At 50.4% G+C, this 136979-nt stretch overlaps 4 protein-coding genes across 7 annotated transcripts; 2 read left to right on the top strand and 2 right to left on the bottom strand.

Moving 5' to 3' along the window:
* The first annotated feature begins 5358 nt into the window (after positions 1 to 5358).
* Positions 5359 to 61214, top strand: TMEM63C (transmembrane protein 63C). The gene is made up of 23 exons (XM_061182753.1): positions 5359 to 5414; positions 28274 to 28436; positions 28987 to 29066; positions 29479 to 29560; positions 33676 to 33713; positions 38695 to 38837; positions 40223 to 40271; positions 42091 to 42199; positions 43620 to 43693; positions 44309 to 44389; positions 44502 to 44625; positions 45380 to 45513; positions 46966 to 47088; positions 47546 to 47699; positions 48924 to 49030; positions 50063 to 50149; positions 50727 to 50792; positions 53283 to 53445; positions 53682 to 53787; positions 54151 to 54318; positions 56550 to 56659; positions 58047 to 58115; positions 61014 to 61214. Exons 2-23 carry the CDS (start codon positions 28287 to 28289, stop codon positions 61212 to 61214), a joined length of 2418 nt encoding a protein of 805 aa, XP_061038736.1. The 5' UTR covers positions 5359 to 5414; positions 28274 to 28286.
* A 9335-nt stretch (positions 61215 to 70549) lies between these two features.
* Positions 70550 to 74597, bottom strand: NGB (neuroglobin). Its single transcript, XM_061181133.1, has 4 exons — positions 74509 to 74597; positions 72841 to 72952; positions 72097 to 72216; positions 70550 to 70684 (listed from the first exon to the last, which is right to left on the bottom strand). Exons 1-4 carry the CDS (start codon positions 74595 to 74597, stop codon positions 70550 to 70552), a joined length of 456 nt encoding a protein of 151 aa, XP_061037116.1.
* A 6411-nt stretch (positions 74598 to 81008) lies between these two features.
* Positions 81009 to 126398, bottom strand: POMT2 (protein O-mannosyltransferase 2). Of its 2 annotated transcripts, none has more exons than XM_061181129.1 (21): positions 125973 to 126398; positions 118288 to 118372; positions 113676 to 113780; positions 111482 to 111590; positions 109218 to 109326; positions 107819 to 107978; positions 106345 to 106451; positions 105468 to 105550; positions 103212 to 103321; positions 99209 to 99275; positions 92865 to 92934; positions 90762 to 90840; positions 89458 to 89609; positions 88918 to 89009; positions 87772 to 87848; positions 84213 to 84284; positions 83871 to 83930; positions 83673 to 83778; positions 82670 to 82810; positions 82380 to 82494; positions 81009 to 81533 (listed from the first exon to the last, which is right to left on the bottom strand). In XM_061181129.1, exons 1-21 carry the CDS (start codon positions 126218 to 126220, stop codon positions 81428 to 81430), a joined length of 2253 nt encoding a protein of 750 aa, XP_061037112.1. In that variant the 5' UTR covers positions 126221 to 126398; the 3' UTR covers positions 81009 to 81427. The 2 variants fall into 2 exon arrangements, with proteins under 2 accessions (XP_061037112.1, XP_061037111.1); XM_061181128.1 differs by having other exon boundaries at positions 87784 to 87848; positions 125973 to 126294.
* Positions 126399 to 126410: 12 nt separating this feature from the next.
* GSTZ1 (glutathione S-transferase zeta 1) lies at positions 126411 to 136630 on the top strand. Of its 3 annotated transcripts, none has more exons than XM_061181130.1 (9): positions 126411 to 126721; positions 129719 to 129770; positions 131599 to 131666; positions 132213 to 132293; positions 132664 to 132789; positions 133790 to 133868; positions 134413 to 134465; positions 135252 to 135301; positions 136073 to 136630. In XM_061181130.1, the coding sequence occupies exons 1-9, from the start codon at positions 126707 to 126709 to the stop codon at positions 136197 to 136199; spliced, it is 651 nt and encodes a 216-aa protein (XP_061037113.1). In that variant the 5' UTR covers positions 126411 to 126706; the 3' UTR covers positions 136200 to 136630. The 3 variants fall into 3 exon arrangements, with proteins under 3 accessions (XP_061037113.1, XP_061037114.1, XP_061037115.1); XM_061181131.1 differs by having other exon boundaries at positions 126413 to 126597; XM_061181132.1 differs by lacking the exon at positions 126411 to 126721 and adding an exon at positions 126857 to 126956.
* Positions 136631 to 136979: the final 349 nt, after the last annotated feature.

Consider the following 136979-nt stretch of genomic DNA (forward strand, 5'->3'; position numbering starts at 1 on the left):
TTTGCAGATATTTTCTCCCATTCCATAGGTTGTCTTTTCGTTTTTTTTATGGTTTCCTTTGCTGTGCAAAAGCTTGTAAGTTTGATTAGGTCCACAGAATATTAACATTTGTTAATTTTGTTGGTTTTATACTTTTAACTTTTTTGTGTCTAAAATTTTTCAAAATTAAAAAAAAATTGAGTAATCTGGGATGTCAGAGGAAAGGTGCTGACTTTTCCCAGGGAAATCAGGAAAGGTTCCAAGAGGAGGTGACAGCTGGCTATTGAAAGAAGGGTGGGAGTTGGTGGGTTTAACTGGGTGGGGGGAGTTGGGGAAAGGATATGTAGGGTGTTCAAGGCCAGGGAGTATGTGGGCAGGCTCTTTGCACTTTTCAAATGTTTATCAAGCTGCCCCTCCCCTGCTACTTTCCTCATCCTCATCCCTCATTCTAGCTCCTCTATTTGTGGGCTGTGCACATAGTAAATAGGCTCCTGGAAAAAAAAAATCATGTGTCACTTTATGATTTTTTTAAGTCCAGATAATCTAATGTGAGTTGGGGGAGGAATGAGCCAAATACATAAAATTGAACATTAAAATGGAGAAGTAGCCAGTGATACAGAGAAAATGGAAAGAATTCTTTAAGGATACTGTGCTCGACCACATGCAAGTTGAAAACCATCTGAAACTGAGAGTTTTCTGAGAAAATACAAATCATCAGTTTGACCCCAGAAGAACTAGAAAACCCCAACAGACCAATAATCATGGAAGAAAGTGATTTTTCATAAAACTCCACTTCAAAAAACCCAGGTTTAGACAGCTCTTAATTTCTATCAAACCTTCAAGGAAGAGATAATTCCAATGTTATTTAAACTGCACCAACTGTGCCAGATCACAGAGAAGGAAAGATTCCAAAGTAGTCTATGAAGCCAGCACAACACTGACAAAAACAGCACACACAAAAAAGAGAAAAAGTACTACAAAAAATCTCATTTATGAATATTGGTGCAAAATTCATAAATTACTAGAAACAGATAGACTCACACAACATTATGTTTAAAAAATGAGTATACCACAAGCAAGTGGGGTTATATTCCAGAGATATAGATTCAATATTAGGAGAACTATTAATATCATTGAACAAACTAACAGTTCAAAAGAGATGAAAAATCATATAAGCAGCTCCATAAATGCTAAAAATACTTAAAAGGCATTTGATAAAGTTCAACATATGTCCCTGATTTTAGCTCTTACTTAATAGGAATAGATAGATATTGCTTAACATTTTATGTGTGTGTGTACGTATGTGTATATGTGTGTACAAAGACATACCTACAAGGAACAAGTGACCACCATTACCTTCATTCTTTAACACTTCCCTAGAAGTACATTAAAATGGAGAAGTGGCCAGTGATCAAGCACAGTATCCTTAATGTAATATGAGTTATAAAAGGAGGCCAGTTTATCAATTTAAATTGTAGATGATGAGATTGGCCATCTGGAGAAAAAAAGAAGAAGATAGTCCACTGAAAAACTATTAGAAATAATAATGGAATATACTAAGATGACTGCTAATAAGTATTAAGAACAAAAATGTATAGCTTTCCTGTATATAAACTTTAGCCTCTTTTAAAATATAATGAAAAAAATATTCTTTATATCAGTAAAAGTGCTAAAAATAACTAGAAGTGAGTCTAACCAGAGGGGGCAAAACAGCTCTTATTACCGCTGCTCACTCCTGGTTCCCAACACTTACTTAGAACAGGGCTTCACACATAATTATAGATATTTGTCGAGTGATGGAACTGCCTCACAGATCAATGAAACAGAAAAGTATATCTAGACAAAGACCCAAGCACATTTACTATGTGGTGATGATAATAGTAATCACCAACATATAGTAATTCCCATGTGCCAGACACTGTTCTATGGGCCTCACCTGTAGCCTAATACATGATCTATCGTGGAGAATATTCTGTGTGCCCTTGAGAAGAACGTGTATTCTGCTGCTATTGGGTGGAGTGTTCTATATATGTCCGTTGGGTCCAGTTGGTCTGTAGTGTTGAATATATCCAAGTCCTCTGTTTCCTTATTCATCTTCTGTCTGGTTGTTCTACCCATTATTGAAAGAGGTTTCTTGAAATCTCCTACTATTATTGTGTTACTATTCCTCCCTTCCATTCTGTCAATGCTTTCTTCATATATTTGGGTGCTCTGCTGTTAGGTGCATATATATTTATAATTGTTATTTCTTCCTGGGGAATTGACTTTTTATCATTATATAATATCCTTCTTTGTCTCTTGTGGCAGCTTTTGACCTAAAGTCTATTTTATCTGATATAAGTGTGGCCACCCCTGGTTTCTTTTATTTACCATTTGCATGGAATATCTTCTTCCGTCCTTTCACTTATAGCCTGTGTGTGTCTTTACAGCGAAGGTGAGTCTCATAGTTTCATCTTTCTACATCCTTTTTCTGACATAACTCATTGAATTCTCATAATAACCCTAAGCAGGTGGTGCTATTGTTGTCCTTATTTCTTCCCAAAGTTATAAATATTTATTTATTTAGAATGAGAAATGAAATTATATCAAATAATGTGTCAGAAAGCTGACAAGTACCACAAATATCCTAAAATCCATAGAAATAATATAATATTTTTCTTAGTGAACTGCCTGAAAATCCCCACAATACTTTGTTTCCCTATATTTTCCCCTACATAATTTGGTTAACCTCATTTTTAGACAAGCAGACTGAGGCACAGGAAGGTTAGATAACTTCTCCTAGATCCAATGAAGGTGGCATTTGACTCAGCACTTGACTCTTTGTTATCTATCCTAATACATAGTTAAATTGAGATTTTGAATGTAGAGGGGTGATGGGCAGAAAATGAATTATTCAAACATGACTTTGAGATAATTAGCCCCTTGGAGAAAGAAATAAAGCTGGCCTACCACATTTCTAACACCAAAATAAATTCTAGAAAGAAAATTAAAAAGAAGGAAAGATTAAAAAGAAAAAAAAATCCTAATACTAGTGGAAAACATGGGCAAATATTTTTAGGATCCTCTAGTAGGAAATACTTTTTTTTTTTTTTAATAAATTTATTTTGTTTTATTTATTTATTTTTGGCTGTGTTGGGTCTTCGTTGCTGCGCACGGGCTTTCTCTAGTTGCGGCGAGCAGGGGCCACTCTTCATTGTGGTGCACGGGCTCCTCATTGCAGTTGCTTCTCTTGTTGCAGAGCACGGGCTCTAGGCACGTGGGCTTCATTAGTTGTGGCACGCGGGCTCAGTAGTTGTGGCGCACAGGCTTAGTTGCTCTGTGGCATGTGGGATCTTCTCGGACCAGGGGTCAAACCTTTGTCCCTTGCAATGGCAGGGGGATTCTTAACCACTGTGCCACCAGGGAAGCCCCAGGAAATGCTTCTGACTACAGAAAAATCTGAAATTTCTGTAAGCAAAAGATGCCATAAATAAAGTTAAAAAAAGAGACAAATGACAATTTGTAATACACGTAAAAGTTAATTGCCTTAATTTAGAAAAACCTCTTAAAAATCAGTAACATAAATTAGAAAGAACATAGTTCACAGAAAAATAAATGCAAAGGCCAGTCAATCAATAAACATGAAAATAATGCCTGCCCTTTCTGATATTTAAAGAATTACACATTGAAACAAGATGCCATTTTCAACTTGCATATTGGCAAAGTTTAAAAATTCGATAATTCACAGTGTTGTCAAGGGTGGGGAGGGTAACAGGCACTCTTCACGCATGGCTGGGCAGCGCAAACTGGTTCGTCCTCTTTGGAGGACAATTTGGCAATATCAGAATTTTAGATCCACCTAACTTTTGACTCCTTACGCCTAGGGATTTATCCTACAGCTAACCTCACACTTACGCACAAAGATGTATAATCAAAGCTGTTCACTGCAGCTTTGTTTGTGCAGCAAAAATGTAGAAACAATCTAAACATCCACCAACAAGGATAGATTCATGTAAATCATAGTGCATCCTTCAGTGGAACATTATGAGCTGCTACAGGAATGAAGGATCTGTCTCTTGGTATACAGAGATGTGTGATGTATACTAACTAAGAAACAAAGATAGAGTACCGGGAATATGGTCCTGGTTGGGTTTAAAATAAAGATGCAGGCATAGATATATATTTGTCAATATTTACGGAAAAATCCTTGAGGAAAACAAACAGGAAACTTAAAAATGTTTATGTTTGGGAGTGGAACAGAGGTCTGGAATAGCAGGGAGACTTTTCATTCTGCATTATTTTGAATGGTTTGATTTGTCCCACTGTAAGTATGTTATTTTCAGAATTCAAAAAGTGAATTTAAGAAAAACTATTTATACAGGGAGATACTACTTAAAATGCCTCCCTGAACTTTCTTTTTAAATTCACTTCTCAGTGGGTTCACCTCTCCTTACATTCATAATTTTACACCTGGAAGGGCCCAAGAGGTCATCTCCAATCTGCATTTTGTCCACGAGGAAAATGAGACCCAGAGAGGTTTTCAAGGGCTGCCCAGGGCCCCTGGCTAGTCTGCTGCAGAGACTGGGCTCCTATGATGCTGCTTTTAGGGGAGGGACTGATGACCCCCTCATGCGTATGATCAAAGTTTCATCCTTGGACTTGTAGACCCTTTCCCAGCACATAGTGCAGCGAGTCCTAGTTCATTTGCACTCACGTGGGGAACCTGTTAAAATGCATGTTCCCAGGCACCTTCCTGGAGATGGGCTAGGATAGGGCCCTTAAACCTGCAGTTTAGCAAGACCTCCACCCCAAGATGATCCTGGTCTTACTTGAAGTCACCTGATGGTTATGGTCCCTCTGATCTCCCCAGCTCAGCCCTGCAGGCAGTGTCTGTGTATCTAGCTGAAGCCTCCACCCCACTGAGGGAAAGTGGGAGTGCTCTAGCTCACCAGGGGGAAGTAGCAGAGCGGATCTAGGTGCCGGGACTCCAGTGCAGTGTTCCGTCCATGGTTCCCCTCCCTTTGGGCCCTTGCCCATCTGCGATGAAAGATGGCTCCCTGGCTGAGCCACCCCAGGGCTGGGCAGCTGGATGTGGAGGTGGGGGGCAGACTGGGGGTCATGGCTGCATCCGGGGTGTCCCTCACCCCATCAGAGCTCCCCTGAGTCAGGCCTCGTGGGAACATGCTGACTAGCGTGTTGGACCTGGGAGGGGCCTGGCCTGCTTGGGCTGGGGGAGGAGCCACAGGGAGGCTCAGGGAGGACTGGAATCCATGCCTGCCTGCCCTGAGAGCGCTTCTTTGTCCCTGTGCCACAGAGCCTTGGAGGACCCATCTTTGTGGTCAGGAATTAAGCAGGGACGCAGCCGGGACGCTTGGAAGCACCTGAGGACTGATTAAGAGGAGGGAGGGCCAGTGACAGCCCATCTCCTGAGTCTGTGACCTCACCTGCTGCTCCAGGTAGGTGCTCTTGCCATCATCCTACCCAGCAGGGCTAAGCCCCTACCACCAGCTCCTTCCTCAAGCCCATGGCCCGTGGCTGTCTAGTCAACACTTGAGCAAAGGCCCTCCCCAGCCCTCCTAAATCCGTAGCCTAACAGGAGAGGCCAGGAAGGACACTGTCCCAGGTGACCCTGGCTCCTGAGACCTGGGAAGGGGGCCAAAGACTCTCTGGCTCTGGTTAGGATGCCCCCAGCTCGAGCTGCTAGCTGAGTCCCAAGTGGCTCCTGCCCAGCTGACTCCAGTTTGGGAACGGGCCTAGTCCCAGCCAGACAAGGCTCTTCTGAGAGTTCCCTGCCTCTTGACAATTTTTCCTTGGGAAAAGGTTAGGACAGATGGTATCTTCATAGACTGTTGGAGCTGGAAGGACTCTTAGTGATATGTTCCAACCTCAATTTCTTTTAACTTCTCAAGCATTACTTATATGAATAGTGTCATTTAAAATGGTGTAGGCGAACATCTCAGAGGAATCAAGCGTAACCTCGTTAAAACAGCACAGGAAGCCCTGGGTCTCAGGGCCCTTCCTGGGTGCAGCTGCCTCAAGTTAATACATAAAACCAAGAAAGGATTGGATAGTCAAGGGAGGCTATAACTGTGATAAGATTTCTTTGTCTGAGAGTCTCTAAAATTTCTTTTCCATGAAAGAAGTTATCCTGTATGGGCTCTTGGCCAAGAACATTGTGATTGTTGCTATTATCAATAAAAGTGATCTTAGCTATAGTTCTTTTCCGTTCAGATCAAAGTGCTTGATGTTTACATCTCCCTTATACTTTCCTGGTCTGGCCTTGTGAGAGCCCTCCAAGGCAAGGAGTCTAAACCGTAGTCAGTGTTTCACTTCTCTTCCTTTGGCCCTGCCTACTGCCCAGACCATGCTGGATGCTTGTTCCCCCAATCCAGATCACTGCGAGAGGCAGCATCAAATAATGGTAAAGAAGTCAGGCTTGGGAGCCAGGTGAGTTCAGCTCCCAGCTCCACCACCTACTAGCCTTGTAATTTCTCTACACATCAGTCTTCTCATCTGTAAAATGGGAATAACAACGTACCCTAGGGTTACTATGAAGAGAAAAGTTGATATCTGTAAAGCACTTGAAACAACTCTAGCACTCAGTAAGTGAGTGCTTAACACATTAGCTCGGATCATTACGAAAGCCTGTTCTCCCCCAACCATGCTTTGCTGCCTGATTCACCTCCCTAAACCACCATGCAGTCATCTCACTCCCCTGCTCTAAAATCATCCATGGCTCCCCATTGCCTATTTAGTGACTGTGCTGAATGTTTGCTGAGAGAGAGAGTTTCTACCCTCAAGGTAGGTTAACTGCGTTCCTCGGCTGGCCCACAGCTGGGGTTTTGATCCAAGCTCTTTGGCCTCCCCACTGGTGGGGAGCTAGATCTGTTGGGCGCTAGATCTGTACACAGGGGTAGGTTTGGTTTCCCTGCATCTGCTGGGGCCGCAAAGGCAGGGAGCCCTCTTTTGGACTCCAGCTCTCGTGGTGCACACCGGAGTGAGGAGAGGACGCCTGGCCACAGGCCAGAACAGGCAGTGTTCACACTCTGATGAGCTCAGGCCAGGTGGCAGATGTGACATCATTGTCCTCGTTCATCATTGGGACGTGGCCAAAGCTTCAGCTCCCATAGCTCAGGTGGGAAGCCCGAGGCCAGCAGAGACCACCCATGATGTGGCACCTTGGACAGAGAACTCAGCAAACTCCGCTCCGCGCATCTCAGCTGCTTCTCTGGCAGAAGAGAGGCCGTGTGCCGTGGAGGAGCAAGCACTGGCTTGGAGGAGGATGGATCCATGTTCAAAACGGGGCTCCTCGTCTGGTGGGAAGAACTTGGCCTTATCGATTAGTTTCTCTGAGCCTCCATTTTTCCATCTGTAACATGGGAGGCTAATACCCACTCCATAGGGTTGCTGGGAGGTCAGAATGGAACAAAATGCCTAGAGCCCCTGTATAGTGCTTGCAGTGGTGGAAGCTCGTTAATGTGCAGTTATTCTGATGAGTCCATCAGAGTTGTTCTTCCAGGCTACCGAGTGGGGTTGCCTCAGTCCTGCAAGCTTCTTGCTTCCCTTAACTGAAATTTTCCTCGACTGGCCCCCACTCCAAGATGAAGGGAAGTGGTGGCGTTTTGGGCAGCATAAGGAAGAAGGAACAGTCCAAATCTTCTCAGACTCCTGGCAAGGGTGAGAGGCGCAGCAGGGAAGAAGCAGAATTCTGTCTGATTTTCTCAGAGATTTTTCCACTCAGGCACTGCCAAGCTTAGGAAGCCAGGAGCGAAGTGACAGGGAGGAAACAAACCAGACTGTGCTGGTTCATGCAGGGTGGTATTTTTCTCTTGATGCATTCCACACATGAATGGATTTGTTGGGATTCCAGGCACTATGCTAGGCACTGGAACATTCAGCAGCAAGTAAAACAGACATGGACCCTGCCCTCAAGAGGCCTTCATTCTAATGAGGGTGGGGCAGACAGTAAACAGCATAAACCATGGAGGAAGTATGTTAGAAGGCAATGAATGTGATGGGAAAACAAAGAAGGAAAAGGGGATGGGGAGTGCCGGGGAAATTGAGTTATTAAATAAGGTCATCAGGATAGGCCTCACCAAAAAGGTGACATTTGAGACACCCGTTGTCTGCTCCCCTTGGGAACCCCTGAGAAGTCTGTGGACTCAGAATCAGGGCCAGGTGCCTTTCAGGAGCTCCTAGCAGAGGAGCAAAATCTAGAATCCCTTCCAATCTCAGCCCAGATAATGTCATGCTCTTCCTCCAAAACCTTCAATAGCTCCCTACTGCCCGCACAATTAAGTGCAAATCATTCAGCCTGAAATTCAGGACCTCATGGTCCCCAACCTGCCTGTTATCTTACAAGATTCTTCTCACCCCACTTCTGCAGCCAAGCCAGTCTGCCTGCTATTTCTGGAATATTCCATGCTATGCTTCTTTTCTCCACTCATTTGTCCCCTCTGCTTGAACTGCCCCTGCCCCCACTGGTTTCTGCCAGCCTAGAAATCCCACCTGCCTTTCTCTGAAGCCTTCCCTGGCCCCTGAGGCTGTGGTCTCTCAGCCCCATCACCTTGGCTTGTACCTTTCTTGTTGCATGGCCCTTACTCTGCCTTGGGTGTGGGCATTGGTTTAACTGTCTGATCTCCCACCTGACAGGCAGAGCCCAGCAGATATAGGGCTGAGTGAACATTGGCTGAGTTGAGTGTGCCCAGGCTCAAAGGCCCCCAGCAACACTGAGACAAGCTGAGAGAGCCTTTGCCTACTCAGACAAAGAAGGCAGAAATGGGAGGTCAGCAGGAAAGGAGAGAAGGAACTAAAACGTAGGTAAGATTTGATGGAGAAGCTAGTGAAGGAAGGGGAGAGAGAACTCCCCACCATATTTTTCCCAGACAGGCAGACTGTCAAAGACACAAGGTTAGGTCCCTCTTCTTCCCCAGAAGAAGGTCTCTCTTCTCTCTTGAGCATCCTAGGCCAGTGCCTCCTGGTTTCTAACTAGAATACTTCTTGCTGCGGCTGGAGCGCATTTCCTCTGGCTCCATCCTCTGGATTCAGGTCACTATTTGAGTACTCATTTAGCATGGCTCAGAGTGGCTTTCCTTACCCCTCACCCAAGGGGCAGGAGCAAGGTTGTAAGGAGGCTGGCCCCTGGCCTGGGGGCTGGTGCTCTAGTTGAGGAGGTCAGGGACCCCTAGAGCCACACAGAGACTGCCTAGGGGCCACGCTAAGTCATGGAGGTTGTGCCAGCCAGTCACCCCTCAGCCTGTCTTCAGGGCTAAACTTCATCACAAACAAGTCTGTACATAGCGGGCCGCACCCCTGCAGCACTGGGAGTCTCAGGCCCCTGTGTCCCCACTTTGGCCCCGGCCAAGTGAAGCCATGTGAGGCAGACCTGCAGCCTCTGCCATGTGGCTCCCACCCTTCGCTGGAGCAGCTACACTCAGAGAGAGAGCACCCTCCCTCTGCCTCTCTCCAGCTCCTGCCCAAGGCAGCAAGGCAGCCAGCGGGGTGTCCCTCCCTAGTCTGCTGCCCCGAGGGAGGGGTGGTGCTTTTCCAGCGGGAAAGCCTGGACACAATCTGAGCCCACCTCCCTCTCTTTGGGGATGCACACATGGTCTCCTCCTGGAATGTCCTGCCCTGGCCTCCACACCACAACTCCTCTTCAGGTCAGGGTCCCCATAGATGCTCAAGGCTGGGAATGAGGCTGCAGATTGGGCTCAGATCTCCCTTCAGTGACAATAGTTCCCATCTTGGGATTGTTGTGAGGATTGAAAGAGCTCATGCTTGCAAAGTCTTAGCACAGTGCCTGGCAGTAAGCCTTCAATTAATGTGGCTACTGCTGTTCTTCCCTTAAGAGCTGCCTTGGCTGGGACCTCCCCCAGGCAGCGTTTCCGGATTGCCCCAGGCTCAGTCAAGGGCTCCTCCTCAATGCTCCCAGCATCCCTTCGGCAGGCCTCCTGAATCCACTTATGCAGACGTGTCGTGGTTTTTTGGGGGTCTGTGTACCCACCAGAATCTTGTGCCTAGACTGTAAGTGCCTTGAGTGCAGGGAACAGAACCCATTATTTTGCTGAATAAATGATTTCCTGTGTGACAGGTGGGTAACTGTGAGAGACAGACTGTGAGAATAGGATTGAGCCTGCCAGCCCTGACTTTTCCAGGGCCTGTCCTAAAAGAGCTGGAAGCCTGCTGCAAGGCCTACGGAAGGGGGAAGAGGAACCCCATCCCCTGTTGTATGGTCTAACGCAGTGATTCTCAAAACGAGGTCCCAGGTCCAGCAGTGTCGGCATCACCCAAGAATTTATTCGAGATGCAAATTCTCAGGCTCCACCCCAGACCTAGTGCATCAGACACTCTGGGGTGGGGCCCAACCATCTGTGGTGTAACAAGCCCTCCAGGTGATGCTGATGGACCAAAGTTTGAGAACCACTGCTCTAATGTTTCAAAGTAACTCAGATTCACGGGAGGGGGTCACTCTCTCAAGGGCCTCTGTTCTGCTGAAGGCTTCCAAGAAGGCTGTCAGGCTGGGCCCCTAGCGTATGGCTCCTGCTAGACCCACATCCTGACCTTGAAACCCTTATGCCGACAGGACAGGTGCAATGGAGGACACTCCCCCCACGGACCTCCCCTTTCCCAGGTGGCTCTAGACCAGATGGGGTGATGCTCCAACCTAGCCTTGATGCTAGTTCCTCTCCACAACCACTGGCCTGCATCCTCTGGAGGCCAACCTCTACAGCAGGGGCCCCAGGGCAGACTTCTGGAATGTTAGGGCTGAGCGAGACCCTAGAGATAGATCATTGGCTGTATATACATATGCTCGCAAACACACCAAAACACACGTACATAAATGCACACACATAACTCAACTACACATATATGAACACATAAACACGCATGCACCCCAAAACGCACACAAGCACCCAAAATTCAAATTATAGTCATAAACGCTTTCCCAAGCACATCCAAATACCCCCCAAAACATACACAGATACACACACATTCAAAACCCAGTGATACACACACCTCAAAATACACAAACACAAATGCATAGACCTATTGTATTCGTTTCCTAGGGCAGCTGTAACAAATTACCATAAACAGGGTGACAACAGACATCTGTTCTCTCGTAGTTCTGGAGGCTGTAAGTCCAAAATCGAGCTGTTGGAAGGGCCACGCTCCCTCTGCAGGCTCTAGGGAAGAATCCTTCCTTGCCTCTTCCAGCTTCTGGTGGTTGCTGACAACCCTGGGTGTTCCTTTGCTTGTCTCTTCCTCTGTCTTCACATGGTTTTCTTCTCTGTGTGTCTCCATGTAGCCTTATTGTAAGGACACCAGTCATTGAATTTAGGGCCCACCCTAATCTAGTATGCTTCATTTTAACTATCTCTGCAGAGATCCTATTTTTAAATAAGGGTGTATTCTTTCTCTTTAGTTGAGGTATAATTTTTTTTTAATAAATTTATTTATTTTTGGCTGTGTTGGGTCTTCGTTGCTTCGCGCGCACTTTCTCTAGTTGTGATGAGCGGGGGCTACTCTTCGTTGCAGTGTGCAGGCTTCTTGTTGCAGAGCACGGGCTCCAGGTGCGCGGGCTTTAGTAGTTGTCTCACCGCGAGCTTCAGTAGTTGTGGCATGCAGGCTCTAGAGCGCAGGCTCAGTAGTTGTGGTGCACGGGCTTTGTTGCTCCATGGCATGTGGGATCTTCCCGGACCAGGGCTCGAACCTGTGTCCCCTGCATTGGCAGGCGGATTCTTAACCACTGAGCCACCAGGGAAGTCCCAGTTGTTGAGGTATAATTGATAACATTATATGAGTTTCAGATATACTACATAATGATTGGATATTTGCTTATATTGCAAAATGATCACCACGATAAGTCCAGTTAACATCCAGTTAACATCCATCACCATATACAGTTACATAAATAAGGTCATATTCTGTGGTTCCAGGTGGACATGAACTTTGGAGGGACACTCTTCAACCCAGTAGGTCCACACATCCCAAACACACAGGTACAGAGACAGACCCACACAGATACACACACACACCCCTTGCAGATGAGAACTTTGAGTCCCTTGATGTCAGAGCTGCCGGTTCCTCCTCCCCGAGCCCAGCACAAAGTTGCCACACCCTATTGTAGTACCTGTCACGTGGTGCTTTTCATCTTCGTTTTGCTTTTTTTGGTTTGGTTTGGTTAGATGTGAACTTAGTAGAAAATCCAAAAATTAAAATGAGAATATCATGAAAAGAAAACCTTCCTCTCTCTGCCTCGGCCTCCACCCCCCAGGTGGTATTCCTCTCCCAGGAGACAACCACTGTCAAGACTTTCTTGAGTCTCCTCCTGGAGGAAATCCAGACGCAGGCAGGCGCACGGGAGGCGGCATCTGCATCTTGCTTTCTTCACTGAACAGAGCACCTGTTCCTCTTTGTTCTCATTGTGTGCTCTCGCCTGACTGTGAGCTCACTGAGGGCAGATCCGTCTGCTATGTATCTTTCCTCCCCACTTCCTAGTCCAGTGCCGGGCGCAGAGCAGTGTTCAGTTAAGGCTGGCTCTGTCTGCACACCAACGAATCATCAACAGCTGGCTGGTCTGCGTGGACTAGGGCTTAGCCTCCCGGCTGCAGAGCCTTGGGTCTCTCTGTCTCCCCCAGCATGTGGCACCATCCACCAGGGCCCATCTGGCAGCAGACAGAGCTGGGGTAGGACAGCACCCAGTAGCATCCTGCCTATTTGCTCCTGCTGCAGGCGGCTTCATCCCGGCTCTAACTGGGGCTGACTCTGGGATGGATTGGGACCTCTGCTGTGGCTGCATCTCCCCTGCCCTCCTCTCTCAGTCCACTCAGGACTCCTGCAGAGGAATCCATCAGGGAAGAGGCTGAAGAGAGAACAACACTGCTGGCATCTTAGGCTGGGGGACGGGGTCTTGCTGCTGACAAGCCTTTTGCCCAGTCTCCGCTAGCTGAAGGCTTAGTCTGGACTTGTTACCACGGAGACGGGAATTACGGCAATAACTCAGGTTGAATGGAAGCCTGCAGCTTCACAAGGCTGTGGTGGGCATGTATTTTTTTCCACAACCCTCAGATATGAGATGACGTGCCACTTTTTTTCCCTAAATCGACAGAAATGGATGCCTCAGTGCAAGATTTCACCATGCCCTCAATCCACTGAATGAGCAGAGCGCAGGGGGAGAGGGAGTTGGGCAGGAGCCCTGTCAGACTGGAAGCCAGGGAAATGTTAGCCAGCAGCAACCTTCGCTCATCTGGGGAAGGAGGGGCTTAGGTTAGAGGATTTGTAAGAGCCTCTCCAGCCAAAACACTCTTGAGTTTGAGATCCTGGGGCCAAATGAGACCCGCCCTAGCCCCACTGCCAATCGTCCCTTTCTTCAACAAATATTTGTAAAGCACTATGCTCTACCCAGCACAGCAGAGAAAATAATGAGCAAATACAGCCCTGGGCTGTGTCATCAAGGAGCTTTCCATCCACTGGGGGAGTCAGCCATTTGCTGTGTCATCCCATAAATAAAATCAGAGGTACTAGGTACTCACAAGGAAATAATACTTCACTGTATTGAGCCATGGCTATGTGCTAGGCACTGTTCTGAGTGTTTCTTGTGAATTGGTTCATGTACTCCTCACATCCACCCAGTAAGGTAGATGCTATTAACATTCTCAGTTTACAAATAAGGAGACTGAGGCCTGGGAGGTTAAGACACTCACCAAAAGACATGAAGCTAGTAAATAGCAGAGGCAGGATTTGGACCCAAGGAATCTAGCTCTCCCTAGGGACCCACATCTAAATGCCACCTATGTCTGGCTCTCAGGATGGAATGTGTGGGCTTGACCTGGTCTGGAGTTCTTCCCTAAGGAAGCAAAAATTGAGCTGAGATTAACTAGTGGGAGAACGAGTTAACTCATGGGAAGGGGAACATTCCAGGTAGGAGGATGAGCATATGCAAAGGCCCTGTGGCAAGAGGGAAGGTGGCATGCTGCAGGCATTGAGGGACAGACAGAGGGGCCAGGGGATGGAAATGAGGGGAGAGTTGGGTGAGACGAAGCTAGAGCCATAGGCAGGCCTTGTTGGCCAAGTTAAGGAGAGCTACAGAGAGCCCTTCCAGCAGAGTCCGTCATGACCTGCAGGACAACTTAGGCTCCCCTGATCCTGGAAGGTTCCCTAGACATTCCAGATTGGGCTCAGCTCCCCTCACGGTGAGTCCTGCCCCTGTGGCAGCCCTTTTTACACACTATATGTTATAATTGCCTCTTAGCCAAGCAAGGCCTTTGTCACGTCCCTTCTAGAATGAGGTTGGTGAAGCGAGAGACACATCTCATTCTCTTTAGCACCTACTACCCTTAGAGAACTCAAGAAGGGATAAGTGAGGGCTCTAAGAGTCGAGGGGAGGATGAAATTGCTGAGACCCAGGGTGCCTGGAGGAAGCGGAGCTGAGCTGGCTTGACAGTGGAGCATCCTGTTGTGGGGAGGCTCACGAGGCCTTTCCACAAAGCGGAAGAATGGAGGGAACAGAGAAAGCCAAGGCCTTTGAGGGACAGGGGTCTACCCATCTGCTGGAACTGAGGCTTCTTAGAGGGAGATGGGGGAGTTAAGACTGGAGGAGTCCCTGGGGCCAAGGGGGCCTCCCCCTGGAGCAGGCCAGGAGTCAAGAGCTCAGATGTCAGAAGGAGCAGTGAGCTATGGAAAAGCTCAGGCGTTGGCTTCAGAACCCCACCTCCATCTGCTTTACCACTGCTGGCTGTGTGACCCTGGGCAGGCTCCTCACCCTCTCTGGGCCTCAGCATCCTCATTGGTAAGATGGGGACAGTCATCACTCCTGCCCCCACAGGGCTGTTGGGGGCCAGGTGGGATGATGACTGTAAACACATTTCATAACCTGGAAGGGAGTGTGCACCAGAGCCTGCCAGGCACCTCAGAGACAGTCCAGAGGTCAGGCCCAGCCCAGGAGGCTCCTGTTTCTCTTTTGTTCCCTTCCCCATGGGAACCTAGGTTCAGACCACCCGCCAAGGGGGCTGTAGGGGGCCTCAGTGGTCCCCATCTTCCACTGATTGATTGGGGTGAGGTGGGGAGGAAGGGAGGGGCTGAGCAGGGCGGCAGGGCAGGCTGGCCCCTGCTTGCCCAGGTGAGAACTGTCCTGGGGAGCCACGGAGCCCCCTCCCTGATCACTGCACCTGGGTCTTCACGCTGCGGTCAGCACCACAGCTGCCAGAGGAGCTACTGATCTGCCTCGGCTTCCAGGCTGACCCCCAGGGGCCTGGCGGCTACCTTCGCCCACGTGGTGCAAGGTCAAGCCTTGACCTTCCTGCACCGGGCCAAGCCAGGCCCTGTGGTTGGAGGGAGGAGGAGGTGGCCTCAGATTCAGGCCTTGAATCTTCTTTCTGAGCAGGCAGCCTGCACAGCAACCCCTGGACCACATATCACCCCGAGGGCCAGGCCCCTGCACCCCGCACTACCCCCTCAACGCCCCTGACAAACTTGAGCGGTAGCTGGTCAAAATGAGGGCACTTGAGGGGGGAAGAAGAAGGATTTGATGCCGAAGGATGAAGGGAAGCTGATTGTATGTAGGCTTAGAAATATCAAGCCTGCCTTTTAAAATATGATTTTTTCTAATTATAAATAATAATTCATGCTCATATTCAATAGTTTTTCAAATTCAGAAAAATTTTTTAAAGACCAGTGAAAGAACATAGTCTCACCACCCAGAGATAACTGGTCTTTTTTTCTACAGGTATTATTTTGGTTTTTTATTCTCCCCCCATCCCCCGCCTTTCGTTTAGAATTGAAATCATCTAGTTTAACATCATTATATCCTGCTGTTTTTACTTCCTACTTTGTCTTTTTGGCACAAGTAGGCAGTTGCCCCTCCATCTCCCAGTGTCCCCCTGTCACTGCCCAGCTCCCAGGGGCTGGTGTCGAAGACATCCCCACCACTGCCTCGCCCCTGCCCCCAGCCCCATTTGGACATTATCATGGCTGCTCACCGACTTGGGGGCCATAGGCAAAAAGGCATGAGCCCTGGGTTGGGGTGCAGGGTCTGGAGGGCAAGGGAAGGAACCTTCCCAGCAAGAAGAGGGCCTCCTATGGAGGTCCCAGAGGTAAGACCCAGAGGTAAGGGTGAGGGGGAAACCGGCACACTCAGCCTCCAGCCAGGGACCAGATGGCTACCATCTCCCCTGGCTGTGCTGCAGCTCCCTCTGCCCACCGCAGCCTTTCCTCCCTGTTAGTGGAGAGTCCCTTGGATGTAGTACAGATCTGAGGGGGGGCCTGTCTTCCTGTACCCCAGGAATACAGCCCTCCTGGAATGGGCAAAGCAGCTCTCTCCCCGGTTGTGCCTTCAGAGGTCACATGATGTAGTAGAACCAGACCCTTAGATTCCAATCCTGCCTCTGTCTCTCTCCAGCTGTGTAGCTTTAGGCCCATTACTTGACCTCTTTGAGCCTCAGTTTCTCTACCTGTAAAATGGGGATACTGATGATACCTACCTTTTAGGCTGCTACCTCTTAGCTTGCTTGTGAGGTGTGAGTGATGGTCAGTGGGATAACCATACGAAGGCACCAGTACCATGCCTGGCCCTTCACAAACATCTGTGTCCTCTTCTTCCCCTTCTTCTTCTGAGGATTTGTCATGAGCTGTGTCCACTCGGGCCTGGAGTTCGTTTCCAGAATTCTCTGTCATCTTTTTCTTTTCTCCGTTTAGCTTCTGTATTTAGCCTGGGGGCTTTATTCCTGTTTGCTGGCATGTTTGCTGGTGTTCTCTGCCTTGGGGGTGGCGCATAGCAAAATGATTAGGAGGGGGCTGGGGAGGTGGACGTCCTGGGCTCAGGTCCCACTCCTCACTGGCTGCCTGAACTCGGCTAGTCACTTAACCTCTCTGTGCCTGAGATTCTCTGTGCCCAAGATGGGATAATAATAGTACCTACCTGTTGTTAGTACAGGAAGCAAAAACCACATTAAGAACTTTAAGCAAACAGAGTTTAAACCAGAGAATTACACGCTCATAAAATCACCAGAAGGGTTAGAACCTGAGTCTTTAAAATAGAGCAGAACTGACCCACTAGACAAACTGCTCCTCAGCCACAGCCAGGATGGGACTACTGGAGCCATGAATTCACATCCTCTCACCTGCAAGCCAGGACCAGGGAGCCTCTGCAGCCTGCACCACAGTTTCTTCTCGCCCTCCCTTCCCCGGGAGCCAAAGACTGGGCATTGATCTGCTGCAGACAACTCCTTCCCCTCCTCAACATTGCTTGTCAGCTGAGCACAGCCGGAGCAGCAGGAAGATGGCTTCCGCCCCACTTCTGCCTTATAAATCTATCTCCAGTGCATCTGATCGACTGAACCTGATCTGTATTCAGAACCTCAGCTGCAAAGGGGTGTTGTAAATGTAGTTTTCAGCTTTCCAGCTTCTGCAATAGAGGAAGGCACACTAGAAAGACGTGGGGATGGACGCCGAAGGCCATCGACTGTATCCGACAGGCAATCTGATAGGTTTGTTAACCCAGGTGATGCATTAAGAGACTTGGCACAGTGCCTGGCACATAGAACTCATTCAATAGCTGTTACCTGGCCTTCTTATTATTGGGCCAGGGGTATCAGCAAGCACTGCCCACAGAGCCCTGGCAGAGAGAAGCAGCAGCGGAAATGAGTTGCTCTGCGCGGTGCTGTCCGTGGTGCTGAGTGCCTTTCCGATTTTAGGTGGAGTGATGGCAAAATGGAGCACCAACCCGCTCACCCCGTGCTGGGGCTGGCCACAGGGGTGGTTGAGGGGATCATTTAGGGCTATCCCCAATCCTAGGAAGAGGATAGCAGAGGCAGCCACCCATATTTGGGGTACTTATAGTTTATAAAAATGTCTCCACTTATTATCTCCTTTAAGCAGTCTTCATAACAGCCTGGTATAGGCAGGATGGACATAATTATGTCCATTTTATAAAAGAGAAAACTGAGCAGCAAGAGGTTAAGTAACAGCAAATAATAGAGCCAGATCCACACCCGATCTCCTGACCCCAAATCATATGATCCCTTTCCTCTATGCTGTGACATGAGGCGCAAGACTTGTTAACCAACGATGTGCTGTGGGGAGGCGAAAATGAATGACTCAAGTGCTCTCTGCACACTATGCAAGCATATGCAAATCACCCACATTTTATTTCCTGCCCCAAATGTGGCCCTGGATAAAGACCCTTCTATTTCATTGAGGCCTATAAATGTTGGTCATGGTGGGGGAACCGCAATGACATAGGCCCTGCCATCAAGAAGCCCACAGATTTGTCAGGGAGCTGGCCACTCTTGTGCATGGAAAACCAGGAGAAGTGTGCCAGTTGGTGGTAACAAAGGCCGGCTGTGAAAAGAGGGGAGGGGGACAAGGTACAGACCGGGCTGCTCACTGGAGGAAGGCTTTGAGCTGGACCCAGGGGCTGTAAGGCTGCTGAGACCAAGCCTCCAGCCAAGGCCAGGAGAAAGTGGCTTAAGCTCAGTCAGGGCAGGAGGAGCAGCCCTGATAGATATGGGGACAGGACAGAGGGCAAGCATGGTGCGCCGTGATGAAGTGGCCAGGCCATTGATCTCTGACATAGGGAGAAATGCAGGAATTTGGGGATTCAAGTGAAGAGGTGGTGTGGGCCTCTCTAGATTTCCAGCCAACTTTCCGCAGACTCAAAATGAGCTGGGAAGGGGAGGGGAGCTCTCCGGAGAGAGGAATAGAAGGACCGGTCTCATGAGCTGCTCCACAGTGGCACGATTTAAGGGGCACTGAGCTTCCATCCTTTATCCCCAAATCTCCTCATCCTCCCTGCTTATTTAGGGGGTGTCAGAAAACCTTTTGGATCTTCAAGAACTCCTTATCTAGATGCAAATAACCTTAGAAATCTTAAGCTGGTGTTTCTCTTTCTTGGCTGTATATAAGAATTGACCAGAGATTCTCATTCCTGAAGTCTGGAGTGGGGCGTGAGTATCTGGATCTACTAAACACCTTCCAGGTAATTCCAGTGTCCCCCACCCCAGGCTGAGGATCACTGGTCCAAGCCCAAGAGTGCTGAATGGGGAAACAGAAAACCCAAGTTCTGTTCCCAAATCTACCACTTTTCCCAGCCTTAGGCAGATCTCTTAGCCTGCTGGTGACCCAGTTTCTTCATGTGTAAAGTTGGGCAAACCATCCTGTGAAGATATGAGGAGACCCAAGAGGAGTTTAGAGCAAGGAAGGGCTTACTGACACTTGGGGAAGAGTCATGGCCAGCTTGCATGGCGGGTAGGGAAAGACATTAACCAGAACCCTCACGGCGGTTACACCTGCTTCCCCTCCTCCCTGTCCTCAAAGTCACTGCCCCCTAGTGGTGAGAGTGAACCTGAGCCCCTGAGCTTTTGTCCTGAAAAGGGTCGGGGTGGGAGCAGATCTGAGAGCAGAGGGCATGCAAAGGGGATTTAAGGAAAGACCCAGAGAGGAAAGGGAGATGGGAGGGGTGCCCATGGCCAGGAACGCTATTTTTTTAAGGTCCAGAACCATGGGAAATAATCTTTCTTGTTGTTAACAAGAGGTGATGAATTATTGAAGAGACTGAGAAGGCCAGATGGCAGGGGGTGCAGGGCAGGTGCTATAGCTTTGTGTACTCTGGCGGGGGGAGACTTGGGGGGGGATCGGGGTGACTTCCCGCCCACAGCTTCTTCTCCTAGGACGTGGCTTGTGACTACAGTGATTTGCTTCTCCAAATCAAAATGCGGGCCCTATGGACCAGTTCCTGAGAGCTCATGGGGATGGTGGAGCAGAGTCGGCTCTGGCCAGTGCCGGGAATGCAGGCCGTGTGGCTGTAGACTGTGTCTCTGGGACACCTGGAATCCTGGCTCCAGCCTGGACCTCGGAAGCCTCCTACGAAAACCCCAGCCCAGAGAAGGGAAGGCACCTGCCCAAGGTCACACAGGTGGCCTAGAGCCCAGCTCTCCTGGGATCCCTCAGTCCACAGTACCTTCCACTGCACCACCCTGAGAGGCTGGGAGAGGTTCTATCCCTGGACTAGGGCTTGAGTGAGGTCATCCCCTCCCTCTGATTCCTGCCCAGCACTGCCAGCCCAGCAGAGGCCCAGAGGGTCTAGGAGGTATCAGAGCAGAGGGTTATGAACTGCCCAGGTTCAAGGCCCAGCTCTGCCACTTACCAGCACTGTGACTTTGGGCAAGTTATTTAACCTCTGTGAGCCTTAATTTTCTTTTTCATCTAGGGGAGATTCTAGTACCCTAGGGTACTTCTGAGGATTAAATGAGCTAGTACTTCAGTAGGAAATATTTTCCTATAATAAATGCTCAATAAAGTGTTAGGGGTTAATAAGATTGGCCCCTTCCAGGGCTTCCTGGACCACCTAAACTCTGGGATTTGGACTTGGCCTTGAGATGGCCAGCTCACCTGGAAGGGAAAGTGGGGAGCAAAGTGCTGGCCTGTCTAGTTAGGACGGCAGTGGCTGAAGCCAGGCCAGGTCTGGAAGCCTGGAAGTGAACGATGGACCAGAGGAGTAATAAGGACAAAGCCAGTTCTTTCTGAAGCCTTTGCCCAGTTTCTGAGGAAAACTTTGGCCAGGCCTAGGACTGCTGAGCCTCCAGCTTGTGCCGCAGGAGACTGATGGGGCAGAAATGGGAGGAGAGGAAGGCCTCACACTTCCCTATCAGATAAGATGTGCAACTGAGGGGACCTGAGAATCCTGACTCACCAATCAACCTTAACACCATCCCCCCTCCTTGGCCCAAAAAGCAAAGCTGACATTTGCTTTTCATGTACAGGAAGAGCAGAAGCAGCGCCAGCCACAGGCTGCAGTTTGAGGATATTGTAAGGTCCTTCCCATACTCTGCATCTCTCCTTTTGCCTGTTCCAGAGCAGAGTAGGGGGAAGGATGCTAGGAATGGTCCAGTCTGGGCCCCTCACTACCATCTCACAAAGAAGCTAATGACAATGATGACAGTGCTGGCTAATTTTGAACACATATATTTCCAAGCACCATGTGAAGGGCTTTATGTGAATTATCTTACTTCATCTTCACAGTAACCCTGAGAGGCAGTACTGTGGTTATCCCCACTTTCCAGATTTGGAAACTGAGGCTCAGAGAAGTGAAGTCACTGTCTATGGTCACACGGCTAGCAAGGGTGGATCTGGGACTTAAGCTCAGACACTCTGGGTCCAGAGAGCCTACTTTTCCCTGATGCTCTGAACAGCCTCCCTGTGCTCTGCTGTGAAATTCATGCCCAAAGAGAGGAATTCCTTTATGCCCCCTGCACCAGGCAGGTTGGTGTCCCTGCTCTGTGTGCCTTTAGTACCTCCAAATTTCAAGTTTTATTATTTCCAGGGCTGATACTCTGGTCTCCAGAAAGCTTTCTGTCCTCTTCTTCACACACAATAGCTAGTTCCACCTCCAGAAAGCTCTCCTTCTGGAAAGAAGGGAGAAGGAAGGTCCAGACATGGTTTAGGGGTGAGGAGAAAAGGCTGGGTGCTGCTCTGTGTTTCCATGGCAACGCAACAGCCTTCCTCATTACTGCTTTGTTTGCTGCTGAGAAACCTGAGGAGGGTGGTGAGGTGGGGGTGAGGCTCTCTTCTCTCGTTTCCTTCCTCACTACCCCTTCAGGCTGGGCAGCCAGGTGAGCTGAAAGCCTGCACCTGACACAACCTTGCTGGCTGGATTCCACCCGACTCCAAGCTTAGAGGCTGGGACCTTGTAGCTGGAGTCCTCCTGGGCAGAATGGCAGCCTGCGCCAGGCCTCTCAACAGCATTCCCCTCCCCAGATCCCAAAGGCTGTGAACTCCCTAAAGAGGACCCCATGTTTGTACTTCCAGGGTCTACACAGGGCCTGGCAAGAGTAGACACTCAGTGGATTCTTATTGAATGAATGAATGAACAAATGAAAGAACAAACCAGCAATCCATCCTCTACTAGAGCTACGAGTATTCATTTTCACTTTCCCAAACCTCCATGCTCTGTCTCCCTTCTGGGTCTTTGCCAATACGGTTCCCTCTGCCCATGCTTCCCCACTGCACTGTGCTGATTCTGACACCTCATGTCTCAGCTTGGAGGTCACATTCCCACAGAAGGTTTCTGTGACTGCTTGATGGTGGGCCCTCCCCATGGCCCCTGGGCTATGGGAGTGTGCTGGAGTGCAGAGGCATGTGCCTTGTGTGCTTGTGTGTCTCCCCAGTGAGTCTGGGAGCCTCATGCAGGTGGGAACCATGTCTGCCAGGCCCCTAGATCCTGACATGATGCCTGACTCATAGTAAGTGTGCAGCTCTTCTTTGTGAAAGGTCAGAAAGGACGGGGTGGTTCTTTTGGAATAAGAGAGAATGAGGGAGTGGGAGTTGATGAGTGAAAAGAGCAGCATCCAGAACTCAAACCTTCTTGGAGTCGGATGGAAGCCAGAGCTCTTCACAGCCCAGGACCCCCTCCCCTGCCCTCATCATGCATAGCGTTAACCAAATAATAGCAACAGTCCCAAGTCCAGGACCCCCTCCCCTGCCCTCATCATGCGTAGTGTTAACCGAATAATAGCAACAGTCCCAAGTCCAGGGCCCCCTCCCCTGCCCTCATCATGCGTAGTGTTAACCGAATAATAGCAACAGTCCCAAGTCCAGGGCCCCCTCCCCTGCCCTCATCATGCGTAGTGTTAACCGAATAATAGCAACAGTCCCAAGTCCAGGACCCCCTCCCCTGCCCTCATCATGCGTAGTGTTAACCGAATAATAGCAACAGTCCCAAGTCCAGGACCCCCTCCCCTGCCCTCATCATGCGTAGTGTTAACTGAATAATAGCAACAGTCCCAAGTCCAGGGCCCCCTCCCCTGCCCTCATCATGCGTAGTGTTAACCAAATAATAGCAACAGTCCCAAGTCCCTGTGGTTGTGCAGCAGCTCACACCCTCGGCCTGGTTCCAGTCCCCAGACAGCTCTGAAGAGAGGGCCTTATGAATCGTTCCCCTCATTTTAAGGTGCTGGGCAACTGGATAGCCACATGCCCAAAGATGAACTTAGACCCTTACCTCACACCATATGCAAAAATTAACTCAAAATGGATCATCAGCTTTACTGTAAGAGCTAAAACTATAAGGTTTTTAGAAACATTGAAGAAAATCTTTAAGACTTTGGGTTAGGCAAAGACTTCTTAGATAACAATACCAAAAACATGGTCCATAAAAGAAAATTTGATAAATTGGACTTTGTCAAAATTTATAACTTCGGTTATAACTTTGGCTTCAAAAGACACCACGAAGAAAATGAAAAGATAAGCAAAAGACTGCAAAAAACTATTGGCAAGACACCCACATGATAAAGGAAGAGCATTCCAAGCTTAAAGATGAGGAAAGGGGCCCTGAGGGATGATGCGGCCAGCAAAGACAGCCTGGGTTCCTAAGTCTCGTGGACTCTCCACTGCATTTGTTCTTCTGCAGCAGCCCCGTAGCTGAGTGGGGCCTCCAGGCCTGACTGGGACTCTCGCTGGAGAACTGACTCAGGGAGGAAAAGTCTCTCCCGAGGCCTTCAGACTTACCAGATGCACCTTCCTCTTTCCACCTGCCTCCTCAACAAGGGCTCCCCTGAGTGGCCACCAGCAGAACTGTAGCTTCCTGCCACAGCTGACCCAGAGCCTGGGATGGCTGAGATGCCTGCTCCATCTGCCAAGAGACCCCAGGAATGCCATCGCTGCTACTCTGACTCTCTGGCAGATGGCTTACTGTTAAAATATACTGTGTTCAATGTAGTCTATTATAATTTTACATTTGGCTAAACATGTTAGTGTAAATACGTGGAAACCAGTGACCTGGGGTAATTAAACTGTGGGCAACTTAGGCAGAAAGAGAGGGGAGCAGAAAGTAGGAAAACTTAAGAAGATAGGCAAGAGGCTCCCCGCTCCCGTTAGATGCTAATCCGGAGGCGGGTGTTGTTCTCCTTCCTTTTTCCAGGACTAATCTCATTACACCCTTTTCCCCTATTTTTGTGAGTTAGCACAGGGAATCCAGACTCCCAGGCCACCTCTTGTCTCCTGTACTCCAGTCCCTTTACTTTTATTCCCTTCTCCATCCCCAGCACCCAACCATCCCTAATACCTAGAACCATTCCACTGTGTCCCCTAGAACCCTGTGTCCACTTTTCATTTTACAAATATCTATGTGATACTTCCTGTGTTCCAGGCATTTTTCTCCATGACTGACAAACCTTAATCCACATATCCCTCTTAATAGCACTGTGAAGTGGGTACTAATTGATAGCACCACCCCCATTTTACAGATGAGTAAATGAGGCATGGATAAAGAGCTTGCTCCAGGTCGCTTGGCAAGTAGGAGTTGGAACTGGGATTCAGTGCCAGAGCCCACAGTGCCCAGAAACACCACCCAGATCCTCAGAGCATCACCTTTTCACGGAGAACTGAAACCCAAGACTCCCCAGGACCCTTACCACCCTCTCAGGGAGTGGTTTCTGTTTCTCTCCCAACACCATGGACCTGGGGATGGGAGAGATGTCTTTCTTGCTCTTCTTTGTAGCTTTCAGACTATTCTTCCCTCCTCCCGGCAAAAGCCCCCGTCTTGTACCCACGGGTGTCAGCCGAGACATCCTGCTCCCCCTCTTTGTCATAGGCATCTACTCCCCCCAACCCGGGTCACACCCCTCCTTCCTGGAAGAGTTCAGTTCCTGCCTCAATGTCATGACACTACTGCTCCTGTCTTCATTCTTGCTGATTTCAGTATCCACATGTCCACAGAGATGATCCGTCTAACAGTCTAGCCCCTCGGTTCTTTGACACTACTCAGCCTCTCACTCCATGGAAATGCCCTAGACCTTATCACTACTAATAACTGCAATCCCTTCTTAATCTCAACATCACCCAGATCATTTTCCAACAGCCAGTTCCTGTCTGTCAACTCACACCCTCTAGGACTCAAAAATTCTTCTACCCACTGGAGCTCCAGCAGCTTTCACTGTTCCTCGCCCTTCTCATGTTTCATTTCTCTCCTTACGTGCCTTAAATTCCACGGCCAGTCATTAAAATTACTCCCTTGCACCTTCAATCCTCTTGTTTCATTCTCATACTTGCTTGGGAAAACCTCTACCCTGGTTAAAACTATCTGTGTGACTCTTTCACACCTGTAAGCACACAGATGAATACAGTTGAGGGAAATGCACAGTAAGTCTGGCTGCTCTTGTTGGAAATTCAAGACCGTGAACCTCAGTGGGCCTCTAGAGCTGCCCGTCAGTCCTGCTACATTCCCCTAACCCATTTACTCCTCTGGATTTCTGGTTCTACCTTTTTTCCTGTTCTCAAACAGCCCACATCTGCCTACCACCAGCATCACACACTCACCTGAGACCTTGTTCCCTCTTTTACTGAGAAAATAGAAACTGTAAGGAAAGCATGTCCACAATCTCCACCAGCACTCCTGCTACCGTGGGTCAGCTATCCGCCCTCAGCTCTCAGCAGAGGCCAACTTCTCTCCTTGGGCACTAGTTCCCAACCCCTCCTACATCCTTGCTTTGCTCTGGTGATTCCGCATCTCTTACATCACCAGATTTTTATTTTCTATTGCATCGTTCCCATCAGCATACCATGCGCAGCTATTTCTCCCTTCCTAACCACTTCCGCCTCTCCATGCTCTTGGAAAGAGTTGCTGATGCCCCTGGCTCCAAATCCTCTCCTGTCATTCTCTCTTGCAGCTCTTCTAGTCTGGCCACCGATAACCTCCGCCTTGCTTCAACTATGGCTCCTCCTCAGTTCTGCTCTTACTTGACCACATCAGCACAACTGGTCCCTCCCTTCTCCGGGAAGCATTTTCTTTGCCTGGCTTCCAGGACAGCACCATTTCCTGCTGTTCCTCCATCCTCACTGCCTGCTCGTCTCAGTCTCTTTTTCTGCTTCCTCCTCATCTGACCAACTTGTATATATTAGAGCAGCATCCCAAGGCTCAGAGCTTGACCCTCACCCTCCACTCCCTCTTTCAGTGATCCAGTCCTACGCCTCGAACCGTCATCTGTCTCCATGCTGGCAACTCCCGTGTTGTGTGTCCAGTCTCTCCTCTGAACCGCAGACACATATCCAGCCGCCTGCCTGGCATGTCCACAACCCAGCTCCCAGTCCCCCCGCCGTCCTGCACTTCCCATCCAGCACTTCCTGTCTTTTTCATCCAATGGCAGCACCTCCAGTTGCTCAGTCCACAAGCCTTAGTCATCCTGGACTCCTCTCTTTCACGCTCCCCGTTCAATCTATCAGCAAATCTGGTTGGCTCCGCCTTCAAAATATTTCCAAAATCTGACCATTTCTGACCACCTCACTGCTCTCAGCCCAGTCCAGGCTACCTCTGTCTCTTGCCTGGGTTGCCACAGAGTCCTCCCAAATGACCTCTCTGCTTGCCCTCACCCCCACTTATTCTCAGTGCCAGGGTCAAAGTGACCCCTTTAAAACATGAGTGACTTCATGTCACTCCTTTGCTCAGGTACCCCCCATGCCCTTCACTCTCCCCTGTCCAGCCACACCGGCCCATTAGCTTTTCCTCTGCTCCAGGCAAGCTTGCACCACCGCTACTACCGCCCCCAGGCTTTTGCTCTGCCTGCAGTGTCTTTCCCCCACGGCTGTATGGTCTGCTCCCCTCTCTTCAAGTCTTCGCTCAGATGTCATCCTCTCAGTGAGGCCTTCCGCAGTCACCCTCTTTACAATCCTAATCTCACCCCGACCCCTGCACTGCTTCTCCACCCTAGAATCCCACGAGGGAGGGATTTTTTTTGTCTCGTTCACTGATGTACCACCAGCATTAATCTAGCACAAAGCAGTCGTTCACCAAATATTTGTCAAATGAACAAGCCTACTTTTCTTGAATGGGAGTGAAGAATTTCTAGGGTGTGATGCAGTCTGGAGCCAAAACAAATGATCTTTTAAAATCAGAGCAACCTTGCAGTTAAGTCCAAGCAGCTGCTGGTCACATCCAGCTTTTGCTCGTACTTTCTGCTCTTACCCAGGCCTGAAGAATACGGATGCCCGTGACCATGAGCTCTGCATCTGAGTCTCCGACTCACTGCATTGGCTCACGACCCTGAACAGGTGTTGATCTCCCCAGTTCAAGTTCTAGGTGAAACAGGGAGTCATTGCTGTGTGTCAGGCACTCTGCATCCTTTCCTTACTTAGACTTGGGAGCTATTGCCTTTCTTGGAAACTAGATCAGAGAATCGTAAGATGTTAAAGATGATCGTCAGTGGCCCTATCTGCGCGGGCGCCCTGTGATGCAGTGGTTCCATCCTCTAAACTAAATCTTCCCTCTCTGAGACCTTTGTGAGGCTTGTTCATTTATATACAAGAAAAGCTTCACAAAGGTAGAAGTAGGAGGACCCATTGGATATGCATTTTACAACTGTTTTAGCAAAAGGAACAAGTGGTACAAAATAAACACTCTCCCAGGGAATCTGGGCTATTCTGCCATCTTGGTCCTGGGTTTGAGGAAGTGGTTTCTTACAGCAGCGGTCCCCAACCTATTTGTCACAAGGGACCGGCTTCGTGGAAGACAATTTTTCCATGGACTGGGGGCGGGGGTGGGGGATGGTTTCGGGATGATTCAAGCACATTGCATTTATTGTGCACTTTATTTCTGTTATTATTACATTATAATATATAATGAAATAATTATACAACTCAGCATAATGCAGAATCAGTGGGAGCCCTGAGCTTGTTTTCCTGCAACTAGATGGTCCCATCTGGGGTCTGATGGGAGACAGTGACACCCGAAGTGTGTTGCTTATGTCCAATCTGCTCTGTAAGATGCAGCTTAATTGTCACTTGCCACTCACTGATAGGGTTTTGATATAAGTCTGTCAGCAACTGATTTATTATGGTCTCTGTGCAGTCAAACCTCTCTGCTAATGATAATCTGTATTTGCAGCCGCTCCCCAGCACTAGCATCACCGCCTCAGCTCCACCTCAGATCATCAGGCATTAGATTCTCATAAGGAGCGCACAACCTAGATCCCTTGCATCTGCAGTTCACAGTAGGGCTCCCGCTCCTATGAGAATCTAATGCCGCCCCTGATCTGACAAGAGGCGGAGCTCAGGCGGTAATGCAAGTGATGGGGAGCGGCTGTAAATACAGATGAAGCTTTGCTCACTCACCTGCTGCTCACCTCCTGCTGTGTGACCCCGTCCCCCCAGAGGGTTGGGGACCCCTGTCTTACAGGACAGGGCTGCATGCCATCTCAGGGCTGAGCCTCCTGCCTTGACCATTTGTAAGCTCAGTGCACCCCTCCCAGCTCCCCAGCAGGCTTCTGCGTGTTGCATAATGCGGGGGGGAGGGGGGCCTCATGTTTGATCTGGAAACCCCTCTGTTCACCAGGGAGCCTCCCAGGATGACTGTCTCGCCGGGCAACCTGAATATGGTGGAAAAGTCCCGGAACTTCTCGGCGGACGACTGCTTCCACTCTCGGAGCACTGTCCTGCAGGGGCAGCCCTTTGGGGGTATCCCCACTGTGCTGTTCCTCAACGTTATCTTGTGGGTGGTGAGTTCTGGGCACTGCAGTGGGCAGACAGAGAGGTCTCACCCAGGGTGGATGGTCCAGCTTTCACAAGTGATACAAGGGGCCCCAGCTGTCCATGGATGCCAGCCACAGTGGTGGGAACTATCTGAATGTCAGTCCTGCCCAGGGCGGCCCAGGGTGGGTGGGCCTTGGAGAAGAGGAGGCTGCAGGAACAGTGGAATCCCTGATTCTCTTCCTTGCACCCTTGTCCAAAGGTCCCCCTGGCCAGTGCCCTTGAGCCTCCCATCTGTCCCCTTGATGATTTATTCAACGAGTGCTCTGTCCATTGTTCTAAACATGCCACCAGCGCCTTCATTCAACCACTCTGAGCATCCACTCTGTGCTAGGATGCTGCTGGGCACTGGGAATCTAGAGTTGCAGAAGGCATGACCCCTACCCTGACAGAGCTGGCCACCTAGGGGGAAGCCCCTGAGGACCTCAGGGACAGTCTTCCCCATGGGAATTCAGGGGTCAGTCGAGGGGAAGGCATCCATGAGCTCTCTTGCTCCATATTGCTTTTCCTGACCTATAGGTCATCGTCTTGGTTTACTCCTTCCTCCGGAAAGCCGCGTGGGACTACGGACGCCTGGCTCTGCTGATACACAACGACAGGTGAGGAGAGGCTGGACGTCGGGAGTGAGCTGCTTGCTTCATCGGGGGATGTGCTGCCGTGACCAGGACACGGCTCTGACCAGTGCCCAAACTGCACAGGTGTCTCGTCAGCAGGTGGCATCTCATTACCACCCCTGCCCGTGCTCTAGCCCTCCCTGCATTAAGGTGACTTGGAGAGCAGCCACCTCTGGGCACGAGGCCACTTTTTTCTCAGATCTCAGCCTTTCTGGATCTCATGACTCCCAAGATGCGTTGGCCACCTGTCTGTGCCCAGAGCTGTGTGCTCAGCAAACAAGTTGAGGCGTGTCTGCTACTGGGCAGGAGGGGACCACAGCCCTCAGCCCAGGGAGCAAGGCAGGCACCTAAGAACTTTCTCCTTTTCCACCTCCCCACTACCTTTCCTGGCCGGCAGCCTGACCTCGCTGATCTATGGGGAGCAGAGCGAGAAGACGTCTCCCTCGGATATTTCCCTGGAGATGGAACACAGGGACAAGGTGGGTGCTGGGGTGGGCCTGGGCCTGGTGAGGGCGGGGGCAGGGGCCCGGGCATCTGCAGGAAGGAGCGGGCTCATCAGCAGGGGCTTTGCAATCAGCCACCCAACCACTCCTAGCAACGTGACCTTGGACAAATGCCTCTGCCTTGCCAAGCCTGTTTCCCCGTCGGAAATATGGAGATATTGACCGTACCTGCCTCCTAGGGTGCCAAGAAGGTGGTGGCAGTAAGTGCACGAAGGAGAAAGGGAGCAAGGAAGGCCCTCCAGAGCGATGGAGTGGAGCTAAAGTGCTCTAGATGGCGCTCGGGGCTGGTCCGAGCTGAACTCCAGAAGAGAGGTCTGGCTTGCTGTCTCCACCTCCTCACCTCCCTCTCAATCCTCAACCCCCTCACACGTGGCTCCCACCCAAACAGCCCCAGGGTCACCAACGGTCCCATGCGATGAAATCCAATGGGCTTTCCTCAGTTCTCATCTCTCAGAAACACCTGAGCCTGCAGATCATCTTCCCTTCTTGAATAGAGGGGAAGCACTTCCTGCTGCTTCCATGGCATCCCGCTCTCTGGGTTTTCCCTCTGTCGGTGCCTCCTCCACACCGGGAGTCCCCCTAGCAGATCCCAGACCCTCCCCATCTCTCTCCCAGGCAGTGTCATCCACACTCATGACTCCAATTGCCACCTCTACACAGATCCCTCCTAAATTCCTGGCTCCAGCTAAATTCCTCTGGGCTCCAGCCCCATTTATCCAATGGCCTTCAAAATATCTCCATGTGGATATTGTAAGGGCATTTTGGATTCAGTTTGTCCAAAACATACTGTGATCTCCCTCCCCCTCCACCCGTCCCTGGATCGCTGGTCTCAGACTTCCCACCATCCATTCAGGTGCACACGCCTTGCTCTTGCCCAGGCCCCTGGGCATGGCCAGTTCATTACGAAGTTGTGTTGCCTTTACCTTCCCAGTTTTGTTTCTCTCCACCTCTCCCACCATCCCCCAGTCCAGCCTCCATCAGTCTCTTGCTTGGAGGAGCGTGGTAGCTTCTAACTGATCTCTTTAGGTCCACGCATGCCCCCTACTCCATCCAGAGCGAGCTCCATGAACAGGGACACATGGCTGTGTAAGTGTAAGCTTTCAGTGGCTTCCTAATGCTCTTGGAGTCAATTGCGGGTGCCTTGCCATGGTCTCGTGGTTTGACCTCTTGCCCACCTGTCCAGTCTCTCTTTCTCCTCCCAACTGCCCCACCCTCCACCACGTTGGCCATCTTTTAGATCCTCAGAAGTGCCACCTCCTTCTCTCCCCAGGCCTTTTACCTGTTCTCCCCTCTCCCCCTTCCCCACTGGTTCCTCTCTGGCTAACACACCCAACCTTTGTTCAGATTTCAGCTCAAGTACCACTTCCCTGGGGATCCCTGCCCAGCCCCAAATCTGGGTCCAGATCTGTTGTTATACCCTCATGGAAAATGCATCCCTTTTCTTTTTAAGTTTTTTAAATAACGTATATTAGTTTTATTTTTTTTTAACATTTATTTATTGGCTGCATCGGGTCTTAGTTGCGGCACGCGGGATCTTTTGTTGCGGAGCGCGGGCTTCTCTCTAGTTGTGACATGCAGGCTTAGCTGCCCCGCGGCATGTGGGATCTTAGTTCCCTGACCAGGGATCAAACCGGCATCCTCTGCATTGCAAGACGATTCTCAACCACTGGACCACCAGTGAAGTCCCTGCATTCCTTTTCTTCAGCGCTCTTAACCCAGTCTGTGATGATTCCTCATCTACACAGTTAATCTAGTGTGCCCACTTCCCCCAGTGAGAGCTATACCGGTCTTACTCGCCACTGTCCCAGCACCTGGTCCAGCCTGTTGTGTAATTAGTATCTGATATGTGTTTGTTGGAAGCAAATTTTCATCCATTTTCATCCCTCCAAGAGACCTGGTCCCTTTACTTGCCAAGACCTGCCCCCGACAAGAACGGGAGCCTCAGACAGGTTCACGTCCTGGAGGTTTCCTCTGTCGAATAAGGACAGTAACACCTACCTTGCAAGGCAATTCTCAGATTTATCTTTAGAAACATCACTTCAGCTTTGTGCAGTTTTTTTCTGTACAATGACATTTTATTTTAAAAATATCTAGAAGATAAATCATGATGGCAGCAGTGGGGTAGTCAAACAGAAGAGGGTAGAAATTAGACACGGAGGAAGAGTGCGGTGAGGTAGCTCCTGCAGGGCCCCAGGCAGATGGCGAGGCCTCAGCCAGGCTGAGTGGAGTGGGTGAAGTGAACAGGTCTCCTTATAGCACCCTGAGCAAGTCAGGGCAGATGTGGCGGGAGTGGGGAGGACGGAGCCACGGAGGTGGGTGCAGTGAAGTGACCGCTGTCACTCAGTCTTGTCAGCTGAGCTGGCTCCTGGGAGCCTGTGGCCATTTCCTCGGGGTGGGGAGAAGAGGGGAGATGTGTCTGATTCTCAGGCCCGCTGTTCAGCTGCTAAGTTTTCTGAATGGTTTATGCCTTTCAGAGGTACAATATATATGCAGGGGAGTGTGTGTGTGTGTGTGCACGTGTGTGTGTGTGAGAGAGAGGGAGAGAGAAAGAGAGAATATGGGTCCATACCTGGTCATTCACACATCTGTGTCCATGTGCCTTTCATGGGTACATAGGCCACACTTCTACTCACTACCTTTGCCCTCCCACCGATACTCCTCCACTCTGCATATCCACTAGGGCCCGTCAGCAGACCTGCTTGCTCCCTTAATGAATTGCATGTTGGCCCAGAGGTGGGAGGTGAGGAAAGACTCTCCATGTAGGGAAGGGGTGGCCAGACTCTCAGCCCAAGTCTTGTCTAGCAATTCACCCCCTCCCTGGGACTTTCCCAGTCGCCACTGCCACCATCATGCCATTTCCCATCATCATTCTGCCTCGTACCCGGGCTTTTATCCCTACTTTAGTCCCCTAGGATATAGCTGGGGAAATGATCCCCCCACAAGTGGCCATTCCTGATGGGCATTCCCACTGTCAACCCACCCAGCACAGGGAGGAGGCCTAGAAGGTGGGCCTTACACCTAAGGGAGCAAGGAACTTCCTTCTGTTTCATGTTTGCCTGCCCCTCATTTCTTCCTTTTGGGAAATACGCCTTCCCCAATCCATGCGGTTCTGGGGGACTGTCAACCAAGTGGGCCTGCCTGGGTCGCTGATGTGCTCGTGACCCAGTCAAGAGCTGCAACCTTTTCCAAGGTTTTGCCAAACCCTCTGGGATCCCAGAAGGAAGCATGCACCAGGGTAACTTAATCAGCTACCACATCTGGCAGCTTTTAGAGCTGTGGCCCTCTGCCTACCTTATGCATACAGTTCCGGAGCTGACTGCCTCTCTAGCCCCTCCCAGCCCCCGGCTGAGGCCACCTTTTCCCACCACCCGGAAACTCCAGACAGCAAGACCCTGAGAGAAATATATAATCAACAGGACCCTCAGATGCAGAAGAAGAAACCCAGCTCAAGTTAGCATTATAACAAAAGGGTGATGTGTGGCCTGAGTGCGGGGAAATCTAAGGGAAGCAGCTGCTTCAGGTACAGCTAGATCCAGGAAGTCTAGCATTGCCACCAGGATCCCCTCTGTGGTCCTCTCTCCTCTGAGCAGGCTTTTTATCTCAGACAAGCTCCTGCATGTGGCATCAAAGACTCATCGAGCCACTCCAGGATGCCTGGTGTTGACCGAGATGCAAGAACTCAGAGGAAGACCCTTCTCCCAACGCCCATATCAATCCCCTTAAGAGCATTTTGCTTGGCCCCTCTTGGGTCATGTTCCCGTTGGTCAACTGACCACTGGTAGCAGACACCTTCTTGACGGACAGTCCACCGGGCCACATGCATAGGGGAGGGGCATTTCCCAGAAGGAAGCAACGAGGGACAGACAGAAAGCAATTGGCGTCCACCCCAAAGTCCCTTCTCTCCCTCCAGTCTGAGGCCCACCCTCTAAGCCACCACTTGCTGTAACAGGATGCCCGACTTCTGAAAAGACATCTCCCTCAGCACCGATTCCAGTCCAGACCTTGCTGGGGGAGGAAGCCCCAGACACTGCCTCACTGCCTCAGACGCCCCAGCGCTGGGTTTTCTCACACTTTCTCTCCTTTTTCCCCAGGGCTTCTATTCCTGGTTTTTCAACACCATCACCATGAAGTAAGTGCCTGAGCTTCCTGAACCTTATCTGGGGGAGGGTGGGGGCAGGGTCTCCTGCCCTGCAGGGCCAGGCCTTGGGCCTAAATTCTGTGCCCCAACGTCCCCACTCCCCCTGCCCACCACAGCCCGGCCCTGGCAGAGGACGCTTTCCGGTGTTCCGTTGGTGAAATGGGAACTGGACGCTGCCCACAGCCCATTTTCCCTCTGCCACAGTTCTCAGGAAAGACCCCTCTCACATGCTTGTAAAAATGCTTTTATGAAGGCCACACGAGGAAAAAGAAATCCTTGCTTTACTTCTGTGAACATCATTCCTCATATTTGCCTAGACGGAAAAAACAAAAACCACCAGGCAGACGGGCAGGCTTCCTCTCCCAGCCTCCATGCCCATTACGGAGGGACAGCCCCTGGCCCACCACACCTTCTGGATCTCTTTAGTGTGAGACCCCACTTGGCAAAGAGAGAGACCCCGAGTCACCTGTCATCTCCCGATGGCCTCATACCAGCCAGACGCCTCCACAGAGCAGACACCTGTCAGAGCTCCATGCCTCCACTGCGTGTGTGGACACACATGCACACACACGTGCATACACACTTACATGTGTGCACACAGCTCTGTCTCCACCTCAGAGCGCTGTATGTTCCTGGGCTCTCCCTAAATATCCCCCATCTGGCCTCCCCTGCCTGTCCTTCGAACCCCTCCTCCAGGGTCCGTCCTTGCCTGGTGATGCCTGCCTTAGGGTGCAGCCTCAGTGCTCCCCAGAGGCCGTCTGTGCCAGGGGCCTGCCTGGACCTGCACATCTGCTTCTTTGCCAAGGCCCTTGGGGCTTCTTCCTTCATGTACCTCCATGCCCACACCATTCAAGGGCCTTGCTGGGAGCATTCAGACATTGCCGCAAGATCCCATCCACCCGCATGAGCTACACCAGGGCACCTCTCTTTCCCCAGACCTGTTGAAGGGCCTGGGACCCTTTGGGGGCACAAGATACCATGACTGGGCCTTGGGAATCCAGAGCTGGGCTTGGGACCAGCAGCCTCTGGGGTTTGAGCCCCAGCTCCACTGGTGGAGGACTCCCCTTGGCCTTGGCCTCTCGTCTTTGTTCATCGTTCACCAGAGTCCCGAGGAAGTGATACAGCTAGTTTGTGCGTGGGTGGGAATCTTAGCCACATGTTGGGGGAGTGGAGGGGAGACTTTTATTTCTTGGCACCTTCTCTGGTTTTGCTTTGTTGATTTTTAAAACATGCACAAGCTTGCATAAATACATTTTTATTAAGAGAAACCTATACCTCCAGTCTCTCATGCCCCTCTTCATGACCGCGCTTTCCTGCAGAAGCCAAAGTCCCAGTGCACAAAGCCCACTCAGTCTAGTTAGAAAAACATGGGTTAACAAGACCCACTACACATAATTGATAATGGGGAGAGCATAATTGCTGTGCAAAGGGCATTTGGGAGAGCGATAAATGAATTCCAATTTGGGGGTTCAGACGAAGCCTAGTTTTGAGCGAGGCCTTGAGGAATGGGAAGAATTTTGACCATTGTGATGTGGAGGGCCCATCAGAAATTAAGGACTGCATGAGCAAAGGTTTGGGGCAGAGATGGGCAGTGTCCAGAAATGGTAAATCTTCTAGTGTGGCTAGAAGCAAGAGTACATAGCAAGAGAGGGGATGAAAGATTGGGCCAGAAGGATCAGCTGGGATCTTGACTACCATACCGAGAATCTTGGCTTTTGATTTAGAGGCAGCAGGGAGCCAGTGACTACTTTTGAGCAGGACACTCAGGTGATGTCTGTTTGTAGGCAGAGGCATGAGGGGTCAATGGCAGTAGGAAGAGTCCGAAGGCAACGTGAGCAGCTAAGAAGGTTTTTCCAGTGTCCAGGTGAGAGGTGGTGGTGACCAGGGAAACAATGCGGAGGAGACATGGGGAGGGAGATGATGGGGCAACAACAGTCAATGGGTTGTTGTTTCCACCTGGCTTCCACCCGGTTAGGAAAAAGGGAGAACTCGAGGTCTGGTTTCTGGGGAGGGTAATAATACCACCAGTTGGGAGATGAGGAGATATGATGAGTTGGGAAATTAATGACATAGGGCCAGGGTGAGCATGTGAGTTGACCGGCAAGCTGTTGAAAAACAGGATTAAAGCTTAGGAGAAAGGTCGGAGCTAGAGATTTAGACTTGGGATATGGGTGCACAGAGGTCGTCGTAGTTGAAGTCATGGGAGCAGATGGGACACCCAAGGGAAAGGGCCCAAGGAAGAGAGTGGTTGGGACAAGAAGAAAAGGTGGCAACCTCCAGGGCACGGGCTCACTGAAGCCAGGCAGGCGCGAGGTCCAGACAGGGTGTGGTCTGCAGCCTCCAGCCCTACAAGGTTGAGTAGAATGAGCGCTCAGCAGAGGATGTCGACTTTGGAGATTTGAGTCTCCACTGGGAGGGCAATTCCAGGACAAGGAGATGTCCAAGAAGTAGAGGCAGAGAATAGAAGCCACCTTTTTCAAGAGGTGGGTGGGAGCAGGGAAGGAAGGATATTGGATGGAACTTGAAGGGAAACTGGTGAAGGAGTGGATGCTTAAGGAGTTTCTTGGGTTTTTTTTTTTTAAGAGTAGCAAATGAGCCCTTGAACCTGGCTGTAGTTGCAAGGGAAGAAGTGTGGGCGTCTGTAGAGACAGATGGACGTTAATTTAAAGATGAGACAGGTAGAGCAAGTCTCCAGCAAGAGGTAGAGGAGAGGAAGCGATTAGAGCAGAGATGAGAATTAATTGTGAGTAGGAGAAAGAGTGATGCCTGGAATGTCATGGGGCCGGCACTTTAAAGAGTGGTGGAGGGGTGAGATGTGACAGGGTGAGAGAGTGTCATGGACATATATACACTACCAAATGTAAAATAGATAGCTAGTGGGAAGCAGCTGCATAGCACAGGGAGATCAGAAAAAAAAAAAAAAGAAAAGAGTGGTGGGAAGAGAACAGAATTGAGTAGAGGAATATGTATAGGCAGACTCAAAAACTCAGGTTTCCCTCAGAACTGTAAGATAGGCTGCTGAGTATAACCTGCGCTTCCGGTGCAGATGGAACAACGGGCCCAGTGGGGAGGCGGGAATTGTCAGCCCAGAAAGGAGATTCTTGTGTTCTTCGTCCCGTCCAGCCCTCTGCTCCCTCCACCTGGTTGGAGGCTCTCACCCTGCCTCGGGCACACTGTTTCTATCAGGTGAGCAGATCTTGGCACCCCAAGCCTGCAGGGGGACATTCCCCCATTCTCCCTTCTCACCAGTTCTCATCCACCCCATTTTTGGGATTTAATTCTCAAGTCCAAGGCAGGAAGTATTTTAACTGCTTGAAGTTAAAAAAAGGTTGAGAGCTCTAAATAATTACCTAAATGGTGATATTGAAAGCCTTGAAGATATGCTCTTTGTAATATTGTTGAAAAATAAATCTGAATCCTGGACTGAATGCTAGAAGTTGCATACAACCTTCAAGTCTGATCAGAGGGCAAGGGTGAGTAAACTATGGCACATCCACCAAAGGTGGTGGGGTGCAGCTTGGGGCTGGGTGTGAACCAATAATCCACAAACAGAGGCTATTGTCACCATTATTATTGGGCAGCCATAAAAATATTTAGACAAAATGTAAAACGGTCAGAAAAGACTTAAGATTAAATGCTAAGCAAAAGAGCAATACATCAAATGCTGTTTATACTACAGTCACAAGTTAAACCAGCAATACAATAAGAAATGAAAGGAAATTGGCCAAAATGATTAATAGCCATTATCTTAGGTTTGATGAGATTGTAGGTGAATGATTTTCTTCTTTTGTATTTTCCAAAGTTTCTATAATAAGCATGTATTGCTTAAAAATTTTTTAATTGAAGTATAACACACGTACAGAAAGTGCACAAAAAATGTGTCCAGCTCAATCATCACAAGCAAAGCCTATACAAGCACCATCCTGATAAAGAATTAGAACATTGCCAAGACCCCAGAAGCCCTCCTCCTTCTCCCTCCCAATCTCCTATCACCTCCCGCCTCTCCAAAGGTAACCAGTATCCTGACTTCTAACTCTGTAGTTCAATATTGCCTAGTTTTGAACTTTGTATATGAAATGATAAGGTATGTATTGTTCGTGCCTGGCATCTTTCGCTCAACTTTGCGTTTGTGGGGTTCAGCTATGGTCATTCATTTTTATCTCTGTATGGTATTTCATTACATACATATAATGTGATATATATAGCTCACTATATATATATTTCACTGCATATATATTTCAATTCTTGTGTCCATTCTACCTTTGATAGACAATTAGGTTGTTTCCAGTTTGGGACTGTTACAAATAATGTGTCTGTGACATTCTTATACATGTCCCTTGGTGCCCATGTGCATGTATTTCTGTTGGGTATAAACCTAGGAGTGGAATTGCTAGGTCATAGGGTATACTTATAGTCAACTTCTGTAGATAATGTCAACTCTTATCCAAAGCTGTGTGCCAGAGTAAGTACCCATGAGTGTGAGAGAGCTCCCGGCATCCCACACCCTCGCCAGCACTTTCTCACCAACACTTTCCTCAATGACTTTCCAACTTTGGCCAGTCTGGCAGTGTGGAGTGATACCTCATTGTGGCTTTAAGTACCACTTTTTAATTTAAGGAACAACTTTTTGAAAAATAGGATGAATCCTGTTATCACTAATGGTTTATTCAGTGCCTACGCTATAGCAAGCACTCAAAATGTTTGAAGAAGCAATAAAAGAGGGAATAAATGCCTGATTTAAGAGGGCTTCTAGATTCCCAGGAGTGTATCTGTAGCCTCTATCTTTGATACGCCTGTGAAATTCAGTGAAATACATTTCAGGCATAACAAGTTTTGAGAAGGGTGATATTTCTAAAGATAAAAACTCGGGGGTAGGGTGGTCATCTTCTCTCCCTTTCCTCTGTCTACCTCCGACTTCAGTTGTAGCCACACTGGCTCCTGAGCAATGTCCTTGTCTCTGTGTCTCTTTCAGGAACGAAGATCTGATTAGCAAGTGTGGAGACGATGCCCGTATCTACATCATGTTCCAGTATCATCTCATCGTCTTTGCGCTTATCCTCTGCATCCCCTCCTTGGGCATCATTTTGCCCATCAACTACACTGGAAATGTTCTGGGTAGGCAGAGCTCAGCAGGTCCCGGGCCCGGCCCACTAGACCTAAGAGGCAGCCCGGTAGGCAGGACAGAGCTTGGGTCTTGAGCGTCTAGGAATCTAAATTTTAATTGCACTTCTCAAAATTAGTTATGTGACCTTAGGCAACCCACGCTTCAGTTTTCTCACATGGAAGCCGGAGATGATACCTCTTTTGGTATAAATTTGGCCCAGGGCCTGGCACACAGAAGGCAGATAGTAGTAATTCGGTCTAAAACTGAATGTTTATTTATGACCCCACACTGCACCTGTCCAGGTGTTCCTGGAGGCCTTGTTATGACATGTGACCCACTGCAAAGATCTCTGGACCTGATCTCTCTCTGTACCCACTCTGATGGACACAGCATGCAGAATTTCTCATAGGGAATCTATCCACACTCCTTATAACAGGGTAAATTTTCACACAATAATGTGGTGGGTGAGGGCTTGGGCTTCAAAGACCGAAAAATCATGGTTCCCCAACTTTTACCCACGTCTGCTTCCCAAAAAATTATTTCATCTTATACAGTGTCCTCAGGCCTCAGTTTCCTCAACTGTCATAGGGATTGAGAGACAATGCGTGTCAAGTGGTTGGCACAGTGCCTGATAGTGGGCACTGTGAATAACAGCCAGGGTTTCACTAGGAAATGCAAACATAGAGCTGTGTGAGGGCCATACAACTAGGTGGTACAGGATAGCACCTTAAATGCCCAGGTGGCAGCCAGGTGTACCCTGATTGCTCAGGTTTCCACCTATTTCTCCTCGGACAGAGGTAGACCTCAGTTACTTCAAGGTAACACCCATTTCTCATGCTACCAAATACCACCACCAGAGTAAATAACTACTGAGCCCTGCCTTCCCAGATTCTCATCCTAAGAGCTAGTGTGTTGGCAATGATAGTATGATTTCATAAAACTTGGAGATGTCTAAACCAGCACACTATACACTCAGCCAGAAGGATTTACTCTGTGAGAATGAGGCAGCAATGCATTTTCAGAAGTTCTGGGTTTTGTGATTGTTGCCAGCGGTAACAGTGTTGCTAATTTCATCATTCCGCTCATGGTGGGGCTGCCGGGTCCCTCCCACAAGCATTCACCGATGTCTGCCCTGAGTCAGTCATGCTCTGGGGTTGCCGCACCAACGCTTGGTCTCACTTCACAGCCGAGGAGCCCCAGTCAGCAGTCCCAGGGAGGAGAGGAGGCCTCTGCTGGGGCTGTTTGGAAGCTGGGGACAAGCTCTGGGGAACTAAAAGGAAGACCAGGACGTAGGCAAGCATCTCTAGACCCCGGGCACTCACTCAGGAACCCTGAAGTCTGGCACCCAACCAGTCAAGGTGCCAGGCTTGAGGTCAGCAACTTTCTTCTCTTTCAGACTGGAATAGTCACTTTGGTCGGACCACCATTGTCAATGTCTCCACAGAGTAGGTACCTGATCCTCTTACCTCCCATTCTACTGGCTTGGGGGGATGGGTGTTAGCGTGGAGAGATGGTCCAATGCGTGGGTCCAAAACATGAGCACCACTCTGCTGATAAGAAAGGCCTGGTTTCCTTGGGAACCCAGGTTCCAAGTGGGATGCCAGAAGTTGCATCCTCTCTGTGGGGAAGTATTCTTGGTGCCTCAGTGTCCCCATCTCTGTAATGGATGCAACGACCTAAACCGGTCACTCCTGAAGATTTGGAAAGATGGTCCTATTTGCTTAGTATGTCCAGCTCCCAACAGGATTACTGTAGTAAGCAGAGGTTTAAGGTATTGCTTCCCTGCCCACAAAATAGTTCAGGTCAACCCTCATATAACCGAGTGAAGCCCAGACCTGATTCCCACAGCAGCGAGACTAAGGAACCACAGGAGCTGGGTTCATGCCCCGGCTTTGCCATTAGCCGGCCCTGGGTCTGGGGCAGTGCACCCTCCCCCTCTGAGCTTCATCCCTAGTCCATGGTGGGGGAAGAGCTGTTGGACATGACCTCTAAGCCCCCTCCAGCCCTCATGGTCCAGGAACCTGTGGATTTTAACATCAGCCAACCCAGTTGGTGGCCAGATCAATCTGTACTGAGCCAGATGTGGCCCTGCTGGTCCAGGCTGAGACATCAGCCCCCACTAGGTCTCATGGCCAGACTTGGCTGACTTCCTGACAAAGCTGAAGCAGCATTTCCAGCAGGTGTGAGTGGGGTTTGCACACTCCTGCCCCACCTCCCCTTGCCCCACCCCTGATCCTCTGCCCCTGCACCCCTGCAAACTTCATCAAATTCCAAATCCATCAAAGTCCAAACTCAGCAGAATGGTTGGGCACCCTCTCACCTCCACCTTCAACCAACTCTTTCCCGGGTACTGGCAACACCAGAGCAGAGCTTACCAGCCTCTCCCAGGCCAGCCACTCTTGTAAGTGTGGCACCTACAACTTCCCAACAAGAAGTGAATTTTAATAGGGCAGCAAAGAGCCTTCAACGTTTGTAAATCCATACTGGCAGAGAGCTGGAATGTCCCTTAGGGACCGTGTCACCTTGCCCCCTCTGAGAACACTGAGGAGAGAAACATGTAACTAGATGGGGAAGGTTAGGTGAAATGCCAGCACGGAGACAGTGATGAGGAGATATTTTGAAGCAAGGCAGCCTTTCTCTCCTCCAACTGCACCAAATAAGGCAGGCCCTATTTCTGAGCAGTCATCCTGGCTGGATGCCTTGGGACAGCATCACGTGAGCACAGAGCCCGAGGGCCAGCACTCTTCTTACCCCAGGGAGGCGGGCTGAATCTGCAGGCCCACCTTCCTCCAGGCCTGCGTGTGACCCCGGAGTCCCTTACCACAGAGGCCGGGTGGCCCCTCCTGTTGTCCTCATGGTCGGCGGGGGCGGCCTGAGCCACAGCCGCTGGCAGCACGACACAGAGTGAAGAGTGTAAGTGCCTCTGCAGCTCTGGGCTCACCTCCCGGCACTGCCACAGCTAGAAGTGACCTCGAGCAGTCACTCTAGCCCTTGTTTCCCTACGAGTAAAATGAAGACATTCACAGTACCACCTTCACGAGGTACAAGAGTCTAGTGAGAAAATGTACACAAAGCATCTAGTCCCACCCTGGGCCTGGCATATAGTAAACACTCAATGTTAGCCTCTATTAGTTGGAGTGGACATACCCTTCTCCATTCCCTTCCAAGGTGCCTGAGTGTCTGGAGGCACCAGAGGGTGGCCCTGGGGAGACCGTGTGGGGTGGAAGTTGGGGTCTCACACCTCCTGTGTCTTGTTCTTGGCAGGAGTAAGTTCCTGTGGCTGCACAGCTTCTTCGCTTTCTTATACTTTGTCACCAACTTCCTCTTCATGACTCATCACTGCTTAGGGTTTGTGCCCAAGAAGAGCTACAAGGTGAGTAAGTGAAAAGAGCTACTAGAACAACACCCTCTCGGCTAGAGGCTCTCCCCAGCTGGACACCATCCCACTCCCATACTTCAGAGGCATCCCAGCTTGGTGCGTTCTGCACACCTGGGGGAGGGGGCAGTCTCACCTGAGTAGGGCAAGCCTCCTCTGCTTATCCCTGGGTATCGTCACCTGGCACATCTGTCTGGGCTGTTAAACCACTAATACACTTCCAAACCAGTTGGTAAATAGCTGCTCCCAGGTGCCTCCTCCCCCTGCACCCCTGCTGCCCTGGACCCTCTCCAAGGACCCCTGGACCTCCCCACCATCAGAAAACTAAAGGCTTAACTAAGCCCTGAACCTGCGGGGGGCCTCCATCCTCAGCGGCCAGTGCCCCCCGCTGACCCTCTGGGTAGATATTTTGACTACTTTGCCCACTCTTGCTGTGCCCAAGCTCCTTGCCCTTCTACCATCTCCCTGAGGTCAGAGACCTCATGTCCTGCCCCGGTGTTGTCCCCACTGTCTTGGTTTGTGTTTCCCCCATCCTACCTCCCAAGCAGACCCTGAGACAGGGATTTGAGTAGCATTCACTTATTTGGGAGGTGATCCCAGGAAGGACCACTAGGTGGGTAGGGTCTTCTGCGGGGGAAGATGGCAGGTAAGAGTGAGATCAGCTCCTTCAAGCTGTCCATCCTAAAGGACGGATTCACTTTACCCCACCCCAGAATGCAAATGCACATACCCCTGAAGGGTAATCCCGAATGTTTCAGCCTGCCAGTCATGGAGGCTTGGGCACCCCTGAGCAGTCTGGACTCGGCCACTTCAGCTTTCCTTCTTGCCACCAGAAGCTTCTGCCCAGACTCCCCTCTCTTGCAGCACAGTTTACCAGACTGTCGCCTTGAGGCGATGGCTCAGGAAGACATTTCCCACGCACAGAATTAAATGTGGACTTTGAGGGGCTTCCACATTCCCTCCCCAGAGTCTAGCTCATCTCCTAACTCCCCTGCGCGGTCTGATGAGAGGGACGACCCAGCGAGGTGGGACGTCACATCGAGCAGCGGAGGTGCAGGGAGACTGTAAATCAGCAAGAGAGCGTGAGCAGCCCTTGCAGGGCATGGAGCTGTGGTCCTTCCCCAGGCCCTGTCTGCAGCCTCTGGCTCTTCCTCCCTCGATCACAGCCGTCTATGGCAAGGGGTCCACGGGGGGCACAGAGATTAACAGAGGTGTAGCTTCCCTGGCTGCAGCTTCCCACGGCCTGCTGACCTCAGGGACACAGGCTGGGGAAGCTGACACTTGGCTTACCCAGCAAGGAGGCGGCCTGATGTGAGTAGAAGACCTACTCCAGGTGGTTCTGGGCCACCTGAAGACCCAGACTCCAGGAGTCCTGTGTGAGCACAGGCTTCTTTCTCCATTGACCTTCCCCACCTAGGTCACAAGGACACTAATGATCACCTATGTCCCCACGGACATCCAAGACCCAGAAATCATCATTAAGCATTTTCAGTAAGTGGGTCGGGTGGGCTGAGGCATGGATTGCCTCCTCCTGGTAACCCTGCCTGGGTCCTCATGTGGGTAGTGATGCACCGGATGGTGGAGTGGGGCTGTGGCTCACCCTAGATTCAGCTCAGGATCAACCTTTCAGAATGGGGGAGGCCCTGGTTGGGGCCAGAGCAGGGTTTCTGAAGTCAGGGAATTTCTGCATGGCATGGGTGTGATGGAGGATGCTAGTTTTCCTTTCCCTTGTACCTCCAACTGTGGAGCCCAGGGAGCTGCCAGACCGCGGTTATCTAGAGCAGGTCATCTTGAGACAACTTTTGTGACCTGAGTTCCTAGCCACAGGAGCTAATTATCTCTCCATGAGCAGCAATTTCCAGCTCTGCTCCCTGGCCCTGTTCTGTGTCATCTGGGAAAGAATGTGGCAACTCTCAGATTAACAGGGATCAACCCTGACATCCAGCCTTAAGAGCAAGGGGTGGATTCTACCATCCAAGCACCAGGAACCACGGGTAGCTGAGCCCCCTAGCCCTGTAGGCTGTAGCTCTGGGTAGGGGGTGGGGGGGGGAGGGAGGAGGTCCCCAGCCCTACAGAATGGCTCAACCTCCATGTTTGTGGCTTCAGTGAGGCCTATCCAGGGTGCGTAGTGACCAGAGTCCACTTCTGCTACGACGTCAGGACCCTGATTGACTTGGATGATCAGAGGTGAGGCTGTAGCGGGACCTGTCTGAATCCGGGGTGGGGAGAGAAGGAGAGGTTGTGGCTCTGCTGGCACCCTGACCACAAGATCCTTCTCCTGTTGCCCATTGGCTGACAGGCGCCATGCAATGCGGGGCCGGCTCTATTACACTGCCAAGGCCAAGAAGAAGGGGAAGGTGATGATCAAGATCCACCCCTGCTCCCGGCTGTGCTTCTGCAAGTGCTGGGTTTGCTTCAAAGAGGTAACTGACAAGGGCATCGGGGGACACAGCGGAGGGGCTAGGGCACCGGGTCTCCAGGCTTTGTCCAGGGCTCTGGGCAGTGCCCCTTGCCCGCACCCTGGGGCCACAGGCCTCATTCAGGTCTGCTCTGTGCTGCGGCACCTGGCTCCTGCTTTCCTTTCCACCCGTCCTATCTCCCTGTTGAGAGGAGTCTTTCTTGGGGCCCCCTCCAGAGTGATTCAAGGAGGCTTGTTCTTGCCCCCTCCTGGGCTTGGATGGGAGGACCAGCGAGGACACCACAGGCTGCTATAGGCTCCCAGGCCTCAGGCTTTCACTGAGCTAGGACAGGAATATTTGAAAGCAGTGGATTCAGTCTTATCGCCCAACCACCGTGGCTAGAAGGAGGTCTTGGCAGGACTGAACTCTAGCGAGTCCAGAAAAAGAATCATCACCTTTCCTGAAAATGCTACAAACACATTCTGTCACTCCTCTGGGGGCTACTGCGAGTCCAAAGGCACCCCCTTACCCCCAGCGATGCCTCGCTTTCCCTAGATCTAAGAGCAGAGAGCTAATTTCAGAGTCATAGCCTCTTCCTCTTCTAGAGCTGGGATCTTGGAGCCCACCTGGGGTCCTGAGCTTTTTGCCAGGCTTCAAAGGGAGCCGGGGATGGAACCAAGACCTCGGGCCTGCCGCCTGAGTGGAGAGAGGGCTCACATCCAAGCGTGAGGCCTGGAACTCGGGCTGCTCCAGCTCTGAGGGCCACATCTCACCCCAGGTAGATGCAGAGCAATATTATAGTGAGCTGGAGGAGCAGCTGACTGACGAGTTCAACGCTGAGCTCAACCGCGTTCGGCTGAAGCGTCTGGACCTGATCTTTGTCACCTTCCAGGACTCCAGGATGACAAAGCAGTGAGTGCCAGGGCCAGCTGCTTGCTGTGCCCAGCCCAGCCCTGACAGTGGGCCTCCGCTTCTCTGAAACCATCCTCTTTCACCCCCATTCCAGCCAAGGGGAGGAGGAGAGAGAGCCTCCCTCCAGTTTGCCATATTCTGCCCTCCCCTTGACCCCTCCATGCTCCTCATGGGCATGGCAGCCGCCATCTTGCTTTCTAGAGCATGGCCACATCCGTCTTCCCCCAGCTTCCAGGCTCAGCTTGTCTCCAGAGATGCCCAGGCCCTGGGCTCCTCACTCCCATATGTTCTTGCTTCAGCACAGAAGTGGTCAGAGTAGCTGTTGACCTCTTGGTTCCTCTTCCAGGCCTTGACAAGAATGGTACCCAGTTCTCCCTCATTGCACATCACCCCTCCCCTCACCACGAGTGACAGAGTCAGGGTAGAGAAGCCCTGCTTGCCATTTCTCCTCTCCTGCTGCAAGCCTCCCCTAATTCATAGCCCTACTGCCTCCTCTCTCCTCCGCACCAGCCTCTGGCAGCCCCACCTTGATAGGGAGTGGATGAGGGCCACTCTGGAATGTTCTGGAAGGAATCTTAGGACTGGGTCAAATAGATGGGAGCCTCAGAATCAGTCTTTTGAGGATTATGGGGCCCTCCTTTCCCCGAGGGAGCCTGATCACTCACAACATTTGTCCTCACCCACCCCAACCCTACCAAGGAACAGTGGCACAGGCTAGAGTTTAGTCGCAAAAAATTGTGTACAATTTTGCAAGTCACTTACACCCTCAAATTTCTTATCTATCAAATTTGATTACTTATATCTTCCCTGTCCTCCTCCCAGAGGGTTAAGAAGGGATATGTGTTCTAGTTAGTGTATGTGTTATATAAAACAATACATCTACATAAGATAATAACTTTCTGAGAACACTCTCTGTAGAGAGGATCTAAGGTTTAATTACAGCAGATGTGTGAATTAGAAAACCAAAGATGAGGCTCCATTGCCAGCACCCGCCCCTCTTTGGTTGTGTCTTCAGTAATCTGTGCAATTAAGACGATGTTAATCACCAATTAGCACAGCATCATGCACTGTGTAGAACTCAATAGTCGGTAGCTACGGATACTAAGATGGGGCTGAAATGAGTACCTCTCCTGTCAACCTCACAGAAAGAGCGGGTCTTTGTGCTGTCACTACTGTTAAGGGGAAAAGACATGAACTGAGAACCATGTGGCCCCCTTTTTTCCTGGGCAGTCCCTCCCTCTAATGCCCCTTTCCTTCAGTGACTAGGCCTTGGGGACTGCCCACTTAACAAGGTCGAGAGAGACATATCCAAGTCTCCAAGAATTCCCAGGAAGTGGATGAGCCTCTACCTGTGGGATGGCCACAGCGGCCCCGGGCCCCTGGCATGAGCCCCCCCACCCCCAGACCATCGTCCTCACCCCTGGACCTCTGTCTGCTCCCACATCTGTGCAGCATCCTGGAGGATTACAAGTTCATCCAGTGCGGTGTGTCGGCCCAGCAGTCCTCGGTGACCACCATCGTCAAATCCGACCACTGGAGGGTTGTCCGTGCCCCACACCCCAAAGACATTATTTGGTAAGCCCTCTCTGTCCCTCCCCTCTCCTTTGAGCTCCTCTGGGACTGAAGAAGGCCGTAGGACGATGAAGGGAATCAGGGCCTGTCCTCCTGCTTCACTGCCCACACACGGCCCCTGCTGGGCTGTTTCTCTCGTGGGCATCACAGCCTCCGCCCACCCCCAAACCCACCCCACCACAAGCCTGGAAGGCACCCAACCTTTGGAAAAGAGTTTTTTCCTGCAGAAAGAATTCGGATCATTTTTTTGGTTCGCCTATGGGATACATTCAGAGCCTTTACAAGTGGTGTGACTGAGGGGAAGGCCCAGGGCTGTCTCATGCAGGTATGGGTGGGCGCACGGGGTTGAATTAGACCAGGGCAGCCTGGTCCACAGCTGGCGTGCAGGAAACAGCACGGGCTGTGTCTGAGGGCTGAGACCCGGGGTCCTAAGTGCGTCTCCCTCCTCCGTCCTGCCCAGGAAACACCTGTCTGTCCGCCGCTTCCATTGGTGGGCCCGCTTCATCGCAATCAACACCTTCCTCTTCTTCCTCTTCTTCTTCCTCACCACGCCTGCCATCATCATCAACACCATCGACATGTACAACGTCACCCGCCCCATCGAGAAGCTGAAGGTGCCTCCTCTGCTCAGGCCAGGCGCGGGGGCCCCAGGGAGATGAAGGAGGAACTCAGGCGAGGAGCGGGTGGGAGGCCCACTGGGACGTGACTCCAATGCCCGCACACTTGTGGCAGTGGCAGCTGTGTAAATGGTGGCACAGCGCTTCCCGTGCTCTAAAGGGCATGAATGTGGGTCATTGCCCATCTTAGGGACCGGGGCTGAAGAGTGGGGGAGCCCCAGGCAAGTTCTGGGGTGAGTTTGGGGGGATGGGCTTGGAGGGCTCCTTTACATTGGGCCAAGCTAGAGGTACAAAAGGGGCAGCAGAAGGTGTGGCGAGCGTGACAGCTCTGTTCTCCCCAAGTTCTCTAGAGCTGGGCTCCCTGCTCTGAAGACAGGGTTGAGGGCCGGGCAGGCAGAGGTTAGTTCCAAGGCAGCCCTTCTAGAGGAGAAGGCCCTCCAGCTCTGTCTCCACTTCCCGCACTTCCAGACACACCCACACCTGGCTGGGTGTGCTCGACGGCTCACAGGAGTCGTCCCTGGAGGGAAGGGCTGCTTCATATGGACAGAGGTGTTCCGAGGAACTGGACTGGCTCGTTTCCAAGTTCTATAGCCTCAAGGCTGTTGTAGTGATCCTATAAGGCCCCTCCTTTCCTGTTATCCCCGTGCCTGTTCCAGCAAAACACACGCACCCACACGCGCACGCACGCACGCACGTGTATGCAGTCAAGCCAGGCACTCCTGCTGCTGCTGCTTACCTTTGCCCTCCTTTGTCAACTTCACAATAGGCCCCAGGCAAGGGGACCACAGCTCTCCCTGGGAATTCTTGCTCCATACCTTCCCCCTCTTCGCCACTTCTCACACAACATCACAACAAAAGCAGCATCTCCTCCCTGAGGTCTGAGACATGAGTGACAGCAGCTGGCTGTGGCCTTAGGGCCAAGTCACTAGGGGCAGCCTAGGGCACCCCTCCGGTGACCTCAGCGTCGAAGGCCTGCACTCCTTGGGGATGTCACTTGACCTTGGGGTGTCAGCCTCCGGCCGCCCCAGCCAGGCAGACCCCTGACCAGGAAGGCGGGTCAGAAAGGCCAGGCGCACTGTGCAGCCTCGGGGACACCAGGCCTGCTCTGGGACTGAGCTGGAGAAGAGGCCAGGGATGTGGGAGAAGGCGAGGGAAGCCTGCAAGGAGAATGGGGCTTCTTGCGTTGACATCTCTCTGCCCTCCTCCGCTCCACCCCTACAGAGCCCCATCGTGACCCAGTTCTTCCCCTCCCTGTTGCTCTGGGCCTTTACGGTGATAATGCCTCTGATCGTCTACCTCTCCGCCTTCCTTGAAGCCCACTGGACCAGGTGAGCTGGGGGCCTCCCCTCCTAGCCCTGCTCTTGGAACCTGCTTCTTCCTCTGCCCCCCCAAACCCCACCAGCTTAGTACTCTGGCTTCCCGTCTGGCCTAAGGAATGGAATAGATATGGGGTGGCTTTGATGCCTGAAACCATCCCAAAACACTAACGGATATTTTTTTCTTTGGAAAGAGGGGACCGGTTTGCCTCTGGGCCTCTGGCCTCAGGGATGCTGAGATAGGGCCACCATACCAGGCATATGGGGCCAAAACCCAGCCCTCCTCGGGCTGCTCCCTCAGCCTCCAGCCACGCGCCGAGGGTCTGGAGCTGCGGGCAGAGATAGGCAGTGCCAGGAATTCCAGGCAGAGGGCAGAGGATGAGAGTGAGAGAGCAGGACTTGTTTGGAAAATGTCAGAAGAGCTGCTATGGCCATAGCAGAGGAGCCCCTGCACTCAGTCTGACTGTAGACCCATGTAGCCTACACAGTGCCCACATCTTAAACAATTAAGAGCTATTTCCTATTTATTAGCACTAATAGTTCTATGGTAGGAGCTAATTAGTTGGAAAGGATTTACCGTATGCTGGGGCAGGCGGACCTGCTTTGGCCTGAAGGCTGCGTGGGTCTCAAAAGTTATTTCTGGCACCAAAAGTTTCTATCATCCTATCAGGCAGTAAGCCAGGAGGTTTATCTTAACAGAAATCCTTACTGGTCTTTCCTCTGGCCAAGAACAGGGCTCATGTTGCTTATTGAAACTCTGCAAGAATTCTGGGTATCATTAGTAATGTCCCTTGAACAGAGATGTCAAGTATATGGTATGTGTGTGCCTTCCCTTCCTTTTCTTATGCCCAAGGCAGACATCACTAGTTGATCATGCTATTCTTTCCTGCTGCTCCCAGCCACAGCACAGCTCACAGTGCTCCGTGGAGATGACACTGGTATGCACTATGAAACCATTCTCTAGGCCAGGTAGCCGTCTCTCTCTCCCTTCATTCTGTAGTAAGGCGTTTGGTTCTTATCATGTCTCTCTTTGTTTCTTTCTAGATCAGCTCAGAATCTGATCATAGTGCACAAGTGCTACATCTTTCTGGTGTTTATGGTGGTCATTCTGCCCTCTATGGGACTGACCAGGTACCTCACCTCCAATTATCTCTCCTCTGTCAGCCAGGCTCACCCTAGAGTTGGAACTTCCTCTTGCAGATACTGTAGGCCCACCTCTGGTTGCTGCAAATCCATTCCTCAAATGCCAGTCCAGTGCCTGTCATGAGCCTAGCATGAGTCAGGTATCATGCGAACTCTAGGCTGTCAGCCATGAACTCCGCCCTCAAAGAGCTTATCCTCCAGCTGGGGAAACAAGCCATACCTATCAGCTAGCTGACAGCCCAAGGTGGGAAGAATGTGCAGTAGAAATTCAGAAGAGGGAGAGAACATTGTGGGAGCAATGGCTGGCGAAGGTTTGCTGGAGGGGAGGCCTTGAGCTGAAAGGCCAAAGGGTTAGGGCCCAGCATTAAGAAGAGAGGCAGTGTGGATTGGCCAGCTAGAATATTAAGATGCAAGAGTCTTTGGGGATTGGGCAAGGGAGGTTGAAAGGAAGGAAGCCAGCCCAAGAGGAACTGAACCCCAGGCCTAGGTCATAGATTCATTAACTGAAGGGTCTGCTTTATTCTTGTTCTTTTTCTTGTGCTTTATTCTTTATTCTTTATTCTAGTTTGGACGTCTTTTTACGCTGGCTCTTTGACATCTACTATCTGGAACAGGCATCCATCAGGTTCCAGTGAGTACTAGAGTGCATGTTTCAGGTGTACTCCCAATGTGCATTGGGCTTCACGCCAGGTGGATATGTGTATCCTTTATTTACTCATACAGGTAGAGATGAATGCATGTTAACACTCTCATTAGGCAGTCTCTTAACATTTCCTGTGCCATGGACCCCTTTGGGGGTAAAGCCCAGGAACTCCTTCTCTGAATGAAGTTTTTGAAATAATTGTATATTCAAAGGAAATTGCCCCCAAAAATGTCCTATGTACCCTTTATCCAGTTTCCCCCAATGGTAACGTCTTGCATAACTATAGTACAATATCACAACCAGGAAATTGATGTTGAAACAATCCACAGAGCTTGTTCAGATTTTGCCAGTTTTACATGTACTCTGAGTAGATTTCCTTAAATGTACAAAATACCTGGGTTATAACAAAAACCAATTATGCTGAAACATAGTTATCAAAATATTCTAAAATTCAAATTTGTAATGCAATCTCTATTAACACATTTAATAATAGGCCGATGCATTCTAAAGGTAGGCAAGCAAAAGTTACATTTTATTGTTTTAAAGGCATCGGTGTGAAAGCTGATGTTACTTAGCTAGAAGAAGAATATTAAATTGGGCAGGGGAGTGGATTTTTGACAAGGCAACATGCAGGTCGTGTTAGATATCCAGCCAATTTCTTTTTTGTTTTGTTTTGTTTTTAGGGTTCCAAATGTTTAAAGTCCCAATTTTCAAAGGTATATTATTGCAAATGACATGCAAGCTTTCATAGCTTGCTTTATAAGGCAAGGACCAGAATTCTCCAAGCTTTCTACAATTAAACTATAACTGTAATAAGTTGATTTTTTTCCAAGATGAGTGAGTTCATCTTTGGCTAGGTCATTATCTTCAATACAGTTTGTATATGAGAAAGAAAAGAATTGTGAGTTCATGACTCAACTCTGATGCCCTCAAGAAAGAATAGCTTTTGAAGGAGTTCTGAAATATGTCCAGGGGCTTACAGATTTCTCTTTCAAAGGAAGGTGACAGAATTGTGTAGATGGAGACACTGGAAAGCAACAGAGATGCCTGGGTCACCAACGTGAGAACAGGCAGTGTGACCATCCATTCAGGTGGCTGAATGACTACTAGTTGAAGTCGGCCAGCTAGCTATGTCAAACACGCGTGTGCAGACAGAAAAATCTCAATCATGTGAATTTAGCATGTCTAATTTAGCGGCCTGACTAATAACTAGCATCATTTTGAAATGATGATGAGCACAAATGGTATCGTAAGAGCTCAGCAATAAGTACAACACGATATGAAAATACCTCATTTCAACTGGTGACAGACTCATGGCTATGGCTGACATCGCTGTGATTTGTTGCCCACGCTCTTAATGAAAGGAGGTGCTAAATCGGAGAAAGTAAAGATGTAATCTTTTCCCTATTCAAGGTTACAGACCCCCAAAATTCTACTTATGGACTCTCCAGGGTCTGTGGATCCAAGTCAAACAGTCCTTCTTTATTATTTTTTTTGAATTTTATTTTAATTTATTTTTTATACAGCAGGTTCTTATTATCTATTTTATACATATTAGTGTATATATGTCAATCCCAATCTCCCAATTCATCCCACCACCACCACCCGCCCCCTGCTTTCCCCCTTGGTGTCTATATGTTTGTTCTCTACATCTGTGTCTCTATTTCTGCCTTGCAAACCGGTTCATCTGTACCATTTTTCTAGATTCCACATATATGTTAATATACGATATTTTTTTTTCTCTTTCTGACTTACTTCACTCTGTATGACAGTCTCTAGGTCCATCCACGTCTCTACAAATGACCCAATTTCGTTCCTTTTCATGGCTGAGTAATATTCCTTTGTATGCATGTACCACATCTTCTTTATCCATTCGTCAAACAGCCCTTCTTTAGAGCAAGCCAGTGCATGTATCTCCTAACCCATCCACAAATGCCATAGACCACCCCCAGCCCTGCTCAGAAGGGCCCTTGTTAACTTAAATTGGTCTGAGAACACATGTATACAGTCAGCCCTCCATATCCATGGGTTCCACATCTTCGGATCTGACCTACTGCAGATCAAAAATATTCAGGAAAAGAATTCCAGAAAGTTCCCCAAAGCAAAACTTGAATTTGCTGTGTGCAGGCAGCTACTTGCACAGCATGTACGTTGTATTTACAGCTGTTTACATTGTGTTAGGCATTATAGATGATCTAGAGATTATTTAGAGTATACAGGAGGATATGCCTAGGTTATATGCAAATACTATGCCAGTTCATATAAGGGACTTGAGCATCCCTGGATTTGGTATCCGCGGGGGCTCCTAGAACCAATCCCTCATGGATACCGAGGGATGACTGTATTTGAAAGCTATTCTCCCCATCTCTACCTCCACCCCATCCCCACTTCCTTAATTCGTTTCCTCTCTCTCCTCCTTCCTCCCAATACCTCTGCCCTTTCCCTCTTCCCCGGCTTCTGTGGCTGTCTTCCACCCAGGTGTGTGTTCCTGCCAGACAATGGCGCCTTCTTTGTCAACTACGTGATCACGTCAGCTTTGATTGGCACAGGCATGGAGCTGTTGCGCCTGGGGTCACTCTTTCTGTACACCACCCGCCTCGTCTTCTCCAGGTCGGAGCCAGAGAGAGTCCACATCAGAATGGTGAGGGCCAGGCCCTTCCCTGAGCACAGCCCTCAGAGTTTCCCTTGGGCGAGTGTCAGGAAGGGGGCCTGTTAGAAGCACGGAGGGACCGGAGGTGGGAGGCATGGTGAGGTGGGGCAAGGTGCTTCTCGGACACCAGGGTTGGAAGGGAGGTTGCCATCCCGGATAAGGAGCACAGAAGCAGCCAAGCCAAGCGGACCAGGCCACCTCAGGAGGACCCCTGCCTTCTGCCCCAGAACCAGGCCATGGACTTCCAGTATGGGCGCGAGTATGCATGGATGTTGAACGTCTTCAGCGTGGTGATGGCGTACAGCATCACCTGCCCCATCATTGTTCCTTTTGGTGAGTCATCCCTGAAGCTCACTGGGGACTGCACACCCTCGGACTGGGAGCCCCACAGCATCCAGCTCCCTCCTGGATCAGGAGGAGACCTGGGACAGCCTGTCGGAAGGGTGGGGAGGGGCCGGGTCAGAGCCAAGCCAGTCAGGGGGCCAAGGTTGGGTGGCTGTTTACATAGGATGTTTGTTGACAGAATAGGTTCTAGGGACTCAAGGGAAGCTGCTGGTCCCAGAGGTCAGCACCATGGAGCTCCCACAGCCTGTTCTTGGCCCTTGCCACTCTGACAGACCTGAATCTAGCATCTCAGGCCTGGCGGGGGGAGCCTTGGGACGGCCACTGAGTGTGCCTCCATCTCCCGGCCCCCAGGGCTACTCTACCTGTGCATGAAGCACGTCACGGACCGCTATAACATGTACTACTCCTACGCACCCACCAAACTCAACGAGCAGATCCACATGGCTGCCGTCCACCAGGCCATCTTCGCACCGCTCCTGGGTCTGTTCTGGATGCTCTTCTTCTCCATCCTGCGATTAGGTAGGTACCAAGCCCGCCCCACCATCCCGCCTCTGCCTGTTCCCCATTGCTCCGTCACCCCTCAACAACAGCTCTGTAGGAGCAGAAAAAGCCTGGGAAGAGCAAGGTGTTACTCGTGAAACAGGGCAAAGCCCAGTGCCTTCTCTAGGCCTAGAGGGCTCGTGTTAAGAGTCCTGGCAGACCTTGGAAGCTAAGCAGAGGACCAACGTGGTCCAAATCATATACATTTTGGTTTACAACTTTCAGGGCAAAACCAAAGCAAAACAAACAAACAAAAAATTAAAAAAAATCCTATTCCTTCATTCTAACTCAAGGCTGGCAGGAAATAAAATATTAGCTATCAGGCTCCATTCGAAAGACATTCCCTCTGGGATCCTAGAAGATGCCTGGTCTTATGTGTTGTCAGAAACCTGGAGGAGGATTCAGAGCCTGCCCCAGCAGCCAGCTTGGCTACACAAAGCTGCTGTCCCCGCCCAGGTGAGCTCAGAGACACCCTCACAGAGAGAGTCCCCACAGGCCACAGACTGGAACCCCCGGCTCTCTGCCCTCAGAGTCACCCATGCCCCGGGCAGCAGTCTCTGCCAGCCCCTTCCCAGTCTCAGAAAAGGCTCACGCTGACCTCCCCATCCTCCTTCTTCCCCCCCCACACTTGCCTTCCCTCAAGACACTTGACCGTAACCGTCTCAGTGGTGTGGAGAAGGGAAAGTCCATGTTTTTCCACCGCCTGTCACAGTGGCGTCAGTCAACATTCGGCTCAGCTATTTATGTGCGTTGTCCATTTGTTGTCGCCCCCGAAGCCTTTCCTGCCCCAGCAGACTTCATTTTTTTTAATAATGCTTTTTTTCTAAGTATAAAGAACTACATGTTTATTATCAAAAATAGAAAAAATTGAAAGATCAAAATTTGAATGACCTACCAGCTCACCTACAGCCTCATGTCTGTCGCTCCCACACCTCACTCTGTGCCTACGTTTTGGGGGACAGGGCAAAGTGGAGGGAGTTTATTGGTTTACTCTTACTTTACAAAATTGTGACATCCATTTTATACTATTCAGACTTGTATCCTGAGTTTCTTCACTGAACATTACGTTCTGAGCAATTTCTTGCATTATCAAAATACTGTTGAGTACATGCCTTTTAACGTCTGCATTAAATTCTGTCACTTTTAGTCAGTTCTCCATTGTTGCGATATTGAAGTTGTTTATCATTTTTTGCTTTTATAAAAACACAGCAATAAGCATCATTATGCAATAACTTCTGACTGTAAAGATTGATTTTCAATATTTATGTAGTTAGAAAACTGCTGCCATAAAAAAGTTACCAAACTTCCCCAAACAAAAATTCTGAATTGCTTTTCCATGCCATTAGCACATGTAACTGAGCACACTCACTTCAAAAGGGCTTACAAGGGCCAGACAGAGAAAGACAAATATCATATGATATCGCTTATATGTGGAATCTAAAAAAAAAAAATGATACAAATGAACTTATCTACAAAACAGAAACAGACTCACAGACTTAGAGAATGCACTTATGGTTACCAGGGCAGAAGGTGGGGAGGGATAGATTGGGAGTTTGGGATTGACATGTACACACTGCTATATTTAAAACAGATAACCAACAAGTACCTACTGTATAGCACAGGGAACTCTGCTCAATATCCTGTAATAACCTAAATGGGAAAAGAACTTGAAACAAGAATAGATACATGTATATGTATAACTGAGTCACTTTGCTGTACACCTGAAACTAACACAACATTGTTAATCAACTATACTCCAATATAAAATTTAAAAAAATTTTTTTAAAAACAGGCTTACAAGAAAAGGTGTGGGTCTGAGACTGACTGTATTTTGGGGCAGTGGCATAAACGAGTGACTCAGAGATACTTCCCAGGGACCGTGAGGTGGAAGGTAACTGACATCGAGGAAGACGTTTAACGGGCACCTAAATGGATATTTAAGTCAATTAATTTTTTCATGGAATCCACCGGATGCCAAATCCTAAACTGGTCAAATAGCACAGAGGGTTGATGTCCTTGTGTCGGGCTCATTGATCAAATAGTTAAGGGGAGAACTGGGCAGGGACATATCTGCCCCAGGCTCCAAACTCCTACAGGGATGCTGAGCTGGGCCGCAGGCATCTGTCAGCCCGGGCGGCATCTCAGCCGGCACCCCTGCCCACAGCTCTGGTCCTCAAGCACCACGCCCATGCCTTTCCTTCTCCTTGCAGGGCCGCTACACGCCATCACCTTCTTTTCCCTCTCCACCCTTATTGTTTCCATGATACTGGCGTGCATTGGCACTTTTCTGGGGAAGCTTCGGAAAGCATCTGACTATGAGGTGAGTGGCCAGCCTGGCTTTCCTCCACAGGTTCTCCTGGTCCCAGGGCATACAGCTCTCAGACGCCCACCCGAAGCACCACAATGACGAAAGGCTCTTGCCTTTCTCTCTGATGACGGGACGTGCAGACTCAGTGCCGGGTGTACGTCCTGCATGTGTCCTTGCACTGGCCCCAGAATCACGCCTCCCGGGGCAGGGAAATCCAGAAGACAGCTGTCCTCTCCTCTTCTCCCCTCTGACATCTCCGAACCACGGGCTGCTGGCCCATCCCTCCTACGATGTGAGCCTATTCAGCCACTGAGCTGTGAGGACCATTCCAAGGCATGGAGTGTTGAGAGAGAGGATGGAGTGAAGGAGTAAAAGAGGGGGTGGTAAAGGATGATAACCTGGGGAAGGGGGACAGTCATCTCACTTTTAAGAATCTCAGGATATTGAACTTGCCTGGAGGGGAGGCCTGGCTCTCTGGGCCCCATGACTCTTTCGGCTCTTTGCCAGTGGGGCCCAGCCAATTATTAGAGAAGGGATCTAATCCATGCCAACAGAACTGTGTGCTCTAGATCAGCACTTCCTAAAGTGGGGTGACCGTAGAGGTGTACTGGAATGATTTCCAGTGGACTCAAACATTTTATATTTTTCATGGTTACACATTTATTTTTCTAGTTAACCTTGCTTACGGCAACTGACACAGGATTTCTGTTTATAATAGTGAATTGTTTCCTTTTCAAATGAATTTAAATAAGAAAGGAAGTTGATTTAAAGCACTAGCATCCTGCTGAATCAGAGGAGGGAGCCTCTGAGAAGAGAATCTTCTTGCTTCCAGCGGTTCCATATCTGTGGCCCTGGGCACAGGTGCCTGCTGCCCATTCTACCTGGACCCTCCTCCATCCCCTGGCCCAAGTCCACGCTAGTGAAGGACCAGAGCGAACGACGCCTCTGGCTCTGTCTTCCCAATGCAACGATGTCCTGGGATCTGGTTGCTCAAGGGTCCATTCTAGAGACAGAAGGTGACAGGGGACCTAACCCCTCATCTCATTACAGAGATAGAGGGGAAATTCTGGCAGGAGAAGAGGTATTATGGAAGTCAAGGCTTCTCCTGGAGTCAAAGCAGTCTCATCTTTGAACCGCAGCCTCCACTCTGCTTACTCTCTCCCACCATGGTCCTTGCGAATGGAATATTTCAGAAGGGTGTCCCCAGCTTCCCAGTCCACTCTCTGTCCCCCTGGGCTTCAGCCCAGCCAGCTGGGCTGCGGACCTGGAAAAATAGAAGATGAGTTGAGTTTAAGGGGAGCAGTAGGCCCCTTAAGCCTGAGTTTAAGGTCCAGGCTTCTCTGCACATGGGGAGGGTGGGGGCACCCCGTGACCCTCCTTGTCTCTCCCGCCGCTGCAGCCCGAGGAGGAGATGGAGACCGTGTTTGACCTGGAGCCCAGCAGCACCTCCTCCACGCCAACTTCCCTTGTGAGTCAGTGCCTTCGCCCTGGGACATGTCAGGAGGCGGGTGCTTGCAGGGGTGGGCTACTCCAGCAGCATTGCGGGGATACCAGCAGTTAGTGGCCACCCTGGGTACTGGGGAGGAGCCGGGTGTCCCTGGACCCCCTCCTCTGACGCAGCAGGACTTGGCCCAGGTCAAATTGCTGCCATGGCCCTGGCTGAAGAGCCTTCAGAAAGATAGAAGATCCAGGATTTACTCCAGGACATTCTCTAGAAGGAGCTCAGAGAGGACAAGAACGGTCAGGGCGAACCCAGCCACAGCGAGCTCAGTCGTGTAGACGCAGGGCCGTGCTGGGGCTCGGCTTCAGGACCGAAGGCTGCCTCCAAGGGCGCAGGGGCCAGGCAGAGCGGCGCAGACAGAGCCGCAGCGAGCTATTGGAGGTCTGCACTGCATGGTAAGGCAGGGGCTGCGCCGGATGCGTGAGCCCGTCAGCTTGTGAAGAGATGAGGCCGGACTCAGAGTGCAGGGGGTCCAGCAGGCTGGGCGTTGGCTCCCACACCGCGGCTCAGCCTGGAGGGGCGTGAGCGCTCGCCCGCAGCCCGGCCACAAGTGTGGCTGCAGGGCCACTGATGCATGCACTGAGCAGGGTACCGGGTCAGCCCGTGCCCCGATGCCAGGGTGCCTTGGGGAGCACTGAAGAAGGGTACCAGCCAGCCTGGGCACTCAGGGAAGGCTTCCCGGAGGAGGGAACATCTAATCCGACCCCAGGAATGGGAGAGTAGGGGTTACCAGGTGGAAGAGTGTGTGGGGGAAGAGTATTCAAGGAAGAGGATCAGCCTGTGCAAAAACCCCGAAGAGAGAATCTGGAGCACCGGGGAACCTAAGACAGTTTGGGGCCTGGTGCAAATGCAGAGTGGGCGGCAGGGACCGGTGGGAGGGGAGGCCCTTTAGTCACGGCAGCGTTGGGTGAAAGCTCACAGACGCAACAGTGGGCGGATGTGCCCACGCCAGGTGCATAGAACTACATACAGGTCTGCCTCACTCTGAAACGAGCCCTACAGATAGGGCCCGATGAGCTCTGGGAGGTGGCAGGCAAGAAGGAGCTCCAGTACCAGAGAGACAACAAAGGTTTCGAAGCAGGAAAGTCTCTCTTCACATAGCATCTCCCCTGGGGCCCTTCCAGGATGACCCCTCTGGAATATTGTCAGCAATCGGTTATTGAAACCTTACAAACTAGATGCTTCACCATTCTCGCTCTTAATCTTTATGATAAACCTGCACAGTAGGGGTTTTTATCCATATTTTACAGATGGGGAAACTGAGGCTCAAAAAGGTGAATTAATTTAGACCCTAGAGTACTACTATGCAAGGAAGTGACAGAACAAGGTTTGAACCAGGTCTGTCAGACTCTAGAGTTCGAGCCTTAAATAAAAAAATTACTGGAATTGATTTTTTTAAATCTTTCATTATTATAACAGAGGGGTCTGAGCGTTGTAGATAATTATGGGGAAAAAACAGAGAAGCAAAAATAAGAAAATAAAAAGTCCACATTTCTACCACCTAGAGATGACCACTGATATCTTAATGTATATTTTTTCAGATATATAGATTTTTTTAATGACATAATACTGTACCACTATTTTATAACCTGCATTTTAAGTTAACAATCTCTGTCTTTCTACATATATACATTTTTACCTCTTCAAATACCCAGTCCATATTCAACTTGCCCTACATGTTCCAGAAATATCTTTTACAGCTTGTCCAGACCAAGATCCAATCCAGTCTCTGTGCTAGATTAATCTGGCACCTGTGCATGTCCCTTTTATTTTAGCACCGTCTCTGTTTTATGACTTGTTGGAGAGACCAAGCCAGTAGTCCTGCAGAATGTCCCAACTTCTGGCTTTTTCTGGCTGTTTCTTCATGGTATCTTACAGGAGGTTACACTATCTCCTGTATTTCCTGAAAACTAGAAGTTAGATCCAAAGGCTTGATAGATTCAAGTTCAACACTAGGGGCTAGGTAAAACACATTACAGGCAGTGCTGTGAGTCACACCAGGCAATATATAATATCCCATTTATTGCCATTAATGATGCTGAAGTGACTCCCTGATTCAGGGTTGACTGCTGGCTTCTTCCATTGTTCAGTTACCATTTTTCCCCTAGGACCCAAAAGTCATCTATGGGGTTTATTTTGGCCTTGTGAAAATACCTAAATTCTTCTGTAGAAAGAGTGTTCTCTCATCAACTAGGGCTGTTTAGTTTCACTGAAATAAATTCCCACAGGAAAGGTTTAATTCTATCCAATAATTACCTATTTTCAAAGTAAGGAGTTGGTTTAAAAGTCCCTTCAAAGGATGACAAACAGCTCTGACCCTAGTACTTCTTGTGCTTTTCTATTCTGCTGCCATCCCAGGCATTCCTGGGCCCATGCCTGGATTTCACAGGTCACATGACCAAGACCTCAGCTAGCAGCCTCAGTTTCAAATCCTGATTCACAGGCCAACCAATGACACAGCCCGAGGGAGTTGGATGCGCCTCTGAAGCTGTGTTAGAAAATGCGCTAGCTCAGGAATGGGGGGGGGGGGTCCCTCCAGACCCCAGTGTAAGGGAGACTCATGTCATCTCCCCCTGGGTTCAGCCTGACCTGGAACCAAGAATGAATGGCACGTGTGCTGAAGGAAGCGTGGACTAGGAGTAGGAGACTCGCATTAAGTAGCCCGGGGAGCACGTAGATGCGCGATAAATGATCAAGAGCAACTGGGCAGGTGGGATGGCCGGGACTTGGGCTGCGGGGAAAGAAGGAAGGAGCCGTGGCTTAGAGGGGCAGAGGCTCTGCGGGTCAAGCGTGAGGGGGAAGCGTGTGCCCAGGGCCTTGCCCCAGATGTGACCTCACCCCATCTCCCCTCTCTGTCCCGAGCAGCTGTATGTGGCCACCGTGCTGCAAGAGCCGGAGATGAACCTGACCCCAGCCTCCTCCCCTGCCCGGCACACCTACGGCACCATGAACGGACAGTCGGAAGAGGGAGAAGAGGAGAGTGGTGTGAGGGGCTTTGCAAGGGAGCTGGACTCGGCCCAGTTCCAGGAAGGGCTGGAACTGGAGGGCCAGAGCCAGTACCACTGACCAGGACCCAAGGCCTCCACCTGGCGACGCCAGCCGGGAGTGGCGGCCAGGGGAGAGCCCAGCAGGGGGAGGCAGGAGGGTGGCCTGGACCGCCCCACTACCTCCTGCAGACTTTGGGAAGGCCCCAGCGGAGCCCTGGCTATCTGTCGGCCACGTGGAGGCCCCGACCTGCCGACCAGCTAGAACGGGAGATGACAGGCAGTGTAGAGGGACCCCAGGATGGGGTGGAGGATACCGGCGAGCGCCATGTCTTGGGAGCAGGGGCTGGAGCCCTGAGCACAGAGACTGAAGGCTGGGGGACTTTCCTGGGGTCACGGTGGAGAAGGTTTGCGTCAGGGAAGAGGCAGAAGGAAGCCCACTGAAGACTCTCTGGGGTCTTCGCCACCCTTCCACCAGCTGCCCTGCCCAAGGAGCTCCTGCTGCTGTCCTACCCTCACCCTCACTCCCAGCCCACCCCTCTCCTGCAGTCTGAGGAAGCAAAGGTATGTATGCTGGGCCTCGCCAGCAAGACACAGACGGCCACCTCCTCCGGGTTTCCCTGCATGGGGATCTGTAAAGAGAAAGTCTCCGCACCCACCCGCAGGAAGGGGCAGCTGAGACCATAGACTTAAAGGAGGCGACTGAGCCCCTTCCTATTCCTCTGCCCCTCATCAGATGTCCCCGGGAGCAGCAGGGTAGAGAGCCTTCTCCTTTCTATTCCTGCAAGAGTAGCTGGGATGTGGTCACTCAGGGCTCATTAAATGGGACCTGTGTGCATTTTGATGAAGGCTGCTGGTTACTATAAGGTGGGCGGGGCAGAGGCAGAATTCATGGAAGGAGGTCTTCTCCCAAGACGATGAGTGATGAGAAACCAGATATACCTCCCCAAGCCCCCGGGCCTAATGAGAGGACCCCCAAGGTCGAGGATGTGGCCACTGAGAGCTGCTCCGGCCGCATGCCCATCTGAGTGCCTGGGCCCCCAGGGTGACCAAGGCGGGGGGTAGCTGAGGGTGAGAAGCCCATGCTGCAAACTGAAGGCACTGGCCTCTCCCCAGCCTCCGAGCAGGACCTGTCCTCTCCTCTCGGGGCCGCCCTGCACTCTGCACTGAAGAACAGTGCAGTGGCCTCCAGTGTGGTCCTGGCTCAGACACTGCGGATGCCCTGCGGGGGACTGAGGGGTGCGGGGGGGGCTGCGTCTTCCGTGGACAGGCATAGTAAGGCTGCCCTCCCGGGGCGGCCCCCACCCAAGGCCTGGAGGAGCCGAATCCTGAGTGGGAACAACACTGGTGACACCACTGCTGCAGGCCGGGGGGGGTGCAGGCCTCTGGGGACAGGCCCCCATCAGGACCACCAGGCAGCCAGCGGGGGGAGACATGAAGAAGGGCTGGCTAGGGCCTGGGTGGACCAGAATGAGCCAAGTCAAATGGGGTCTGCGTGCTCTAGAGCTCTCCTGAGCTCCCTCCTCCAAAGGTCTGGGCCCCTGCAGCCAACCTACTGAGGGTGGGCGTCCAGGTTCACCTCACCTGGGTGTTTCCCACCGGCTGCCGGGCACACAGATGCTCCTGAGCTCAGATCACCTGAGCCTCACTTCTGCTCCACCCGTGCCCACATCCCGGCTCCAGAAGCTCCAAGCTTGACCCCAGAGGAGAAATAGCACTTGAGGGGCAAATATTGCTCCCCCGTGAGAGCTCAGCCCAGGCCTTGGCATGAGGGATCTTTCCAGAGAGCCTGGCTCATCTGGGAGGAGGCCGTCTCTCCTCGTCCAGGTAGGAATAAGGAGGGAATTATACCCAGCTGTTCCCTCGTAAACCCAGGCCCTGCGGGGCTCTCTCCCCCAAGCATTTCACCAGCCAACAGGGGGAAGTGGTCCTTTCCAGAACAGTCCAGCACAGAGCCCTGCCCACCATGGGGAGGTGGCAGCTCCAGGCCCTGCCCCATCCCCAGGTGTGTGGCGAGGGCCGTCCTGCCAGAAGCTGGCCTGAGGGCTCTCCTTCACTTGGCACTACTTGCTGGCATCTGCCCCAGCCTCCGCAGCCCCTGCGGGACTGTTCCTGCTGCTTGTCTCGCCTCCCACTGCCCAGCTGGCAGCCTGTGGAAGCTACATATGGAAAGGTCCCAGCAGATGCTATGGCAGCATGGCTGGGGCTTCCCCCTCTGAATCTGGGTCAAGTGCAGTCTGGTTCTGAGAGAAGACGGTGAGGATGTTGGGAAAGTTGCTCGCTTCTCTACTCTTCCCGGAGACCCCGGCCACAGCCGCTCGACCTCCCGTGGTCACTGCTACGGGTGTGGGCATACTTCGGCTCTTTACACGCCACATCCAGGCCCTCCTCAAGCATCTCCCCTCCAACCTGCTCTCTCGGCCCACACGCTTCTCACCCATTGGCCTCCGCCTACCACCACACACCCCATCCCACTGCCCACTTCCCAGCTGCCCCTGCCCCATCTGTTCCCCCAAGCCCCGCCTCTCAGACCTGATCCTCTCTGGAGGGAGCTGCCTCGGGGGACCAGGTATTGCCTAAAGCCTTTGAGAAGTGCCCCTCCCGGGGCCTAGGGCAGCTCCATGCTTGCCTGCCTCTTCCTCAGACACTTCTGGAAGCAAAGTGCCTATCAGCAGCATTGCATCCTCTGGGGACCCCCGTGGGGAGTGTGGACTTCCCTTGGCCATCACCACTAAAGGAATGTGCCAGAACGCCGAACCTTCTTGTTATTAACGCTATGACCGTGCCTTGAATAAACAAGTCCTCCCAACCTCTGCTGGCCTGTGCCTCTGCATCTGAACCAGCCCAGCAGGGCTTTCCCTCCTTCTAGAAGGAACCAGAGCTCCCGGAGGTGGCCAGGCTGGAGCACCACATCTTGCTTTGTGGCTTTGGCCCCTGGGGCCAGAGCTGCCACTCGGGGACCCTTGACCCCTGAGGCCTTCCCTGGCCCCTGTCCTCACAGGGGAAGGCCTGGCAGATGCTACCTCGTCTGCTGGAGAAACAGGAAGTGAATCTGCCTCTTTCCACTGTGGATGCTCTGAGAGTCCCCTGAGCAGTAGGGGAGAACTTTCCGGTCCATGAGCTACCTAGGAAGCCACCAGGGCAGCCTTTCCTGGGCAGCAGAAGCCCTGGGGTGAGTGCTGGGCCCTGAGGGCGGGCCCTCGGCCAGATGAGCAGCCGGGCTTGACAAGACGAGGACTTCAGGTGGGAGCCTGCAGGGAGCAGCAGGCTGGGCTCAGGTCTGCACCAGCCTCCGCCAGCAGCACGAGGGCAGGGCAAGGTCAGGGAGAGGCTGGGCATTAGGGGGGTATGTGGGGCTGTCACAGCAGGCCTGCACAGGATAAGAAAACCCTCTACCAAAGGGTAGTTATGTCTGCTGTCACACCTGTGGCAAGGGGGGTAAATTCCCTGCCCTGGGGGACATGTGTCCTGGCCCTTCCTCTAGCCAGCTCGCTGACCCTGGGCTGGTCACCTCATCCTGAAAGCAGGAGGGCAGGAGGCTGACCACTTTGTCTCATTACTGAATAGAGCAGATTCAGCCGCAGGGACAGAGGGAACAGGGTGTGGAGGGGGGCTTCCTCCCCCGCTGCTCCCTGTGAGGACAGAGGCCACTCTCAGGGGCACGGTGCCCAAGGGAGGCTCCTGAGCCCCCCTCGCTGGACCTTCTCCTCAAGCTTTCATAGCCCACCCATGGGCAAGAGCTCAAAGCCCCCCATGGTGTGAACCCGGGCAGGGGGCTAGGGCCCATCCCCTTGACCCCTCTCCCCTCAAAGCAATTATTTTCCAAGTCAAGTCAGATGAAATCCACAAGAGATGCTTCAGTGGGGAGAGGAGTAGGAAGACCACCCTGGCCGGGTGGGAGGGGCTAGATCCTGCTGCCTGGGAATGGGGATCAGGGGGTTGAGGAGGGGGGGAGTGGGCAGATGGCCAAGAGGGAGGCCTGGTGCCAGGGAGGTCCAGGATGCCAGCTCCATGGGGCTCCGCCCAAGAGGGCATTGGTGCACCAGACTGAGTGCCGGGTTGGGCTCTGTGGGACTGGGGAGGAAGCAGAAGGGCCCTGGGCTCCAGGAGGCGGTGCCTGGAGGCCAAGCTTGGGGCAGCTCCCAGCCACCCTCCCAAAGCCGTCATGCTCGGGAAGCTCCATGCTGGCCGACTCTGGGTTTCTGAGCTCGCTCTGTGAAGGGCCCAGGGAAGCGTGGCAGAGCCTGGCTTATGGGAAGACAGTTCACAGGTTTTTTCAACAGAGGCTGTTTTTTGAACATCTGAGGTCCCACCTTGACAACCAGCAGCCCAGAATCTCTCAAGCTTCAAGTGCTGGGTCTCTAGCCCAGCTGCAAATTGGAGTATCCTGGGAGATTTTAAACAATCCCAACATCCAGGCCCCCTCCGTGAACAAGCCAGAATTTCTGGGGTGGGGCCCGGACATTTCTATTTTACGAAATCCCCCCGGTGACTCCGGTGTGTAGGAGGGTTGAGTGAGCAAGGCTCTCATGGAGCCGTAAGGAAAACCATCCCAGCCTCATGGCCCTGGAACCGCGCAAGCTGGTCTCAGCACCTCACACTGCCTCTCACCTCAGGGAGCGGGTGGCCCTGTAGCTTGTCCGTAGTTACGAATCCATAGGCTGGGAAACCTCTCCTCCCTTCACTCTGCCTCCAGAGAGCTCAAAAGGCAGGTGCCTGGTAGGTAATCAAAGATTAGACCCAAACAAGCATTTTCCTTTGGGCTTACAAGCAGTTAATGACTAGCGTGGGCACGACTTCTGTTGTAATCATCTTACTTTGCAGTAAGTACTACTGTTGGGCCAGAGAGACACACATACCAGCTTCAGGGGTCATTTCTGCCTGTCTGGTCACCTTCAGCAATGGTTTGAAGCCTCTCCTCTTCCATCCAAACATAGAGCCCAAAGTGGCTTTCCTGACAGCCTTCCCATGTGGAATGCAATAGATTATAAGTACAGTAAACAAATTTACATAGTGGGAGGTCAGGATAGGTGCTTTGAAGAAAAAATAAAGCAGGATGGGGGGGGCTGTCTAGAGATGGGGAGGATGGGGGACGAGCTCTGTGGGAACGCGACATGAGACACGTGAGCCAGTGGAGGCTGCATGAAGGGAGTGGGGACTAAATGCGGGGCCCGAGGACCAGCGAGGAGGCCAGAGTGGCCGGAGCAGAGTGAGTGAGGGGAAGAGAGGAAGGAGGCGAGGTCTGAGGCAGCCGTGGGGCTCTGTGGGCTAAGCTACTGGAGGGTTCTGAGCAGGCGAGAGACATGATCCCCTTACTAGCCACTGGGTGGGGACAAGACGGAAGCAGAAAGCCCCGTTGCGGACTCTGTTGAGGCATCCAGGGGCGACAGTACAGTAGCTCAGCCAAGGACAGGGCAGTGAAAGAGGAGAGAGGTAGTGAAATTCGGAATAGGGCCTGGGGATCCCTGGATAGATTCGATGGGGGTTCTGAGAGAAAGCAAGGAGGTAAGGATGACTCCCAGTTCTTCAGCCTAAACAACTGGGTAAGCTGGTTTACCAAAGCAGAGAACGCTGGGAAGGAGCACGTCTGGGAAAAAGACCAAGTGTTCCGTTTTGGTTGTGTTGTGTCTGAGATGGTGCCTTGTGTGGACGTTGGGCAGGTGGCTGGATACAGAGTCTGGAGTAAGGGAGAGTTGGGCTGGAGGTGTAAACTCCAGAGTTATCAGCGTCTGGATGGTGTTGAAAGCATGGGACTGGCTGCGACCTCTACAGGCGCAAGCGTAGGTCGGAGAGAGATGGGAAGGAGAATCTGCAAGGGAGACTGAAAAGGAGTGGCAGAGGGGAAGGAGGGAAACCAGGAAAGCCTGGTGTCCTGGAAGCCAAGGGAAGAAAGGGACTCAAAGGGGAAGGGGGACCCCAGCTCTAATCACACTTGACAACAAATACGGGGCAGAGAGGGATGAGCTCAAAGACGCCACCAAGAAGCATCAGCCAAGTCAAATGCTGGACATACCACTGAACAAATAACCAGGTTTCATCCACAAATCAATAGCCTGGGGGAGAAGGCGAGAGGCTGGTAGAGAATGAGCGGTTTAGGAGACACAACCAGATACAGTGCGTGGCCCTTGATTGCATCTTGAATTGAACAAACCAGCTGCAGAAAGACATCTTTGAGATACCAGGGAAATTTGAATATGAACTGGGTGTTATTAGGTGATGTTGAGGAGATAACTGTTCATCTTGGTAGGTATGTTGATAGCATGAGTTAAAAGGTAAAAAAAAAAAAAAAAATCAGCTAGAAATTCATATGGAAGACTTTACGAGTGAAAGAACATGATGTCTGGAATTAGCTTTGAAACTGTCCAGCAAAAGAAAAGGGCAGGGGGAGGTCTTGAGTTGCTTCACTGCTGATTCTGGGTGAAGGGCACATGGAGATCTGTTAGGCTCTGATTTTTGTGTATGTTAACATAAGATAGAAGAAGGGGTGATCAACTCTTCCAAGTGCTGCTGAGCAGAAGAGGAAGATGAACGCTGAGATGTGGCCCCTGAGTTTGGCAGGATAGAGACTGTTGGTGACCTTGACGGTAAGATTGGTGGGTGGATGAAAGCCTGGTTGAAATGGGTTACCATCCTCTCACAGGAGTGAGGACGTGAGAACGGCAAGGAAAGACAACTCTTCTGAAGAGTTTTGCTATCAAAGGAAGTAAAGAAATAGGGTGGTAGCTGGAGTGGGAAGGGGGCGGTGAGGGAGGGGAGGTTCTTTGTGTAGAACGCGAGATATGGGCTGATGGAATGAGGAGAAGAGAGAGAGGATTCCAGGGCTAAGACCTGGAATGGAGGAGGAAGGAACTACCCGCCCCCCCCACACACACACACTCACACTCACGCTCTCACACGCACGTACATGCAGACACGCACAAGTGGAAGAGAGGCCTTCAAGAGAGGTGAAAACACCCATGCTTAGGATGGCTTAAGACACATCAGAGGAGGCTGTTTGGCCTCTCCAGAGCCAGGTCACCCGAGGCTCCTGGGCGGGTGTCAAACATTCAGGAGCCCTAGGCCAGGCTTGGCCACCAGATCCTGAGCCGCTGTTTGGTCACACAGCAGAGGAGGCCTCCTCACTGGAGCCTGTGTGGGCACAAGAAAAAGATACTTTTGATGCCCCAGCGGGAAAAGCACTCCTAACACACTCCAGATCCAACGTCTGCAGTCACACAGCCTGGCAGGCCTGGCCCCCTGAGCTCAGCAAAAATGAGGCCCCAGCTGGAGCTAGGGAGGCTCTGTTGGTGCCAGTGGCATTGGTCTGGGCTGAGAAAACCGGACCTCGGGGTGTGGGTAGCTGGCCTGGGTGCAGTCCCTCCAGCCATTCACAGCCCAGCTCCAGGACCCCACACCTAGGAGGCCAGGAGCACGTGGCGGGTTAAGCCCAAGCCTGCTCGGAGGAAGCCCGCTCTTAAAGTCACTCGCTCCCCATGCCCCTGGCTATGTCTCTACTGTTGTCTGCATGCTCCTCATAACCACACCCCCACACACACACTCACACTCACACCTGCTCTTCAACTCCAATGTGCACCCCAGGTTATCACGTTTAGTCTCCTTAAAAAGACCACCCTGGGATTGGCACCTTCCCCTGCCAAGAGGATCTAGAAGCTTTCCTCAGAAACACTGCAAGATTTGGTGCTGCTGTCCTGGCACCTAATCCATTCAATCCCTGGCCTCACCTTGTCCACCAGCAGGTGGGCTCCCAGACCCCTGAGCAGTGAACTGCTTCAGACTCTGGACTAGTGTGGGTAAATGTTGTAACAAACCAACCCCCAAATGTACAATGGCACAAACACAGTAGAAGTTTATGTCTCTTTCCTGTAAAATTCAAAATCGGTGAGCCCCTGCTCTACATGCTGGAGAAGTACTTGGACCCTGCAAGGCACTTCTGATTAGTGGGTGCTCTCCTCCAAGCAGTGATTCAGGGACCCAGCTCCTTCCACCTGTGACTCTGCCACGTTCAATGCGTGGCTCTCAAGGTCACTGTGAGGTCTGCATCAGGCTGGTGGAAGGATGACAGAGCACAGAGTTTGTGGGGACCAGGTCTGGAAGTGGTATACATGTCCACACATTCCATTGGCCAGAACTCAGTCACATGCCCCACGTAAATGCAAGGGACACTGGGAAATGTAGTCCAGTTGTGTGCCCTGCCAGCCAGTTTCCACCACAGACCCCTGGCTCCATCTCGGCCACTGGCTTCCCCACACCTTTCCCTACTTTTCCACCCACTCTGGCCTTGGCCCTGCTGAACCCATCCTCCCACCCTGTCCTACATCCACTGCCCTGCATCTTCATCTGGCCACAAGCCAACACCAAAGAAAAGACCAGTCCCAGCGGATCAGAGGGGCACACAAAATAGGTTTATTTCTCATAAGTTTATACAACCACAGCACGCAGCAGAAGATAAAAGTGGAGACAGCTCGGGGCGAGGGCAAGGGGCCTCTCCTGCAGCTTTCTCTTCTATCCATCCAGGTAAGTACAGGCACACGGCAGGTATTAAATATGGGGAGCTGTGGACCCGCCGTCGGTATGGGCAGAGGCAGAAAGGGTGGTGAGGGAAATGAGATTCAGGGTCTGACGGAGTCCAGGGTGAGCAAGAGCCACTGGGAGTCAGGTCTCTTGGGAATGAAGCCCTCCTCCTTCCTTGCCCTTCCGCAGCCTCGCCGCACCCTGGCCGGCTGGCTGGTTCTTACAGAGCGATAATAGGGGAGCTCCCACCAGACACTACAAAAGAAAAACTACTCTGTCGGGTGGCATCTGAGTGGGCCCCCAAGACCCAGATAAGCCCCATCAGGGAGCCAGGTCTCCCTTCCTCAGCAGCTCTCCTGGTCCCCTGCTCCTGCTGCCCGTGATTCCACCATGAAGGCTGAAGCTATCCCACCTCTTTCCTTGTGAAAAGCAAACACCCCTGGGAGAGAAAAGCACTGAAGGCAGGCAAGCTGGGAAGGTGCCCGAAGCTCAGCCACCCCACTGCCCCGCTTGGCCCAGGCTCGCCTGGGAAGGGAGGGTGACAGAAGAGCCCATTCCCTCAAAGCCCCATACCCTCTGGGTCCGTGCCACCTCTGCTACCAAAACACTGCTCCTCCTGGAAGAAGAGGGGAGGCCACAGAGGAAAGAAGGCCGGCAGGGAGGAAGCGATTGGAAATTCAAGGAAATCCGAAGGCCCCTTTCTAAGGAAAAGCCACCCTGTCTGCCGTTGGGGGTGAGGGAGACTGAGACGCAGCCCTGCTCCATCACCTCTCCGGCATGGCCAAGGGGACAAGGACCATGATTCAGGGAGGCCTAGGGGAGCCTGGGCTACAATGGACACAGACCAACAGATAGACACAGACCGTCAGGGGCCACCAGGCGGAGGCCGCTGGGCAGGGCCGCCTCTTAATCGCCATCCCAGCCACGACTCATGGCCTGTACCACGGCTCCGTAGAGCAGGCTCCAGGCAGCCCGCATGGCTGGTGTGAAGGCAGGGCCCAGGCACTTCTCCAGCATGTAGAGCAGGGACTCACCCACCGTCTGCAGAGGCAAGGGGCACCTGTCATTCCCAAAGGCAGGAAGGCATGTCCTCTTTCCACAGGTGAGAAAACTGAGGCTTGGGGCTGGTAAGGACTCCTGGGCTTTTCTTCTCTCCTGCACGGGGGTCCATGCTTCCTGAGCAGGATTCTGCCCCAATCCTTGTGTACACCTTCAAGGTGAGGCTTTAAAGTGAACAAAGCATTTCACTCCACTCCCAGCCTCACAACCACCCCATGAGTGGAGCCGAGGCATTGCCTGGGACCTCCAGCTCAGACCAAGCAAAGTCATTGCCTCCAGGCCTGTTTCCTCCTCTGCAAGACAGCAGTCATGATGTTAAGAGTCCAGGCTCTGCAACCTGAGATGAACCTGAGTTCACTTTCTGACTCTACTACTTATGAGCTGTGTGACCTTGAGCAAGTTAGGTAACCTCTCTGAGCCTCAGATGCTTCATCAGTAAAACAGGGAATGTAAAACTTCCAACTCATCAGATTGTTGGGATGATTAAATGAGATCATCTATGAAAAGCTCTTAGCACAGCATCTACACACAGTAAGTCTTCAACAATAATAACGGTTCTCATGTTTTATTAGTAATTATAAAATACAGTTTATTTATTCCACAGATATTTACTGAATATGCACTAAATACCAGATACTGTGCTAGTGCTGGGGATGGAGAAAATGACAAGACAAACTCAGTGCCTTCCTCAAGGTGCGTACGTCTGGCAAGGTGACTTTGTGGTAGGCTGTCAGGTCAGGGTCCCCAGTGAGCCACACCTCAAGGATTCACACCCTTGACACTGGGCTCATCCATGTGACTGGCTTTGGCCGATGGGACATTAGCAAGAGTGATGCATGCAGAGGCTGGCTTGTCCTCTTGAAACACTTCCTCTCGGAATTCAGGTGCCACTCTGTAAAGAATCTCAGCTAGACTATTGAGCAATAAGAGGCCACAGGGAGAGAGATCCCAAAGGATGACAGGCCATCTTGGACATTCCAGCCCCAGCCGAGCTCCCAGCTGAGTGCAGTGCATGCGTGGCTCCAGCCACAGCACATGGAACAGAAGAACTGCTCAACTGAGCCCAGAGAAATCAGAAATCATTGTTTTAAGCCAGGTTGTTCTGGGATGGTTTTATACACAGCAATATAAAACTGAGCAGACCAGCTAATCCCAAAGGCTCCTTCACTTCCTATGGTTCTAAGGGAAACCATACCAGAGAAGAAAAATTGGAGGCTCAGAGAGGTCAAGGCAGTGCCAGGGTCACACAGCAAGTACACAACAATGCATGCCCCAGCCCCGGTCATCTGAGGGTATAGGAGTGGGAAGGATGAACAGGTGGACTGGAGAGGCCTGGGAGAGAGTGGTGGCCTCAGGCCAGGAGCTTTGGAGAGAGAAAGAGCCCCTTTACCCACCGAGAAGGAGCTGAGCTTCACACCCACTGCCCGGTGCTTCCTGCCCAGGCTGGCAAGGTACTCCTCCAGCGAGGACAGGTCCTCCACGTTGGTCACCGCAGCATCGATCACGAGCATCACCTGCCAAGGCCAAGGTGGCGGTGAAACAGAGACCAGAGCAACTCCCCATCCCCACTCACAACCATAATCCAGAACCTGGGGGTCCCAACCAGAAGGAAGAGAGGACCCTCAGTTTTCCAGTATCAGAGACGAAAGGCAGCCTGCGTCTGCGTACAGTAGGCGCTCAACATATGGTGGCCAAACTACTCATGTTACACCATGGAGGAAGCTGCTCTCTTCTGAGGGGCTCAAAGCCCTAAACACACCTTCTGCACAGTGTTGTCCTCCTGGGACGAGGGGACACTGAGGCCCTGTGAGAGTCGCCAGCCTCTAAGAAAACCCCAGCTTGGTTTTCACAGGCAGATGGCCCCTGATGGATCAGCGCCAACACCACCTACAGGAGCCAGGGGACAAGGCCAAGGGCAAATGGCAGAGCTGGGAGTAGCTGGCTGAGAACAGGGTGGGGGAGAAGGCTGACTCAGGTGCCCCAGACTCTGCCCAGCTCAGCGCAAAGGGAAAGGGGCAGATGCCTCTGACAGGAGGCAGCAGAAGGAGGGGGCTAAGACCAGGGCTGGGGCAGGAAACGGAAGTAACTCTCCCGAGTTCCTCATTCTCTCCCAGGAAGGTGCTCCGCCTTCCCCTCACCTTCCTGATGTGGTCCAGGAACTCAGGGGAAGAGAGGCAGTCCTCCGGGCTGGAGAACTGGCGGCAGTTGTACTGGAAGAGGGGCAGCAGGTCCGGCTCCAGGTCAAACAGCCTGTGGGTGGAGGCCCGGTGTCAGCCCTGGGGTGTTGCCCCTGCAGGCTCCATGGGCCCTGGCTGCCCAGCAGCAGGAGAGGGTGGGCAGAGCCTTGGCTGTGAACTAAGCACACCCTCCAACCTAGCATGCACCCCTTGGCCAGCTTTGCCGATGCCCCTCTCTCACCTCTTCCACAACCTGGAAGTGGCATCCTGGAAAAAAACAGTGTGTCCCCAGGCCTCTCATACGACCTGGCATAGGGTAGCCCCTCCATAAACCATTGAGGGGTGGGGACTGGGACAGGAAGGGGTTCTCAAACAGGAAGCCTGGAGTCCATGGTGGAGAAAAGAAAACCTCTCTCTCCCTATCTCCCCCTCTCTCCCCACCCACCCCCCTCTCTGCCTCTATCCCTCTCCCTCTCTCCCATTCTTGGGTCAGAACCTCCCAATATCATCATGCCCAAGGGGGCTTGGGCCAGCAGTGATAATTATAGTATTCAGAACCCCTTACACTTACTGAGAATTGAGTACTTTACACGTGGTTAACTCATGTATTCCTCACAATCCTAAGCAGTGGGTATAACTGTTATCCCAATTTTATAGAAGAGGAAACAGAAGCCCAGAGAGGTTAAGTAACTTGCCTAAGGTCACACAGCTTAGGAGTAGCAGAGCCACAGAGGGTGCCTGAGAAAACAGTGGGTCTGGGGAAAGCTGGGAGGCACAAGCAGAAGCTCTCAGCCACAGCTGGGAAAGCCACTGGGGTTTTGTGTAACTCTGCAGATTTATTCCCTTTTTGTTTGGGGTAGGTTTTGTGAAAGCCTCTTCAGAATTTCTGGGCTGGCCTAGGGAGCCAAGGCTCCTGAAAAACCATGGTGAGGTAGCATTGCCTCTTTGGTGATGGCAGAGGGGTTACCTAGACACCCTCAAGCTGAGGTTGAAGACTGGCCTCCCCTTCCCCTTTGGGGTCTGCACACCCTCTTACCCCTCTCTCCAGTGGTGAGAATTGGGCATCTGTCATCCCGTCCCTGGCAGTCCTCTGGTCCTAGCCCAGTCCTTTCCTCAGAAAGGTTTATTCTTCTGTTGGTTGCTGGAAGCTCACACTTCTGGGGCCCAGACCCTGTGCTCCGCAGGCCAGGCGCCCAGTACGCCCTCCCCACACAAGCTCTCAGGACAACCCAGTCTACCCGTATGGGCAGCGGTGGGCACCCCTGCAGTCACCACCCAAGAAAAGACCACTCAGGAGGCACACAGCCAGGGAGGGGGCACAGCGTGGGGACCGGAGGCCGCTGGCCCAAGTGTAAGGAGGTCCGCCGGAGCGGACCCTGGCCGGCACCCAGAGAGCCCCATAGAGAGCGGGGCGTGCTGGCTCGCAAGACGGGCCACCGTCGCGGGAAGAGCAGCAGGGGCTGCGCCACCCGTCGCCCTGCGCCGCTCCTCTGGCGCACATCTGGAGGCGCCCCAGCACCCCGGCAGCGGGCTGGTTTCCCTCCTCTAGCGCCAGCTCAGCCTCCTCGAACCCATTCCTGGCGAGGCAACCCACTACCCGCACCCCGGGGGCGCTCGGGCCGCCCTCACCTGGCGAACAGCACGGTGCCATGCTCCAGCGGGCTGCGGCTCACCTCCCGCCAGCTCTGCCGGATCAGCTCGGGCTCCGGGCGCTCCATGCTCGCCCGGGGACGCGGGGCGCTAGGCTGGGACCCTCGGGGCGCGGGCACCGTCACCGCACGTGCCGCGACATCTCTGCGGCGACGCGGCCAGTCGGCACCTCCTACGGCCCCCGCGCCTCGGCCGGGCGGGGTCCTGCAACCGCTCCTTCCCCGCCCAGGTGGAGGAGCCCCCGCCGGGCCGGCCCCGCTGGCGCTTCCGGGGACCCCGCTCCGGCCGCTGCGCCCTGCACCCCACGGCTCCGAGAGCGCCCCGCCCCGCGCCGCCCGGGCTGGGGCGCTTTAAAGCAACCGCGGCCCCCGCCCTCCTCTCGTCCGTAAGGACGCGCATCTCTGGGCAACTGGCTCCGGCCGGGGACGACCCGGTGGCCTGGGAAACGACCGGGCTTCAGAGCTTCGCAGAAATCGTCGAGCCTCTCGGGACCTCAGTTTCTCATCTGGTGACACTCCCTAGTTAGGGCAAGGAGTTCAATTTGATCGTCTTAGGTAAGCTCTTCGAGAGCCACCTCTCCAAGAGCCCCACTCAAACACTGCCTGGAGGCATCTGACCCCTGGGTACAGGGTCCCCTTCCTTATGCCCCAAGGTGGGCCAGAGAATGCCAGGGCGCCTACCTGTGTGACAAGGCGGAAGCCAGGGAAGAGGGGGAGGAGGTCTGCCCTAGTTCTGGGTCTGAGGCACCCCGTGACATTTGGGGACCACCAGGACTCTCAGCTTTAGGGACAGGGCCAAGACCACAGCCATTTCCAGCCAGGCCTGGGTTTTCTTGAGAAATCTGTCAGCTGCCATCTTTAGAAATTTGTCAGCTCAGGTTCTAAACCCAGCTCTGCTTGGCCAGGGCGGGGTCTTGGGTGCAGCAGCTGTGAGCATTCCACTACTTGGACATTAAGGGAGTTACGCTAGAACATTCTACTATTCAGCGATTTTTAATAGACTTTTGTAAATGTTCAGATAGAAGTACTATTTATTTCTTTAATTTGAAGTTCAGGATACAGAATCTCATGTTTGCCATCCAGGGTGTGAAGTCAATTAGACCTAAACCTTTCTCTTTCTGTTTTTTAAAATATAAATTTATTTATTTATTTATTTTGGCTGCGTTGGGTCTTTGTTGCTGCACACAGGCTTTCTCTAGTCACGGCGAGCAGGGCCTACTCTTCATTGCAGTGCACGGGCTTCTCACGGCGGTGGCTTCTCTTGTTGCGGAGCACGGGCTCTAGGCGTGCAGGCTCAGTAGTTGTGGCATGCGGGCTCAGTAGTTGTGGCTCGTGGGCTCAGTAGTTGTGGCACATGGGCTCAGTAGTTGTGGCTGGCGGGCTCTAGAGCACAGGCTCAGTAGCTGTGGCGCACGGGCTTAGTTGCTCCACGGCATGTGGGATCTTCCGGGACCAGGGATCGAACCTATGTCCCCTGCACTGGCAGGCGGATTCTTAACCACTGCGCCACCGGGGAAGTCCTAAACCGTTCTCTTTCAAGCATGAAAGTTCCTCAGGCCCTGGCCCAGTTCCAGTGGCCCAGGTTTTGAAGACCAAGACCCGCATTTATCTTTCATTATGTCAAGTCTCCGAGCTTGTCTCCTCTCTTTTTCCGTTTCCTAAGCTGTATGGAGGGGGTTGGTACCGCGGTCTCCAGGAGCCTCTCAGCCCACCTCCTTCGGTCCCTGGGTACAAGGTGGGTGTGCTGGGGCCTTGGGTCATGAACAGGCTGAGGCTCTGTGCCCAACCCTGTGCTAGGCCTGGAGTGTTGAATCTTTGCCTTCTAGAACTTCTCCTGCTGGCCCTCAATCAGGACTGAGGGCCTCAGCAGAACTCCTCTTTCTTGCTCCCAGCCGAGCCCGGAGAAACCATCTCGCTGTCCTCCCTCTTCCGGGAACTCGAGAGTTTAGAGCATACCCTATTCCTCTCTTCCCCATCCCTCCCCGCATCTCGGGGGGCTCTGGGCTGGAGCAGGGGAGCAGAGCTGTAAGGCAGCCTGGCTTGTGTCCTGAGGAGTCCAGGAGGTCCCCAAGTGAGAACACCAAGGGCCTGGGGGCTGAAGGGAGAAGGCCAGGGTGCTCAGGGATTGGACTCCCAGGTGGGTGTCCCATGGCCCTGCAGCCAGGCCAGCAGGTCACAGGGGAAAACCACGTATACCTCCGGCGACCTTTACCTTTCAGTGCCCAGATGCCCAGTGCTCCAGGCCACCTGGCTTGTCTAAGGCTTCCCACGACACCCAGTTTGCACTTCCTGGCAACAGTCTACACTCAGGACCCTCCTTGCCTGTTTTCTCCTTTGGGCAGGGTCTGGAGTCTGATAGGTTAATGAGTTGATGGCCTTAGCTAGTAAGTGGTGAAGCCAGCACTCACTCTGCCTTTCTAGAGCCAGGAGGTAGGAGGAGAGAGCTGAGTACCCTCTAGTCTCCGCTTCCCTTGGTGAAAAGGCCCAAGAACCTGGCTGGGCCTAAGCAGTCAGGGTGGTGTATTCCAACCAGGAGACAGAGGATCTGACTCCACATTTGAGGGGCTGGGAGAAAGTCACCAGAGCTCCCCTCCCTGGCATCTGCCCACAACTTGGGCAGGAGGTTCTAATCGAGGAGAGGGTTCAAGTACTGTTCTAGAGCCAGTGCTGTCACTGAGGCCGATTTATCACCCACAGTAAAGAGTTAGCATTTATTGAGCATCCACGTCCAGACACTGTGCAAGGGACTTTGCATCATTAACTTTTTTCGTTCTCATAATAACTCTGTGAAGTAGATCCTATTTATTATAGCCTGTTCTACTGTTGAGGAAATGGAGGAGGCAACGAAGTTAAGTAACTGGCCCGAGGTCACATAGCTAATCAGCGGTAGGGCCAGGATTTGACCTCTGGACTGACCCTGCACCTCCACTAGGCCTCCGTGCTCCACTGCCTTCCTCACTCTAATGGACTGTGACCAAGAGCTGTGTCCAAAGTTCAGACCAAGCCAGGATCGCTGGGGCTGGGTCAGAGGCGTGTCAGAAGAGCTGGCTCTCAGAAGGCTTGTGACAGCCAACTGTGCTCATCTTTCCAGCTTCTCATTCAGGAGCATCCGGTTGGTAGCCTGCAACAGGCCATGGTGGAGTATAGACACCAGGAAAACTGGCATATACTACAAATCAGGGCTTTTTTCCTCCCAGAAAACCACTGGTCTGGGTGCACCAGGAAACACTGGGCCCTGGATGAGCTATCGATGCTTTAGGCAGAAGGTACAAAGGAACGTGCTAATCTGAGTCTAAGCCTCTTCCGCAGGGGATCCAGGCTGTCCTGGGCAGGTGCTCCTAGCCCCAGGACCAGGCTGGAGAAGCAGAAAAAGCCCAACTCGGCACCTAGTCCTGGCTCTACTATCTACTAATCAGGCAGTTAATTGAATCTCTCCTGGGGAGAATGGGGACAAAAACAGCACTGACTTCACTGGGCCTTTATGAGGATTCAGTGTCACAGATGCATCATGAGTTGGTAAACTAAGCTGTGCCAGTCAAGAAGTGTTTGGTCCTTTTCTAATCTGCCTATCGTCGGCAGTTCCATCTCCTGAGGATCTGCAGGATCCCCTCTCTCTCACCTCCAGCTACTCTTGGTCCTAAGAAGGAGGTCGCTCAGACAGTCCAGAAGATCCCCAGTTTCACAGTGCAGTGGACTCTCCTCCCTCAGCTTCTGTCCAAAACATGTCAGCTCTTACCTCCTTTGGACCCTTAACATGACTCCTGATAACAGATGACCCCTGTCAAGATGGGGGCCTCTGGGACTTCCCTGGCGGTCCAGTGGCTAGGACTCCGCGCTTCCAATGCAGGGGGTATGGGTTCGATCCCTGGTCAGGGAACTAAGATCCCGCAGGCCGCATGGTGCGGCCAAAAAACAAACAAACAAAAAAACCAAACCAAAATAAAACAAAACAAAAAAGATGGGGGCCTCTTTGTAAGCAGAATGGACATTGTTGCTACCATGCTGGGCCACTCAGCTGTCTCAGAAGTGGACAACCGTTACTCTCTCTCTCATTCCTTTCTATACTTGTGAGAGGAGGTTAAAAGAGAAAAAGTAAGGTCCAGCTTCCTACTTATTTTAGAATAAGTTTAAATAAATCAAAATAACAACCAACATTACTCAAGTAACCTTATCCATGAGAGGGCCTACATGGTCCCTGGTGTAATCAGGCTCACCTGCCTAGCCCAGGGCCTCTGCTGGAATCAGAATGGCCTTAGACTCCAGACACAATGGAATGGTTCCTGCACTCAAAACATTCTTCTCTTCTTTCTGGGAGCCAGAGGGCAAGTCAGGTTCAATTAAGTACAAGAACAACATGACGTTCAAAATAAGCGCTATTTATTACAAAATTAAACGGCCTCTGATTATCTGTGGAAAGTTTTTTTTAACATAAAACGTGGTTCAAGAAGCCGGCTGGAGGTTGAGCTCCCAAACGTCTCCTTCCTCCACCAGCAAGTCTGTGGGGCGTGTCACATTCTGCCTGCTCCTGGGGGCTGGAGCCCATATTCAGAGCACCACCACAACAGCCCTTCTCCCCAGCATCTTCCAACAACAGAACCTGAGTACCTGAAGCTGCATCAACCCATGCGGCCTTGTCCCCAGAGGAGTGTCTGCCAGTCTGGGCGAGAAAGAAGAGGAGGGAGTGGGCGGACAGTTCTTCTCCATCTTTGGAAAGCAGTGTAAGAGACAAAGGAAACTTTTGTCCCCAATGTGGCCGAATTAGGAGGGAGGGATGGGCAGGAAGCTGGCTGAGCTTTCTCCTTCCTCACCCTCACTCAGAGTGGCTGCCTTCAGAGCACCTCCCTTCCAACAAGTTCCTATTAGGAAATAAGGCACGAGGGAACATCAGCCACCTTCCGGTTGTCATCGTGGGGCCATTGTTCTTTGCTAAGAGCCAAGCACAGGTGCCTGAATTCCACCTCCAGGAGAGCCCACCAAGATGGCTGCCCCCACCCAGCTCAGAAGAAACAAAATTGGCCTGGGGGAGAGAAAGGGAGAAGCAGGGGAGGAGGGGAGAGCGGGAGGTTCTCCACCCCAGTTCTCCTTCCCTTCCAGAAACGCAATTAAGCAAGCAGCCCAGACTCAGCACCCGGCAGCGCTTCCTGCTGGGGGAAGTCAAAAGGGCTGCAGCCCTGGGAAAGGGAGGTCATCAGGCCCCAGATCTAATTAACAAACCTGCCTTGCTTTTGACATTGCTGCATTTCCTCTATTAACGTTAATGATGGTTGGTCTGAATGTCCGAGCATGGCCAGAAGCTTCCCTCCCCACCACCCAGTAAGTAGCACAGCCTGTCCTTGGGACCAATTTCCAGTCTCCGTGGCAACCGCCTAGCAAAGATGCTCTAAAGAGCTCTGACCCTGTCAGAGCTGGTGGGGGCTCCAGAGGAGGGAAGATGGAGTGTGGCAGAGATGCATCATTAAACCTTGAAGCATCACAGTCCTCTGAGACAAAATAATATTTTGTCATGCACCGGGAGGACGGAGGCCGGCTGAAGGATTGGCCTTGGGTTTGTTCAGTTCTAACCCAAGGGTTTTCTTTATCTCTTTCATATGGGGAGGAAGTAAAAGGAACAGCTCTGAGCTTCTTGCTTGGGCTTCAAAGTAGTAGGGAGGAGAAGCTCCAAGGCATTTCTTGGTGCTCTGGGTCTTTGGGGAAAAAGAGATTGGTGAGACAGTGACACAGAGTAAGGGAAATGAAATGAAGTGAAAGGGAGGGGGGCTGTCAGCAGGGGAGGACTAGAGAAGTAAAAATGGGGAAAGCTTAGTGAGTGGCAGGAACACCAGCCCAGAAAGGCCAAGACAGCCCACACCCCGACGCCCCACTGGGACCCCAGCCCAGCACCATACACATCCCTGCTCTGCCACACATCCGCCTCAGCTGCTAAGAGAGGGGTCCCAAAGGCTCTCCCTGCAATCAGAAGAATGCATCGGGCCCACCCTCACAGTCAGGCTGGATGCAGAGGGTAAGGGATGGGCAGCCAGAAACCACCTCTGGCTCACAGGGCCTGAGAACACACAGTAGCCAAGGACAGGGTGCCGTCCCTCCCACCAACCTCGTGATGTGACGTTCTCAGACAGCGAGGAACCGAGGGCTGAGGAGGGCCAACAGGGCTGGTGAGTCCTCAGCTGCCTCGCTCTGGGGCTCCGTCCTCTGTGCACATTGCAGGCGGAAGTCCAGCCGCCTGCGGCCACAGAGGAGACTTCCCGGCAGCAGCCACGCGGGGAAGCAGCTGGGAGGCGGGCCCTCCAGCTCAGGGGCCTCAGCTGTATTTGCTTATTTGTGGGAAGGAGGGCAGCACAGCCGTGACAATACCATCTGCTCTGCCCTTGGTGACATCCCAAGGTGGGGTCAGTGCTTTCAGCCTTCTTGGAGGTCTGAGAATTTTTGATGAATCTTACAAACCAAATCCAGTGTGAAAAAAAGCCCCAGAGAATACTACTGTAGCCCTGGACGATTTCTTAGAGTTTATGACACTCAGCTGTCCACAGTCACGGTCTATATTCCACAGGGATACGGACACACATACCCTCACACGCACACTCCCCCACATACTCACACCCACCCTCTCGCACACTCATCCCTCCTCATGCTGCACACTCGGGGAAACGGGCCTGAGAGATGTTGTCGCCTGTTGCTGAGCCAGCCCCAGCGGAGGAACCTCTGCAGTTAAGAGCAGCGCCGTGGCCCTCTCTAGTGGCTTAAACTCCGGGTATGCTCCCAGGGCGTGGTCCTGGCAGGTGGCAGAATTCCGCAGGCTCCTCAGGCAGCTTCCTCCACAGCTGGGAGGGTCCAGGGACTGGCTCCACAGCTGGCTGTCCCCAGGAAGTTCCTGGACCCAGGCTGGAGTCCTTGCAGTGGCCTCAAAAGTCCCATGATTCCAGCCACCTTAGTCCTGCCATCGGACTTCGGGGGTCCTGGGCTAGCGGACCAACCATCCCATAAGCCAGAGGATGGAAGAGGTAGAAGCTGAGGGAGAGAATCCGGGGGGAGGCCATTGGCACCCTAGTGCCTCCGCGGAAGCGAGGAGCCCTACAGACCTCTGAAATTCAGCTCCTCCTGCCGGAGCTCATCGGACCCTCTCTACCTACAAGGCCCACCCCTTTTTGTCACCATGTCTGCGTGAGTTTGCCACCTGGCCATACCATAGTCTGCGAACTTGGAAGAGGCTGACTTAATGCCAGTGAGGGAAAGGGCTCTTCCCAAGAGGCCCAGGAGACAGAGCAGTCCAGGGTCTGGTCATGGACTGTTTGGCCCAGACTATTTGTTAAGATGTGGAAATGCTCTCGGGCCTCAGGCCCCCGATTCCCTGCTCAGGCTTTTACGTTGCCCCGCCGCCCCTAAAGGCCAGTGATTCTCAGCGCGGATCCGTGAGACCTGCGAGGTGGGGAAGAGGGCGGCTTTCCAAACGACACCCTCCTCCTAGTCATTCGGAGCCGCACCACAGCCCCGGCGCCCCTCCACCACCCGCTCCCTCACCCCACTGACAGCTGTTCTGGTTGGGAGCCACGTGACTGAAGAGGGGCGCCCTCCCACCTGGGCCGGAGTGGTCCATAAGCTGGGAGCCACCGGCAAGAGGAAAGAATGCAGAGAGGTAGCCCGTGCTTTGCCCATCTGGCTGCACATTCGGGTCACGTGGGGAGCTTTAAAAACTGTGGCTGACAGGACCCATACTGGGCTCAACTGAATCAGAACCCCTGGAGACGGAGCCGGGCACCAGTGTGCTTCAAAAGCATGCCAGGGGGTTCTAAAACGCACCCGGGACCGAGGCCTCAGTGCTGGGGGGCAGCCGTGCAAGGTGCAGGGGGTGCTCACCTGTAGGCAATTCCCAGGAGCAGGCTCAGGATTCCCAGCGCGTGTATGTGCCCAGCCAGAGAAAAGGAGGCCAGGCTCCAGGCACAGAGCCGCAGGAGCGTGTCCCACAGAAGGCCTATGGAAGGAAGAGACACCTCGCACCAGTCTGGCAGAGGATGCCTTCTGGGCAGGCAGCAGACGGAGCCCCCCAGGTCAGGGAAGCAGAGGGCTCTCCCTCAGCGCTGGCGCTCCATGGTGGCCTCCCCCCGCCCCCCGCCCTTATTACCCAGGTCCAGGAGGGCAGCACTGACCTGTCAGCATGCTGGAGAAGAGCATGGCGGGGAAGTAGTGGTGGAAGTAGAGGATCCGGCCCATCAGGAAGAACGGGAAATAATGGATCATCCAGCCCAACAGGAGCTGCCCACCTCCTTGCAGCAGGACCTGGGACAGCCCTGGGCCCCAAGCAGCACAGCCCGGTCAGCTGACAGGGAGGGGGCAGAGAGCCTGGTCTAGCCCATCTCTGCCCCTTCCTTGTTGTGTGACTTGCATAAGCCACATCACCTCGTTGGGCCTTCCTTCCCTCCTCTGCCCAAGCTGAACAATCCTACAGCAGCTGGCAGGAGAGGAGCAACTGCTTGCTACCCGGCCCAGGGAGGCCTCGGCACCCACGGCAGGGGCGCCAAACCCCAGCAGCAGGCAGCCTGGCCTCCAGCTCCAGCTCCAGCTCCCACATCTCTGCTGTCACGCAGGTCTTTGCAGCAGCAGACGGGGTGGAGGTACGGGCAGAGGTAAGGACGGAGGTGGGAGAGGGGGTGGTCTGGGACTATGTCTGTTCAGATGCGGAGCTGCAGAGGCAGAGAGAGCCTGTGTGAATGTCTCAGATGCTGTGGCTTATGGCCTGGGGGCTGCTCTCTACGTGACTAGAGGACAGGGCCATGGGATGAGGAAGGGGCAGAAGAGAAAAGGTGGGCAGCTCTGCATAGAGCATAGAGGTCAAAAGTGAAGGCTCTGAACTCAGTCCGCTTGGGTGTGAACCTCAGTTCTATCCCTTACTGGGACAAGTTTCTTAACCTCTTTGTACCTTGATTTCCTAATCCATAAAGCAGGAGTAATAAACTCTACTTTATAGGGTTGTTGGGAGGATGTAGTGTTTAACACAGCACTGGGCATTTGGTGACTGAGTTCTAAAAAGCAAAAGAGAAGGGAAGAAGGGGAGGGAAAGGCAAAGGATGGCCCATCAGCAGGCGGGCCCTCCCCGAGTGCAGGCGCCCTCCTGACTGTAGGTGGGGGGGCGGGAGAGCCCAGGGACCTGACCTTCAACCTCAGCAGGCAGACGTGCCCCTCTCTGCACAGCCACAGCAAAGATGCTCCCTGAGAGGAGGTAGAGGGCGATGCTCAGCAGATTCAGCCACCAAACCACCTGCAGGGAAACGAGAACAGGAGGGTGAGAGAAAGCAGCAGCTCTCCAAGGGCACAGCTCAGGGCCCAAAGCGCGGTGTGCGGGGCACTCACCGGGTTGCCGAGCAGATACACTCGGAAGTCGGTGTCATTGATCCCTGAGAAGCGCAGGCCCTGTGGAGCAGAGGACACGCTGCTGGCCCAGAGCTCAGCTCCTCCCAGCCGCACGAGTTCCAGGAGGAGGAAGACGGGTCACCCTTCGTAGACAGGGAGCCCTGACGGGAGGCTCGGAGTGGGCGCATTCTACGGGAGCTCCCTGGGAAGGCTGATCCGAATCGGGGCAGAAGACAGAGCCCGCCTCTGGCCACCCGGAGCCAGGCGAGGCCGCGCCCTGCCCCCCCAGCGCACCCCACGTCCACCAAATCTCAACGCCCTCTTTCTTGCCTCGGGCCCTACCTGATAGTTGATAGGCCAGTGCCAGGGTTTGGACGTGAACTCGTTGTCTTTGGGTTTGAGGCCACTGTTCCCCTGCAGGAAAGTGGCAAAGAAAAGCTAGTCAAAGCAGAGCTCTAGAAGGCCGACAGGAACATGAGGGACGGGGATCTGATGTGTGGCCAGGTGTCAAGGGAACCCCTCGCTCCTCTCCCCTCTCCTTCCCTTGCAGGGAAGAATCAGGTGCTCATTCTCAGTCACTGCCCACCTGCTTACAAAAACTGACTTACTTTTCCCAACAAGCAAGCCTCCATGTCCCAGCAAAGACAGTCCGTTCAGACCCTCTCTGCTTGAGAGAAAGAGGAATGAGAGACTTGTTTCCCATGGGCACAAAATACATATCCATCTCCAGGCCAAGGATAAGGTGTCAAGAGGATGAGGAGGGGCACATAAAATCAGGGCTGACTTACTTGTTCCCTTGGAAGGCCAATTTCAAACACAAACCCAGAAACTCTAAGTTCCTGGACTTTGAAAAAGTTACTTTAGCCTAGTGTTTCTCAGCATTTTTTCCCATTATTGCCTGCCCCCACTCAACCTTTTTAAGACATCTATTCCCTAAACACTCCCCCACCGTGAGTGTTTTAAAGAAATTTTTATTGAGGTATAATTGATATATAACATATTAGTTTCAGATATACAACATAATGATTTAATATTTGTATATACTGCAAAACAATCACCACAATAAGTCCCCTCATGACATTTTAATATCATAGCTATTCTGTATATCTGTTTACATAATGCAGGAATACCTGTGCTTTATACATTAAAAAGTTAAGGGTTTTTTGTTTTGTTTTTTTTCCCACCCTCCAAGAATACATTTTACCCCCTGGGAGCAATAGCGCTCTGGTTGAGAATGCACACTTTAGCCTGAAGGACCCAGATACAGCCCATTTAGTCCAACAGCCAAGAATATCCAACAACTTGTCTCTAAATGGCAAAATCAGGCCTTTGCTAAAACAAGAAGGAAAAGGAGCAGGATCCTGGATCCTACCCAGCAGGATGGCGTCAGCCTCATCATCAGGACAGACTGAGAAGTCATTCCCAAGAAGGGGAGTGAGGTGCTAGGAGCTAGGCTGGGGTTTCTCCACCTCAGCACTATTGACATTTGGGGCTGAAGAAGTCTCTGGTGTGGGCTGGCCTGTGCAGTGTAGGGTGTTTAGCACCCCTGGCCTCTACTCACTAGATGCCTGAAGCATTCCTACTCCTCCATGATGCCAGCCAAAAATGTCTCCAGACATTGTTAAATATCCCCTCAGAGGCAAAAATCGCCCTCTATTGAGAACCACTGGCCTAGCCCAAGAAAGATCCAGGTCTGGTTCAGTGAACCACCACCCAGTGCCTTACTAACCCAACTCCTTGAGGTCTTGGGAATCATTTGCAGGCCTCGCTACAGTGGCTGGATTGATCCTCCAGGGTCAAAAGTGCCAGTGGGGTGTCACACCCCAAGGGGTCAGCTGCACAGCCCCTGAACCATTACGGCCATCTGAAGGGCCTTGGAATGAAGAATGAATCATTCTGGACACCAGAGAAGCTGCTGAGGGAAATCAATTCCTTCAAACCAGTATAGTCCAGTCCCAAACCCAGGGACTCCAGCCAGAGCTATAACAAGCCAAGGGAATCCTACACATTAAACTCTTAAGAAATCCAGCTCCTTTAGTAAACCAACAAATGGAAGGAAGGAAAATCTGTAACCATTATAGGCATGTGTATCTGTACATTGTTCTCTATGCTTAACGCCTAGTGGGCTTGTTCCAGCTAACCTCAGCAGGCTGGGCAGCCTTCTCCACCCAGGCCTTAGGCCCTCTGCTCAGCTAGCAGAAGCCCTGTCCCCTGCAGTTTCTATAGTCTAGACAATTTTGATCTCTCTCCCCATCCTGACTCTGCATCAGTTGAATAAGAAAGGTTCCTTATGTCCCTTTTCTTCTTTGACTCTACCTCTTAGATAATGAAGAAAAAATGAGACTATTTATTTAGACTTAGTCTTAAAATTCTACCCAGATCTAAAACAATATATTGACTGACAGGCACATATTCAAAAGAACTATGTTATCAGGCCAGAGTGACAGCTACAAGCAGAGAGTCAGAGAAGAAGGGACCCAGAGATTGCTTATTGTCAACTCATCACCTCCCAATGTGCAGAAATGACAAAATTTGAATTTTTAAATTTAATCTGTTGAAATAAGTCAACTATATTTACTGAGTACTGCTTACGTAATCACTTCCAGGAAAGACCAATTGACAATGGCTCACCAGGGGAAAAATAACAACTGCTACACCTCTCTGCAACCCTGCAGAGATACACGAACCTGGCTTGAGATACCGTGATTCTTAAACATCGTTCCTGCAGAACACCGGTTTTCCAGAAGCCAAAGTAAAGAGGTTTCCCCCTCAACATCAAAACCGCATCAGGGGGGTCTTCCCTGGTGGCGCAGTGGTTGAGAATCTGCCTGCCAATGCAGGGGACACGGGTTCGAGCCCTGGTCTGGGAGGATCCCACATGCCGCGGAGCAACTGGGCCCGTGAGCCACAATTACTGAGCCTGCGCGTCTGGAGCCTGTGCTCCGCAGCAAGAGAGGCCGCAATAGTGAGAGGCCCGCGCACCGCAATAAAGAGTGGCCCCCACTTGCCACAACTAGAGAAAGCCCTCGCACAGAAACGAAGACCCAAGACAGCCATAAATAAATAAATTAATTAATTTTTTTAAAAAAACAAAAAAACACATCAGGGTTTTTCCAATTCACAGGGGAAACTTTAAACTACTAGGTAGAATTTTCTCAATTTAAAGATTTCTTCTCTCAATTGTTCTTAAACCTTTGATGTCAGCTGTCAGCTACTAACAATAGAGAATACAAACGACGAGTCTTTAAAACCTTAAAAAGAATCAACCATGCTCCCTAAACAGTTTGTTTCTGTTTGGGAACCTGAGTGGGCTCTTGGTTGGGATTTTATGCTGCATATAAACAACACACTCAAATTAGCTGTTCATCCTAACTAATCCTAATTTCATATGATGGAATCACCTATCAGTGTCATGATTTTCAACCAAGGGCACTATGATTTTCAAGAGCTCTGCCACTTCAACAGATGTGAGAATCACTTAGAGGCAGAGGAGTGTAGTGGTAACTAGCACTGACTCTGAAGGCCTGGATCCACCTCTTACATTTAGCTGTGTGACCCTGGGCAAGTTCCTTAACCTCTGTGCCTCAATTCCCTCGTCTGTAAACTGGGAACGATAATCTCTGGAGGACTGTAATAAGTATTAAGTTAATATATGTGCAGTGCTTCGAGTAGTGCCTGGCACATAAGAGCTACATAAGTGTTCATCATCATTACCGTCACCATCATCACCACCACCATTCAATGCCTTTGAAGACCAAGTAAGCCAGTATAGGTGAAGACACTTCCTAAGTCCTCCACAAGGGGGCAGTGGGTCTATACCATGGTTACTGATCCATGATCCAAATTTGTGGATGCCCAAGAGCTCTTAGAGAAGCCACCAAATGGGAAGGGGCCACACTACCCGGATCATCACCATGTGGGCCTCCAGCATCATCTCAGGAAAACTGGGCTGCAGCACGTCCAGGCTGATGTTTGGCACTAGAAAAAGAAATGACAGAGGCGTAAACCTTTCCCACACACCCCCTCCTCATGGCTGTCTGTCCACGGTATCCACACTGCTGTCAGGGTCTGAGTGTAGCCTTCCTGACAAGCTAACAAGCAGGTGAGAGCGTTGAGGAGACAGAAGGATTCTCGATCATTCATCCAGCACGTATTAAGCACTCAGCAGATATTCTGAGGGAGGCAATGGCAACAGACGAAAAGCCCTGGCCCCCGGAGCTCGCACAGCCCTCAGCACCGTCAGCCTTCATGACGCTGCTCCCCCCGCGAGGCAGGGCTGTGAGGACAGGGACCGAGCCTGCCTCATTCACCAAGGCATCCCCAGGGCCCCACACGGCTCCCAGCATCTAAACAAAGAGCTGTTTAATTACTTAGTTAATTAGCTGGTTGGTTAAATTAGGTGGTAAAAAGAATGAAATGGGAAGCATGAAGAGGAGAAATCAAGCAGAAGCGTGAAGGGGGTAGCTTAAGAGGACAGATGATGAATCCAGACACTCGTTGAGTTGAAGATGACACGGGAGTGGAAATGTCAATTGGAGCCTGGTAGTATAAATATGGGGATCAGATCAAGGGCCGCACCATCGCTTTCTGTAAAAGCCTTGGCTGGATGTGGGGGGGGGAGGAGCCTACACAGGGGCAGAAAGGGAAAGCACCGGCCTGCTCTAAGCCTTGAGGGTGGGGAGGTAACCAAGGAGGGGATAGAATAGCCCAGGAGGCAAGCAGATGGACCTGCATTATAGGCGGCAGGAGAGTCATATCCAGCAGGAGGCAAGGAAAGTGACCAGAGACAGCCAGCTCTGGCCCCGAGTGAGGTCGTTGGTCACTTTAGGGAGAGGAGTTTAAAGAGGATGGGAAGTTTAAGTGGATGGGGAGAAAAAAGGAGCTCCCTATCTAGACAATTCATATGAAGAGATTAGGTTTAAAAAAGGAAGAAAATGGCAACAGTAAGATAAAATGGCAGCAGAGTCTGTAAAGGTTTCTTTTCCTAAGATGAGAGTTACTTAGAAATGTTCCCTTCAGAGCCAGCCCAGGACATGGCCTCACTCACATTTGGGATTGATATGGTCTTCCACATTCCAGATGGAGTTGAGGGTTTCCTTTAGGTATGGAGTGCAGGTGACTTCCAACTGCTCCCAGCCCCTGTGAAAAGTAGTCACAGATGTCTCTCAGAAGACCTGAAACCCACCGGAGAGTAACACTGCCAACTGCTCTTCAGTCTACGGTGCCCCTCTCTTTCCAGCCCAGTGGTCATGCTTTTTTGAGCCTCACACTTTTATATTCCACAACTATCCTAGGAGGAGTCTAGCACACAACATTCCCATTTTAGAAAGAGACAAAGATCCAGAGAGTTATCACAAGCCAGATGTACAAATGCTCAACTATTACAACACACGAAACACCAAAGGAACTCTGGAGCTCTGGGCTCCATAAAACTCCTGATGCCTTTCCTCCCTCCATCCACCACAAAGAAAAAGCAAACCTGAGGTGAACATCGACCACTGCGAAATGGAAGTTTTTGGTATATTCCTTGTAGTGTGAAAGGAAAAGCATGAGCCACTAATGGGACATCAAAACCCCAGAGACTCACCACTTGGGCAGGACCTTTCCCGAGGAGCCCAGGACACAACCTGTCACCAGATGGATGAGGCGAATTCGACTTCTCAGCACTTTGATTCGGTTTCCAAATTTTCTGTTTACAACCTCAATCCGCCAGAAGTCATTTGAGTCTCCTGTCCCATTCTGCCACATAAATCAAGAAAAAAATACAAAGGAAGTAAGATGACTTTAGAGAAGACGTATCAGAAAAGGGAGATGGTCACCCTTTCAGATGCCATCATGTTACAATTTGGTCAAAGACCAAACTGGCCTAAATGATTGAGGTGGGAAAGGGAACAAGAGGGCCATAGAAATATACCAAGTGACTGCCATTGCCCCAGCACTCGCGATTACAACCAAGAAAAGTAGTATAATTCCTGGAACCTGAAGTCTAATTCTTCACTTTATAGAACTAGAGTTTAAGTTCTAAATAAATGTTTTTGCCCTTAAACCAAACTCAAGACATCACCGTGTGCCAACAGAAATAAATTTGGGCTATTTGCATCCATTACTGTGGCCATGGGGACACTCACTCATCGGAGAAAGGTCTGGCCTAGATATCGTACTGTGGAAATTAAGACAGTTGTGTCTAATTCTCCTCAGGAAATGCCCACCAGAGAAAGATGAAGTTCAGAGTCTTGGCTCTAGTATAACATGGGATGAGCAAATAGAAAAAGGGTTGGGAATTCCACTTAAGGAACCCAGAATCTTTACTGAAGCACCAAAGCCCTTGGAAGGGAATGTAACAGATAGTCATAAATCTACTTTCCCACTAGTTGTTTCTGTTTCCAAATTACTCCCCAAGCCATAAATACTCATAGAGCTTCCTCTATTAACTGCATCACCCCAAGGCAGTAAAAATCCAAAGCAATGTGGACAATATCCCTCTGTGGAACAGGGAAGTAATCCTTAAAAATAAAGCCAATGAGAATTTGGGATCTGGCAAAGGATAAACTTGTATATTCATCTGGGGTCATATTGTGGCCCTGTGGCTTCTAAGTATAATATGATTTTAAAAGAGACCCTTACAGTATTCATATTTGACGTTTATTAAGTGTCAGAACATAAAAATGGCATGGTAATTATGGGAGGCAAGAGATGGAAACAAATAGACTTCATAGGCTGCCTTTCCCACAGCAAAAAGCCTAGCCAGAAAGTTCCTAAATGTTAAGAGTCCCTGTGCAGCCAATCGTTAGGAACATTCCAGAATTCTGGGGAGGATGTGTTCCGCCACATGGCCCTGAGCCAGGCCCCACAGTTTTTGACACGCTGCTCACACTCGAGTGGCTCACTTACTATGCCATAGCCTGTGACCTGATAGTGCTTCCGGGTCAGGGGGGCCTCGTGATAGTGACTGTGCAAGTTCCGAGAAGTCCTAGAAATTAAAAGAGAGAAGTGCCACTATCCTGAAGAAAAGAGATGTGCAATGTTTCTTCTTTTACCAAGACTACTCAGAGTCATCTGTTCGGATAAGAAAAATTAGAATCGAAACCATTAAATCCAACATATCAGGAGGGACAGATGGTAGGAGTACTGGACCATATGCCAAGAAAGGGGCTTCACTTCCTGTTCACCCCACAACTTCAGGTGGGGGGCAGGGGGATGACTGAACACATTGGTGGCTTTGAGGCAAGCTAGCCTGACTTATGAGGCAGGTTTAGGGAGAAGAAAATTAAAATTTGTAATCTACGTATGCCTGAGATAGGTAAACTGCCTCCCTACCATCTATGCTTTCTACTCCTATCACCAGTTTTACAAAGTGGGGATCTGTGGGGGAAGTGGAGGGTTTAATTTAGATTTTATTTACTTTGTGCTTTTTGTAATAATCCTTACTTTTATCCATAATAAGTAATCAATGTTCATTATAAAAATATTGGAAATTTGCAAAAATAAAATTTAGTTAATAAATTTTAATTTATGTAAAAAAATAAAATTTATTTAATAATAATAAAATTAAAATTTTAAGTATCCATAATCTTACTGACTAGGGAAAAAACACTGCTCATAGCTTTTCTATATGTATATTAAAAAATCCCTGATTTAAAAAAAAAAATCTGTATCTGACAATTCATATGAAATGTTTGCAGGGCTGCTTCTGTTGCCTATTTTTCCTGTTCATTCTTGCACATGGTGCCCTATTTCCTTGTGTGCTTAGTTATTTTTTACTGTGTACTATTCACTGCCACTGAAAAACTATTTATAGGAATGGATAACCACGTCTTTCCCAAAAGAGCATTAACATTTGCTTTTAGCCAGGCACCTAGGGAACATTACCACAGTCTTAGGACCATGTTCATTTAAATTCATGGGCTGAAGATTTGAGACCATCCAGGTGAAATGAATTTGGGTTGCAAATCCATGTGAAGATCAACTGGTAATGACAACTTCTCAGGAACCAGATTTAGTGTCCCCACCAACCTCACCCCCTGCCCTGCTCTCCCAAACACACTCTGGATATAGGTAGATAGGGCGGATTTATCCTAACCCTAAGCCTTTGGAGGTTACAAATTTGGGGAAGATCACAATAATTTACCACTTTGGGTGAGCCTAGAGCTTTGACTTTAAAACTTCTTCTCTCTAGAGGCAGTCAAAACCCAAAAATCAAAACTCAAGATTGTGGGTTCAAGGCAGAAGTGGCCACAGTGTCCCACTTTTTCTCTGGATTCCCCCTTTCACTGAGATTTTGACCTAGTAACTCCTTACTATCTTGTCAGTTCTTTATGCTTTTTTTTTTTTTAATTTATTTATGGCTGTGTTGGGTCTTCGTTTCTGTGCGAGGGCTTTCTCTAGTTGTGGCAAGCGGGGGCCACTCTTCATCACGGTGCGCGGGTCTCTCACTATCGCGGCCTCTCTTGTCGCGGAGCACAGGCTCCAGACACGCAGGCTCAGCAGTTGTGGCTCACGGGCCTAGTTGCTCTGCGGCATGTGGGATCTTCCCAGACCAGGGCTCGAACCCGTGTCCCCTGCATTGGCAGGCAGATTCTCAACCACTGCGCCACCAGGGAAGCCCAGTTCTTTATGCTTTTAAGAAGATGTTTCTACATTTTCCAGCATTTTTAGTCATTTTCAGTGAGAACACTGGTTAAATGAACTAGTTTGCCATATTCAGAAACAGATTCCTATACCTTTCTAAAGGCAGCCCCTTAAGAAGACGCTTTGGGCAACTCAATTTTTTTCTTTCTTCCCCCTAGGAAAAGGGCAGTTGAAAGGTACCTTCAAAATCCAAAGCTTCCCAAAGCCAAAATAGGCAAAGTAATCATTCCCCCATTCTAGCACAGCAGCCTTGTTCCATTTACTAGAGCCTCATCCACATTGACTTCTGTTTATTTCCAGCTTAAAAGAGCTCTGTACCTTTGATGCTCATGCCACTCATTTATCCCAAACAGCAAAGTTACTTACTCTTTGTGTTCTAGTCGAATGACGTCTCCATGTCTTACAAACTCCACTGGGAGTGAAGGGTCTAGGGGATCTGTCAAGAAGAAACAAGCATTGATGTCTGAAACAGTTCACTCATTAAGCTAGCATTAATCAAGGGCCTACCGGTAAAGAGTTATAGTACAACGTGGTATGCGCATGAGGTACTGACAGAGTGCTGTGGGACCAAAGCGAAGTGTCTCAGAGGATGAGGGAAGGGTGTCCCAGAGATAATGACTGAAAAGACTCTCAAAGGAGAGGGAGAACTAGTCAGGTGAACAAGTGGGGAAAAGCCACAGAGGTATGAAAGAGCAAAACTCATCTGAATCAGTGGCAAATGAATTCACTTGGTTAGGGAGGGTGGGCAGGAAGGAGAGTGGGAATAGGTGAGGGTGTGGACAAGTGGGGCCAGACTGTGTATGCCAGGCTAGGAAATGTGGCCTTTATCTGACAAGCACTGAAGCCCCCACTAGAGGATTTTTAAGCTGGGAAGCTAAATAATAAGATTTTCCTTTTAGAAGTAAAAATATAGTCTTCCAAATATTAATGCCATGCAAAAGACCATTTGCCCAGCTCTCTTCAAAGGGACAAATCACTGGCTCTCAAGAGAATTAGAGAACTCAACTGCAGAAATGCCCATTCCTGCGCTGCCTTCTAAGGTCTCTTAAGAAGAATAATCAGGACTTCCCTGGTGGCGCAGTGGTTAAGAATCCGCCTGCCAATGCAGGGGACACAGGTTCGATCCCTGGTCCGGGAAGATCCCACATGCCGCGGAGCAACTAAGCCCGTGCACCACAACTACTGAGCCTGCGCTCTAGAGCCCACGAGCCACAACCACTGAGCCTGCAAGCCGCAACTACTGAGCCTGCGTGCCACAACTACTGAAGCCCACGCTCCCTAGAGCTCGTGCTCCACAACAAAAGAAGCCACTGCAATGAGAAGCCCATGCACCGCAACCAAGAGTAGTCCCTGCTCGCCGCAACTAGAGAAAGCCTGCACGCAGCAATGAAGACCCAACACAGCCAAAAATAAATTAATAAATTTATTTAAAAAAAAAGAACACGAAGAAGAATCAGCAAGATGACAAATCAAATAAGTCAAAGGGGAGGGAAGTTTTACTTAATATGGATCTGTGGGGGAGGGGCACTTATGGCCATCAAGAACACAAAGACCTTTGTCTAGACAGTTCCCACTTCCCAGAATGCCTGTAGTGATCTGCCTTCACACGAATCCTTAGTCACCGGAGTGATATGCAGCCACCTTAACCTGGAAGCCACAGTGGAATAACAGAACAGGGACGTTCAAAGACTTGGTCCGTGCCCACATGACTTTAGAAGGAAAGCTGGTCTTCCCTCAGAACCCCTCATTGCAATAGACCACTTATGTTTGGCCTGTTGAATCAAAACACAATCTATAACAGTACTATAAGGGACAGAAATAGATCCTGCCCAATGGTGTCATAATTTATATTACCAAGGAGTAGGATGCAAAGACAGTGGTCATGTAGGCCACGTTTCAAGCCTAAAAACCATGGCAATAAGGGGAGGTGGGGAAAGGAACAGAGAAGGTAAATTTAGATGAGCAGCTGCCCACTTCCCCACAAAGGCCAGGAGCAGCTGACTCGAGACAGGCTGAGCCAGGTGGTGTTTGCTGAGGAGAGAACACCTGTGGCATAAGACAATCAGAAGGTGAGCGGGAGATGCCCTCTGTTCTGTTCTCTTCTCGGCTGCAGCAAAAGGCACAGTCTGCAGGTAGTCAGCTGTCTGACCAAAAAAACAGAAGATCCAGACATAGCCCTTGCACAAAGCCCTGGGAGCCCGATAGATGTGCTTCAGAGCAGCTTCACCCTGGCCTGTCAGAGGCAGATGTGCAGGCATTGAGGGAGGTCCCAGGCACCAGCCTAGACGAGCCCAGCTACAGGGCTGGCAGGCCCGCAGATCTCCAACAGACTGGCCCAGGCCTGGGATGACCAGTGGGCAGCAGCCCTCTATCACATCCAGACAACCTGAGCTGTACCACATGCTGGGGTCTGCAAGGCTTGGTGTGCTCTAAATCAGAAATGAAAGCAGCCACAGTGTGCCCCAGGCACGTGTCCAGGTAACCTCTTCTGGATTAAGTCTGAGCCTCAGCTGTCTGAGTCCCATATATATGCTGTCTACAAGAGACCCACTTCAGACCTAGGGACACATACAGACTGAAAGTGAGGGGATGGAAAAAGATATTCCATGCAAATGGAAATCAAAAGAAAGCTGGAGTAGCAATACTCATATCAGATAAAATAGACTTTAAAATAAAGAATGTTACAAGAGACAAGGAAGGACACTACATAATGATCAAGGGATCAATCTAAGAAGAAGATATAACAATTATGAATATATATGCACGCAACATAGGAGCACCTCAATACATAAGGAAACTGCTAACAGCTATAAAAGAGGAAATCGACAGTAACACAATAATAGTGGGGGACTTTAACACCTCACTTACACCAATGGACAGATCATCCAAACAGAAAATTAATAAGGAAACACAAGCTTTAAATGACACAATAGACCAGATAGATTTAATTGATATTTATAGAACATTCCATCCAAAAACAGCACATTACACTCTCTTATCAAGTGCACATGGAACATTCTCCAGGATAGATCACATCTTGGGTCACAAATCAAGCCTCAGTAAATTTAAGAAAATTGAAATCATATCAAGCATCTTTTCTGACCACAATGCTATGAGATTAGAAATCCATTACAGGGAAAAAAACGTAAAAAACACAAACACATGGAGGCTAAACAGTATGTTACTAAATAACCAAGAGATCACTGAAGAAATCAAAGAGGAAATCAAAAAATATCTAGAGACAAATGACAACGAAAAGACTAAGATCCAAAACCAATGGGATGCAGCAAAAGCAGTTCTAAGAGGGAAGTTGATAGCAATACAAGCCTACCTGAAGAAACAAGAAAAATCTCAAATAAACAATCTAACCTTACACCTAAAGAAACTAGAGAAAGAAGAAGAAAACAGAACCCAAAGTTAGTAGAAAGAAAGAAATAAAGATCAGAGCAGAAATAAATGAAATAGAAACAAAGAAAACAATAGCAAAGATCAGTAAAACTAAAAGCTGGTTCTTTGAGAAGATAAACAAAATTGATAAACCATTAGCCAGACTCATCAAGAAAAAGAGGGAGAGGACTCAAATCAATAAAATTAGAAATGAAAAAGGAGAAGTTACAACAGACACCACAGAAATACAAAGCATCCTAAGAGACTACTACAAGCAACTCTATGCCAATAAAATGGACAACCTGGAAGAAATGGACAAATTCTTAGAAACGTATAACCTTCCAAGACTGAACCAGGAAGAAATAGAAAATACGAACAGACCAATCACAAGTAATGAAATTGAAACTGTGATTAAAAATCTTGCAACAAACAAAAGTCCAGGACCAGATGCCTTCACAGGCGAATTCTATCAAACATTTAGAGAAGAGCTAACACCCATCCTTCTCAAACTCTTCCAAAAAATTGTGGAGGAAGGAACACTCCCAAACTCATTCTATAAGGCCACCATCACCCTGATACCAAAACCAGACAAAGATACTACAAAAAAAGAAAATTACAGACCAATATCACTCATGAATATAAATGCAAAAATCCTCAACAAAATACTAGCAAACGGAATCCAACAACACATTGAAAGGATCATACACCATGATCAAGCGGGATTTATCCCAGGGATGCAAGGATTCTTCAATATACTTGAATCAATCAATGTGATACACCATATTAACAAACTGAAGGAGAAAAACCATATGATCATCTCAATAGATGCAGAAAAAGCTTCTGACAAAATTCAACAGCCTTTTATGATAAAAACTCTCCAGAAAGTGGGCATAGAGGGAACCTACCTCAACATAATAAAGGCCACATACAACAAACCCACAGCAAACATCATTCTCAATGGTGAAAAGCTGAAAGCATTTCCTCTAAGATCAGGAACAAGACAAGGATGTCCACTCTCACCACTATTATTCAACATGGTCTTGGAAGTCCTAGCCACGGCAATCAGAGAAGAAAAAGAAATAAAAGGAATACAAATTGGAAAAGAAGAAGTAAAACTGTCACTGTTTGCAGATGACATGGTACTATACATAGAGAATCCTAAAGATGCCACCAGAAAACTACTAGAGCTAATCAATGAATTTGGTAAAGTTGCAGGATACAAAATTAATGCACAGAAATCTCTTGCATTTCTATACACTAATGATGAAAAATCTGAAAGAGAAATTAAGGAAACACTCCCATTTACCACTACAACAAAAAGAATAAAATACCTAGGAATAAACCTACCTAGGGAGACAAAAGACCTGTATGCAGAAAACTATAAGACACTGATGAAAGAAATTAAAGATGATACAAACAGATGGAGAGATATATACCATGTTCTTGGGTTGGAAGAATCAATATTGTGAAAATGACTATACTACCCAAAGCAATCTACAGATTCAATGCAACCCCTATCAAATTACCAATGGCATTTTTTTACAGAACTAGAACAAAAAATCTTAAAATTTGTATGGAGACACTAAAGACCCCGAATAGCCAAAGCAATCTTGAGAAAGGAAAACATAGCTGGAGGAATCAGGCTCCCGGACTTCAGACTATACTACAAAGCTACAGTAATCAAGACAGTATGATACTGGCACAGAAACAGAAATATAGATCAATGGAACAGGATAGAAAGCCCAGAGATAAACCCACGCACCTATGGTCATCTAATCTATGACAAAGGAGGCAAGGATATACAACGGAGAAAAGACAGTCTCTTCAATAAGTGGTGCTGGGAGAACTGGACAGCTACATGTAAAAGAATGAAATTAGAACACTCCCTAACACCATACACAAAGATAAACTCAAAATGGATTAGAGACCTAAATGTAAGATTGAACACTATAAAACTCTTAGAGGAAAATAGAGGAAGAACACTCTTTGACATAAATCACAGCAAGATCTTTTTTGATCCACCTCCTAGACTAATGGAAATAAAAACAAAAATAAACAAATGGGACCTAATGAAACTTAAAAGCTTTTGCAAAGCAAAGGAAACTACAAACAAGACAAAAAGACAACCCTCAGAATGGGAGAAAACATTTGCAAACGAATCAATGGACAAAGGATTAATCTCCAAAATATATAAACAGCTCATGCAGCTCAATGTTAAAAAAACAAACAACCCAATCCAAAAATGGGCAGAAGACCTAAATAGACATTTCTCCAAAGAAGACATACAGATGGCCAAGAAGCACATGAAAAGCTGCTCAACATCACTAATTATTAGAGAAATGCAAATCAAAACTACAATGAGGTATCACCTCACACCGGTTAGAATGGGCATCCTCAGAAAATCTACAAACAACAAATGCTGGAGAGGGTGTGGAGAAAAGGGAACCCTCTTGCACAACTGGTGGGAATCTAAATTGATACAGCCACGATGGAGAACAGTATGGAGGTTCCTTAAAAAACGAAAAATAGAATTACCATATGATCCAGCAATCCCACTACTGGGCATATACCCAGAGAAAACCACAATTCAAAAAGACACATGCACCTCATTGTTCACTGCCGCACTATTTACAATAGCCAGGTCATGGAAGCAACCTAAATGCCCATCGACAGACGAATGGATAAAGAAGATGTGGTACATATATACAATGGAATATTACTCAGCCATAAAAAGGAACAAAATTGGGTCATTTGTAGAGACATGGATGGATCTAGAGACTGTCACAGAGAGTGAAGTAAGTGAGAAAGAGAAAAACAAATATCGTATATTAACCCATATACGTGGAACCTAGAAAAATGGTACAGATGAACCGGTTTGCAGGGCAGAAATTGAGACACAGATGTAGAGAACAAATGTATGGACACCAAGGGGGGAAAGCGGCGGGGGGTGGTGGTGGTGGTGTGATGAATTGGGAGATTGGGATTGACATGTATACACTGATGTCTATAAAATGGATGACTAATAAGAACCTGCTGTATAAAAAAATAAATAAAATTAAATTTAAAAATTAAAAAAAAAAGACAGCTCTAAGAGTGAGATCTTATCTGTCTTGCTCACTGCTTATCCTTATGCCAACAACAGTCCTTGGAACGTAGCAGGGGCTCAATAAATAACTGTTGAAAGTATAACTGAGATCCGTAAAGATGGCAAAGAATGCTCAGGAAAGCCCATCCCAGTACCATTCTTTTGGAGGCATGAGAAATGTTAAGGAGGGCTCAGAGTAAGTAATAATACAAGAAGCGCCAGTTCCCTACCGCATTACCTGAGTTTGTATTATGTTTCTTGATAATCCACAGGTTGTTGTAGTCCTTGTGCAAATAGGTGGTGACCTGAGTGGGGTGGGGGAGGGAGGAGGAGGTGGGAGGGAGAAGACAGTCACTATCAGCACAGCCGGCCACAGGACAATCAATAGCAAGCCAATGTTGCTTAAGCCTTTTTCAGAATCCCCAGCCACCAACCCGAGGGGCTGTGTTTCCCGACAGGGCTCAGAAGTAGTATTTGGTGAATGCTACTTTCTCTCCTTCCTTCTGCATTTAGAGGTCTTTTCCCACAAAAGCCTTTTTGATTTGTCTCTGTGTACCCCTCTGCATCCTATCTTTCAACTTCCCACCTCCTAGAGGGAGGAACCATAACACCTTGTGTAACACAGTCTCCAGCACACAAAGAGGATTTAGTGCATTTTTAAAAAGTCATCAAGACCATGTCTCAAACTTTCTAAATGAAAAATTCATGCTATTATATTTTCTAGAATATGGCCAAATATTTTCTAGAATATGGCCAAATGAAACGAAAAAAGCTCTATTAATATCTTATCCTAGAAACCTGATGTTTTAGACATAGCCATTTTGTATACACTGATTTTTTAAAAATTGTATGTGTGTGCGTGTGTGTACACGCATGTAATGCTGCAATTAAACTACCAGCAAAAATCCTGGGAACAATATAAATGTCCAGTACTAAAGGAAGAGTTACGTGCTGGTTACGTCCACAGGAAAGAATATTATACAGCCGCAGAAAATGTTTCAGGGCATTTTTACCCAGCACAGGAGAAGGCGTATAACATGCTGCGGTTGAAAATGGTTACCATTTATCACTAGGCACGCTCTAAGCACTGGACACGTCTTATCTCTAGGTTGTAGGTACCATGGTTACCCCCACCTTACTTACAAGCAAACTGAGGGTAAGTAATTCGCTGAGGTTAAGTAAAGGTCTCACAGCTTGTCAGCTGGAGAGACAGGATTCAAACGGAGCAAGCTAGCTCCAAAGTTCCCAGGATAGAGACTACATACATACAATTATGCTAATTATGTATACAAGCACATAAATACCCAGAAGCAACGGAAACAAAGGCATCTCTCTTACAACATGAGTTTTAATAACTCCAATTGGACAAAACATGACTTATTTACTTGCAAAGAGATTTGGAATTAGCGTGTAGGAAAATAATTATGCGTGTATTATGGCTGCTTTGTTTCAGTGGCTTTTGCTTTCTCAGAAACAATTAGGGATAATGGTATTAAGAACATACAAGTTAAAAGTTGTGGCAGCCATAGAGAAATTAAGTCCACACTCCCGAACAAAAGCTGCACACATCAAGTTCACCCAACTTGATTTTGCTCAAGGATGTTAAGCTTTTGTGGTGCTCGTGTGTGCACTCTCTGCTGTCATTTTGTTTTTTGGTTTTTTTTTTTTACAAAAATCATTATTATTAAAATTCCTATTAGAAAAATCACTTATTTATTGTGAATATAGTCCATGGCCTCTTTTTCCCCTTGAAACATTTATTTTTACAATGGAGTTTTTTATAATATGAGGTCTCCTAGGGACACAGGCATGCTATTACAGCAGAATGTTGTACATCAAACTACGGGGATAAACATTGATCCTTGGATTATGTGTAACTTTGGGGTTTTTTTTAATACTTTTCTACACTTTCCAATTTTACTTTATAAACGTTATGCTTTAAAAACATTTAAAAATTGAGACCTAGAGTTGTTAACAATACATTAAACTACAGGGCAGGGAGGGCTACTAGAGGTTATTTAGTGCGGTCCCCGCAATTTACAGATGAAGACACAGGCTGAGAAAGGCTCAGTGACTCAGTCAGTGACAAAGCCAGACTCTCTGTCCCTTGGCCTAATGTGCTCTCTCTAGATGACTGTCACAACTTCATGCCTCCACCCATGGGCTTCAAGTGTGTAACACTAAGACCAGCTTAATAGGGCCTTTCAGAACGTGGCTCTTCTCTCCCTTTGCACAGTATAGATGTTCCTGGTCACCACATCTGTAACTTTATCTCCTACGTGACACCAGTAGCAAGGTATCACTATGGAAGGGCTAGCAGTACATTAGACTCTTCTGGAGAGCTTAAAACCAAAACAAAAATGCACAATGCATGGGGCCCATCCTAGATCAATTAAGTCAGAATCTCTGGGGTGGACCTCAGGCATCAGAATTCTTTAAAAGCTCTCCAGTGCTCTCTAAAGCGCAGCCAGGGTTGAGAACCACTGCGCTAGAGAGAAGCGGAGAGTCAAGAATGGGAAACTGATACTAAAACCCAATACTCTGGGTCAACTTTCTAGTAAGTAAGGAAATAATAACAATAAAATATTTTGAGAAGCAAAAGTTTTTCACAAAATGAAGATTTTGGTCATTTTGCAGGAAGAGAAACTTCACTTCAAGCTTCTCAGAGCAGCAGCCAGCCCTGAAGCCCCGACCTCCTCACTCTCCTCTCCTCGGGTCACTGCATCCGAGACCTCCGCCCTGCCCATGCCATGGAAGCCACCCTTGTCAGAGCTGCCAGGCCTCCCACGTTGCCCTTCGAAGGCCTCTTCCTCTGTCCTCCCCTTCTCCGCGGCCTCTGCAGCACCTGAATTGCTGGCGTCTCCTCCCACTGGAGGCTCCCTCCGCTCGGCACTCTCCTCGCGCTCTCCTCCAACCTCCCCGTCCACCCCTTCCTTCTCAGCTGCTTCTACCAGCGCCACTCTGAGCGCCTTTAGGGCTGCCTTACGTGCCGCTGCTCCCCAGGGCTCCTCTGCTGGCCCTCCTCCCTCTGCACACCCCTTCAGGGCAATGTCCCCCATCCCACTGTGTCACTGACACCTGTATGCTACACACTCACGTCTCTTTCCTGAGACAAGCTCCAGACCTAAAATACACAAAGAAAACTCATCTCCAAAGCCATGCTTCCTCCTCCATTTCTGATTATGGTGAAACAGCATTATCACACAAACACCTTGACCTCCAGACTACAGACCTGGACATGGCTCATCCCTGACATCTATCAGTTACCAGGCCCTGACATTCAACCTGTGAAGAGTTTCCTGAATCACTTCCCACCTCTCTCCCTGTGGTCTCTGCCTCCGTTCACCACCCTTTGTCATGATTATTGCCTCTAGTCTCCTCCTCCAATCCATCACACTCCTGCTAGAGCTGTCCTTCTAAACTAGAAATCTAAGCACATCTTATCCCTTAATAAGTTTCAATGCCTCCCCGGCGTCTACTGAACAAAATTAAATCTACTGTAACACGTAAGGCCGCTCCATAATCTGGCCCCACGGACCTCTCCAACCCCCTCCTTCTCCCTCTCGGGCATCGTCCACCACAGCCACATCCACCACTCCTTAACGTGGACGCGGACAGTGTCGCTCACTCATTCACATGATACTCACGGCTAATCCTCCAGCGTGCACGTCACACGGACTATCTCACTTAATCCTCACAACAACCTTATGATGGAGAGAAGTACTACTTATTTTCCCCAATTTAAAGATGAGCCCACTGAAGCATAGAAAGGTTAAGGAATTTGTTCAAAGTCACACTCTAGTGGAACCAGGATTCGAACCCAGATAAACTAGTCTGGTTCCCAGGTCTGTGTTTATAACCATTACGCTCTACCCATCATCCACTTCGTGCCAGGCACTGAGCCTTCCAGGAGCCAGCAATCAAACAGCAAAGAGACAGGAGGAAGGAAGCACTCACAATTCAACGCAAAGAGGGTTACCACACAGGCTTGTAAAGGTGCCGAGAAAGCCGCCCACACCAGACGCACCTAACCCAGGAGCAGGCAGAGGTAGGACATGGTGGTCAGAGGGGAACTCCCCAGCTGAAGCCTAAGGAAGCTGGAGTTAGGCAGAGGAAAAGGATGTTTCAAGCCGGGGAAACAGTGCAGGTAAAGGAGGGGAAGCCAGAAAGAGAACGGAGGGTTCAGTCATGGCAAACAGCTTAGTGCTGCCGCAACACACGCGCACAAAGGGCTCACTGACCTGCTGCTGGCGGGCGCCGATGCCCTCGGGGTAGAGGTGCCCGTGCGAGTGGAGGTAGCCGACGGCCATCCGCGCGCTCTTCACGGTGATCACAGAGCCATAGGCCAGGTCTGCGGGCAGACGGCAACGGCGTGAGCTGGTGCAGTGCTAGATCTGCCCCTGACTGCAGGGGCCGCCGAAGCCACAGGCTTCCCCAACCCCTAACAGACTCCACTGGGCCCCAGACTGCCGAAAGCAAGATGCGCGGCTGCCTTCTCACCCCAGTGGAGTCAACTCAAGAGGAGTTCACCAAATAGTCTCGCCTGTCCCCTCCCCTCCCTCCTAAGGACTTCAAAAGACTAGGAACAACTTGTCCTTCAGTCAAGGTCTATCATATACATTCCATGGAATAAAGAAGGAAGAAGCATCTTATATCTTCATCTGGAATGTTCTCCAAGATATAGTGTTACTATAGACTGTTAAGAGAGACTTTTCACTATATATCCTTTTGTGCTTTTTGAATCTAGTACCACATGTAGTAACTGTTCAATGGTGTTTGGGGTTTTTACTCTGAATTTAAAAAAACCAAAACCAAAACCAAAACCCAGAGTAAACAGCTTACCCAAGAGCATCCATCCCCTCCCCACACAGGCCCCGGCTTATGGAGGAGCCTCTTTGCCTTCTTACTGCCCCTCTTCTCCACGCCCTGCAATCTGGCTGCCCGCCATTCCTCACTCCACCGAAACAGGTCTCACTGCACCAGTGCTGGCTGCTCCTGTCTCCCTTCGTTCATTCATTTGGTCGCTAGACCGTATCGATTACATGGTGGATCCAAAGGTGGAGGAGGCCTGGCTGCAGACCTAGTGGAGCCCAGTCTTGGGGACGATGGCCTCACACACTGAGCAGCACAGGATGATCAGCAAACGCTCCAGCAAAGGTGCGACAATGTGTGACATGGTGGGAGCCCAGAGTAGGGTAGAACGAATTCTTGCCCAAAGAGTAAAAAGAGGATGGCTTGATGGAAGAGAATAGAGCTGAGCTAGGCCTTTTAAATAACGAGTAGAAATTTGCTAACCACACCGCTCCATCCTTCTAAGTCCTCGTGCTGGTCAACACACGCAGCCCCGCACGCTGCCGACCACAGCTGCTTCTCGATTATGCTCTGTCCCCCATCTCAACCCCACACTCCCTCACGGACTGCTCCTGAGCAGCCCCTTCCTCCTGCATCCCCAGTGGCTTGACCGCACCCTGTCGTCTTCCTCTTTCTACAGTTTCCTCACAGACCACAGCCACTGCACAGCATCGACTATCCCTTACTTGGCTAGTCCTCCTTTGAAAGCCTCAGCTCCAAGCCCACTGGCCCCGCTACATGGATTTCCTCAAGCATCTCAAAGCTGACTTCTCCAATGTGGAATCCAGTGTCTGCCTTTCCGAATCAATTTTTGCCTGCTTTCCTATTTTTCATTCTTTCCACACTCTGGGCGGGCCCACTGTGTTCTAGGCCCTCGAGAGACTAAAAGACATTGTCCTTGCCTCCAGGAAGCAATGACCTGGGCCCAACCTATCTTGTTAACCTTATCTTCCAGTATTTTTCTGCATATAACCTATGCCTTAAATTTTGCCCTGTTCTTAGCTTTGATCATGCTCTCCCTTCTGCCTGATACGCCCTCTCCCCCGTCTCCCTCTGTTGAAATCTACCCATTTTTCCAGGGCCTGACTCCAAGGCAACTCACTCACTCTGATCACCCCCCAACCCCCTAACAGAAGTGATCTCTTACACGTTTGATCCCCACGGCTCTGCGTTCCCTCTTTCTATACTTAACACATACGGTCACATCATGTAGAGGTCCTCTACTGCAGACTCTACTCCAGACTCTCTACTCTGGAGGGCATCCACCTACAGCCTCCGACGTGGCTAACACTTGCTCAGTTACCTGGTGTGAATAGTGAATGGATGCGAGTAGCAGGATACTCTGGTGGGAACTGACCTCTAGCCCTGAAGGGCCTTGTTCCTTCATCAGATTCTCTCTGTTGGTTTTCCCACAGCCACGACGGACAAGTTATTCTTTAGGGTCAAAGAGCTCATTGCTCAGGACGTCTTCCTCTGCACTTCCTGTGTTCCTATTCACCCTCTTGAGTGCTCGGACCAGATTTAACTGGATCTTCCTCCCACTTTGCCCATCTAAAATAACTCAGGCTGTCATATCATCTTTTCCAATTCAACTCCCAGGAATCCCTTCTGCCCTTCTACCTTTGTAAAGGACAAGAGACACTCACGTTCGGGGATGGAAGCATTGTGAAGGTTGTTTCCTGAAAGCCGGGCCTGGAAGGCAGAACTGAAGAAGCCATCACCAGGACCACTGTGGGGAAAGGCAGAGGGAAGACAGCCAAATTAATGGAGTGAAACTGTGATTTCCCAGGAGCCCTAGGAAGAGCTCTGCACAGCTGGTTTAAAAGATGTACAAGGGAGTGGCAGTGTGGTATTGTGGACAGACATGGGGGATAGAGTCAGAGAAACTGGGGTCCAAATTACAACTCAGCCACTTACTAGCTAGGTGAGCTTTGGAAGATACCTGGCCTTGTTCAGTCTCAATTCATTTATAAATCAGGGATTTAAAAAAAAAAAACAAAAGAATTATTATGGGACTTCCCTGGTGGTCCAGTGGTTAACTCCGTGCTTACAATGCAAGGGATGTGGGTTCGATCCCTGGTCACGGAACTAAGATCCCACATGCCGTGTGGCACGGCCAAAAATTTTTTTAAAAAAAAGAATTATTATGACTAAATGAGATAATGTATATAAAATGCTGACCACAGTTCCTGACACGTAGTCGCTACCTGTTAAATGGGAACTGCTGCTGGTGTTATTGTTATTATTATCCTCACTCCAAGTGCACATGCTTATGGTGGCCCATCCCTGTTAAGCACAAGGAACTGTGTATAGGGATAAGGGGCAGTTTGGCTATTAGGACATTCTCTTCTTCCTTCAGGCCAGGGTACCCGAAAGATAGAACATAGGAGGAAACCAACAGGAAAAAAACCCTGGGTCTCCTCCGATCATCCCAACCAGACCCAGGAAATCACACGGCCCCTCCATGGGCTTAGAGGCAAGAGGAAGACCAGAAGCGAGACACTGGAAAGGCTCTGGCTGTACCTTTTATTCAGCACCATGAAGTGAACAGTGTAGGTGGCCGTGTAGAGAGCCAGCGGCAGCACTATGAGGCACAGGACGCGAGCGGTCAGGTGTTTTCCCACAGTCACCTGCAAACCAAGCCAGTGCAGGGTGCTGGGCATATGAGGCATTATTATGCCTTATGCCTGACATGTGTGTTATTTGTAAGTTTTTATGTGTAAGTCATAATCAGAAACAATTGAAAAACTAATGGCTATCAAGAAAGAAAGATATGGGGAAACCCTAAGCCTTCCCGTAACACCCCACCAACCAAGCACTGCAGGGGGCTGAACCTGGGCCAGCCCTCCGCTGCCTGTCCAGACCCTCACCCAGGACCCCGGGCTGCCCCCACGTTACTGCCAAGGTGTGGCCTGCATCTTCAGCATCGTCACTCATCACTCCCTCTCCATCCTAGTCACACTGACGCCCTGCACTTTCCCCATGCTTCTCGCACTGTACCAGCCCCACCCATCACACTGATAACTGCTCCTTATCTTAACTTTGGGCCTCAGCTTCCTCCTAGAAGCCTTCCTGGATTGCCCGAGACTGGGCTCGTGCTCTCCTCTGTGCTTTCACAGCACTTGTTGGCTGGACCATGACTTATTTTTTCTTTTCTTTCTTTCTTATTTCTCTCTCTCCATTGTCTCTAGAGGGCAGGAATCTTGTCTTAATCATCTGCATATTCTGTGTCTCACACTTAGCGGATGGTCTGTCTATATGTTCTGAATGACTAAATGAACTTGTTGAGACTTCGGTCCAGAGGTGCATTACAGCAAAGTATCAATAGTTCAGGCCTGGAGTCAGCCTCACCTGTTTGAATCCTAGATCTACCTCTTACTACTTGTATGACTTTGGGAACGTTATTACCTCTCTAGGTCTCAATTTCCTCATTTGTTAAGAGGGTAATAACTACCTGCCTCACGGGTTTGTTATGAGGAGGAAATGAGATGATGAAGGTAAAGCATTTTGCATACTGCCTGACACAGAGTCAGCTCTTAATAAATAATATTGTAATAAACCATAAGGCCCTTACCGGCCTCCAGATCCAGAGACTCTGGGTCAGGAGAAGAAAATTTTAAGTTCAGAAAGTCAGTCCACCGATTTTACCTCAAGTCCCAGGCAGTCAGTGTCTGTCACACATCTGGCAAGAGCCCAGATGGACAGAATCCCCTGGCTGGGTTGTTTGCAAAGCATTTAAAAACCAATGCAGGAACAAATGCCAAAAGAGAATCCCAAGGATATCAGTCCATCCTCTCTCTTTATACCTCTCCAGCCTGTCAGCCATGGCCCACTCCCTGCTGCCCTGCTCGCTACAGAGGGCAGCCGGATGCAGCCCACCTCGGGCCCAGAACACAGCTGTTATGCCACCTGCAGCAGAAGCGGAGAAAGACCACTGGCTCTGCTGAGCGAGGAGAGGGGGGAGCAAAGACATTTCTACAAGCACTTGGGTTCTCACCATTGAAAGACTGAGGTCTCCAAACAGGTGCCAAAGGTCTGAAAGGGTGTTCCACCCCACTTGCAGGATGATAAAGAGGCCAACAAACTTGACCCCCAGAGCACCAGCTAGATTAACGCCAGTCAGGCTGAGCCAGAGCCACCAGGGGGCAGAGAAGGGCCTGAAAATCAACAAGGCACAGAGTTCAGTTTGGCAGCTGGAACCAAACTCAAAAGCAAGAGCAGCAATGGGGAAGGCAGAGGTCCTCTGACTCTGGGGGGCTGCACTGTGGCCTCTCTCTTGAGGGCTCCCAACCTCAGGGACCATGCATGGCTCCAAGCAGGATGTGGTCTGTGAAACCCCTGAAACTGCAGGAAGCACAGTGTGAGAGTGAGTAGGTGATTCTTCTGAGGAGAAGGGCCATCGCTTTCCTCGCTAAGTACAGGGCTTCAAGTAAGCAAGAGGCTTATTCTTCAGTGGTGACCAATCAAGTGGAAGGAAAAGGAAAATCCAGAGAAGCCTGATGGATTCAGTCAGCCCTGTCCTTTGTGCCACCTCTGGACTCTGTAAAAGCCAGCAATTACTGAGTGCCTACTATGTGTCAGGCACTGTTCCAAGCACTTTACACGTATTAACTCTTTAACCTTCACTACAACACCCTGGAGGCAGACCCTGTCACCAGCCTCTTCTTCCACACGAGGACTCGAGGTACAGAGAGGTTAGGTAATACAGCCAGCCAGCAGGGGAGCACAGCGCTAAGCCCAGCAGTCGGTTCCCAAGCTCGCTGCACTTAGATCACCTGGTGCTCTGAGCTGCAGTCTCCTCATCCCCTGGCTGACCCCCTGCCAGAGCAAATGCTCCTGAACAGCCAAGACCTATGTGTTCCTGTACCTCTAGCTCCTGGCACAGTACCTGGCACATAGTATGTATTCAAGAAATGGCAGGTGGAAGGGGATGTGGTGCAAGTAGAAGATAACCCAAATCCGGAGAGAGCTGGTGGTCACTGCTTGGTTGTGATGAAACCAAGGTGACTTCTGAAAAAGCCTTGGCAGAGCCAGCTCTTTTGGTTTGAATAAAATGAATGACCTACTCTACTCTCGCAGAGGCAGAAGGATGATCTGGAAGGGGCTATTCTGGAAGAAGGCCAGGCCCTCCAGAACAGCTTTAGAATTGACCGGGGCCTGCAGGGATCCTCTTGACTGATGTAGACACTTCAAGCCAACCTTCATATACCTCATTCCCGTCACCAAGTCAGGACTGGCTGCAACCACTGAGGGCAGGGAGACAAGCAGTTCCCAGGCAATATCTATTCTGGTGCCCCCCCACCCCAACCACCACACCCACCCTGTCCCTGGCCATTATAGAAATTCTACAGCTGCCACAGCTTCTGACACCCCCTCCCAAAGATGGTGTTTCTGACCTGTTGGCACAGGAGTTGTACTTGACCATGCTCAGCATGGCAGCCATGATGAAGAACATCAAGATGGGGTCAAGGAGGATGTACTGGGACAGAGTGAGGCATCCTGTGTCTGAAAAACATGAGCTCAGTGGTCAAAAAGTGGAATCAGAGATGGGCCCCCCTGAGAACCAAACACCCCAGTGGTAAGAAACAGTCCCCCTTGTGCTTAATTGCATGTAAGCATTTGTGCAGTCAAGATTAGATGGGCAACTGAGTCATCTGGAAGGTGGAAGGCCACAGCTTTGGGGTACACCAAAGCCCAATGATATGAAAGAATATCTCACACTGCTTCCAGGCCCTTGACCCACAAAGGGATCATGTCATTCATTCAGATACAGTGATCCTGAGATGAGGGCTCCTGCTAATTTCCACCATCAAAAGGGGAGTTCTGCTACCATGCTTATGCAGCCACAATCTACATACACCCAGGAAAGAATCTTACCATTTCATATGAAGTCTCTGTTGGGAGTTGATTCTCCATGCAGGTGCTGAAGTGATTTTTTTTTAAACAAAATTTCATTACATCACGGCCTGGCCTAAGTCCTCCAATGTCTTCCCATCTCATTCAGACTAACAGGCTCCTTCAGACAGCCTCAAGACGGCCACCAAAGCCTTCATGGTCTCCCCACCTATCCAGCCTCCTCTCCCAACACCCTCTGCCTCACTCACTCTACTCTGGCCTCACTGGTCTTCTTGCTGTTCCCTGAATCCACCAAGTGCTGCCTTGCACCAGGACCACTGCACATGCTATTTCCTCTGCCTGAACACTCTTCCCTCAAATCTCTGCATGGCTTAATCTTTGGCTTCACTCAGGTCTCTGCTCAAGGCCACTTCCTCAGGGGGCTCTTCACAGACCACCCTGCCTAAAACAGAATCACTCCCCATTACTCTATCCCTTACCCTACCCTATTTTCTACATTGTACTTATTGCTTAAGGTGCTACATTACAGACTTAATTTACTTGCTTATTTATCATCTGCCCCACTAATGAGCAAGCTCCATGATAGCAGTGTCTCATCAGTGTATCCTCTGAGGCCAAGAAAGTGGCTTAGCACAGAGTAGATGCTTGAAAATCGTTGTGGAATGAAAAATGAATAAACGAATAACTGAAAAGGGAAATTAAAGACCCAAGGAAAAAGCCACCAGTCCTCTAGAAAGAGACCCTGTAATCTTGCAACATTATCTGTCAAAGCAAAGCCAGAGGGACTTCCGTGGTGGTGCAGTGGTTAAGAATCCGCCTGCCAATGCAGGGGACACGGGTTTGATCCCCAGTCCGGGAAGATCCCACATGCCACAGAGCAGCTAAGTCTGTGCACCACAACTACTGAAGCCCGCGCACCCTAGAGCCCGCGAGCCGTAACTACTGAGCCCACACACCGCAACTACTGAAGCCCACACACTCTAAGGCCTGTGTGCCGCAACTACTGAAGCCCGCGCGCCTAGAGCCCGGCTCTGCAACAAGAGAAGCCACCGCAATGAGAAGCGTGCACACCACAACAAAGAGTAGTCCCTGCTCGCTGCAACTAGAGAAAGCCCGCGCACAGCAACGAAGACCCAACGAAGACAAAGAAAAAACAAGCAAAGCCAGAATCGCCCCTAAATTAACCACCTAAACTGGTCTGGACTTTTTCAAATGTTAAGCTCTATGAGGTCATGAATTCACTTTCATATGAGCAAGGCTAGAAACAGGATCAATTTCTATGGATCAACTCTCAATTAGCCATGTGAGAATTATCCACAGAAATAAAGTTCCCATTTTGTTATCCTCTGCCACCCAGCTACTTCTGCGGCATCTACCTTTGCATTCAGTTGAAATTAGCTTAAGGAATGCAAACTAATCTTGACAGTAACCTAAGAGAAGCAGAATTAGAACTGTAAGCCTCCTTCAAGCACACACACACACACACACACACACACACTTACACAGAAGCACACATAAACTTATTATCCATTCCAAACTCAAATGTGGATAACTTGGAGATAATCTATTCCTTGGGATTACCCATACCAACTCACCACTCCAATAATATAAAGGCTTGCTACATATAAGTATTTATATATGTAAGTATTACTAGTGAACAAAAGGAGACTTGTAATACATTTACCCAATCCTAAAGTTACTTAAGAACTGGGCCCGTAGACAGGATCTTTAAGCATATTGATTTCCAGCTACATTCATAGTGTGGCAGTCAATATCCCAAGAAACGTGGTCTAGGACAACTTACCAAAGGTGAGGAGGGCAGCCGTGAGCAGTGCTGCCGGGAGGGACTGGGACAGCTCCAGTACAGTGAGGTAGGCAAAGGGGATCAGCAAAGCGCCGAGGAACGCACAGAACTGTGGAAGGACAGGAGAAGCAGTCAAGTAACTAACTAAGCAAAGCATCAGGGACCTACTTGGCTTGGTACAAACTAATCTTTTAAGATGGAGGGCCCTGATGATGGCATGACTTGGTGACCTAAAATCACCTGCAATATGTTTAAATGTGAAAGGGGTGGTGTAACAGTGAAGCATCAAATCAAGCAACATTTACGTTCCCATTAAGCACCAACTTGTGCACTGACAAGAAATCAGCAAAGTTCAGCCAGGGAGGTGTGGGCAAGACGGCCCACGATTTCAAGTGGGAGACTCCGGCGATGGACAGTCCCATCATTGCTAGCTGTGACCTTGACAAAGTCACGTCTCTGTATCTCAGCCTCTCCTTCTGCGTAATGTGAAACTTAAGAGTTCCTACCTCATAGGGTTTACTTTTTAGATTAAATGAGCTAAAGTTTATTACCACACAGAAAGTTCTTGATAAACACTAGCTTCTGTTACGAAACTGGGTGCAAGTTGGGAAATACCTCTCTGAAGGTGTTTTAATATTTTAGAGAACTCTAATGTTATTTCTGTTATTTCTCCCTTGGTCCTTTTATTCAATCACACCAGGAATCATTCTTTAATCTATAGGTTGTATTTTTTTTTTAATTAATTAATTAATTTATTTATTTATTTATTTATTTATTTATGGCTGTGTTGGGTCTTCGTTTCTGTGCGAGGGCTTTCTCCAGTTGCGGCAAGTGGGGGCCACTCTTCATCACGGTGCGCGGGCCTCTCATTATTGCGGCCTCTCGTTGCGGAGCACAGGCTCCAGACGCGCAGGCTCAGTAATTGTGGCTCACGGACCTAGTCGCTCCGCGGCATGTGGGATCCTCCCAGACCAGGGCTCGAACCCGCGTCCCCCGCATCGGCAGGCAGACTCCCAACCACTGCGCCACCAGGGAAGCCCCCTATAGGTTGTATTTTGATTTTAGAAAAAAGACTGCTTGACACTTCAGCATCTGGAGGGTTGTTTTTCAGTTTTGTTTTGTTTTTAACCACCAGTGTTCTCTCCATCCCCCTACCCTGTCTATCAATAGTAATCAGACAAACCCAGGGGAATGGAAATTCTCACATTTGGGTTGTCACTTTTTGTTAGCAGAAAGCAATGTGCTCTAGTGTGAAAGGGAACAGGGCTGATATATTTGGCCTTCTCATTTCCACAGCAAGTTCACAGTGAGTCAGGCCTATATCCAATTATGCATGCTATGTGGTATTCAAACATCATTAGGAAGACACAGAATCACTTAAGAATATGAACTTGAGGGTAGTGGACACTTCTTGTTTAATATGGTATGATATGACCACACAAACAAGCCAGTGATTAGCCCAAGTAATCACATGGCATTTATCTAAACTGCTTTGATAAAGCAGGTTCCTTGAGGAAAGGGGCTTCTAAATGCAACCTGCTCTGAGAGCTCCACATTGGAGGACAGTTTCCACAGGTCTTATTAGCTCCAGGTACAAGGTCCCCAGACATTTGGGTGTTTAGGTCCTGCCATGCCCCATCAAGGCTGGTGCTGGGAATCAGAAAACAGAGGGACCAGGCAAACACACACTTCCCTTAAAAGACTGGAAAACCCCTTGTGTGCCTGAAACCTTCGTGGGGAAAGAAAGAAGAACCTGGTGACAGGGGTGTGGCGATGCTGAAATGTTAATAAAGGCCCTCAGAGGTAGGCAACACTCTAGCAATTGTGGCCGCAGGGGAAGGACGCGTAGCCTGCCAATGTGCTGAGGCCAATGTTGGGACTGCAGGAGATTCCTGGCTGCCTGAGTCCCGGGCTGCCCTCTGATCTGAAATCTGATGCCTCACATGGGCAGGAGAACAGGTGATGGGACGCGCTTCCTCCTGTCTGTGTCATCGCTGTATTATCTGTGGCCTCCCTCTCCCTTCCTGCCCACCCCAGCTCTGAATCTCTACTACAGGGTGCAGGTCCAATCATCCTCCCCCACCAAAGTCACTTTATCTACACCTGCCACCACTCCAGGGCTTCCAACTGTAACATTTCTGACTGAGTGTGGCCCCAGGGTTGAGTCGGGCAATAGCAAGTCAGGAAGCCTTACTCCTCTCATTCCCAAGTAGCTGTGATGCTCATATTTGTCCCCAGGCTTCTGGAACAAAAAGGTACCATCATATCCACTCAGGTAGCCAGCAAGACCTATCAGCATCTGAGGAGAGAAGGAGAACAAACAAACAGATGAGAGACCTCAGAGAGAAGATTCCTCCGCCCCCTGAACTTCCCTCCAGCTGCACCCAGACCTTGGCTTCCCTTGACAACTGTCCATAGAAGGAGCTACCATTGTGACATTTTCTCCGGCAGCTGTTGCAGAGCAAAGAATCTTTTGTCTACAGAGCTCATTGCTTGAAACAAATCCTCTCTTGTGTTAAGGCCAAGTTCTTGGGAACAGTGCAGACTGAGTATTTAGGAAGAAAAAAATCCCACAATTCAAAGGGCAGGGCCAGTGAGGGGCTCTCTCATTCAGCCTTCTTTCATTTGTTATGAAGTAAAACGCGACAGCTCATGGGGGAGGCCATGGGCAGGGGCTGATTCCTGGGAGACTGGGCCACTGAAAAGAAAATGAGGTTCCAAGTCAGAATGAGGAGGGAGGAAAGTGGCCAAGTTGCTACACACCAGGAATAGAGAGAAGGGAAGAAAATGGGAAAGCGGAATGCAAAGACAGATGCATTTCCCCAGAGGGGAAGAGAGAAGTCCCAGTGGAAACAATGCCAAAAGGCCAGGGACTGGTTTCTCCTACCGCCAGTATTCCAAAGGGAGGTCACCCTGGCACATCCCAAAACAGAACAAATCAACTGTAAACTAAGACTGTGAGTTGTAAATCCTTCAAAACGTTCGAGAGGATCAGCCTCTTCATTTCTGTCTTTCCTTGACCGTCAACAGTGTAAAATTTTCTTTTCCACACACGTAATCAGAAGCAGCTAAAACATAAAAACTGTCAGCAAATATCAAGCATCTGTAACAGCCCCAGGCTGCCTCGGCCTGACCCCTGTGCTCGGGTTCGGCTGTGTGGAGGGGCAGAATACACTGGCTGTGTGGAGGGAAAGCCCTTCCCAGCGATGCTGCTTGTGGGGGCTTGGATTTGGACCACTAACCAGTTCAGTTTTTTCTCTAAGTAGTTCTAAACACAGTTAGTCACTCTCTGTAGTTCTGTGTCAAGGTACAGAAGCCAAAGTTCAGCAGTAAATTATTATGAAGCTTTATTTAAAAAAAAAAAAAAAAAAGGAATCCCAGGGTCCAGAAGTTAATTTAATATTAATTAATTTAATGTAAAGTAATATAAGGTATTGAGAAGACAGAGCCATCCGAATACCCAGGTGAACTTAAACTGACAAATGACAATCAAATGAATGTCCCTTCCCCCCTGGGATCTCAGAGGACAGACCCGCCTGGTGCTGGCATAAATTCCCAGACTTCTTGGCTGGTCTGGTAGAGTGAAGAAATGCACAGATGGTTTGGATCTCAGAGCCCCCCATACTAGCTCTCTGATCACAGACAATACTTAATAATCTCTTAACTACAGGTAATAAAACCTTCCTTGCAGATGGTTGTGAGGCTTAGAGGTAATGTTGTAGGTAAAACACCTAGCACTCTGAAAAGCATTTAACAAGCACTCAAAATTCAGTTCCCTCTCAGTTTCCATAAGGTTAAAAGTAGCCCTGAGCTAATTTCCTAACTAAAGAACTCATTAAAATCAATGAATAAGAGCAACTTACTAGAAAAATGTTTTCATAGAAAACAAAACACAGATGGCTAATAAACATATGGAAAAATGTTCAACGTAATTCAGAAAGACATGCAAATGAAAACAGTGATATACCATTTTTTACTCTCAAATTTGCAAAATTTTGGAAGTATGATCATACCAGTGCTGGCAACGATGTGAGGGAAGCAAGCACCCTCATACACTGTTGGCGGGAGTATATATTATCACAGCATTTTTGCAGGAAAACTTAACAATGTCTAACACAAATCTAAATGTGCATATTATTTGACTCTTTAGTTCAGCCGCTGAGGCTCTTTTAGCTACACCTGCGAAACTATGAAAAGATAAATGTACAAGGATGTTCATTGCACTACCTTTTGTAATGGCTAAAAACTGGAAATAACATAAATGCCCACCAGTTGAAGAGAGGCAAAATAATTTATGGCACAACTGTATAACGGAATAATCTATAATCTACAGCCATGAAAAAGAATGGGGTACATTTTATGTACTGATGTGGAAAGAAGTTAAGATATATTATGTTTAAAATACAAGCTGCTCAACAATTTTAGTCTGATCCCATTTGCATACATAATGTGCTGTTCACGTGTACTAATATATATGTGTGTAGAAATGTATACACACTTATATTTGTATAAAGTTTCTGAGAGGATCTATAAGAAACTATTAATAAAGGTGACCCTGGCTGCCTCTGAGGAATAAAAATGTGAGGGAAGGTAGCTTTTGACCTTTTATTTCCTTCTGTACTGATCAAATTTTTTGCTATGTGCAGGTATTTTTATTTCTTTTAAAAGTACCTATTTCCTTGGATCCCCTGGAGCCCCTGGCACCCGGGGGTGGGACCAGTGTGAAGGGGCAGGTATCGGGGTCAGTACTGTAGGAGAAAACGTTCTACTCACCACTTCAAGGGGCTTTTTGATTCTTTGACTGACTTGGCCTCAGAACCTATGAAAGCTACTTTGCTTATCACTCTCTTTCACCCAGGTAGAGCACAGGACCATCAGGAGATAAATTAGAGGGGCAGATGGACCACACTCTCTGCGGGCAGCCTTAGAGAGAAGCCTCACATTTCTCCCTTCACACAGGGGCCACATGTGAGGAAGGGAAGGCTTCAGCAAAAACAAATCAGCAAGTGTTTTCCACACGCCTTCACTGTGCTGAGCACTAGCAGACTCCAAAAACAGACAGGCAGTCCCCAGCTGAAAGACTGGGCTAGGTTTCCTATGAAAATCTCCTCTACTGGCGGGCTGGTTCCCAGGCTAGCCCAGTGCAAATATTCAGCACATTCCGTGGCTTAATTCTACAGCGGTAACAGATGTACTTGCCCGAATGCTGGGGCAAGGCAAGTTCATCAGGCAGTGGTATAATGGTTAAGAGAGCAGACTCTAAGCCAGTCTGAACCTTGACTCTGCCACTTACTAGCTTTAATCCCTATGGCAAACTACTTATCGTCTCTGAGTCCCAGTTTCCCCTTCTGTAAAATGAGGACACAACAGTACCTACTTCATAAGGTTGTTCTGAGCATTATATAAGTTAATGCATCTAAAGTGACTAAAAGAGACTGTTCAATTGCTCCTATTTTATTGTTGTTATCTTATAAAGGAGACAGAGAGAGGCATTACACTTTTTGCTCCTTCTCTGGGCTCGGAGCTAATTTTGAAATAGGCCACCTAGGGACTCCCCTGGTGGTCCAGCGGTTAAGACTCAACGCTCTCAATGCAGGGGGCCCGGATTTGATCCCTGGTCATGGAACTAGATCATGCATGCCGCAACTAAGAGCCCGCATGCTGCAACTAAAGATCACATGTGCCACAACTGAGACCCAGTGCAGCCAAATAAATAAATTAAATATTAAAAAAAGAAAGAAAGAAATAGGCCACCTATCCCACCTTCCTCTCCACCCCTCCCACCTGCAGGGCCTTGTCCCTGGTCCCTACCCCATGCTCTGGTGCTTTCCCCCTAAGCCCACCTGTCACAGATCACCACCCCTGCCACCCCTCACCCCCTGCCTTCATCCCCAAGTACTCCATGCTCCAAGAACACTCCCCATCTTCATACCAGGCAAATTCCTGTCCCCTTAGTACCAAAGAGCTCAGCCTCCAGTTAGGAAGAAAGGACTGAGCGAAATGCCAGGGCTAATCCATTAGCCTTCTCGGGGGTGTTTGTTTTTAAGAGAGTAAAATGAATTCTGATTGGTGGAATTTCTAATTGTACATCATGTGAAAGGAACAAGCCAAACAACGTGCACGCTGGGAGCGGGGAGTGGAAAGGAGTTTCAGGCCCTTGTGGACAATCAGCTCCCCTAAGCTATTTCTGCTTTATGCAACAGATTCCTTCTCTCCATCCCTTTTTTTTTTTTCAACTAAGATAAAATTCATATACATAAAATTCACCATTTTAAGGTGTACAATTCAGTGGCTTTTAGTTTATTCACAAGGTTGTGCGACCATCACCACTACCTAATTCCAGACTATTTCATCACCCCCAAAAGAAATTCCACACCCATTTGCAGTCACTCCCCAATCCTCCCTCCCCCCAGACCCTGGCAACTGCTAATCTAGTTTCTGTCTCTGTGGATTTGCCAATTCTGGAAACATATAATATGTGGCCCTTTATGTCTGACTTCTTCCACTTAATATAATGTTTATGAGACTCATCCATGTTGCAGCATGTGTCAATATTTCACTCCTTTTTATGGGTCAATAATATTCCACTGTATAGATAATACCACATTTTGTTTATCCATCCATCAGTTGATGGAATCTCTCTCCATTTCTGAGCCCAGAGGACTCCTAAAAACACCAAAGGTTTCCCAGGAAAGCAGCTGTTCTGGAATGTCAGGGAATTCTTTCTACAAGCCCAAGAATTAAATCCAAATCTAAGACTTGGCTCCAACTCTTAGAAGAGCACTGTCATTCACCACACTGCTCACCTTTCCCAGAGGCGGGTGCACATCAAAGAAAAAGGTGCGGTTGATATAATAACTTCCCATTTTTCCAAAGTGAGTTTCATCCCAACTAAAAAGAAAACAGAAAGAGAAATGAAATTCTTAAAATCATCATACGACCCAAACAGCCTTAATAAAGCATGGTTAAAATTACAGTTAAAATCAAAGGTTATAAGTTTCAAGCAATTAATGAGAAAATCTGGATTTAAAAAAAAAAAAGGTTTTGACACAAGTGATTTGAGGAAGGAAGACATCAGGCTGGTCCTTAACCTTCATTTAGACAGATGAGAAAGGCTAGCAAATACTTACCAACCAGTTATCATAAATTTAAGTTAAATCTATACTTATTCTGTATCTTGAGTTTCTATTTATTTTAAAAAGGCAAAGAGTTTCCTATACTATAAAAAGTTTTGCAATAAGAGTTTTCTTCCAAGTCTGCTAACTTCCTTTTTTTTTAATTAATTAATTTATTTATTAATTATTTATTTTTGGCTGCATTGGGTCTTTGTGGCTGCGCACGGGCTTTCTCTAGTTGCGGGCGCTACTCTTCGTTGTGGTGCGAGGGCTTCTCATTGCAGTGGCTTCTCTTGTTGCGGAGCATGGGCTCTAGGTGCGCGGGCTTCCGTAGTTGTGGTATATGGGCTCAGTAGTTGTGGCTCGCGGGCTCTAGAGCGCAGGCTCAGTCGTTGCAGCACACGGGCTTAGTTGCTCCGCGGCATGTGGGATCTTCCTGGACCAGGGCTCGAACCCGTGTCCCCTGCCTTGGCAGGTGGATTCTTAACCACTGCGCCACCAGGGAAGCCCCAACTCTGCTAACTTCTAACCCTAAGACTATTTTTGCTACTAGAAACTACATTACTCTTGCTGTTACAAACTACACTGTGGGCTACTGATCAGTAAGAGCCTATAGACCATGGTTGCGCCTGGAGTCTTGATTTTGCTCCCAACCTTGTGATAATTAACCTGCTAACTATGAACTCACTGACCTTATTATAATGAACTAACCAGTATATAAAAAGTGAGGGCTTTCTTACTAAGTTAACAACCAGTCTAAAAACCTATCCTCATTATTTACAAATTATTTAAAAATTATCTTGCAAGTAAATAAGTGATTCTAATACACTAGCTTTTAAACACACTGCAAAAATCTTGTTCTTCTACACAGCCACAGTAAACCTTTCACACCCTACATGGGGGCTTCACAGCGGCAGGCTAGTAATCCAGCAGAACCTAGCCATTTCTGTTTGTCAATCTCTCCCTGCAGCTCAGAAGAACAGTTGCTTTCTAGTGACTATCCATCCCCAGGTCAGCTTCTATAAGCAGTTATCACTGTCCTACAAAATAAGGGGCAAAACATGCTCTTACCAAAAATGTAGGGTTCTTTTTTTTGTGTGTTTTACACACTGGGTCTAATAAATAGGCAGAAGGGTAAATCTACTTCTGCATCTGCTAAGCACATTGCTTGACATGAAATGAGGACGGTGACACGGCGATGTCAAACAGAAAAATAATTTCCAAGCAGTGTGACAAAATACATTTGCAGAAAAAAGAGAGACCCGGTCCCAGCTCCGCCACCCACTGTGGGAGCGTGACCCGGCAAAATCACTCACCCTCTCCGGATCTCTTTTATCATCTACGTGATGAAGACAACAACAGTACCTGCCGGTCCACCTCGCAGGGAGGGAGGTACCAGGTAACACATGGGAAAGAACTTTGCAGACTATAAAGTCCCACACGTGCTGGGCACTATTTAAACTGTCCCAACATTTGTGGTTAGTTTTGAAGTCTGTTTGGAAACATATTGATAAAGGGGTATAAGATTTTTACTTCAAGTAAAACTAGTAGCAATAGTCACGCTTCCTCTTGGCTTTTACTGCGTGTTTGGTGGGACGGACGGTCTTCTCTGGCTCTCTCTTGCTCTACAGACCTTGCAGGGAACGCCAAGAACGCAAGGTCCTGGCTGCTCTTTACTCAGGCCACTTCTCAGGGTTATGCTTGCAGCAACCTTGAGGAAGACACCACGTCTCCCTCTGGGACAGAGAGCAGTCTTGTTTACTGCTTATTATAAAACAGCGGATTCCCCAAGATCAATACTCCTCAGCTGTGATTCAACCCCCTGCATGTGCAGGCATTCATCCAGACCCAGGGTATCACACGGGACACTGGGGGCAAGGGGAACTGATGCCAACATACTGATGCTCATCCTGCTTGCTGTGCTGTGAGAAGTAAAGCCCTTTGTCTCTGACCCAGGACTTTGTCTCCTGCCAGCATCCATAAAACATCGACAGGCTAACTCATTAGTTGGCAAGTAGCGTAAAAATAAAACCCCAAACCCTGACAGTTTTGGTGACAAGCATAGGATGCTGAGTCATAGCTTTCCTTAAGAGAAAGGACAAGGGCCATGATGGACTGGGTTAGGGGATAAGAGAAGACTCCCTGGAATCTGGTAGTGAATACTCTTGCCCAAGTGGTGGGGAAGGCAGGTAGTAAGAATCCCCCACTGTCCTGCCTATGAATGAGGTTGAGTGGAGAGAGGCAGGATTGAAACAAACCGTCTGAATGCTGCCTTGGTTACTGCCCATGGCCTTCTGGGCAAAAGGAGGAAAGGATATAATCACAACCCTGGGGCAATAAGCTAAGCAGCCCCAGCCAAAAGGCAAGATGGACGTGGCTGATGAATCTAGGAGGCCCCAAAGCTTACATAAATGGTGCCAGCAGTAAGGACCTTGCTATTCAATGCAGAACTCTGGGTAAAATGAAAACATTTAAAGGTTCTTGGGTGAGCTGTGTCCTCAAGCTGAAGGTGTACCTTGCTTAGAGGCTCAGAGCCACTCCGTCCCTCCGTGTCCCATGATCCCTCCCCCTCTGCCACAATCTCAGCTGCTTTAAAGAGTAAGATGATTACAGGTGGGGCTAAGGTCTCCCTGTCCCTAAAGGGGACTAAAGGCCATACACACCCATCCTCGTGTGGTGGGGAACTCTGGGGAGGAGAGGGACTCAAGCTCACAGTCGTACTGGATACAGGAGCACCTACTCAATCTCTTGGAGTAGGAGGATTTGCTAGGTGCAGGGATTACCAAAGGTGCTGAGGACTGCAGGGAGGACCATAGCAGTGCGCACAGGGACTGAAAGAAAAAGCCCCTAAGCCCAGGTGCTCACCAGACACAGGAAAGCAGGCTGGGAAGAAGTGGTGCCAAGCCTGCCGAGGGGCTGAAGGAGCAAAAAGGCCTCCTCCTGCGCCCTGCATCCAGCACTCGCCACACCTCCCACCTGGGAATGGCATAACCTCTAGGTGGCTGTCATTACAGCTCCTGATGCAGGCCTACTAGAGTTGTTAGTTGAAAGGGGAAAAAGCACCCAAATTCAACTGATAGGGTCTGAGCCAAGTTCCCAGCGGGGAAGGGAAGGGAAAGTGGCCTTGTGGGTAGGGCCCTTGCAACTACCGTTGTGTCTCCCACTGCTGAAGGCATAGTCGTATTTATCCCATATGTGTCCAAGATTATCCCATTGAGAGACTGCTACATTAGTGAGAGGTGATCCTGTCCCCTCCCAAGTGGTCCTACAGAAATAATATAAATCACAAGACGAGAAAGGGACATTACAGCTGTAAAGACGGAATTTTGGGGTAGGGGGGTTGGGGAGGGGGCCTTGGAGTGCTCCATGATAACAGCGCCATCTGCTGGACACAGGCACCAAGTACACACCCTTTTAAAGGGGCAACTGTCAACCTACTACTAAGCTCTTGTTGAACTTGAGGGCCTGAACCATGAAGACCTTAGGACTCTTTGGCCTGATACTGTCACTTTGGGGTGGGTCAACTTGAAATCTATGGCTAACGACGGAAGGGCTCAACAAGTCTCGCTGGTGAAATGGAAGTGGTATATTCAAGAGTATAGCCGGCCTGGCCCTAGAGGCAGCTTGGGTTTTTCAAGAAGAGGTGGCAACTGCCCCTTTGGAAGAAACTATCTTCCACTCCACCACCTGAAGCAAAGCCGCTGACTCAGTGGGCTCCTGATTCCCAGAGGTTCCTCCTAATGTTTGTGCCTGGTTCACTGATGGTTAGGCTAAATTAAAAGCACATAGTGTCCACAGGGCAGTAGCTATCATCCAGCCCTACTGACATTTCTGGAAGACCGACTGCAATAAGGGTTGACTGGCACAATGCACTGAATTGAAAGTCATCACCCTTGCCTTAGACAATACTCCTAAGGAACAGACAAGTTATATTTTTATTTACCCTTAGGCTTTTGCCATTGGCCTAATCATCTGGTGTGTCACTTGTAAGGCTATATACTAAGAAATGTAAAACACCCCTCTTCGGAGCCAAGAACTGTGGAAAAAAATCATGGCTGCATGCCAATGGGACAATCTGGATCACTCATGTAGATGTCCCCAGTAAGGGCCAGTATTCTGATAAGACTGATTAGAATCAAGCTGCTGATCAAACCTGCACCATCCAGACTGCTGCATTGCCACCTGGATACATCAATACACCAGGCATGGAAACACATCTACCACCACGGACTGGACACAAAGTAAAGGACTATATGCCTCCAAAGCAGAAGCCATCGCTACATTGTGGTAACTTGTGACTCCTGCCAAAAGTTGGCGTGTTTGCCTTGCAGTAAAGGAAGCCACATTGCATGGGGTATTGACCACTCCAAGGAAACTGACTGTATAAGGACTTTGCTCCGCGTTCCAGGCTATCACTGGTGCCCCACTGCTGCTGACACCGTTTCGGGTTAGTGTTGATGATGCTGTTCCAGTCCAATCATCTGACTCTAGATATATCACTGCGGCCCTTGGAACTAAACTGTGTTGTGTTTTCAGCTTTCCAAACCATCTACAGTCTGACAATGGTACACCTTTTTTTTTTTTTTTGCAATGGCTGAATAGCCAAAAATCTGATGACATTCCACACTCCAGACCATCCACAGGTATCTGATATTGCCAAGCACTGAACAGTCTTCTCAAAAAGATTTCTGAGTCAACTTCCCTCACCCTCCTCCTTGTTCACACACCTTAGTCAAGTAGTTTGGTCACCTAACTAGGTGTTCATCTCCTCTTGGCCACCAACTGGGTAATGATCAGAACAAAAGGGGTGGAAGGTTATAAAAACCTATTTTGAAAATTTGAGATTCTTCCTTGACTATTCCTGGGCTCGACTGGTCTCCCCTAACAGCAATTCTGGATCAGCCTGGGGGTGCGGTTGGGGATTTATGGGATTCAAACTTAATTCTAGTTCAGTCACTTGGGTTTTCCTGTTGGAGTGACGTGGTTTTAGTGCCTAAAGCTCACCTGGTTGAGCACACTGCTTGTGAAGTCCCGCTACAGTGGCTCACGTGGGCCAAGGTGGGAGACATAATAAGTCTCTGTCAAGTTTCTGACAGTGCCCATGACAGAAAGGTCTGGACATTAGTAGTACGCAATAACTGGAGTAAAGGTGAATTACTAGAGTGGGACACACTGATTATATGGCAGTGGGAGGAAAGAAACCACCTTTCCACCTGGGGAAGGAACATCTTAGGCCCCTGGAAATGTAAAGAGAAGGGAAACAATTAATGCTCTCTTTGCTTCCTAGGCCCAGCACCCAGCCTGGCAAAATACTAACACGGTTCAACTAAGTCAAGTGGCAGCTGTAGCTAGCAATCTGACCTATTGCTGACTCTGTTATTCCACTATGAAATCAGAAAAACTCATGTGGACATGGCCGGTCTTGAACTATCCTCATGTCCCTGACGACATCAACATTAACTCCCAAACACGGACCTCCCTCACATGTGCGCAAAAGCACAGACTGGCACAACCTTCTGTTAGTATGACTGATGTAAATTCATAAGCTTCTCCTGACACCCTAGGGACCTTAGGTTATGCCTTGTATAGTGATTGAGGCTGCAACTACGCAGTGACTCTCACTGCCCATGGGGCTTAACCAAATCACTGTAATGATGATCTAAATCAAACCTGATGGAAATCCAAATAAAATTTAACAAAAAATCCTGAACTGGAGTGATCTGCACGCCTTCAGGTAATATATTAGAATGCAGGGAAGAATGGGCTGTGGAATGTCTTTCCACTGGGCATGGGAGTTGCTTTTTAAATGGGAGAACTCATTGTAATTATTGGCAATGACATCAAAAATCAGAGGTCAGTCTAAACACCTGTGTACAGACTATAATGGATAACAGACTGGCCTTAGACTACATCTCAGCTATCTGAAATAAGACTTCCTGGTCCCTGCCCACCCCACTCCACCCTGCAACACACACAATTATTAACAGGGGGCTGGATCCAGCACCCCGGAGGGCACAGGTTAACACCACAGGTTGGCCTCACCCTGCTGCTTTGACTCCTGGTGAGAGCAGCCTGAATTAAATGTTGTATGAGACAAACTAGACAGACTGGGTCCTGCCTCAGCCAGGTTAATCTGAGTAGCCAATGGAGTTGCACATTCATGTGAAATTTTGCTAGAAGCCAAGAGAGTGTAAAATCAAGGAGTGAGACTGTTGGGAGAGACAGTCCTCCACGGGTCTCTTGTACTTCCACACATCTTGCTGGGTACGCGGAGAATGCAGGGCCTTGACTGCACTTTACCAGGGCCATTTCCCAAAGTTGTGTTTGCACCAAGCAGCCTTGAGAGATGAGGTAACATCTCTCTCCAGGACAAAAAGTACGCTTGCTTTTTGTAAATTCCCCAAGCTTGTTGCTCCTTAGCTGCAAGGCAATGCACAGTGTGTGCAGTCATCCATCTGAGCCCATAGTGTCACCCCGTGGGACTTCGGAGCCATGAGAAACTGAATCCAATATGCCGATGTTCACCCTGCTTCCTCTGCTACGAGTAATAATCTTTTGACTCTGACCCAGGAGTCTCACATCTTCCGCCAGCACTCATGAAATAGTAACAAGCTAATTCATTAACTTCCAAGTAGGGTAACCCTAATAGTTTGTTAGCCTGCTTGCTTTTTAGTCAAGGAGTTCCATTTCTAACAACCTCTACACTAACTTTCTCAGTGATACTGAGAAAACATGGTATCACGTCTTGGCCAAACAAATTAACCATTTTCAAACTGTATAAAAATTTTCCTCCTTCGAGCTGGAGACTTTTTAAGCTTTTTTAACGAAATTTGACTCCTGTACCTCAGTCCTACAAAATAAAGCCTTTAAGAAAATACATCCTCACAGGATGACCCCAGACCTGCTTCCTGGAACCCTTGTTATCATCCGTGGACACACAGGTTGTTCCGGCTCCCGAGAATGCGGTACTCAGATAGGAATGTTCCCCTCCGCGGAGGTCTGGAAATCCTGCAGATTAGGAACTCAGGCCTTAGGAAATTCTCTACTAAGAATTTCCAATTCTCCTGGGTCAGTTCAAAGCACCTTTAAAAGCTACCATTTGAGAGCCAGGTGAGACGCTGCAGCATAACCTGCAAGACATGAAGACTGCTTCCTCAGATCCTAAGGAATCCCACCGCCACACACCGGAGCAAAAAGATTTCTCTCACGGAGACTGCACCTGGGCAGAGGCAACCACCAGAAACCTGTTTCCCTTCCAGCGCGGCCCCGCCCCTCCGCCTGTGAATCCCGCCCTCTCTGCGCCTCCGGACCAATGAGAAGGCGCGCCCCTCCCTCCCAGTTGCCATGGTGCCTGCCCAGTCCCTCCCATCACTCACCAGATGTGCGGCGGCTGGTCCAGACGATGGAAGCGGGTGGCAAAGGACATCAGCGTCACCAGGGCCAGCAGAGCCCACCGGCCGGGCGCCTCGAAGCGCCACGAGCTCGGAGCAGGCCGTTTGGGGCTCCGCGCTGTAGCCTCGGTGGCCACGTCCGGGCCCACGGCCCTAGCAGCCTGGGACCCACAGCGGCCCCTCCGGGGACGCAGCTCGGACCCTGCCAGGCCTCCGCCTACGGCCGGCGGCATCCTTCCCCTCCTCAGGATGGCCCTCCGGCCCGCAAGCACGCTGGGTCTTGCGAGCCGCCCCGCCAAGAAGTCACCAAGGGGCGGCTCGGGGTGCCCTGGGAAATGTAGTTCCCTGCGCCGGCAGCGGGGGGCCGTGGGAAATGTAGTTCCCTGCCCCGGCCTCTGGGCTGGAAGAGGAGCGCGGTCGCCGCCCGGGCCGCTAGGAGGCGGCTAGTGGCGCAGAGCATGACGTCCGGGCGGGCCGGGGAGAAAGCGGGCTCACGGAACTGCAATTCCCAGCAGCGCCAGGAGTGGGGAAGTGGCGGCAGGGCGGGGCAAGCTAGAAGAGACCTTAACGCTCATTCTAGTCCAAGCCCTAGCTTTACCGAGACGAAAACGTAAGTTCTCTGACGTGTCGGGGTCTCACTGGGCCTGAATCGTCGACGACTCGGAGAGTCGCAGGCGCGAAGTTTCCTGGCCTGGAAGAGGGATCGCCCAGAGTGCGACATGCAAGTGGGGAAGGTCTGTGTCACGCATCCGGGGAGAGAGGTTCTACTTAGAAACACGGAGAAATCTTGGGGGGCGGGGTCAAAGGTGAGCCGCTCGGCCCCGCCCACAGCTCCTACGGCGACTCCCAGCATGCCATGCGCCGCGCTGGCACCGCTCTGCACCTGCGCGCTACCCGCTGTGGCCTGTGATCCCGAGAGTATTGGGCGCGAGGTGCTGGGCCCTCGTGGAGAGTACCCGGCTTGGTTTGGTGGGTGTACCCTTGCTCTTCATCTGTCTCTCCACCCACCCCCAACCCCACTCGACCTGCTAGGACTTCAAGCGTCGTCCCTCGTCTCCCTGTTCCTCACAGCCCTGCCGGTCGGCCCGGCAGGTCTTAACAGTTAACAAATGGCCTTTCAGGGTTGTTTGCGTTTTGAGAGAGCGCCAGGGGCGAGGGGAGGCTGTGGCACTTATAGTCATCACAGTCACTTGGGGACCTTATTACCAGTTTTAATTTGCATTTCCCAGGACCGCCCCAGAACCACTGTTATCAATCTCTTTATTAAAGATAGAGAACAGCTATTGTAGCTCAAAGGAAGGTGGCAGGCCCATCAGGTGGGATATAGCATCACTTTAACAGTGTATAGCCCTCCCACTCCCAAATGGGAGTTTAGGAGTCTTTTTCGAAAATCATGTGTAAGAGATGGTTTTAAAATAAAATCTGCTAGAGGGGTGAGAATCCATATTTGAATTAAAAATAATTCCTCCAGGAGTGGTGATGAAATGGATATTTTACTTGGGTTTAAAATTTAATCCTACAAATGCAAAAAGGAACATGGGATGGTTTATGCAGTTATCATTGGTAAGAGAAAAATCAGAAACCGCCATGCATTACATCTCCTGATGGCCCATAAGTAAGAAACCTGAGGGCAGGGCATTTACAGTGATTCTGTGGTCACCCTTAGTCCAGGTCAAAGGTGTAACATTCAGTAATTAGGTAAGGCATTTCTTTAAGGATTCTAAGCTGATGTCTGCAGCTCTCTAGTGATTCCATTCTGTTTCGGTGTCGCTGCCTCTTGGCCCCAGGGGCCCCTCCAGCCTAACCAAATAAGGAAAGGGATGCACCCTGGAACAGGATACATCCAGTTGTAGCCAACGAACTTTTCTCCTTCCAAGGATGCCTGCTGCCTATCACTTGACCTTTGTGCCAGAACTATGTATCTTCACTTTCCCCTCGAAAGTTGCCTTCAGGATAGACTGGAACTCCCAGGCTCAGGAACTAACTTGGGAGGGACTGGGTTCCCACTTGTGCCCTTGCCCATGTAGAAGATGGAGTTGGTGATGAAAGCAAGGTCAGGAAGCAGCTTGGTGAGCTGGGGCATACAGAAGGGAGAGCGAACTTGGTTGAAATGTCTGTAGTCAGAGGGATGGTAGACAAGGGTGATCTAAGAAATTCTATTGCGTTCTCCCTCATCCAAAAGGCTACATATGTGTCTGCCAAAAGATTCTTGAGTGCTAATTACTGGTAACTCTGTTCTGGGTTCTGCTTTGAAATGCTGGTGACCAAGAAGCACCAGAGAAATTAACTTTGAGTCCCCTAAACTTTAGAGGAGAGGTCACACACCCTGCTGCCTTCAGGGGCCTGAGAGTAACAAAAATGAGAGAAGTGGGCCAGGTGGGGGCCATGGAAGATCTGAGAGGGCACACCCTCTCTAAAGGGGGCCATTAATTGGCTCTGATCAATTTTGCTCGTCAGGAAACTGAGTTCACTATCTCCAGATTTTTTTTTTTTTAAGAAAAAACGGACAACAGGATTTGTATATGAAACAATGTGACTTTTAATGTTAGCAATGAATTGAAACATTTTTAAATACAATATAGACCAAACAGAACACTGTGGACTGCTAGCTTATGACCTCAGCTTTGGAGTCAGTGGGCATATTCCCCAGCTATTTTTTTTTATAGATTTTTTTTTTTTGATGTGTACCATTTTTAAAGTCTTTATTGAATTTGTTACAATATTGCTTCTGGTTTTCTTTAATGTTTTTTGGTTTTTTGGCTGCAAGGCATGTGGGATCTTAGCTTCCTGACCAGGGGTCGAACCCACACCCCCTGCATTGGAAGGCAAAGTCTTAACCTCTGGACCGCCAGGAAAGTTCCCCCCTCTGAGTCTGGCCTGAGTTTCCCAGATGCTATTTTTATGAGATCAGCTGAGAGTCTGGAGGACTGGTGGGTGGAATGTTGAAAGAGATGGGCACCAAAGCACAGAAAACTAGGTTTCCTGGTCTTTCTGCCACTGTTGGAAGGAAATAAGCTATCATTTTAGGGCAACCCTTCGTTTTACAGATGAGGGAGCTGAAGACTAGAGAAGGCAGGGATTTGTCCCCAGTCATGCAGGGCTAGTTCCTGCACTGGGACCAGACTCCTGATATGCCAGCTCCCAGCCCACTGCACCACATGAACTACTGCTTCAAAACCAGGCCTCGCTGTCTGCCCAGGACACCAGACCTGGCTCCACCAGGAGCATAAAAAGCTTCCCCCAGGTTAGAAAGAGATGCCGTTTCTGACCAGAGTCAAAGTTCTCCTGATGCCTGTTTAGCCCAGCTTCCCCATTGGCTCATGGGATCCACCTCTTTAGGGTTCCTCCCCCTGCCCCGCAGTTCTGTGGGAGGGGACATTCCCTGAGAGGCCAAGGGTCACCACATCATCATGGCTGAGTCTAACAAGGTAAGGAGGGCACTTGCAGTCTGGCTGCCCCTTTGGGGGCCCCCCGGACATCAGGAATGCATGACAGCACAGTTTGGAGCTGAGGGACCCCACATGACTCCCAAGGCCTCTAACCCAGAGAGCTCTGAGTCTGGCCTGAGTTTTCCAGACGCAGGCCTGAGGAAGGAGGTCTAGCAGGCTGGGAAGAAACAGTGCTGGCTTGGAGCCCCCTGTCTGGGAGATGTTGCCTCCCCTCCAGTGGGCTCCTGGGGCTGAGAACCCACCAAGCATGGGTTAACATGCATCCTCGTCTTCTCTCCTCAGCCCATCCTCTATTCCTATTTCCGAAGCTCCTGCTCATGGAGAGTTCGAATCGGTAAGAGCTGTACCTCCACTGAGAGCCGGAGTGGGGTGGTATGGGGTGGAGGGAGGCCTGGGTGAAAAGCCTCTGTCAGACAGGGCACCAGCCACAGCATCCCCAGTCTCCTGGAGCCCTCAGCCTTGAATGGCACCTCCACCTCGGAAGTCCACCTAGAGGAAGGGGGGGAGGGGTGTTTTTTCTCCTGGGCCTGCCACCCCTCCCACTCTGCTCTCCAAAGCCCCTTAGCAGCCATGCTTCAGGCAGGCTCACAGAATCCAGAGATCCTTGGTAACTGGCAGGCAACAGCTGGCCTTCCTCAGTTCTTATCTTATTTGATCTGGCAAATTAAACAGAGCTGGCCAGTGCCGCCCCCAGAGGCTTCAGGGAAGGAGAAACTGGGCCCTCTGGTTTAGTCCTGGTTTGACCCTTCTCTCCCTCAGCTTAAGTCAGCCTCGGCCAAGGTCATAGTCGTAGCAGCTCATACAGAAAGAGAACGGTGCTGAATGTTTTTGTGTACATGATTCCATTTAAACTGCAACAACCCTGGGAGGGAGGTATTATTATTGTCACCATTGTACAGGTGGGAAAACTGGGGCACAGGGAGGTTAGATAACTTGCCCAAGATCATGTAGCTAGTAAGAGGCAGGGCTGGAATCTGAACCAGCTAGCCTAGCTGCAGCTATTCCATGCTCTTTACTACGCTATGCTGCCTGTCAGATGGGGAAACAGGCACAGAGGCTGACGTTACTTGCCCAGGGCCACACAGCTAGCAAGTGAATGTGATGACATTTAAACCCAGGTAGCCTGCTGCCAGGAACCTGGTCCCAACTCGGAAGCCATCCTCATGACCCTCCCCCTCCCACAGTCACTTGGTATTTGCTAGAATCAGTAGGCAAGAGCACTGGGGTGCCCGAGGACACACTTCTCCAAGAAGACGCCCTCCCTGGGCCCAGAGCCTCTGCCCTGACTGGGCCAGACCAGCAGCGTGGGCACTGTCTCTGCAGGGCCACCATGCATTGGCCTCCTGCCTGGCCCCGACCGCTTCCACTCTCCAGGGTGGAGCTGACCAGCGCTGAGGAGGAGCCCCGCGTCTCCTGGGCTGTCTGCAGACTGTGACACGTCTTGCCCTCCTCCCCTCGCTCGTTTGCCTGATACCGGCCATCACCATATTTTAATGCACAAGTGTGCACACTTACACACACAGTCTCCTCCACTAGGGTTGACTGAGTGTTTTGCCCTCACCTTGCTGGGAGGAAAGCATCAAAGGAGATGGAGAGGAAATCCAGCCACTGGGAGTCACAGCAGATGTGCTGAGGTCACCAGAGAGCCCTGATGCCTTGGAATCTGTAGTGAACAGCCCTGAGAACAGAGAGAATGGATTAGAAAGGGTTTCTCCTCTAAACAGAACAAGAGTGTCCTCTGCCTGTGTGGGCCCTGCGTAGTCACTGAGCACCTTCCCTTGGCCCTCAGATGACCTTTATGGGGGAATGACTGCATGTCTCCAACAAATAAGCCCTGCTTGCCACTGGGTAAGGCCCTGCCGGGGGCAGAGATGAAGGGGACATTTCCCTGCTGTCCTCCAGGAGCCCTCAGCGGGCCAGGGCACACACCCTCATAGCACTACCTAGGGGCATGAGAGGTCCGCTGGGGATACGGAGAGTCCAGGGGCAAGAGAGGCAGAGCATCATGGCCCTGGGGTAGGGGAGCAGGTGGTGATCCAGGAAGCTGGGAAGAAGGCGACAGGGCTACCCAGCAGTGCGGAGAAAGAAGCCTCCTTCCCTCTCGTCACCCTGGGAAGTGTGGTCAGAGGCTGTCACCGACTGTTGTCTGCTGTCTCTCCTAGCTCTGGCCTTGAAAAACATGGACTATGAGATGATAACCATCAACCTCACAAAGGATGGGGGGCAGCAGGTAAGGAGGCTGCCCCCAGGCCACAATGTAGGAGTTAGAGGCCTTGGAGAAGGACCCGGCAGGGGGTGCAGACTTCTGCAGGCAAGAGATGAACATGCGCCCTGTGGTCCCCATGGCCAGAGGAGGCTGCTGGCTCTCCCTTGTGGGACAGGGCGGCCAGCTGTGCAGCAAGAGGAGCCATGGGAAGGGCCCAGGTTCCAGGCTCCATGCCACAGCCTGGCTTCTCCATGTCTGACTCTGGAAGTGTGGGTGGTGAGCGGGCCCTTGCCCCATGCCAAGCCCTCTGGATGTGCCTTGGTGACCACATATAAGGTGCAGGGACAAGCACATAGCCAGGCCATTGGGATGAAACCTGTATCTCAGCAGCCACTGGGGTTCAGGATACTTCACAGATCCCCCAGGTATCACCCTGGGCCTAGGAGCCAGGGCCTTTCCCAGGGGAGGGAGGTACAGGTGGGCAGTAGGCTAGGGGCTTCCTGCTTGCCAGACTCTGCTTTAGCCAGCTTAGGCCAGGCCGCCCAGTCCACCAGGGCCTTGTCTCCACAGTTCTCTGAAGAATTCCAGGCCCTGAATCCCATGAAGCAGGTGCCAGCCCTGAAGATTGATGGAATCACCATTGGCCAGTCAGTGAGTGGCGGCTTTGGGAGGCCCCTCATGAGCGTGCTGTCCTGAGCAAGAGGACCTCACCGCTCTTCCTTGCCTGTGTCTGCCCCAGGCACCCAGCTCGTAGCAGGGACGAGGGAGGGAGGGAGGAAGGTTGCTTGCTTGCTGTGGGAAGTGAAGGGAGACTCAAGCATATGGGGGACTAAGTTCTGTAGGACAAGGGTCCAAAATGATCTCATCCTCCTGGGGAGCCTCTTGGCTTCACAGGGCTCAAGGGGAGGATGGTAAGAAGGGTAAGAAGGGGGGTGGTGACAATGGTGGTGTTGGAAGTGGGGGAGGAAGAGGAGTTTACAGTCCCGCCATGGTCCCTGCCTCACTGCTCCCCTCCGGACAGCTGGCCATCATTGAGTACCTGGAGGAGACCCGGCCCACGCCGCGACTCCTGCCTCAGGACCCAAAGAAGAGGGCCCACGTGCGCATGATTTCCCACCTCCTGGCCAGCGGCATCCAGCCCCTGCAGGTGCGGCTCCCGTGCGCTTTCTCCCTCACGCGCCTCTCACCCTCGTATCCCCACACGCACGCGCTCTCCACGCGCGCCTTGGCCAGCCCACCGTGAGGTGCCCAGCTTGCGGGGTGGCAGGAGGACAGAGGGGATTCTCAGGGGCTTGGCCCTGGCCCCTGTGGCAGAGGGAGGAGGGAGGCCAGAAAGCATCCACTCCCTGGGACTCCAGCCGCCTTCCGGGAAGCCCCAGGTTTCCAAGGACACGTCCGGAGTTGCCGAGGTGGGGAAAGGGCCAGGTGGCAGGGAGAGGCTGAGCAGCACATGTCCCAGCCTCCCGCCTTTAACTAGAGCAGCCTTCCTTTCACCTGTTCTGTGTCATAGATTGGGATTCTCCTAAGATTTTTTGGGTAAGTTTTCACTGGTAAAACAAAAAAGTATTAAAACAATTCATCTGTTTAAAAGAAAAATTCATCTGTGCTAATCCCTGACTTTGCAAATAAGGAAATAGCCCCAGAAAGGTGGAGTGACTGCAGAGTCACTCTAAGTGTGACAGACCCCCTAGGCGTGTACCTGTGCCCCCCCGCCCCGCCCCATGTCACTTTTTTTATTTTTTTAACAGAGGAGGTTGAAGCAGACAGACATCCAAATCTCATGAAAGCCAATCCTATATGCCTCCCCCATGCTGCCCTCCCCAACCTTGCGTCACACTCCCTCTCCTCACAAGGGACCATGTCAGGGAGAAGCATTGGATGCAAGGGAGAGAGGCCTTGGGTTGTGCCTCCACCCTTACACATCTCTGCCAGAGTGATAGGGGCCACGGGAGCAGCCAGAGAAGGTGGCCTCGGATCGTCACCTCCCTTCCACCTCAGGGCCCAGATGGGAGCTCACAGGGTCCAGGGTAGGACAGGTGTACAGCCAGGGACACATGGGAACCAAGCTCGCCTGAGGGGACTTGGCTGAGTGGGCGGGCTCAGCCTGGCTCCCAAAGCTCATCCCAGATTTTTCTTGGGCTACACAGAACTTGTCTGTCCTGAAGCAAGTGGGACAGGAGAACCAGCTGACCTGGGCCCAGCAGGCCATCAGTTCTGGCTTTAATGGTGAGTCCCTGCCCCTGTGAGCTGCCCCCTGGTGACCTCTTAGAGAAATGGCCCTCACACCGGGGGCCCTGGCATCTGGCAGCCTCCCGGGCTCTTTGGCCTTGACAGTGGCATGGATGAGGGTGGGGGGGCAGGGCCGAGGAGGCAGTGGGCTGGGCAGAATCCAACCTGGCCTCAACCCCTGGCACTTCTGGGAACCTCATGCCTGAGGCCTTTTGGAGATGGATGGCCCAACTTCCGCTCCATTGCCCACTCCAGGCAGGAAGCCAAGGCCAGCAAAGCGCCAGCACATCAGTGTGAGAACTGCTGCCTTGGCCAGTGGCAGCCTTGTCCCCTCAGGGGAGGGAATGGTAGCTGAGCTTGCAGAGCACAGGGAGGCATCATCTTATCCCCATGTGTCCATCACCTCTCTCCAGATCTGACTGCCATGTTCCCTCTAGCACACACTCCAGCCTGCCACTCAGATAGCTGCCATGTCATAGCTATGCACCAAGGCCTAGAAAGGCTGCTCTCCCCTTAGAGTATTCATGTTGCTTCCCTCCAGCTCTGGAGCAGATCCTGCAGAGCACAGCGGGCAAGTACTGTGTGGGAGACGAGGTAAGCTCTCCCCAGGCCCATGGGGGTGGCCTCCTCCCTCAGGCCTACCTCAGGCTGCCACTGTCTTCCACTTAGACTCAGCCCCCTCCCTCCAGCCCAGGGCAGGCACAGCTCAGAGAGCTTCCTGAGGGGGCAGCTGTAGGAAGGGTGGGGAGTCAGCAACCCAAGGTCGTCCTCTCTGCGTTAAGCAGAAGTTAGCTCACGGGGAGCTTCTCAGCTCCTTCCTGGTCAGCTGCCTCAAGAGGAAGTGAGTTTCTCATTGCTGGAGGTATTCAAGTTGAAGACCTCACCTCTGAGATGAGGAGGTGGTCCAGCCATCAGATGAGGGATTAGACTAGGTGATGTCTCCATTCCCTTCCAATGCTAAGATTCTAGGATTCAGGTGCCCTTGACTCCTACAGGCTAAGGCCCTGGCTCTATGGTAATTCTGGTTCCAGAGCCCCCCACCTGCACCCAGAGGCTTTCCCTCCCTGCTGGGAGCCCTCACTAAGTGCCTGTGGTGGCAATTTTGAACAAGCACAGTGACATCCACTAAGGCAATCGAGCCTTCTCTGGCTACCCACAGAGTTGGTTGTCAGTGCAACTGCAGTGTAGCCTGGGAGAAGCGCTTCAGCTGCAGGGACAGACCCAGCCAGGCCCAGGGAGATGAGGAGGGGGTGGGGCAGTGGGGGTGGGGTAGAAGAGCCAGAAGCAGAGGGGAATGCCAGGGACCAGCACCCCAGTACTGTCACTGGTGGGAGTCTGGGGTGCGCACCCTGATGCAAGCCCGCCCGACCCTCTTTGCAGGTGTCCATGGCTGATCTGTGCTTAGCGCCTCAGGTGGCAAATGCCGACAGGTAAGAGAGAGCCCAGCCACCCTCCCTCTTCCTCCTGGCTGCTCCCCTCAAAATGCCCAGCTCCCTCCTACAGTCAGGCCCTGACTTCATCTACTGAGGTAGCATCTCATGCAGACTCTCCCCCACTGCCCAGAGCAGCCACTGTGGCCGTAAGAGACGGGCAGAAGCCGGTGTAACACCCTTCCCATGCCCACTGCAGCCCAGGTGACACCGCATAGCCCCCGCTCCTAAGAGGAGGCGTCTCACCTGGTGGACGCCCCTGCAAGAGTCCACTCCAAGAGCCTGCTCTCCCCAGACATGGTGTGTCTGTGCCCGGCAGTGAGCTCTGCCTCTGCTTTGCTCCATCAGCCCTTCAGGAAGGCACGGATGAGAACCTCTCTGTGGAAGGCATCGTGCTGGGCACTGTTAGGGGTATGGAAATGTGTGACACATTCCCTGCCCCTGAGAAGCTTATGATATGGGTGGGGAGATAATCTGTATGTAAATGCCCAGCACTGGCCTTACACATAGTAGGTTGTATAGATAGCCATGGCCTGGAATAGGAGCAGTAGGAAACTGAGATGCCAGACGATACTGCACAAGACCTGTCCCTCCCCAGAGAGCTACCTGTGAACAAGGACCCCCCACCTGGCAGGGCTGCCTTCCTAGGCCTTCCCTGGCCAGCCCCAGGGACCTCATCCAGCCCTGCCTCTGTGCTTCCCCCATCGCCCGCAGGGCAGTCTCCCTGTGCCCCTGCAGACCTTGGCTTAGGTGGATGTTTCTCTGCCACAGGTTCAAGGTGGATCTCACTCCCTACCCTACCATCAGCCGTATCAACAAGTCACTGCTGGCCTTGGAGGCCTTCCAAGTGTCTCACCCCTGCCGGCAGCCAGATACACCCCCTGAGCTGAGGGCCTAGCTCTCAAACCGTGCCCCACTGGTGCAGGGTCAGGGAGCGGGTGCAGGAGCAGAAGCTGCATGGGCTGAAGAGGCCTGGAAACGAGCGAGCCTCAACTGGAGAGGCGGAAGACCTGAACTCCTAGCCCTTGAACTTGAACTCTAGCCCTGGATTTGCCTTCCCACTGAAACTCCTTCTGCCTCAGCCCCTTCATCTGTCACATGCGGGCAGAATGGGGTGGGAGAATGCCAGGAGGCGGGTAGGCAGGAAGTCTTCATGACTGTGTCGCGGGCAGTCATGAAGATGAAGTGAACGTAGACTAAAACGTATGGCGAGTTTACCAGAGAGCTATGAGGAAGTCTGAGCCCCTTTTCCCGTCCCCTCGACTGTACCTGACTCCAAAGAATGCCCACACTGAAATCTGATAATTAAACTAAAGCCCAGGCCTCCGGGTTGTTCACTTAAAGCTGAGCTGGGTTCCAGAAGGTGAACACTCTTCCTAGCTGGAATCCCTCTGCGTCTGGACCAGGAGAGAAAGCCAGCCAGCCACTTGCCCACCCTGTGGTTGGCCTGGCCCCTGGGACCTAAGGGCAAGGAAGAGAAATAAGCCCAAAAGCCTGCCTGAGAAAATCAGACAAGATCCAGAAGAGAACAGGTATAAGAAGTAGGAAAGAAAGCCTCCTGTGACCAGCTGAGTGCCCAGGCCTGGGAGTGGTCCCATTGTTCACTGCCATGGCAGCACTGAGGAGACGCTGGCCCTCTCAACCCAGTCCCTCATCTTCAGGGGCAGCGTTCTCTGGA

This window comes from Eubalaena glacialis, chromosome 2 (assembly GCF_028564815.1).
Source record: "Eubalaena glacialis isolate mEubGla1 chromosome 2, mEubGla1.1.hap2.+ XY, whole genome shotgun sequence".
Taxonomy (NCBI): domain Eukaryota; kingdom Metazoa; phylum Chordata; class Mammalia; order Artiodactyla; family Balaenidae; genus Eubalaena; species Eubalaena glacialis.

Bases quoted from the DNA above. Each gene is read 5' to 3' on its own strand.
- GSTZ1 (XM_061181130.1), top strand. The intron at 132,790-133,789 runs GTGCGGCTCCCG...TGGGCTACACAG, and splicing joins GCGGCATCCAGCCCCTGCAG to AACTTGTCTGTCCTGAAGCA. The intron at 135,302-136,072 runs GTAAGAGAGAGC...TCTCTGCCACAG, and splicing joins CAGGTGGCAAATGCCGACAG to GTTCAAGGTGGATCTCACTC.
- NGB (XM_061181133.1), bottom strand. From the start codon at position 74,597: ATGGAGCGCCCGGAGCCCGAGCTGATCCGGCAGAGCTGGCGGGAGGTG. The intron at 72,953-74,508 runs GTGAGGGCGGCC...CTCCACCCACAG, and splicing joins GGCACCGTGCTGTTCGCCAG to GCTGTTTGACCTGGAGCCGG. The intron at 72,217-72,840 runs GTGAGGGGAAGG...TGGCCTTGGCAG, and splicing joins TCCTGGACCACATCAGGAAG to GTGATGCTCGTGATCGATGC.
- TMEM63C (XM_061182753.1), top strand. From the start codon at position 28,287: ATGACTGTCTCGCCGGGCAACCTGAATATGGTGGAAAAGTCCCGGAAC. The intron at 38,838-40,222 runs GTAGGCAGAGCT...CTTCTCTTTCAG, and splicing joins CTACACTGGAAATGTTCTGG to ACTGGAATAGTCACTTTGGT. The intron at 58,116-61,013 runs GTGAGTCAGTGC...TGTCCCGAGCAG, and splicing joins CCTCCACGCCAACTTCCCTT to CTGTATGTGGCCACCGTGCT.
- POMT2 (XM_061181129.1), bottom strand. From the start codon at position 126,220: ATGCCGCCGGCCGTAGGCGGAGGCCTGGCAGGGTCCGAGCTGCGTCCC. The intron at 107,979-109,217 runs GTCAGAAACACC...GTTGATTTTCAG, and splicing joins TACAACTCCTGTGCCAACAG to GCCCTTCTCTGCCCCCTGGT. The intron at 90,841-92,864 runs GTAAGTAACTTT...TTTAATTTCTAG, and splicing joins ATTCGACTAGAACACAAAGA to GACTTCTCGGAACTTGCACA.